Raw genomic sequence first — 144,179 nt, forward strand, 5'->3', positions numbered from 1 at the left:
ACTGATGAGTTTAATAAAGTTTATTGTACATCACACAAAAGATGAAGCGTCAGTTTTACCTCAGAAAATCACCGTAAGAGCTGAGTAAACACAGTAAGTTATAAGAAGTACACAAGTACATAAACGAATTTCGGTAGAGTTGAGGGAGCATTCCTGTGGGCGGAGGTTAGTCAAAAAACTGTTCTACTGACATCATTAAAGAAGGAAGTAGAGGGATGTAGTCCAAACGGGCCGTTCGATGTAGGCGACTTCTGTTAAATAAAATATCTCGCTTGGCATTGAACTTTGAGCTTTATAATTTTACAGATATTATTTATACTCTAACAACAACATTACACACTAACTAAAGTTTGAAACATGGGATCACGAAGAACGGGACCTTTAACTCTGGTAAGCGTATCCATCGCAGACTGGTGGGCGTGGCTTTGGGTGGCAACATGCCCAGTGCATTATGGGTGTTGAAGTCTTCATACATATTTGGCTAAATGGAAGACAAATACAAAGTTCTGTCATGAAACTCTAGATGGCACAGGCTGATTGGTCAATCTGCTTGCAATTACATCATTCTCTATAAGGCACAGCTGATTGGTTCCTGCTGGATCAGTAGCCAGTGAGCTCGCTGCTCAACCTTCAAATACCTGGTTAGCATTCGCTGTAGCAGTTGCAGCGCGCTTTCAGAAACCCTCCACCTTGTCTCTCTGTTTTCTTTAGAACTGCTTTCAAAATATTTTTTACCTTTTATTGAAAACCCATTTTCCAGTAATGAAGTTCCCCTTTAAACGTGACTATATTCACAATAAGGCACGTCCTCTTGTGTTTATCACTTGTAAAATATGTTCCTTTTAAAATATGTAAATGAAACACTTGTAATTGCATGCATAAGAAATTCATTTGTATGATCATTTTGCCACTGCTGTGGTTAATGTAGTTGCTAAAACTCACTTCGTGCCATTTTTGTAGCCTTGTGTCACTGATCTAATCAGCCCTCACATCTGGTTTTAATCATATTTAATGGATAAGTTGTGCCAGAAGCTATTCCCAGTTTAAGATCGCCTTGACAGATCCTGTTTGTTTATGAAAACTCATTCTGAGCCTCTCCGTTGAGGGTTTAGGAATATGAAATGGAAATAAGTTGCTTAATTAAATCATTTATTACCAAATTGTTGTGATGTATGTCTTAGTGCGACTTTCAATGTTTAAATAAATTTAAAGTGGCACTGATGAATGGACTGTCATTAGGTGGAAATCTCACTCTTCCACATTTCACTTTGCCCCTCTTACATTAAACTAATAGCATGCTCTCAGAAATAGGGACAACACAAAAGAACACTATGATGTTCCCCTTTTCAGCGTGCTGTCTGTCGTATAGCTTGTGTGGCTAATCCTTTTCTGGCAAGGATTGGCTATTAAACCCCCCTTCTTTTCTCTCTCAGAGCAACATCAGCAGCAGAATATGATCATAGCTTTATTTGTTGCGTCCCTGCAGTGTGGGATTGTCACAATGACATGCCTCTGAGTACCAGGAGGACCATCAAAGGCCGTAGCCATTGATCCATATCTTCAAACACTGCATTACAGAATTGAATTAAAGAGACATTTAGTCCACAAACATTTGGACATCAAAAACCTCAGCTGTTGCCTGGAGACTAGTGCTCTTCCTGGTTCTCCGCCAGAACACAGCAGCCAGGGATGGTACTGTAACACGGAGACATCTGAAAACCTCAGAGGACGTATTCAAATGTATTTTTTGCTTATTTTGCGCCACTATTAAATGCTTTATTATCGACATGTATTGATTCAGATTGCGGCGTGTTGAGGAGAGGTGTGTTACTACTTTTCCAACTGACTGGTATTGCTGGAATTCCATACATCTAGAATACATTGAAGGGAGGCTTCAGGTCATATCCAGGTGCTTGATGATAAGCTGTTTTTACTTTTGACCAGTAAGCAACCCTTCATGGAACCCTTAAATGGTTCTTTATAGTGTAAAAACGTTCTTTATATTATTAAAGTTCTTCAAAAAAAAGAGATAATTTTAAAGTCACCATGAAATCAGAATGGACAATTCTTAATTTTTATGGAATACTGCAGTATTTCTTTTATAAACAATTTATCCATGCACTTTCTTTTTTTTTTAATGCAAAAAAAATCCGAGTAATACTTAAAATAACTGGTTTCACTTTATTTTCATGGTCCCTTTAACACATTCTGTTGACGTCTACTAGTCTAGTAGGTAGGGTTCTGGTTAAAATAAGTTGAAATGTACTTTCAAAGATACTTATAGTGAGTATAATGTCTGTTGGGGAGCGTCACAATAAAGAGTTAGCAGATTTTAAGCAGACAGTCTACTAATACTCTAATGAGAGTTAGTTGATGTAGCAAAGTTACTTATAGTCAACAGAATGTTCAAAAGGGACCATCAAAATAAAGTGTTACCAAATTACTTCCCCTCCCTCTTGCCATGACATTTCCGCTAGTCCGGATATCCCTACTTCCATATAGTAGGCGAAAAAAGAATATTTGAGACGAGTGGCATGTCCGAATTCATAGGATGACATATTACTTCTGGTGAGATTCTGAAGTCTGCATTCGATGGACACTTTACTATCCCATGATGCCACAGGAGAGGATTTGTGAATGTCAGTGAAGCGACACGTCTGACTCCATAGGTCACATGACACTGACAGCATGGCGGATGTAGTACGTCTGGATTACATTCACATTCACACTAACATACTTTTTTAACAGTCGCAAAGTAAGTTTTAACCGTATGTGATTTCGGACACAACACTCTTCTCTGATGACATGATCACCGGCATGAGGGCGGGGCAACCTGTCACTCACGTGAGATCGACCAATAGCAAACAAACCTACATTTTTATCTTGTTCAAGAAGCCATTGGATATAGCCTACGTCAAAAGATGATTGCGACTTCTGTTTCATACCGAACTGTTCACTGAAACTTCTTTGGGGAACCCCAAAATAGTGCTTCTATGGCATCGCTGGACCTTTATTTTTTAAGAGTGTTGCAACCATCCAGAACATCTGAATATTGTGGCGGCGAGTTTTGCACAAGGACTGCCTACATTTCCTTCAGAGAATATAAAAATATAATTTCTTTTAGAGTGTTTATTTGTTTTATGAATAGCTTCTGCTATTCTATATAACATTCAATTCCCATACCACAGAATTCAAAGAATCTGTCAGGCGTCGAGATATCAGCTTCTTTTGTTTTTCGCCAAAATGATTTTAATTAAATTTTGATAACATAATTTCCACAGCAACTTTGAATGTCAATTATTACTCAGGTGTTCAGCAGAGGAATCCGATGAAAAGCAACATCAACAACATCAGGCATTTAATCAACATTTCTCAGTAATGAACTCTTTGTTTAAAGTAGCGGCATGTGTACACACCGTCCCTCTGATTAATTCTGTTATGTGTTGACCAGTGCCAGACACATCCCCCCTGTATTTAAATTATCTTTCACTCCTTCCGCCTTTTATTTTTAGTTTATTATTCTCATAAATAGTGTTATAAATGTCTCCTCTACCACAGCGTGACCCGTGAAGCCTCAGCACTGACCACAAGATGGCGACTCCATGTATATACAGTAGCCTACTCATTCTCATATTTAACCACAACTGGAATGCGTCCAGCATCAAACTGAAGCTCTTTTGTCCACGCAGGCATGCTATCAAAACGCATTTTAATTCAACGTGCTGTTCGCGCCCAGCTGGATTCAGTTTAAAGCGAATTTTCCACGCTGGCATCTCCTTTAAGTCGCTGCTGTGTTTTCGTTTAATTGAAAGTGCTTAATTTCAAAGTCATTACCATTAAAGAGACATACCAAAAATCTGATGGAAAAAGCCCTACGAGGTGGCTTTGATTGTAGGACTCTCTCTCTCTCTCTCTCTCTCTTGTCTCTCTCTCTCTCTCTCTCTCTCTCTCTCTCTCTCTCTCTCTCTCTCTCTCTCTCTCTCTCTCTCTCTCTCTCTCTCTCCATGCTTTGATTGAAATGAAGCTCTGTGTTGTTATCAGTGAATGTTCTGGCCCTTATCTCTGCTCTAGGGCCGGGTCTGCTGTGCACCTGGCCTCGCAGGGGCCCCTGATTACGTGAGGTCACAGGGCAACAGCGAAGTAAACTAAACCAGAGCCGTACCACCTTGCTCCACCTCTAGCCCCCTGGCACACTCCAGTCTTCAAAGAGCACACACACACAAACAAGGCCTTTGGGCTTTATCTGCCCACATCAGATTACACCGCTGATAATGGACATGGAAAAGACGCTCAATCAAGCAAAGGAGCGGTGTTTCACGTGTTTGTTAATGTCTGTCAAAGGCCCTGCAGCTGAGCATTTTGCCTTCTGTCTAATCACCGAAAGAGTATATATTACTGATGCTTTCATTATTTTGTGAAGAAATAATTTAAACTTAAAGCTATAGTTCCCCCAAAAATTTAAATTCAGTCTAAACTTATGTGAAATCTGTTTCTCATTTGTTAACAAACAAGTATTCATTACTTCAATGAGCTCATTTTTTCTAAATTATTACATTATTTAAATTAATACATTTTTTGCTAACAGTGATTTGTATATGTACATTTATGAAATACATAACTTAGACAGTTACCTCTGATAACAGATCGCTCTGAAATGTAATGTGGACTCATGCATTTTCTGTAAAGCTGATTTGAAATGATGTGTATTGTGAAAAGCGCTATACAAATAAATGTGAATGGAACTGAATTGAATTGAATTGAATTGAAAAGTATGAACCATCTTCAAAATTCTTCAAGTTATACAGTGTTGGGTGTGTGTAAATGATGACAGAATTTTAATATTTGAGTGAACTAGCCCTTTAAGTATTAAACTTTGGAAGGCAAATCTTCCCTGCATTGTTTGTCCTACAGACATGAATGATACCTGAGTGATGAATTAAAAGTTTATTTATTTATAAAGGGACCATGGACATTTTTTTAACATAAATGTTTCCATTTCATGCATTGTACTAGATTTAGCCAAAGGCTAATTTTCATCCACAGTCCCCTGGCAGGTCAAGACTAACATAAATGATAAAATAACACAAACAATACCTACGTACAATAAAAAAACACACACACACACACACACACACACACACACACACACACACACACACACACACACACACACACACACACACACACACACACACTAAATACTAAGGAATCAATTAAACTGCAACAATGTCAATGTTGACAGAGCTCCAGTGCAAGATTTTCCAAACGGGTTTGAAAGTTAATGAAAAGCTGGTAATTAATAATTAATTAATCGTATATAGCCTATTACATATGATATATTTTTATGCATATGATATATTTATATTATTATATATTTAATTTAATGTATTTACTGTAATGCATGTCCTGATCATTAACTGACATCAGGAAACCATGAAAATGCGAATTTATGTGTGTGTGTGTCTGTGTGTGTGTGTTTGGTCCAGGTAAACCCTTCATTATGAGGACAAAATGTCCCCACAAAAATAGTAATATCTGAAATCCTTTTTCTTTTTTTTTTTTCATGATGGTGATGTTTTCTGAAAATGTAAAAATGTTTAAAAAAATTACTCAGATATTCCCTTCAAATCTCAGTCATCTCAGGAACTTCAAGTAAATATTAAATTTTTCAGTTCGGCTGAAAAAAATGAAAAAATGTTTGGGAATCCCTGTTTCAGAGCGAGTGCGTGCACAATATCAAGGCCGACTCGTAACACACAACTTTCTAAAAACCATACTGCTGCGATGTTTGTCATACTAAAGCACAAAAGATGAATTATAGCTTTAGTCTGACAGAAATCAAACTTTAATGTGCATGTAAACGCACTGATTGTTGGGGCAAACTGCACTGAAGAAAGTCAAACGGATGTGTCATTTCAAGTTGTCTAAAAGCACATAACACTTCCCATAGAAGAAAATAAATAAAATAGTTTTAATAGTATTTTCGTTTGACACCAGATGTGCAGAACACACAGTGATCAGCTTTACTGACTTTACTGACTGTTGATTTTATTCATTGTTTTTTAGTAAATATTTTAAAAACACATCACAATAAATATTAAGGTCATTCAAAGTTGTCTTTATTTTATAGTAAGTCAACTAAATTAAACATTGACTTACACAAATATTTTCAGTTTTATCTTAAGTGAGTGACTTCTGTATTTATTTTATATCCAATTTAGTTCGTGGTGAAATTAAGTTGACCTACATTAAGTTCGATTTTTACTTATGTCTAAAGAAAATATATTGATTAAGTATGGTATATGGTAGGGATGCACCGATATGAAAATTTTGGCCGATACCGATAACCGATAATTCTTCATATTTGAAAGCCGATAACCGATATCTAAATCCGAATTGTTATATAATTTTTGAGAGCCTGATTACAAAAACAAAAGTCTCACCATTTCCCAAACACAGATATAATGTTCTCATTATAATTTCATGCAGCCTATGGCAGATTTGCACTGCAAATGTTGCACTGAACTGTATTTTTCTTTTTTGAAGTGATTTCAGTCATATTTCAAGCAATTTTAAACTATCATGGCGAACAGTGCGCATATGAAGTGTCTCAGCTGAAGGAAATAATCCATTATTTATTGCCTTTAATTTATCAGCCAAATTTTCTTATTAGGCCGATAACAATAACATTAAAAATGAACACGTATCGGACGAGATTGTATATGGTCCCTATATAGTTTGGACCAAAACATAAAAATAAGAAATAAAAAACCGATGGAATATTTTTGGTCCAAACAAAGTATACTTTTTTCAGTGTAGAGACTAAGCGACCACCGAGAGCAAAACAAGAAACACACAGATCACCTTAGAAACGGCATACAGCGACACCCTAGCAATATAGTTATGCAGGAAAGCACGTTTCTTCAGAAACTAAAAATCTTTTTTTTCACCCGAAATGCATCCAAAATAAACCGGGGAGCTATTCCATAGTGCTTTATTTGAACAATTATATCCATTAAAATGAAAACACAGGGTTGAATCATTGAATTTTTAGCAGGTCATTTCCCTCTTCTTTCCCAACAGAAGCTCTCAGGTTTCCGCTGTGCATCAGGCGCTTTGTTCTGTAGCCACACCCAGTGTTAATTCAGGTGAGCTCTGTTTGAGCATATGGAGAGGGCTGTGTGTGTGTGTGTGTGTGTGTGTGTGTGTGTGTGTGTGTGAGGTAGACACCTGAGAGCGTGTTTTAGGCCTCTGATTTGTCCGCAGCTCCCTCTTTTGTGTCTTGATGCGGGTCACCACCAAAACATCGGACGGCAGAATTAGATATCGTTCATCTTCTTTGGCTGAGTTACTGCGCAATCGTGTCTTTTCATAACGAATGTCATTCGGGTGTAAGTTTACAAACTCAAGATGCTACAGTGAGTCATCATTTGCATAACGCAGTTTCATAACTGGGCCAAGGCTCCGCCAAATTGTGTAAGTTCTCATATTGTTTGTAATACATCAAAGTGCGGTTGAATGATCAGCCTCGGGCATTCGTAGGGATTGCGAGAATATTGCTCAATTGTACCTTGTATGAAATTGATTGAATCAGAGTGCAGAATGCTGCATGAAGCTGGAGAGCTTATTGGTTTCTTAAATGAGCCACTTTATCATTTTATCTGCGTGCACCTCAACCATGCCATCATGAAAAATGTCATCTCATCCATACATTTAGGCTGTGTGTGTGTGTGCGTTTCTTAAATTGTCGACGCCGTGGACGGATCCACGTCCCGTGCTACGGCGAGGCGATTTAAAGCTACTTTAGCCAATGCCGGCATTGATTTACTTGGATTTTGTGTTGCCAAAAATCTGTAAATGCATTAGTGACTGATGTACTTGTTCCTCAAAGGGCCGAACGTGGCCTTTAATGTCGCTAGCTAAGAGCGCCGGCACAGCGGCTCAGAGATTTACAGTACGCCCTCTGTGTTCAGCGGCAACCGTTTGCTTTGGCATTGTTCTTCACGGAAGACATTTCCACCTGGGTTCACAGACACGGAGGGATTTTCATATGGCCGCTTTCCACCAATCCAATCTGTTAGGGCAGCTCAGCTCTTAGATAAGGCAATGAAAACAGGCTCTGATGTAAGGCTATGAAGCCATTTACAGTCCTCTATTATGCCGGGATCCTTCGCCGAGGCTTCCTGGATACACAGAGCTAATGTTTAACAAGGAGCTTGTGAAACCCTTCTGGCAGATGACCCATGACGGTGAATGAATCACTGCACTCAGGTGTTGGAGCTGGAAGGGGCAGACTGGCTCCTCCAGGGCGAGCTGGATTTGCATAGATAAGCCTTTTCCCTTTTGATGCTTAATAGTTTGGTACTGAAGGAACAGACACCATTCGCGAAGATGAGAAGCGGCTGATAAGATAAGAAAGCCTTGGAAAGCAGACGTGATGCAGATTTTACAGATATAGCAGGGGAGAGGGTAGCACTAAAGCAAAAGTCATTATTCACTAGTGATTCAACTTTATGGGCTTCAATGAGGCTATTATATATGTTGCATTTAATGCTGTACTTTTACCGTGGTCAAAGAGAAGCCTACTAATGCACATGTGCAGCGTGATGCTTAAATTCATTTGGTCCCCCAATTCTAAATAATCTTGAACAATCAAGATTTTTGAATGGATTTTAATGGAGTTTCCTATGCTCATCACCATGCCTGCATTTATTTAATTAAAAATACAGTAATATTGTGAAATAAAAGAACCTTTATTGTAAATTAGAACTCCAGTGTAACATTATCCTATATAATTCATTCATTGCTGCTCAAGAAGCACTTCTTATTATTATCAATGTTGACAACAATTGTGTTGCTTCATATTTATGTGGAAACCATGATGCACTACCATTCAGAAGTTTAGGATAAGTAAGATTTTTTATTAAAGAAAAGGAAATAAATTAATGCTTGTATTCAGCAAGGACACATTCAATTTATATATATATATATATATATATATATATATATATATATATATATATATATATATATATATATATATATATATATATATATATATATATATATATATATATATATATATATATAAAAGATATTTCAAATGAATGCTGTTCATTTAAAGTTTCTATTCAGGAATCCTGAAAAAAAAAAAAATCATGCATTTTCCACATTAAGCAGCAAAAACTGTCAGCATTGACAATATTAATAACCGAGCATAATATCTGATAACAATCGAGCAGCAAATCAGCGTATCAGAATGATTTCTGAAGGATCATGTGACACTGACGACTGGAGTAATGATGCTGAAAATTCTGCTTAAATTTAACAATATATTGAAACAGAAAATGTTTCTTTTAAATTGTAATAATATTACATTTTTTCTTTTGATCAAATAAGTGCAGCCTTGGCGAGATTAAGAGACTTCTTTCAAAAACATTAAAACATCTTTTGACTGGTGTCAAAATTTTTGTATCATATAGCCTACTAATATGAACAATACATTTTGATGTGTAATAATAATTAGTATGACTAATGTTAAATGACATGAATAATGTTTAGTATAGTGCACTCACTGTAATGCAATTGCTGACTAAAACATTATGCCCTTTAATGGACATATATCACTCCAAACATACCATGGTAATCATTGTTTCCAACAAAATACAGTGGTACGGTTATTCTGAAACCCATTATAAATTAAATAAAAAAGTGATCTTCTTTAATATAATGCAAGATGCATTGAGACTCTTTATGATATTCCAAGCACTTTGGTAAATATACAGTTCATTAACATTAAGGTTTTTTATTGTATTTGAAAGTCTCTTAAGCTCACCAAGGCTACATTTATTTGATCAAAACTACAGTACAAAAAGTGAAATATTATTACAACTTAAATTAACCGATTTCTTTTGTTATATATTTTAAAATGTAATTTATATCTGTGTGAATTTTCAGCATTATTACTCAGTATCACATGATCTTCAGAAATCAGTCTATATGCTGCTATATATATATTTGCTGATTCATATTTTTAGTGGTAACTGTGATTTTTCTCAGGATTCTTTGATGAAGAACATCATTTATTATAAATATAACACTTTTTGTAATATTTATTAATTTCATATATGTCTTTACTGTCTTTTTGGATCAATAATGTGCATTTGCCAAATAAACTTTTGAAAGGCAGTGTATCATGAGATTAAGCAGCTAAAACTGTTTTCAACATTGATAATAATAAGAAAGGATCATGTGACACTGAAGACTGGAGTAATGATGCTGAAAATTCAGCTTTGCATCACATAAATAAATTACATTTTAAAATACATTACAACAGAAGCCAGTCAATTTAAATTTTAATAATATTTCACAGTATTACTGATTTTTCTGTATTTTTGATCAAATAAATGCAACTTTGGTAAAGAGACTACTTTCAAAAACATAAAAAAAACATTAATGTTTTCAAACTTTTGATCGGTAGGCTACATTAATGTTTGGAAACATTAATTTTTTTATGGCAAATAGTTCTACAGGGATATACAGTAAACAATTAAAACCTCGAAAGAACTATAATTACATTGATCTGAATCGATACGTTGCAAACAAGTGGGCTAGAAAGTATAAACAAGCCAGCGCTGTCTCCCATTGGAGGATTTCTCGGACGTGTCCTGTGAGGTCATCCCCATGGATGTGGGAGAAGCTGCGGGATGACGCCAGTGACGCTCCGCCCTTTTGCAAACTCGACGCTCGCGTTCATTTCATTCCTGCTCTCATTCCGAGCATTCTTCGCATCTCTATCGGTGCGGCGGAGATTCACGTTCACATTCCCGGCCGGCCCCCCAAAAAACACAAGAATAACTTTAAACACAGTTTGCATAAAAAAAAAAAAAAAACTATACAAACCCACACTAGAACAAAAACAAAGGGGCCGAACTTAAATGTTGATATAAATAAAGAAAGCGGACGTTAAGGTAAGTTTTAAGGTAATTAGCCCTTAATGGCTTAATATTGTATGGATTAAGTTAAAGCAGACGAGCAAATACAAACTGTGTTGCGTGATTATGACTATTGATAGGCATGTAACAAGAGGGGTCGGGCTCAAAGTATCTTTTCAATGGGATTTTAGTGCGACGCTGCAGCAACAGGGTGCTGCTTTCACTTTGTCCACTGACTCAGTCTGACATAGCACGAAAATCTTTGACATTTTTCACATTTTTTTGCTAAAGAAGCTGACCTTGCGCGCTCGCGCTCTGCAGTAAGTCCTGCACATTTACACCAGAAACAATACGCGTCGTTTTGGGGGAACGTTTTTTTTTTGGACATTGATTATTGCATGAAAAGAATTTTTGGACAAGATGACGGATCCAAATGTTGCTGTTTTCTCCTCCATAGTTGGCTATTTCGGAGCGGTGCACAAATATATCGAGGAGAGACTTGTTGCTCGCGCATCTTTGGCGTTTATTCTCCAACTTCTGTTCAGATCTCAGCCGTAAGTACATTTGACTTTTCTCCTCTTTATGTATTTGACTTACTGTGCGTGAACTCTTGGCATCTTAGTGCATCATTACAATGGTTGTTTCGTTGTTTAACACGCACAGGAAAATACATCATATCCTTAAGTTTATTTTAATATCTGTGTCTTTTATTTTAAAAACAACAACAACAACATTAACAACAACAACCCTGTGTACTCGCACTTTACTTGACAGAGTTACTCTTGAGAAACTTTAGTTCTCTGTTGTGCAGTTTAAAAGTTTGTCCAAATCTGCTATACAATTCTAGCGGTAGTTGACACTGTTTTTAATGTTCCTACTGAGAATCTGGCTGCTATTCCTCTGTCATTTCCTTTGTTGGGAATGCCCGCCCTGTTTCTTATGGACTAATGTCGTGCTTCAGCGTGTTGTATTTCGACTTTTTAAACGATAATGCCGGTTAAAATATAGTGTGTCAGTTACAGTGTGTGTGTGTGTGTGTGTGTGTGTTTCAAAGTATCTTATTCAGAAACGCTGTTTCATCACAACAAGCAACGAAACTATGACGATAGTAACAGCATAGCTTAGCCTAGCAATTCATCAATGACTAGCTTTACCAACTCCACACTAACTACTCCATGGCATTATTGCTCTTTGACGTATTTCACTCTCCATTTGTGAATTCATTAGTTATGAAATCACATATGCATCGCACCTTCCGCTGCTTAAACCCAAAGATAAAACGAGCTGTGAGTTTCACTTTTCAATATTAATTCTGGGTAACACTTTATTTTACAGTGTCATACATATGTTACATGCAGTCACTATAGTAATATAACTATAAATGATGCATAATTACATGCAACTAAACCAAACCAAACTCTAACCCTATAGTTGTTAATGTTACTCAGTACTTAAATATGTAAAATTACAGTGTAACAAAGACACCTTGAAACCCACACTTTACACCTAAAGTGTAACCGAATTTGGTAACACTTTATTTTAAGGTGACATGTACTCACTAGGAAAAACAGTAAATTATAATTACAAGTAACTAACACTAAACTAAACCCGGTAGCACTTTATTTTACAGTGTCCTTTTTACATTTGCTACATGTACTTACCACAGTAATAACGGTAAATTATGCATAATTACATGAAACTAACCCTAAACCAAACCCTAATCCTAACCCTATAGTAATTACAAAAATGTATAATTACAGTGTAACAAAGACACTTTAGAATAAAGTATAACTCTATAGTTAACATGTAGATGTAGTACATGTAGATAATTAATCGTATTCAGTACTTATTTGAGTAATTACAATGTATCAACATCCCCTTAAAATAAATTGTGACCTTTTTACACTAAAAAATTTTTTCAATAATATTAATGTATGTATGACTGAATCAAGCTGACTATAGTAGGCTACTTAATTCAAAGTCATTAAGAGTCAGATCACACTATCAACCTACTAAAATTGTTGCCTTAAATAAGTAGGATCAGTGATGCCAAAGACAGTCTGCATGTTATTTTACTATTTTGGCCACTTGAATGTCATATATGATGAAATTTGAGTTCACATACTTACGAGAGTAGAAATGACAGAAATGATTATGAATTGATGGAAACATATTGATTATTACTGTGAATTACAGTGTACTATGAGAACACAAAGCAGCAGTTTCACTTTTTCTTTTTAATGCAAAATGTTTCAAACTGCGGACCCTTGCCCTGTTCTGGACTTTAATTCTTTACAGGAAAACAAGTTCCCTATTGTGCGTTTTGGGAAAAGACCTCTTTTCTTGCAGTTAATTATTGTCTTATATTTCACATTGGCCTCTTTTATAAAGAAGGGTCCGAGCGACACAATGTGTTGTTTGTGTCCTCTAACTGAGCCATTATCATGTACTACAGTAAACAGATTGACTTCTCTCTGATATACGCCCCTGACATACAGTATGACAGTGATGAGAAGCAAATCTGCTTGTTGTGTAAAATAGGCATAGGAAGGAATGACTGCTTTTTTGCTCAGTGTTATGCAGTGCGCGCATAGACCTGTTGAACACGCTTGCTTGACATTTTCAAGTCAGAGAATGAAACATTGTCTCACACTGAACCCATCAGTTGATGTTGAGCATCTGACTCTTGATCAGATGTGGTTAGAAAACAGAAGAACCTTATCAAAGTTAGCCATATCCATTGGGATATAAAAAAGGAAAGCATAAACCATAAAATAAGAGTGGGAATAATTTTATGATGCAGTGACTAAAGTTTCAAACTTAACCTTTACTTTAGTTGGCTGTTTGTTAGTATATTGCAAATTTGTGTTAACCGGGTTGCTGGAGTGTAGGTTTCATTGTAAGGTATGTGCTGTTACTGTATTATTATAATTTATGAATGAGGAACAGATTGTCATTTTAAGCACCACTGATAGATGAATTCAGGCAAACCAGCGCTGCCGTTGATCTTTTTATTGCGTACAGCCTCTCGTATATATACATTGCACATTGAGTAGCCTATGTATTACACATAATGAAGCTTTAAATAGTTATTTATTGATCAGAACACGGCTGACAAAAACTCTAAATGAGGTTTTTTTTATTGAATGAGAATGTCTTTGAAACCGCGTTTAGCTTTGCAAAAGTACCGCATTGCCCTTTCAAGCTACAATCTCTGTTAAGGAAAATCGCATATCACTGTCCATAAATAATGAATTTGAATCAGGAGGGAAAAACATTAATTTCAATACTTTCTGTTTCGGTGTGCTCTCCGGCGTGGCTCAGGAAGAAAACATTCTTTCAGTTGTGAAATGAGAAGAGAATAGGTGCATTGCTCAGACATAGTGGATTGGGTTACCTCTGGGAATGGAGGATTGTGGGGGAATGGGAGCGTACAGAGAGAAGCTATTGTTTTTCCTGTTGCTGAGCCGGGGAGGAGTGTGTGTGTGTGAGGCTGTTGAATTGTAGAAGGCAAACAGTTTTGCGCTCAAGCAGACATCTGGTTTAGACCCTTTCTGCACCTGTAAGAAAAAAAAAAAAAAATGCAAATATGAACGTTTGCTCTCGCGTTTCCCGCTCAGGGAGTCCAGGCTAACACTGTGCCCGTCATCCGCTGTCCAGGTCGGGCTATTGTTATGCCAGCAACAGGCGGCAGCGGTCGAGGCACCATATGGCCCATGTATGTTTCAGATAAGATATCTCTTCACTCAGCTTATCAATGGCATTTTAAATCGCTTCATATTTGAGTTGCTAACTTTCTGTTGGCCAGCATTGACATGTTTGTTCCAAGTTGTTTCTTTTAAAAGGATGAAAGATCAAAAAGTTGAGCTGAAGACAGAGTATATTCAGTCTGACTGACATCCTGCACGCCAAACAATAGCATTTCCTCGGTTTGTATTTTATTATGTTCCCGTGTGGGATTAACAGTTGTGAATTTTGTGTACGAGCGACTCTAATGGAAAGCAGATAATTGAAATATTTTCAGTAGTACTACAGCAAACTGTTGATTTTCAATTTGTGTAAATCAAAATCTTCCATGAGCATATGGTCTACTGCTGTCGATCTTCTTCTTTTTTTTACCCCCCGTTGGAAACATCGTATCATTCTAGTGAATCATTTCAAGAGTTGTTTTGAATCATGTCCAAATTAGCAGTTATTCTTGAATCAACACCTGGCACACTGAAAACACGCGATTCTAGCGTCTCTAGGCGTATGTTCTCTTACATGTTGATGTTTTTATTGACTGCATGTGATTTATGTTCAGTCGGTGGGCAGCGTGGAACAAATAGGTTTATAATGGCGACGCATATGAAAGAGGGTTTACCTCAACAAGGCTGAAAACAGATATGAATGAACCGCACAAAAGTGCCTTTGCCACTTCTAGAAGCAGCTAACTCACTTTGCTGTGCTCTGTGGTCAGGGGTAATGTGAACTACTAAACTCTGCTGGGAGACAGACCAACACAAACAGCCACGTCCTGTGTGTTTTACTCTTCATAGGCATCATTTCCTATTAGAATCTATCTGTGGTCATACAGGAATCAAGATTATCACGGGAGGGGTAAAAAAAATCAAAGCCATGGAAAATATTATACATTCGTGAGGTCCTTGGAAGGGAAGGTCCTGCGTTTAATGATTGGCATAATAGCAGGCGCATGTTAAAAAGGAATTCTGTGTTATATTTCGTGAATAAAAGGATGGATATGTTTGGCAGCAATATTCTTGTCTCTTCTCACTAATCCAAACAGCTGTTGTAAATAAAGAGCTGAACAAATCAGATGCTGTTTTATACAAACCCAAGTATTGGTCACTCTTTCCTGATTGATTTTATGGTCTTCGGATGGATCCTCTGCTTTTGTTTGTAACACAATGCAGTGTTTTGAAGAAAATGAATCGCATACGTTGAATGGAGAAAAAAAGGAAGTGTGTCATATTGAAAGTTGGTTATTAACATCAAATTGACTGAAGTTTGACTCTTTTACAGTTGCCATGTGCATCAAAACCGCGGCTGCTACAATGACACCTTTTACATATGAGCGTCCATCAAGTATGGTTCTTTGTTCACTAAATGCATGTTTTTCAAACTAAACGAATTTAGGTGATGCAACATTACTGTCAATCTGTTTTTAATGTTTCATTGCTGAATTAAGCTTTGGTTGTTATTCATTGTTAAACAATGTAAAATCAACTGCCTTTGCCCTGTTTGGTTTTCTTTCCCATCAGATTTAACACTTCATTTTTGTCGGAAGTCGTGTCTACTATCCGTGAGTAGTGTGAAGTTAAAAACCAACGCACTAAAATAACTTATATACCAAATTCCACAATACCAAACACCACAATTTGAGAAACTGATGCCAATAATGCTTAAATTGTCTCAATACCAATTCAAAACCAAACAAAAATCTTTTTTTATATATGTTAAATATTAATAGCCCTAATAATGTAACACATTAATAAACTTTATTATATTACTATGCATATTTCTTAAACTGTGCACAAAGGCTATTTCTATTTCTCGGCTTATAACTTGTGGTGAAAAGATGACAAACATAGACGCACTACGTGCTCTGTTTCACACTGGCCGCTCAAGCAGAGCTTACAACCTCCCACTGTGAAATATTCTGCTGAAGTCGCGTTTGCAAAGTTTGTTCCGATCGATCGGCTTGGTCATCTGCATTTTCAGGATCCGACTCGGGCTCGAACTGATGTGGTAAAGCTGACAACATTATTAATAGTTTTTATATAATTGCTTTGGAAGCTGAAGCTCGCCGGTTATGGTAAGGGGCGTTACGTTTTCGACACATGCTTGAGGTGTTCGGCCAATCACAATGCACTGGGTGGGGGGCTAACCATAAACCAATCTGAGCACACTGTGCTTCTCATGAGGAGGAGCACACTGTACATACAATGTAATGTATTTTTTTTTTAACATTAAAGCATGATAACATACACAAAATAATGATCTTTGAAAATAGCATCATATAACAACTTTAAAGTGACAAAAAGGATTTACTTTTTGTATTTTGTTGTTTGATTAACATTAATGACACAGACAACAGAGGGTATATTAGGCTGCTGTCACTTTAAAGGGTTACTTCAGGATTTAGCATTAAGCTTTGTATTAGTAGAAAACCTGTAGTATTTTCGAATTACCATGCTTTCCCCCCTCATATCCCCCTGAGAGGAGAGATTTATGTATTTTTTGTCTGGAAAAAATCCTCCGATGACGCAAAAATCGTCATTTTGCGTCATCGGAGGATTTTCTGTCCAGAGGCTAAAGACTACAGCCAGTAGATGGCGTTGTTCCGCATGTTTTCAACCCGCCCATACAGGGTGGGATCTCACTCACAGAATGTACACAGTATCAGCAGTCTTTCTTTGGAAGCTAAGCTAGCATGCTCTTGTTCTGTGGAGAAAGCTGAATAATAGGAGAAAGCTGAGTAAGTAGGGGTTACCATCTTCCTTTTCCCGGACTTGTCCGGCGGGCGAGACTGTTAAAAATGTCCGGGATTCGGCTTTTGCGTTCTGCGGTCGCCATTCATTGTTTACATGCACACCTCTCGTTTCAATCTAACTGAATTAATTCCGATCGGTGAATCTGACTGTAGTGTTTACATGAACGCTAAACAAGTGATCGGTTGATGTGCGTTTTAACATTGCTAAGAAAATTCCCGCTCCTCCGTGAGAGATGCGAGACCCGGCGCGTCTCAGTAATGAAGCCACCGGCCTCGCGCCGTTCTCCCGCGGCCGTCAGCCTCGTCCTGCTCGCCACAGTAAACATGATGAATGGTGACTGTAGAACGCAAAAGCCGAATCCCGGACATTTTGGGTCTCTAAATCCCTGGCAAACTCATCACTTACTTAGGCTAGCCTTGTTGTTTTCAACTGTGCTCTCTAACCGGTAGGCGTGGCCTCCTAAGGCAGCGAAGCAGGTGCATTCTGGGAGTTGTTGTCTTTCATCCACATAAGCCAAAAATACATTTTCTGGCTTTTCTCAGCCTAGAAAGCTCCAAATTCAAAAATTTCTCCACATTTATTCTACTTAAATGACCTATTTTAAATACACATTCATCTTCCCAGAGGTGAAGTATCCCTTTAAGGATCCAATATAATGATATGCTGCATTCATGCCATGTCGTAATTACCGTAGTCTCGAGATGACACCATGTGATGTTATATTCGGAGCTGTTCACGTCCTCGGGCTGGGAATTACCACTAGCAATGCCTAAATGAATCTGCAGTGATCAGGTGGTACAGCAGTCATGTGGTACAAGTAGGAGCTCTCAGACAATTCCCATCTTACAAGATGTAATTACGAGCTCTACGAGGACGTGAACACTTTTTACAAGTTGAAATCACGTAATTACAACTAGTGGTCGACTGATATATCGCCAAGGCCGATATTTGGCATTTTTAAAATATTGGCATTGGTCAATATGTTTTTCTGATTGGCTGATATGTTAGAAGCAGAGCTTATTTTGATGGAGCTGAGAATGCCAGCGCCTGATTGTTTATGGTCTCTGTTTAACAGTCATATCTAATACGTTATTTGACTGAACTGTTAGACAAAGAAAGTAAACGGTATGCGAAAAAGTAAAGCGTTTGCTTTGAAATTATTAGTAACTGAAAGGCAAACTAATAGGCTATGATACTTTCTCATTCACCGTCAATATTCAGCAAATACGCATCTATATCATTGAAACAAATCTCTGAATATCTAATAAACATTTAATTTCAGCTGTGAGATTTAACATTTAAATCCCAAAAGAAATGTGAGATCTTGTGAAGTGTGCATTTGTAGCCTGCATGAACGTGTTACTGTGTGTGACGGTCGGTCCGTACGAAGTGAATGCGGACAGGAGAGTTCAGCTTCACTGGAGATGCAATCAACATACTTTAAATCCTTAATTGTAAAACATGCTGCACTATATCCAGTTGCCCACTGTGTCATATTCATATCATTTTCACTGTGTGCTGTATGTACAAATTTGTGTTACCTTGTCTTTATTTGAAAAAATATATGATTACCAGTGTACACAAAATTACCAGATTACCGAGTGCCCTGTCACAGGGTTTACTTCATTTTATTCACATAATCATGTATTTTTAAACAATTACTTTATTTGTGAAAAATACTGTTGTAGGATTGCAGATTCAAGAAGTTGTCATCTAAAGTATAAGCATGTTTATTTTAAAGATTTATTTGATTTATTTTATATTAATTTATAATTTATTAAATATTGATTAAAATAAATATAAATTATATATGTTATATATGTGACCCTGGATCACAAAACCAGTCATAAGTCGCACGGGTATATTTGTGGCAATAGCCAACAATACATTGTATGGGTCAAAATTATCGTTTTTTTCTTTTATGCCAAAAATCATTAGGATATTAAGTAAAGATCATGTTCCATGAAGATATTTTGTAAATTTCCTACCTTAAAGATATAAAACATTTATTTTTGTGAGTGAATGCAGCATAATAACGAACATAAATGGACAACTTTAAAGGCGATTTTCTCAATGTTTCGTTTTTTTTTTATTCCCTCAGATTCCAGATTTTCAAATAGTTGTATCTCGACCAAATATGTTCCTATGCTAACAAACAATACATCAATGGAAAGTGTATTTATTCAGCTTTCATATGATGTATAAATCTCAATTAAAAAAATTGACCCATGTGACAGGTTTTGTGGTCCAGGGTCACATATATATTTTTAAATAATATCGGCTTTATATAAAAAAAACAATAACATCGGTCGACCACTAATTACAACATGCGGTAATTAAGACATGGCATGAATGCACCTATAAGCCATAAGCACCTGTGTTTACTAGAATGCTCACCGAGACAAGCATTTTTACATACTTTTGCAAAACCGGTTGTCTGGAAGCATGACCCACGGTAAATTGATTCTCCAAGGGAATAACTGAGTGTGGTCTGCTGTTTAGTTGTAATAACAAGCCTGTAAAGAAGCTGAGGTAAATTGCCACCAAAATGAAAAGCTGGCTCTTAGCCACTGACGTCATGTAAGTAAATGTGCTTCAGGACAACTGCCATAAAATGACTGCCAGCTACGGAGCACACCGTGGTCCTGACGACCATTTCTGCAAGTGCTATTCATGTTTACCCCCAACTGTTGGTAAAAATGTAAATCAAACATCAAAAAATTCTGACTGTAAACTGTGGTGGTGATTGTGATGGACTAAAATGCTCCAGAGCAATTTGAAAACACAGACCACTTTAGTTTGAAGTTTAATTGTCGCATGATTTTGGAGTGTTCTTTAAGTAAACATTGGTAATAGAAGAAATTTTCTGCCAGTTCAAGAGCATTTTTGCTTGTTGTTAAACCTGAAAAGACTAGCGAGACCAGTTACCACATTTCAAAGTTAAAGCCTTGTAACTCAAACCAGATGGAGGGCTTAGTCAGTTCAGTGGAAGAAATTAATGTTGATACAAATGGCGTCTGAACATCTTGAAAAAAAAAAATTCTGAAGGACTTATGCTTTTATATCTAATAATATCGTGCCCTTCAGCCGTCTTTGGCGTACATAAATGTTGTATGTTCTTATTCAGGCTAGTTTTTCCATGACCAGACACATGTGAAAAGCAATCTCTGATCCATGAATCATTAGATGAGTCAGTTCCTGAAACCGCCATAAACCTCCAAGTTCTTGGCCACAGCTGAAAGCAGGAAATCCAGGCTTCAATAACTTCCTTTCCCAGAGCTGGCCACGCTAGTGGTTAGTGCGCCCTGTTCCTTGCTAGCAATAGGAAGATGTACGCCTGTGGAACAAAAACACTCAGTCACTTCATTTACTGAAACTGTGTATAATTTGTGGCCTGTATTCAAATGTCGAGCGTCCAGGATCTCTGGCACCGTATTCTGTTCTTCTCCGACGTAATAAATCCCTTGCAGGCCTTTCATTAATTGCTGCTGCATTGTTATCATGAGCGGAGGAGCCCGGGCAGATTCCCTTTGCCTTGGAGCTGGCCTGGATTTACAGGGGGAAGATACAGACTTTAAGATACCTCTGAACATTAGTATGCAAAGTGGACCTGCTCAATGAGTTAGAAATCTTGCTACAGTGCGGCCTTCGGCTTTGTAAACACCGCTTAACCTCTCCAATGCCTTATGCAAATACTAAGCGTTCCAGGGGTTGGGTTTTTTGTTTAATATAAAGGTTGCAGTTGCTGGAAACATTTACTATGCCATTCAACCATTGATTTTAAGGTGAAGCTAACTCCACCCCAAATTCTTTCTAAAATATTAGATAGTTTGAGAAATATCTCTGTGTCTTAAGTCAATGCGTTCCAATGTTGTTTGGCTGTCAACATTCTTCATATCTTCTTTTGTGTTCTGTGAAAAAATTATTTCATACAGGTTTTGAACTACATGAGGGTGAGTAAATGCTGACAGAATTCTCTAGGGCTGCATGATTAATCAAATTTTCACGATTTCTGCTTTTCTCAATTATATAAAGGGATAGTTCACTTTGAAATTAAATTTTGGTATGTTTTAGCTTACCTCAAGGGCATCCAAGATGCAGGTGTCTTTTTGTCCAAATTAAACAATTCCCCATCGTAAGTACACATTGATGGCCTAAGACACGAAATGAGCGGTTTGTGTGAGAAAACGAACAGTATTTATATAGTTTTTACCTCTTGTAACACAGCCACATCCAAGTGATCTGAGGGCGCACGCGCATCCTGGTGTGTGACGTGTGCGCAGACTGGTGCATAGATATATATATACACTAGATGTCGCATTAAAGACATTCGTTCCAATGAACTGCCGTAGCCAAGGCGACATCTAGTGTATATATCTATGCACCAGTCTGCGCACACGTCACACACTAGGATGCGCGTGCGCCCTCAGATCACTTGGACGTGGCTGTGTTACAAGAGGTAAAAACGATATAAATACTGTTCGTTTCTCACACAAACCGCTCGTTTCATGTCTTAGGCCATCAATGTGTACTTACGATGGGGAATTGTTAAATTTGGACGATGGGGAATTGTTTTTATTTGGACTCTGTGCATGCTCTTTGAGACAGTGACCATAGACCTGCATTAAATGACTGACAGACAAGAACGATTTGACCTAAAATATCAAAATTGAAACTACTGCGGAAACAAAGACACCTACATCTTGGATGCCCTTGAGGTAAGCTAAAACATACCAAAATTTAATTTCAAAGTGAACTATCCCTTTAAGCATAATCGTCTGCGATAGCTGCAATATATCCAAGTATTCTCTTTTTTAATATGCAGACACATATAAGTAAGGCAATTGTGTAAACAGTGGTGCTTTCTAAACATTGCTCAGTTTGTTTGAGCAGCTCGAAATTTCTACTAACTCAGCCAATGGCGTGAGTGTGGGGGCGGGACTTCCTGTTTTTCGAACAATGGCAAGCAGAATCAGTTTTTGCAATACAGCAAATTAGTTACACACTTCAACTCTACTGATTATTATTTAAGCTAAAAACAGTCAAGTATAGTAGAACAAAAGTGGTAACCTAAAAATATTTCTTCAAGGATCTTTTTTTCTATTTGATTGGACCCATTAAAAGTGACTTTTGTTGCTGTAACCAATTTTTTTCCAGATTAAATAAACAATTTTTTGACTTGAATGAACTCTTTTTTGGGGGGATTTTGCAGTGTTTGCAGCTGAAGGATTTTGATGTAGTATTTTGACACATCATGATATACATTTTTAAAACGTATATCTACATTATAGAAATGACTAAAAATTTTATCCTAGATATTGTGCTTCATGTGATCAAATCTAAATTCAAGAATTCAAAAATATTGTTGAATAACAATATTTTTTAACAACATAAGTTTACAACAACAAAACCAATTGTAAGTGTTCTCGGTCAGGTATAACCTACATCTTGGATGGACTGACGGTGAGTAAATTAACAGCAAATTTTAATTTTTTGGCGAACTATCCCTTTATTGTCATTTTGGCCCTGTTTACACCTGATATTAATATGCGTTTTGGTTGATCGGATCACAAGCGGACGACGCTTAATACAGGTGTAAACGGGGTCTAAAACATTTTGAGCTTGTCCACTTTCGACCACTTCCAGAGGTCGTGGAAAACACATTCGACCGGATCGCTTTCATAGTGTAAACGCTCATGTGATCAAATGTGTTCAAACAGCCACAAAAGACCGTCTTCTCTCCGTCTACTGATCTAATGCGTGACATTATGGGAAGAGCTCTAGCCAGACGGGATTCAAACTTTTTTGGCTGGGGACCCAACTTTAGTTTTAAGACAAAAAACATACCAAGCACAATGTTCTCTCACCATTCCTGATTTCTAACACACACTCACAGCGTTCGGCTGGTCTTGCGGCTTCAGAGCAGAAACTAAATCTGATGATCTCCGTATGTTTTTCCATTGTCTCTGGTCGGGTTCATATGTAAATTGCGTGAGCTTATTTCGTCCATTACATTGAAAGATCTGAAAAAAAAAAACATACATTTACCCGGCCTTAGAACCTCCCCTGGACGAAATCAGGACAGAAGTGGTTAAAAGTCGACAAAAGAGACGGATTAAAACACCAGGTGTAAACGGGAATGTGTCTCCCTCGTCTGCTTGTGATCCGATCGACCAAAACGCATCTTAATACCAGGTGTAAATAGGGCCTTTGATCTTATATTAGAGGTTTTGAAAAACTTTTTTGTAATACGGTCAGGGTTGGTTGTCTGTGAACTTCTTGAAGTTGTGCTCTTTTGAAACAGTATTTTGAAATAACATTGCTTAACCTGACCAGACAGGGGGGGTTTCCTAGCATGTTAGCGCAGAGCCCATGGCTGGGTCTCATCTGGTCGCCGCCGCTCATGAGGCACCAATAAACACGGCCGCATCCCTTTGCCGATGGATGACAAACAAACAGCGTGTCAGAAAATTCCATGTGACCTTTCCGCCATTAGTGCTGTGTTGAGAAGAAGTGATTTATGACAGATGGAGGTGCACTCCAAACAGACGCTGTCTTTGACATGCTGGGACTTGTGAAATGCAGATGGCCTCTCTGCTCATCACTGCCATTTCATTCCTCATGCCTCACCGCATGTCGCTCGGCCCGTGTCCTCGGCTTTGGCCGGGAAATCTCTTATGATAAGCAGGTTTTATTCACAGCTTTTATTACCTGGCTTTTATATATACTATTTCCACACTTGGTTGTTTAGCACCTTCATAAGTTGGGACGGTGGAATTCAAAGCGTATTGTGATAGACATGCTTTTTTAAAAGGTCACCCAATGCATCCTAAAGAAGTTTGGAGGTATAATTGAATTATTTATTGTTTTTTTTTTTTTTTTTTTTTGGTCACATTATGTTAGTACTATTTAAAGCAATACCTTCATTTCATTCCAAATCTGATTATTTTCTTTTGTGGAACACAAATAGATATTTAGCATAATGAATTTTCATGCTTGTCAATCGAATTTTCATGGTTTATTCTTGATAATTACATTGTTGTCTGTTCAAATATGGTGCATCAGAACATGTCACTTGTTTATTGTGTCTTGTGCATATTCATGTTGCATGAACAGGATTTTAAATTACATTTATGTGTATTCCTTGCACAAAGCTGTTGTAAAGCTTGGAATGCAGTGTAGACTTCTTTTTAGTGTCATTTGTTTTTTTTGGATCGTCATTCACTTTCCTTGTATGATAAAGAGCAGAATGAACATTCTTTAAAACAACATGAGGCATGAGGGTGAGTAAATTATGACAAAATGTTCTCTTTTTTGTGTAAAATATTACTTTGAGCCTCAGGCAGGAAATGGGACTACTGCCTCTGCCCTTCCTTGTGCCATCGGTGTGATGGGCCAAACATTGCACATAATTGTGGCGCATTGGAGGCAGGTGGAGAAAGTTGTTTTGACAGGCCCTGTAAATCAATCCAGCTCTCTGCCCAACAGAAATTGATCCCAAAGCGGCCCGTAGTTGCAGCACCAGGCGGTAGGCTTCAGGCCTCAGGTTTGAGTTGGATCCTATCAGACGGTTTCACCGCATCTCACCCCGCCGGTTTAAAGAGGCATGAAATAAACGCTTGGGTCTTGCCAGCAGGAGAGCGCCAGTGGCCGTCCACTCCACTGGACCTTTGCTGTCTGCTTCAGAAGATTGGTCGTGAGAGACTCTGTCATTGATTCATCAACGCTCTAGGACTTTAGATTTATTCATGAAACCAGCAGAAAGATCCAGTACAAAACAGATCAATTGATTTTCTCTCTGCGCAACCAGAGATTCTTGTAGAGTTTATAGACTTTGGGGAAAAAGCATTTTTAATGATGTTTATAGTCCTGTTTAATTTCAAAAATGTTTTAAAAGGAAACAAGAAAAGTTAAAGAAAGAGAAAGAGATATCGCAACACTGATAAGTAAGTTAAATGCAACAAGGAAACTGATAATTGGCATTTTGATTTGATTTTGATTACGGTAGACTTTGGTTTCTTTGAAAATATGTTATTATGCAAACAATGTTAATGAAAATCGAATGGTCCTTTTCAATTTCGACTCAAAAATTAGTAAAATTACCTTTCAAGGTTCATGTGTTGTACTAAAGTTGTTTCACACATTCCAGCGGTAATGAATTTGTTAGGAGGACGGATGTGGCGTGTGGAATCTCTGTTATGTCTCGCTGCTGCTATGAATATGCATAATTTGATGCTGCTTGTTCCAAACAAGCATACTTTGAAATACTTCAGATTTCCCAGCAATAATGCACAATATGCGGTATTTAGTAATTATATGGTAATTATAGTTCTTCACTCAGAGACCTGAACTACTGCGGGTCATTACAGGGTCAGCGAAAGTCGTTGACTGAACCATTATTGCACCTTCAGAGATAACGGCACAAAAGGAGTCCACACAGAAAATTACATTTCAGACCTCTCATCTTCTATTTCATTACCCCGGCCCTGTGTGATGGCTGAAATTGGTTCTCTTCATTTAGGGAGCCAAATTCCTGCTTAGCTAGAACCTGAGTGGTTTATGTAATCTGTCGATAAGTGTCATCTCCCATCATGGCGTGTCGCAGCCATGGGCCGCTCTCACCATGGCATCGACTTGTTGCCTGCTTCCTCCTTTATCTCGCTAATAAGACCATTTCCATGGTGCTGGAGACGGGCAGATAGGAACATGCAATTATTTGTAAAGGCTGCAACTGTTTCCACAGGTGACATTCCTGCCTCTTAGAAGCTGTGATAATTAGTGTTCTAACAGGCTGTGGCACACTAGACTTTGGCTTTGACAGGCTCGTGACCAGAGGCAGAGATGTAGGAAGCCGGTCTCGCTAAAGTTAGTGGAGAGAGCCACTTATCTCGCACCTCTGAAAGTTCTGCGCTGTTGCCTCGGCCTCCGAACCCAGCGTTTAAAGTTCAGATAAAGAGAAATGTGCTTATTTTCAAAGTCAACTAATCTGTTTACACCTGCTATTAAGATCGGATCACAAGTGGACGACGCTAAATACAGGTGTAAACGGGGTCTAAAACGTTTGAGCTTGTCCACTTTCGACCACTTCCAGAGGCAGCGGATTGCTTTCGTAGTGTAAAGGCTGGTCTTGCGGCTTCAGAGCAGAAACGAAAGCTGATGCTCTCCGTATGTTTTTCTGTCGTCTCTGGTCACGTTCATAAGTCAATTGTGTGAACTTATTTCATCCTTTAGATCTGAAAAAAAAAAAACATTCATTTACCTGCCCATAGACCCTCTCCTAGAAGAAATCAGGACAGAAGTGGTTAAAAGTGGACAAAAGAGACGGATTAAAACACCAGGTGTGAATCTCCCTCGTCTACTTGTGATCCGATCGACCAAAACACATCTTAATACCAGGTGTAAATGGCCTAGACTAGTTGACTAATCAGTCTTAATCGGAAACCCTGTATAATTGGTCTGGTTCCAGGGTGTATCTCAGCAATTTTTAGCGGTTTAAACAATGGCATGCTTTCACTTTCAAACCAGAAAAATTTGACTTGATACGTTTCTCCTCAGATTCTTTCAAGACCTAATTATTTGAGCTATGTTTTCTGTTTAAATGACTAAATTCAATTTAATAGATTTGTATAACACTTTTCAGAATATGTATTATTTCAAAGCAGATTTACAGTGAATAGGGCCTTGCAATTCCCAGCAAACATGCCAGAAGAAAAACTAGAGCTGCTTGGAATCAGCACCCACCGAATTAACAGAGAAAGCTTATCCTCATAATTCATAACCTCGCCATAGACAAAGTTCTGCGCATCCATTGCCCCTTGCAATTTTATAATGCTTTCATGTAGTATTCTCAACTTCATTTAATGAATTTGACCATATTTAGACTTCTTCCACAGAAAGGATCTGTTAATTATCCAGAAGAGTTTGATGTAATCGTGACAAGTTAATGAACATGCAAATTGGTGTTTTCGGTATTAGACATTGTGAAATGATTAAAATAGCTGTGTGCTACCTTATGAGACTCGGAGCAGAGCGCACAGCACTACAACAAGAGATGTGCAAACACAAATATGCTATTGAAATGCAAATTCCCACCACAAAAGAGTAACCTCTTAAAGAGCACATTTGTAAACATTATTTGAGATAGACCTTATTTAAGCAATATATGAATTAGCATATGCTAACAATGCAATATGTTCAATACTCCAGCAGAAAAGCATATTACATTAATTCTATTTACTCACAGTAGTACTAAGCAGGTTTATACGTTGTTCTCCCATATGTGACTCGCTTTTCCCGGTTTTAAATAATCAGAATAATCGCACCATGGAGGCATGTGTTCACTTTAATGACAGTGATGAAACGCCCCCACAGACATGTTCAATGCTCTCTGTGTCACCTCTCAAAGGTTTTCTCTCTTCCGTATCCCAAGCTCTGGAGTTGTTGTGGCAGAGAGTATATAATGGCATCGAGTTGTGAAGGAGGCATGTTTGGGCACATCCTGGCTCAGATGTGCTGGTGTATTATCAGCGCCACACACTTATAATGCAACACAAATGTGCTGACACACTTGAGCACACTAACACAAAAGTGCTCACGTATACACGCACATGTTTGCATAGAGCGGTAGAGCAGTGAATGAGTGTGGACGTCTGTAATGTGTGCAGAAGGTTAACAGTGCCTCAGGCCACTACAGGGAACTACAACTTGATTGGCAGCTGCCATATAAAGAATGGGGGGGGGGGGTCAAAATAACAGTGTAATCATAATCATGATCATTCTTGTCATGCAAGTTTTGAACAACAGACAAAAATCATATTTATTGAATCGCTTCCTAGAAGCAATTGTCACTGTAAATATAGTATTTTTGGAAATTGTAAGGAAAGATTATTGTATGTTTTACAAGAAATTACTTTTCCTACTTCATGTTTAATTCAACGTGTTACTTGCCATTTCTTTGTAATTGTTTGTGAAATATTCTTTTTTTTTCATTTAATATGATAATTTCAGAAGCAGTGTTATTTATTACCATAAATCCAACAAGGCCATGCTTGATACAGTTCAAGGCAATAATATCTTCTGCATCCCAGTAAAATAATAATAATCAAAACATCTTTTTATGCATCTGTTTATTCACAGAATGGTTTTACATACTTCAGTAAGATGAATGCAAAAAAGTGGGCATTCAGATGAAGGACTAAATCTCATCACATTTTATAATGTTAACATTTAATTTGAAATATTTCAGCATCTGATCCACTTTCTTCAGTGAATGCATTGTGGGCTGGGAGAAGCAGAATTTGGAAAAGGAAAGGATAAATTAACAAAAAGGTTTTTTCCTTTAAGTACTGTGTGTAAGTGTGCACTCCGCACAACTTGCAGGTGCTCACATTGTTTGAGCACAGAGCAGGACTTGTTTCTCCATTATAGTGTAATTTTTAATGAATCAAAATGGAGAGCCTTCCAGCTACATCCTTTTTCACTCATGCCAAAATGCATTTGTCAAGGCTTTTTGGCTGTGTGTGTCTGTGAGCTGCTGCACCATAAGGAAATCTCACTATGTCTGACATTCTGCAATCTTTGCAGTAGTTTACTGCTTTCTGTGAGTTACATCTAGTCCTTTCATCAGGTAAGATTATAAAACTTTTGCATTAGATTCTGGACGTCGAAAGAAAGCGTTTGGCGTAATGGCTGCATGTGTGAATCAAAAGCACTTAGTGGTCAAGACGCCATTTTACGGAGGTATTAATACGTTATATACATCATATAAATCATATACACTTTAAAAGAGAAATTTAATAATATCTCTCTCTGTCTCTCTATATACTTCCCCTTGTAGCATACAGAATATTTATTTTTTAATGTTTTAATAAAACAAAAGTAGTACAGTTTATGATATTGCAATTTTAACTGGCCAAAGCATTACACTAATCATCACCTAATCAGTATCGACAAGAATATCAATATCAGTACATCCTTAATATTAATAAAAATAACAATATTGATAAGTCCTCTCACAGCTCCTGGCTGGATAACACAACCACAAAGTTAGAAATACAGAAACAAGACACTTCACATCAAATTTTTATTACAAATTCCAAAATTAAGTTGTTTTTTAATGAAGTATATCTAATAATCGTGAAATCTATGCCAAAACTTGACCTGAAAAATACTTGAAGGCTACATGGCATTGTTTTATTTGAATTATATTTGTTTTTATATCAATATTTAACTTTTTTTAACCGCATATTCATGTTTACTTTGTTTTCAATGGTATTGGTACTACTCAAATTCTATTATTGTGACAGCACTAGAAAATATTTAGGTGTAAAAACTACTTTGCTAACATTTAGAATTTCCTCATGAGGTAAATGTCCTTGTATTTTCATTTTCTCTCAGTGTCTCTCAAGTGTCTCTCAGATGTAAATTTAATAAGCTCTAGCAAACGTTTTACCTATTGTTTGTCTCTATTTAGACAAGACGTGTAAGAACTGACAGTTTGCTGTGAAATATTTTTGAGAGCACTTACAATTACAAAATGACCTGATATAAAACAAAGTCTATTAGAGTTGTCTTCCTAAATGTTGTTCACTTTTGCAAAAGAGTCAGCACATTCTGTACATCTCTTCGAAGGATTTTCTTGCTCACATCTGATGAATGACGTCTTTATCAATTGCAGGGGAAAAGGCTAAAAGATAAAATCCTGCTTTAATCACACTCCCATTTATTGTGCATGTTGAAGTAATCCAATAATGCAGCGCTCTCGAACAAGGCGGAAATTATCATTATCTTTTAGGCGGCATTGATCTGGGATCCCCATGAGAGATGTTGCATGAAATAGTGGCAGAGGTGAATCAGTTACGTTGACGTATCGAAGGCTAAATGATCATCGAGGGACTTGTAGCATGTAGCATGATTAGGCTGTTTTTAGGCTATTGATTTTTCTTCTTTAACACTTGTTTCTGTAAATGCATGTTCATTTCACGTTTGATCTGCAGCAGCAAACATTGCTTATATAATATTGCATTTAGAAGTAACTGGCCTTCGATGCAACCCATGGTTTAGTCGCTAACATTTAACCCAACCATATAAGCCCGGTCCAGCGGCTGTGATCCGCTGCATCAGACTGACTGTTTCTCTCCACTAAAAGCGGCTGCCTATCTAGAACCAGCTACTACACTTTCCATTACCATCAAAGGCAGAATAACCTCCAATTAATGTAAGTGGAAATGTAAATTCAGAGTAGATCCATTTGGTCTGGTGATAAAACTCAGAGCAGTGAGTGGTTAGAAATTGCCATGGCCTAGTGTTATTCTGAGCATTCATCTTGTGCAGTTTAAACTTTGCATTCATCTTGTGCAAATTAAGCTTTAATTGCTATTGCATTTTACTAGCAAGGCTTAAATAATCTTTTGAAAATATGCTCATTTGCTAAAGATGATAAGTCATTTAAAATAGAAAAATGGTTCTGCTTTACTTAGAGTTTGTAATATTATCAAAAAATCTGATTTTCAAATGACCTCTATTAGTAGTGTTAAGTGAAAGTATGTACTTCTCTGGTAAAAGTTCATACAGTGTTTAGGAGAATTGGGGGAATACTGTGACTTAGTTACAGTGTACTTTCTCAAATAAGTACTGAGTAATATTAATTAACTATAGTGTTACAGTTAGGGTTATGATTTGGTTAGGGTTAGTAACTTGCAATTATGCATAATTTACTGTTATTACTATAGTAAGCACATGTAGTAACTATTCCACCTTAAAATAAATTGTTGCTAATTGCATCTTGATTCCAAAGTCTTACTGTTAATGCTTTCTTGTTAGCATATTTCAAAATTCTTTCTTAACTTTTAGGTTCAAACCTTTAAAAAACGCTATTGGACCTCCGGCATTCCTCGCCAATTTTTACAGAAAATGCCAAAAGATGCACAAGATTTGTGGGCAATATTAGCTGAAGTACATAATCCACACAACTTTGGCTTACTACTGTATTAGTGCACTAACACATTTTATCTTGCATACTAAAGGATAGACCGCATGTAAAAATGGAAACCAACTATTGAAAATCAGTGACTTTTATGGCAATGTCCCTTTTAAGGTAAATCTCAAGGCAGATATTTCCATGCAATTACAGCACATTGATTGGGGGCACATTTCAGTTTAAATAACATGTCTTCCAAAGCAGTAATAAAACTGGACAACAATGATTGTGCTTCTTCAGCTCAAATCAGACACTCAAAACGTTTTTTTTTCAGCTAATGCAAAACTAAATCTACCTGTTAAAGTGGGATTGTTCATGTCACTTTGAAACTGGTATTTTCTATAGGGAAGTCAAACTCCATCAGGCGAAACAGACGTGTTGAGACATTGGCCTTAGCTCCCGCTCTCAAGTAGGCCACACGTGGCCAAGGGACCAATGGCAGCCATTTTTCAAGAAGGCTTTCTGTTAGCATATGGAAGCCAGCACTGCAAGGATAGCTGAAGTAAACATGTTTATCTATGCTGAGCTCCTGAGCGTTCCCCTCAAACTGGCCATCTTTAAACAGTTTGTATATCTGATAGAGGGGGAGAATGCGCTTCCAAGATGAGGCACTGCACTGAACAACCACATTATGTTTGCAGCAGTGCTGGAAGTGATTACCAGTGTAGTTCATTATTCAGTTTTGTTGGAGGGGGGGAGGGGGTGGGGGGGAGCATGAAGGCCCAAAGCATTTAGTGGTCAGAAAGGGGAGGCTTTTTTTCCTCTCTCATCAGTCTGTGAGTCTGTTCTGCAGTGTCAGCATTCAGCACACAAACACGGAATTCAGTAAAAGCTCTCTCCACTCTCCCAGAGCGTTTCCCCCCTTTTTTTTCCAACAGCCTGCTCCCTTCCCCCCTCGTGAACTGACATTCTAGAAGAAACATATGCTCCTAGTCCACATCACAACAGCTTGTGCTGCCTGAATGGAAGAAGGCACGTAGAGAGGAAGCTGTCGGAAGGGTGGGGGAAGGGGTGGAGTGATAAACGGAGAAGAGGGGAGAGTCTTCAAGAATGCTCATGAGTTCTTGGAGGTGTTGCATGTTGAACCTATTGAGTGGTTCATGTGAAGTTGAGTGGAGAATATAATATTTTCAAGAGGAAATTACATTTTTACCGTTTATGACCCCAGTTTATGGGGTGATTTGGAGTAGGGGCCAAAGCTCAGGGCTGGTACTTGGGAAGTTGCTGTCTCCTTCTAAAGTCAACATGATATTAAAATGGACTTTATTTACTTTCTTAATGCATGTTCCTATCCTGATCGTGCATGACTCATTAGAGCATTAGAACAAAATGTTTGTCTTTGTGAACTTTATCATATTGTAATGATGTCAATGTCACTTTTATTTGTATAGCACTATTAAAACAACACATGTTAACCAATGTGCTTTACACCATCTCAGTAAGATGTTGTAGTAAGACAAAATAGTACAATAGTAATAGAATAAAAAGAATAAAAAATTATCATCAAAAGGATGAATAGGCCATGGCAAACAAATGTGTCTTAAGTTGTACTTTAAAGACATGTACAGAGTCAGCGTCCCTAACATGTAATGGTAAGCTATTCCAAAGTCTTGGCACTACTACCCCAAATGCACAATCCCCTTTCTGGCTTAACTTGGTCCTTGGAATTTTCAGCAAATTTTGAGTTGATGATCTCAAAGTTCTTCCTGCCTGATACTCCATTAACAGATTGGAAGTATCAGAGTACCATTTCCGTTTATTAACAGTAAATATATTTGCAAGTCATCTGCATAGCAATGAAATGCGATGTCATACTTCTTGAAAATGTCTCCCAACAGGAGCATATAAAGCGAAAAGAGCATTGGGGCCAGGATAGAGCCTTGTGGCACACCACTAATAAGTAATGTCGATCCCGATGTACACGAGCCAAATCTTGCCTTGCTTCTAGGAGTCAGGTATGACTTAAACCAATTTAGGGCCTTCCCCTGAATCCCTACATACTCTTCTAGCCGCGAAAGCAGTACCGTGTGATCTATTGTATCAAAAGCTGCAGTTAGGTCTAATAAAACTAACACTGCTGAATCACCAGCATCCACTGTCATCAGTAAATCATTGAACACTTTTTTTTTATAACTTTATAATAACTTGCTCTTCATCTGAAAACTACTTTCTTTTTCAGCTGACATCACAAATCCATTTTACTTTTTGAACTCCTCACTCCAACCACCAACCTCCATTCAGGCTCCAATAATTTTTGATGTATACACTCCCTCAATAAAAAAAAAAAAAAAAAATCCCAACAACAACAACAAAAAAGTAAAAAGCAGTCACTGTGACGGTACTAAAAAGGTACTAATATTTACCATTTATGTACTAATATGTACCTTGAGGGCATAGCATATGCACCCTTTAGAGGTAAATAAAGTACAAAGGTGTATCTTTTAGAAGGGTAACATTTGTACCATATTTTCCATGAGTTTAAAATGAAATATCAGCCTACATTTTTCTTTTTGAAAATCCAGTTTTCACTCATACTTCCGATACAGTGGTAAAATGGTAGCACAATGTTTTTTAAAGAAGTGCACCATCACAAATGTGCCCTTGAGAAAGGGACAACAACATCTAAACCCAGCCGACTTCTACCCGACAGTCAAAGCGGCATTGCGTCAAGAAAGTGTGGACTTGGAGGAAGATCGCGAGAGCTTAGGGTCCCAATTAGGGCCAAGAAGGACACTTAGATAAAATCGTCTTCAAATGACTAGCCTACACATTTGGAAGGCCATGTTTGTTTTCCTACTTGATTTGTGTTTTTTTTTATATATATATATTTTTATTTTATTAGATTTCACTAATGTATGTTGCTCAGGTTATTTACTTTATAGAGTAGATGGGAGGTCATTATTTAATTTTCATTCATTCATATGAATATGAATATGAATATGAGGGCAATATTGCCCTGGATGCTGATAAAGAGGGGCAACTCGAAACCGGGCAACTGAGTTTGAGATTGTTCTCCTTTTGACAGATAAATTTTATGTTTTTTATGGAAATGTCTGGTGGTTTTAAGAAATGTTTAAGCTTCTAGTCAGAAAATTTCCTCAGGCAATTGGATTTAAGTTGCAGCAATCTTAGATGCATGTCTTCAAAATTCATATGCTGTCATAATGCTACGAAAAAGTCAAAGTAATTTAGGGAGCGCTACCTTTATTGTCACTTTGACTGACAATTTAACAAAAAGAGCATTTTAAAGTGAAATGTCGTTAAATGTAGTTAAAGCTGAAGTTTTCTCAGTGTTAAAATACTTTAAACCAAAGTCCAGTTTAATATATTTAGACAACTATGAGTAAGCCATTCATTGAATGCACCAAAGAGTGCAACATCTTTAAACCTCCTTTTGTTTGAGTGGTTCTGGCTCAACCAGTGGCATGAGTTTAAAGTGATACTACCAGCAAATAATGCCATCACCTGAAATCTCACCAGAAGATATCCGTGCAGGAGAGTAACCACCACAACTCTGTTTATTGTCTTCCAGGATTCACCCTAGTCTGCTCCAGGCTTCGGCTTGGAGGTCCCAACCGCCACCATTGATCCCAGCAGCTGGAGTGGCAGTGAAAGCTCTGCCGAGGATATTGAGAGGATGAGCGACTCAGCAGACAAGCCCATTGACAATGACGCTGAGGGGGTGTGGAGCCCTGACATAGAGCAGAGCTTCCAGGAGGCACTGGCCATCTACCCGCCCTGTGGACGCCGCAAAATTATCCTCTCGGATGAAGGCAAGATGTATGGTAAGAACACAGTGTTTCTTACAAACTATACCGTAAGGATACGGCCACAAACAATCTCTCTGTTTCTTCAGGCAGCCAATCAACAGTTGACAGAAAAATGTCTGCTGTCGATTTTGGTGTGGCTCAGTTGACAAATTATAATGTAGCAATTTAGCAAACAATAACACTGTTCTTACCAGTTGTATGTGTTAAAGGGACATTTCACTGCTGGAAAGATGAATGTGTATTTAAATTGGGTCATTTATGTAGTAGAAATGTGAAATTATTTTAGAAGTTGGTGCCTTCTAGACTGAGAAAAGCCAGAAAATGTATTTTTGGCTCATGTGGATGAAAGACAACAACTCCCAGAATGCACTTGCTTCGCTGCCCTACGAGGCCACTCCCAAGCCACGCCTATCGGTTACAGAGGGCAGTATCGGAAGAAATGATACGACTAGGCTACTAGTTGACTCGAAACTGAAAAGACGCCGTTTTATTGTGAGATCCCCCTATGGGCGGGTTGAACACATGCGGAACGAGCTCCTACTACTGACTGTAATCTCTCGCCTCTGGACAAAAAAGCCTCAGATGACGCAAAATGACGATTGGAGGCAAAATGCGTCACCTCTTTTTTCCAGACACACAATAAAGAAACTCTCATCTCAGGGGGACATGAGGGAAGCACGGTCATTCGAAAATACTACCGGATTTCTACTGATACAAAGCTTAATGCTAATCGGTGAAGTATCGCTTTAAATCTCTTCAATAGTCATCTGAGGTTTTGTCCTAACCAGTCACAACCATTGATCACTTAGGATCACTTGGTTCCAATTTCCCCAGCAATGGTGAAATCTAGTAAGTCAAAAATCATGCTCAGTGGCTGGAAATTAAAATTGTCATACATTTGTGCTAAATGTTCCTGGTCTTTTTGGCCGTAATTCAGGTCATTCCAAAGGAAAACATCTGTTGGGATGCATGATACATACTTCCATACAATGAGAAGCACAAAAGATAAGCTCCCTGCTGTCAAAATAAAAGTTGAATGGTTTAGTGTTTGAAAAAGACATCCTTAAGTATTAGTATTTTAATTTAAAAAGTAATATATTATTTTATTTTATTTACAGGGACATGTTACAATAGTAATTTTTATATTATTATTATTATTATTATTTTATAGCAATATTCATATATAATCAAAAAATATTGGCCAAATTGTACCCTACAAACAAAAAAAACAGCAAAAAAATTGGCTTGGACAAAATGTTATTGATGCATGCATAGTTTTGCATGCAACTTGCCTTTTGTTTTCTGAAACCACTTTCCTTTTTTTTTAATAGACATCGCCAGGCCCTCGTATTTTTCACATTTCAGCACTATTCAAGATCCAGATTTTTTTCTAATTGAATATGCTGTTTCACTTCACATTATAGGAGTAATATGGATTGTGAACACCGTTTTTCCATTGAAATATATTTGACTTTTAATGACTTGCTGCTGGAAACTTGTCACTTTGCATCTGGTTAAGACACATTGTAAATGTCACATGACAAGGTAACATCACGAATCCCTTACGATGTAGCCTCAACACTCAGGCTGCTTGGATTGGCCCCAGAGGTGATCGAAGGAGAAGTGAGAAGTGAAACTGAAGGCTCTGAGGAATTGCATGAGGGTGGAGAAGATGAGAATAATTGTCAATCGGGAATCTCTGAAGTCTTCGCGGGCCTCTGCAGCAGGCTTCCCATTCGTTGGGTTGTTTTTGAGTAGTGGGAGTGTAAGTAAAGCAGCATGAACTATTAGTCAGGAGCAGATGGTACTGCGGCTGTCACCAGCTGTGCCACCCCCTCCTCCACCCCCCTCCTCCTACTCCTCTCCTCTCCTCTCCTTCTCCTGCCGTCCTCCCCCTTTCCTCCATTCCTGGCAGGGTGATGTCATGGAAAGAGGGAATATTTTCTTTCTGCGGTGTTGGAGTCCCTCTCAGCTTGTCAGTGTCAAGTGAAAGCAGAAGGCCCTTGGGGCTTTCGTTTGCAGCTGTCATGTGACCCCTCCGGCCAAATGAAATGTAAAGTTTAGGAGTGGCAGCAAAGCCTCTCAGCTGCCACTATAAAAAAGTGTTTTGGGCCACCCTGCACACCCTCTGCTCTCAAACTCACTTTCATTCACTCCCTCCGTTAACAGTTAAAGCAAGGAAATAGGTTTGGCTGACCAGTTTTAAATGACCAAGTCCAAGTGAAAGAGTCACTACTGCTCAGACTGATATAAAGAGAGTTAATTTTGGGGGGTTTTGTTTATTATGTTATATAAGTCAATGCAAAAACAACAAATTAAAGCCAGATTATGTAATTAAATTACAGTAAATTTCACAACAAATGTTTTACACTACCATTTAAAAGTTTGGAATCTTTAAGATTTTTTTATGTTTTGAATGACGTCTCGGTCACACTTTAGATTACGGTCCAATTCTCACTATTAGCTATTAACTATGACTTCTTGTCTCAATAATCTCCTAATTACTGCTTATTAATAGTTAATGGGTAGCTGTTACATTTAGGTATTGGGTAGGATTAGGGGTGTAGAATAAGGTCATGCAGAGTAATCCATTAATTTGTGCTTTATAAGTACTAATAAACAGCCAAAATCCTAGTAATATGCATGCTAATAAGCAACTAGTTAATAGTGAGAATTGGACCCTAAACTAGTGTGTTACCGAAGTCTCTTATGCTCACAGAAGCTGCTAATTTATCTGATGAACAATCCAGAAAAAACTAATATTTTGAAATATGATTACAATTTTAAAGAAACAGTTTCTTATGTAATATATTTTAAAATGTTATTATTCCTGTAATCAAAGCTGAATTTTCAGCATCATTACTGCAGTCTTCAATGTCACATGATCATTCAGAAATTATTCTAAAATGCTGATTTGGCACCTCTCTTGATACATTATAAATGATCAATGTTGAAAATTGTTTTTGCTGCTTAATATTTGGAATACCGTGAATGCCATCATGTGACACTGAAGACTGGAACAATGGCTGCTGAATAATCAGCTTTGCCATCTGAGGAATAAATTGCATTTTAAAATATATATTGAAATAGAAAACAGTTATTTTAAATTGTAATATTTCAAAATTGTATTGTATCAGATCATTGCATCATTGGAGATAAAAAATTCCAGACTTTTGAATGGTAGTGTACTTGTAACATTTTGAAGTATGTATAAAGTAAAAAAAAAAAATATATATATATATATATATCTTATATAAAGTTTTGTTGCATTAGCAGATTTGTCGCTTGTTTTTAGCATAAACCATATTAATAAAATGTATTGTTTTTTTCAAGGTTATTGCTCAAAAAAGTTAATGAAACTGCAAAATACCGCTGCTGTACCATATTCAAAACAGTTCTTTCAAAAGAAATCTTGACAAACAATTTTGCTTCTGCTTATTGTTGTTAAATATAAGTATAATTTTTACTGATTAAAGGGTTAGTTCACCCAAAAATGAAAATTATGTCATTAATGACTCACCCTCATGTCGTTCCAAGCCCGTAAGACCTCTGTTCATCTTCGGAACACAGTTTAAGATATTTTAGATTTAGTCCGAGAGCTTTCTGTTCCTCCATTGAAAGTCAATGGACGGCATACTGTCCATGTCCAGAAAGGCAATAAAGACATCATCAAAGTAGTCCATGTGACATCAGTGGCTCAATCTTAAGTTTATCAAGCGACGAGAATACTTTTTGTGCGCAAAAAGTAAACAAAAATAACGACTTTATGCCACTATTCATTTCCTTCTCTCTGTGCCTCGAGTGAGTTCGAGTAGTGTTTTTGAGCAGCGCGTCTGTGTTGTACGTCACACGTAGGCTCACTATTGGCCGACGCTGGTCATGTGTGATGCGTGTGACGTACAACACAGACGCGCTACGCTGAAACACTACGCGAACTCACTCGAGACCAGAGAGAAGGAAATGAATAGTGGCATAAAGTCGTTATTTTTGTTTACTTTTTGCGCACAAAAAGTATTCTCGTCGCTTTATAAACTTAAGATTGAGCCACTGATGTCACATGGACTACTTTGATGATGTCTTTATTGCCTTTCTGGACATGGACAGTATACCGTCCATTGACTTTCAATGGAGGAACAGAAAGCTCTCGGACTAAATCTAAAATATCTTAAACTGTGTTCCAAAGATGAACGGAGGTCTTACGGGCTTGGAACGACATGAGGGTGAGTCATTAATGACATAATTTTCATTTTTGGGTGAACTAACCCTTTAAGAACAGGAGTTTTTCAGTCAGGAAGAGAATTTTATAGTGAGTGAAACAATGCTGAATAATGAAACGGTGCTGAATTTTCTATTACAGTTTCTTGTACATCATTTGTACAGAGGAAGTAGCATGTGAGTCATTATAGATCCAACAGGAAATTATATCAACAAAAATCACCTGACCACGTAAGCAGTGGAGAGCTGGTGTGCTGACCTGTCTGAGAGTGCAGGGATTGACTAGAGGTCAGCTTTAGCAGCTGTTCAGGGTGTCTGGTTTCATGTTTACTCAACAGCGATGTCCATCATAGCCTCAGGAGTAATGTTTCACAGTCCTCCAGACCACAGGCAGAGACAACAAGAAAGCAGCACACAGTCACGGGTCGCATTGTTACACGTATTACAAGCAGATGATCACATACTGTAGATGAATTCGATTTGTACACAAAGTTTTGACTTGATGCTTTTAAAAGCAAGACCTCAGGATTGTTGTCTTTGGGAAATTTTTGGTTGTTCTCATAATCTGTTACAGATCTGTTTGAAGAAAAGACGAATAACAAAGCAATTGGAGGCTACAGTGAGTGTATGTGGGGATCATGTTGAGGATATAGAGAAAGTCTGTAGGCAGAAATCCTATAAGTATAAATAAACTGACTTTAATGGCTCTAGAAAAGGGACGTTACATTCCACATAAGCCAAAGCAACAGTCTGGATGACAGGTCGTCCACTCAGCCAGTTCATCTTACACCATGAGTAATAGCATTTTCAGCAACTAGAAATTTGTCTCTGCACACTGCATGCAAAGCCTCTCTGTGACATTACACAATCACAGCAAATCAGAACATATTTGATGTTTGACGTACAGTTGTAAAGAGCAGCATTTTGAACCAAATTAGATTTTGGCCAGGAAACCAGGTGATTGACAAAATGTCACATCACTGGTTAATAAAACAACGTGATATTTTGTCATGGAAAAGGTTATCATTTGTTGCTTTATCAAGTTACCTGCCAAAAGATTATTGTGTTTTAACCTCATGCCATCATATCCATGCATAATATTTTTGCCTCACAAAAATGTAAAAACTCAAAAGTTATATGAAATAGAACTTAATAATCATGGAAATGAATGCTTACAATAAATCTGTATACTGTATTTTCTGGAAAATAACTTGACTATACACCTGACTAAGTCACACAGGGTCAAAATTGCATTGTCAAGAGAAAAAAGTCACATTGGTGTATGTATAAGTCACATTTTATTATTACATTCGAAAATAAACATGTATACTTCCCTTCAGTCCACAACAATTAATTTCAATTCAACGATATTCAGGCCCATTTTCTGTATGCGGATTACTTAGTTATCTGGATTTTACTGTTGACATTATCCAGGATTGTTAGGGTCTTTGAAGCTCATCCTGGAGTTGCTGTCATATCAGCTTATTTCACGTAAACAAGATTCGACTGCATCTTTTTAAAGGTAAAAATTTCTCTCAGATACTTTCTTAATAGAGCACCATATTGAACCTGGGAAATTAGTACTTAAAAATATAAATGTAAATATGTTATTATACACATAATAATACATATACAATTAAATTGAGTCTATAATAATAGACAGAGCCATTTTTACTCATTGAAAGATTTATTCGTGAGGGAATAATTATCATAATTTTATTGGAGCCTTACACACAGGGCTTGGCATTGACTTTTATGCTCACCAGCCACTGTGGCTAGTGGTTTTCCAAAGTTACTTGGCACTCAGCATTTTCACTGGCCACATTTTTGACATCGATACCATGGGGAAAAACTGCCATATAGATATTTTTAATGTTATCTCATAATTTGGCAGCAGGAATATTAGGCTGCTGTCACTTTAACGCCTGACACGCGGATCCATTATACTGTTACACATGTGTTTTCTTTCTCAACTGTTTACATTCACTTAAGACATAACCGACTGTGTTTACATTAAAGGGTAACTCTCGCCAAAATTGAACCTAGGCTCTTTTTGTTAATCTACCCGAGTCAAACTTTCATGTAAAAGCACAATTAGAATGGAAACGCCACTTTTAAGATTGATCGTATTTTCGTTTTAGGTCAAAATGCCTTTTGAATGGGAGTGCATGGGGCACTTCTGTGATACCATCAAAATCGCTATTTTTAAAACACTTAGGAGGCTCGACACAACATGAAACTGTGCTGGAACCTGGAAGTATCACCAGGGGCTCTACACATGAACTCCAGCATTGAGAACATTGTTTGTGTACACAGAGTTTACTAAAAAGAAAGGTTTTGACTCGCTTTATGAGTTAGTGTTTCCGGTGGCTGAAATTTTGTCAGTCAAAAGTAGTCGATCTCCGAATGCAACGTAAAAATAGCGATTTTGATGCTATCATAGAAGTGCCCCATGCACTCCCATTCAAAAGGCATTTTGACCTAAAACGGAAATACGGTCAATCTTAAAAGTGGAGTTTCCATTCTAATTATGCTTTTAAACGAAAGTTTGACTCAGGAAGATTAAAGAGCCTAGGTTCAATTTTGGCGAGAGCTACCCTTTAATACTCGCCAAAACCGGCATTTTGACGTTATTTTGTGTGTATTTGACTGTTGAAGCGCAATAAAAACTCAATTTAGTGCTGAGAGGTGGCTTTGTGCGCACACTTTGGATGTGAGCACAAAATCTGCGGGAATGAGTAAATTTATGCGCAATACACGCTTTCCCACACCGAAATTCAAGCCCTTCAACACTAACAATATTCATAAAACGCAAAGGAAAGAGAGAGGAGGCGGGTAACGCGGGTTTGTGTTTAACTCACTGTCGGAGAGATGAGAGAGAGAGTAAGCACAGCTGGTATCGTGTATCTATTCTGCGGAAAATGAGTATTGTATCGATGTGTGTTGAAAAAGCGATATTTTTAACAACACTACATTGCACTTCTTTCAGATGCCTTTTTAAAAGACTACAATTGAAAAATGTATTTATTATATACTAAATTCAAGCCGCCAAAGTTGCTAGTAGGAGTGACAGCGTTACACGCCACTGCTGAAATACAGCCGCATTTGGCAGGTTGGCGAGTGTTAATGTCAAGCCCTGCTCACACACATTACATAGCCTACAGTTAGTATGAACCATGCATTAATTTGAATGGTGACAGCTATTATACGGGTGGCTTGATTCAGTGCAGGAGATTCAGATAACTTAAAATAATGCAACGTAAAAATTCTGTCTACTGTGCCATTACAAGTGTGTTATTGACCCCTAAAGAGGTTTATCCGCTTCACACTTACAATTTAATGAATTGCTAATAACAATAGGCTACACTTGACTCTGAAAAAATGTAAAAGATTGTACAAATCTTAGGAATCATGAAAAATGGAAATATCTTGGAATCATGTAACAAACAATTACGAATTGCTTGTGCTTGGCTGTTTCCTTTTTAAATTATGTGATGTCATTATGTTCCTGTCTTGCCACCAGCCAATTGTGAATTGCTAATCATGGTTTCAAGTATTGATAAATCTGCCCTTTCCAATGAACACAAGAACACGCAGTAATATCAGAGAACTTAATCCAGATATCTTAATCAAATCTACAAATACGTTTGATGAACCAAATTAGCCAGAGAACCAGAGACCTGGTATCTGTCAAATCATCTCAGGGATGAAGAACGGACCCCAGAACAGGAATAAAAAAATGTATCAAACAAACATAAATTGCAATGGCATTCATTATAAACAACATTTATTATAAACGACAAGCCTAAACTAATTTATTTAAAGCAAAACATGTGGGGAATGCGCTATACAAATAACCTAATCCAAATGTGAGCATTTTTTGCGTGCTTGACATTAATTGCATTTCTTAAGTTGCTTTTGGATATAAATTTTATCAAATTTCAGATGATAAAAAAGTGTCTTTTATTCAATACGGTACATATGAGTATGTTTTGGCAATGTAGACCTTTTTTTTTTTTGTCTATAAGGATTTGAGCATTGCCTTTAGTGCGGATCTCTGAAAGGCAGTGTTCGGGCTTTCACAAAGTTTGGCGGGACATTGAAGGCAGCAGATTGCGGCTGCCCTCTCTCTGAGCGTAGAGTCGTTGTAAAGTCTCGTCTTTCAGCTCTGCAGCTGTCACTGGGTCCTAGTGCCAAAGCCATCGCACCGTGAACTGTGACCCGCTCACTCACTCAACCATTAACAAGGGCCGTTACAACTGTCAAAACAAGAGACAGTGGGGTTCCGGGACAAATTAGAGAAACAGACTTGATTGGCATTTTTGGTGAATTGAATGTGGTTAATGGGCCGTTTTTCTATACAGGGTTATTTTGACTCTTGGGTTGTTGTGCACGTCTATTGTGGCCCATTTACAAAACAGACATAACAGGCTCTACCCTCGAAATCCAGCTGAAGTTCTTTCGTTTTCATTCACATTTTGCAGTTTACAAATACATTTATTTGCATTTATGCCTAATTGCATTAAACAAACAGCTTTTCCGCCAACACACCATTTTGAAAAAAGGCTAGCATTTAACACGTATATTATGTTGCCGGTCAATCTGATCTGCAGATCAGTCTGATTGTTTTTTCTTGAAGTTTTCTTGAAGTTGTGTGACTTTTTCTCATTTAGGGTGATGAACATGCTTGCAAAGCCGCAACACTTGATGTGTTGTGGAATGTGCGTATGAAATTTATACTACAATTATGAGATTTACGGGTCAATTTGACCCACACATTTCATGGTTAACCCTCATCCTCTCCTCCGGTATCTGTAACAAATCCTTCCCTGCATTGTAAATGTGTTCAAATCAAACCACTTCATATGTGCAGTCTGCATTGGGACTGATTGATATTTTAAAACTGAACTGATTGAAAATCGAAAACAAACAAACAAACAAACATTGCCCCCTTTATGTGACCTCCCATTGATATAAATGGGAATTCCTAGGTGTGTGTGTGTATGCATGTGAGTGTGTTCTGCATTGGGGATGTTCTGGAGTCTCATGCCTTCATTTATATGCGTGTTTGTTCTTTTTTTGTGACCAAAAAAAAATAAAATCCCCATTTCTCATTCATTCCAATGGGGGTCAAATTGACCCGCGAGGGAAAGATTTGTTACAATTTTTATTAAAGCCCCATACTTAGTCAGGTGACTGGATTCAACTCCTTGAATCCAGTCAAACTTTTTTAGTGTATACCAAGTTCAAGTGTGACAACAGTCCTAAGGTCTTGGATCACTCCAATGAACACTCAAGGCAGCTGCTGAACCTAAATTAAAACACTTTTTTAATGTCAGTATCTCAACTACCCTGTAAGGATATTTACATTTATGCATTTGGCTTGCATTTTTATCTGAATAAATTTACACTATGTCAAAGACGTGCCTTTTTAATTGTTCATGGATGTTAATTTAGCTGGGATTCGAACCCATCTTGGCGTTGCAAGCGCTTTTGCTCTACTGTTTGAGCTTCAGGGAAGCACACAGAAAAACTGCTTTTCATAGTTCTTTTGTTTAAAATGTTAAAATGTTCTAAAAATGGTTTCAGTACTATTTACAAAATTCATCATTTGTGAAATCAAAACCGTTTAATAAATAGTTTATATTTATTTATTTATTTATTTATTTATTTTGTGTGATAAGTAAGTGTCCTTTTGTGTCATGACCTTATAACCTTTTTTTTGTTTTGTTTTTCATAGTGTGAATTTTTGTGAATTGTATTGAATCCAGTTAAAGGGGGGGTGAATTACTGTTTCATGCATACTGAGTTTTTTACACTGTTAAAGAATTGGATTCCCATGCTAAACATGGTCAAAGTTTCAAAAGTTAAGTTGTACGTTTGAAGGAGTATTTTTGTTCCAAAAAATGTCCTTCCGGTTTGTCACAAGTTTCGGAAAGTTTTTTTCGAGTATGGCTCTGTCGTACGTAAGAGAGGGCGGCATTTCCTTATATGGGTCCTAAGGGCACTTCTCCGGTAAGATCGCGGGCGCGCGCGCGCACTCGTAAAACAGAGCAAGAGAGTGAAAGCAGTTCGCCATCAAAGCGCCCTGCCCGGCTTTTGGGAAGTCAATGTCACCAAAGAAGTGTGTTTTTGGTTGCCAGGGCAAGACAACCCTGCACAGATTCCCAAAGAACCCGGCGTTAAGGCACCCGTGGATGGAGTTTGTTTTCCTGAGCATAAACGGAGTTGTGTAAGGCTGTTTTTCCCTGCATTTCGACGATGATTGTTTTATAAACAAAGCCCAGATCGTCTAATGCTTAAGGATCGAGCAGTCACAATGATAAAGCTTCGCGGTCGTGCGTTGGAATGGTGAGTAAAACTGTTGAACAAATGTCTCTGTGTGTTGTTAGCTCGGCGCGTTAGCACAGCTTTAGCTCCGCCCACACGGCCCGCCTTCAGCCGCTCGTTTTTTTCCGGAAAGACTCGGTACAGCCAATCTTTCAATTAAAAATATAATAAAACAAAAGACTTTTTGGAGATATGAAGGATGCAATATTACTCTATAGGTACTCAAGATTAACAGGAGATTGAGTGAAAATTAGCATTTCACCCCCCCTTTAAAGGGGTGGTTGATTGCTATTTCACTTTTTTCATTTTAAATACTGTGTAATGTTGCTGTTGGTGCATGAACAGTATCTGCAAAGTTGCTGCGCTTAAAGTTCAACATAAGCGGAGATATTGTCTTTTAAAAATCAGGAAGTTTAATGCCTACAAAAACGTCTCGAATGGGACTACAACGAGATACTTCCCGGGTTTTATACGTAACTAACCCATACATTTACATCCACCCTCCCTCCGGAACATGTTCTGCTGTCGAAGAGGAGGAGTTATAGTGGAGAGCTGTAGCTGTCAGGTCTTCTGTGTTCAGGCTTCCAACAGACGCTGTAGTTCGTCAACAATGGTTAAAATTTAAGTTTGGTTATGTTCCTGACAATTACAATCGTAGTTTAGCTCTCTGTGCTGCGCATTTTACGGAAGACAGCTTCCAGAATCTACACGAGTTCAATGCCGGATTCAACAAGAAACTATTACTACAACATGAAGCAGTTACAGCTTTAAAACCAGAGGCCACAACCTGCAAGTAAGGTTTAATCATTTTAAATGTATTTGCCTGTATAATTTAAGACGTAATGTTTTAGTTTTATCAAGGATGTAAAAAAATGCCAGCGCTGGCTTTAGTATATGACAAACGCGTACAAACATTTTGGACCCGAATTTGTAATATGTACAAATTTTGTAAACGTATTTTCCATGTATACTTTATGACGTAATTTTTTTATTTGATCAAGAACGCAAACCAATGCCAAAGCTGTTTGTTTATAGTAGCTAGTTAGTTCGATGCTATTTTGTGTGTATAAGACAAACGTGTACAAACTTCAAAAAATTATCGCAACAGCGAACTTCAGCTGCTATCACATGTACACCTAAAGAAAACGACAAACTGAGTAAACTAAGCTTTGTGAATAGTTAAACGGTTGTTCATTCTATCAATAAAACAATATCTTTAAAAAACGGTATTACTCAGTCATGTATTCAGTTATATTAAATGTTTAATCAGGGGGAAAGCGTATCTCAAAAGCTAACAAACAGCAGTAGCATTTTCAAGTAACAGCGTATGGAAATTCTTTGAGAGAATAATAATAAAATAAAATAAATTACCATTCAGAAACGTTTAGTAAGAGCCGTGTTTGCGGAGGTCCTGCTTGACTCTCTTCATCACCGCTCTCTGGGTCTGATTCTGGCTCAAACTGATGAGGCAATATTGACACCATTACATTTGACCGGAGCACATGCAACTGTCGCCCTTAAAGGTAATGGGCGTGAAGATTCCGGACGCAGTTTAGCCAATTACAACACACCGGCCGAACTAACCAATCTGAGCTCATTGCCTCTTTCTGAGGGAGTGGTTTCATAGAATCAGGAAGTCAACCGGTCGTTCGAATGACAGAGGAGGAAGCGGCTTACAATAAAGGTGAAATTTATGAAAAATAAGGCGTTTTTTAACAAACGAAACACGAAGACATGTTATATTGCAGCCCATAAACACAATCAAGCAAAGAAAAAAGGCAGTAAACCACCCCTTTAAGGTCAGTTTAACCCCGCCCACATAAATTTGTACCCAGTATTTGAAGCTAATACCAGGGTAAAATAAATAAATAAATAAATAAATAAAATGTTAGTTAGTGCTGGTTGGGTGATGGTCTAACTGGTTGATCTGGAAAACCATGCTGTTGACTAGCAAAACTTAGTTGGTTTGCCTGGTGATTGATCCAAGGAAGTTTTTCTGGATAAGTTATTTAGGAAGCATGGTGAAAAATACAATTATCCCATGTTAAACACAACAAGACCAGTAGAGACAGGTCACAATGATCTATTCATCCAACTGACTAGTGATTAATGATGCAATTTCTATCCCTGGTAAAAAAAAAAGCCATCTTAATTGTGTATCAGCGTTCAGTCAAAACGCAGACTAGTTGATTTTGAAAATATCTGTTTTTTAGTAGTGATGAGTTTTGGAAATATTTTTTTTTAATCCAGTGATAATCAAATAAACATTTCTTAACCCTGTAAGGTATTCATGTTCGCACATTTTATTTTGATTTTTCTCCAGAGGCGAACATGAACGGTGACCGTACAACATTCTGACTCGTGTTTCTGTGATTCTTCTCTCTTGTGTACCATTGCTTTAATGAAATGCACTGGCTGACAGGCCACTCTCCAGAATGCCTCAGGAGCTGATGAGATCTCCTTTGAGAGGTCCTCCATGCTGATGAAGCACCCTGATTGGCTCGATGATTATTTTTGTTTTAGGGGCAGCTTAGAACCTGATGGCATCGAGATTCACACAGTTCTGTAATTGGTGTCCAGCAGCCTTTAGCCTCGATAAAACGGCCGCCGTGCATCTCCTGGCACTTACGAGAAGGAGAGGCGCAGGTATTTTGGTGCAGAGAGACCCACGGGATTGCACATATTCACTGCGCATAGCTCTCTGCTAGAGACGCCGTCCTGAGTACCCTTAAGCCCTTTGTTCCCCTGGCTGAATGCAGTTAATTAGCAACAGTCACTATAGCAACTGCCTCTCACTTCAAAACAATGTCTAATTTTTGTAGCAAAGCTTATCATACTGTTTACCTGATGGGCTCTCTAGCGCCCTGAGTTGTGCCGGGGCTGGCTCACTGCCCAGCCTCAGAGGTTAATTGTGACCGCGGTGAAAAACATCACAACAGCTGCTTTGTGATGAGAGGAGCATGAAAAGAGGTGGAAGAAAGTGGCGGTCCCCTTCAGCAGAAAGAAGCGAAGATGCGGCACTTACATAATTCACCTGCTTTGCGAGCCTCCATTCAGCATGCACTGCGTGATTACATACCCTCTGGATTATATAAATGAACACATGACCAGATGTGAAATATGGCAAAAAAAACGCACAATGGGACATTGAGTTCCCAGAAATTGCATTTAATGGATGTTATTGTGCACGCAGCAGAGTCCTTAAGTCAGATTGTTAGGAATAATGCGCCACAGCACAATGCTGTCCGTAATGTGTGTTATGTAGAAACTTCTTCCAGTTTCTTTTTCATGAACTTCATTTGCACTTCGAACTCAAAAGTCGTGTTGAAAAAATAGATTCTAATGCATACAGCGTCAAGCGATAAAATGGATATCTTCCATGTTCCATGAATTGTCTCAACCAGCCATGGCCTCAGCATTTGGTCGGTCGTTGCGTTGGGTAGCCCCGCCCACACTGAAGTCTCATTGGACTGAAGTACACCATCTTAAAGGGATAGTTCACCCCCCTCCCCCCAAAAATACAATTATTTTATAATTTACTCACCCTGTCAGACTTTCTTTCGGTCACACTTTAGGGTCCAATTCTCACTATTAACTATTAACTATGAATTCTGCCTCAATAAACTCCCAATTACTGCATATTAATAGTTAGTAAGGTAGTTGTTAAGTTTAGGTATTGGGTAGGATTAGGGATTTAGAATATGGTCATAAGGCATTACTATATAAGTACTAATAAGCAGCCAATATCCTAGTAATATGCATGCTAATACGCAACTAGTTAACAGTGAGAATTGGACCCTAAACTAAAGTGTTATATTTCTTTCTTCTGTGGAACATAAAAGAAGACATTTTGAGAAACATCAATGCGTTATTTTTTGTCCATACAATGGAAGTCTGGTCACCAAGTGTTTGGTTACCAACATTCTTCAAAGTATCGTCCTTTGTGTTCTGCAGAAGCAGCAAAATTATGGAACAACATGAGGGCGAGTAGATTGACAGATTTTTCTGGATAAATCTTTCTTGAAGATTCTAGTAAATTCAACACTGCAATAAACATTGTTTGCTTTGTTTTCTAGCACAAATGTAAAAGATCTTCAAAGGATTTAAATAAATAATATATTTATTTATATTAAAGTCTTAATATCTTATACAGTTAAATTTATCCAATTGCTTTAAGGATGTTTAGATATTTTTACTTGACAAGAAGACAAAATAGCCGATTAAGATCTCTATTACTTCCTGTCACCATGCACTGGATTTCAGACATGCGTGTTGGGAAAGTTTTCGTGACATTTATTAGTATAATCAGTCAGATTATTACCATAAAGCAGTGTAAATCTCACAATGTGATAGGGACGTGAGAATGCATGAGTCTGCTGTAATTATTACATGTGAAATGACCATCTGTCTCAGGAGCAACGAGCTGCTTTTAGTCACAGTCGCACTTGCTGGCATCAGTTTTTCTCCACCGCCGCGGTTCCCACAGCGCATCTGCTTGCTTTGAAGGTGGCAAACATTTATCGTATTGTGTCATTTCAACGCTGACCAAAGGATGAAAGACATTTTCAGGGAGTTCGCTGCCACGCTATCGGCCAAACGTTTACTGGACCCATTTCCCGGAGTTACCGCCACCATTGTAAGGCCTTTTTTGTTCACCGTGTTATTATAGATATGCAGTGTGCTCAGCAATCTCATCAAGGCCGGACTGGCGTCTCCGACGGGCACTAAGTGGCACTTGGTTTGCAGGGCTGCCGTGGATCATTTAGGCCTAATGAGCGAGCCTGGCCTCCCCCGTGGGGCTATCAGAGCGCTGTTCCCAGACCTGCCTCAGTGGCGGCCCGCTTCGCGCTCGCACCGCTGGCGCACCCTAGCTACCCGCTGTGAGGATAATGAGGAATTCTGGGATCCGCTCAGGCCCCTGCTTTCTGCATTCGCTCAGAATGGAGTCTGGAGAACTTTAGTCTAACACAAACCTCCAATATAATCCCTTGCTTTTGTTTGTGCGCAATTGTAGCTTTGACACGCCGCAGTGGTTTTACACCTGCAAGAAACATATTTCCGATTATGTCGGGCAAATGAGGGTTGTTCCACCAGGGTTGTTCTCATGCAGTAAACAGAGTAAGAAACGGTTTGTGGCCTTTGCTTGAAAATGATGATTAGAAATATGATGATTTTTATTTATTTTTTTATTTTTTGCAGGGGTTTTATTTGCGTAAAAATCTGCTGAACGCTGCCGCGCCTGGAATAACGTGTACCTGCATTGATTTTCTGAATGGATATTACAAACCAGCAAACTAACTGTTCCTTTTTCTCTGTGCCTTGTGGGATATTTTTATTTTTGCTAAAATATTTGGAGTGGTTTCTAACAAAGCATATTGTATTATCATTGATTGTGTGCCCTAAAATTCATACTACTGCCATCTGTCTGACTGCAAAATAAGAAAGAGGGGCTTCGCAGTGTTGTGACAAAAATACGCATGTGTTTGATCCCGAAAACACAAAAGCAGCTGCAATATGTCAGATCAGAGGCTATTTAACCATGTTTTCTGTCTGAGTGATTGATGTGGACTTTATCTTACGCCTCCTGGTCGTGTCACACTTAACAAGGCTTAGTCTTGACGGCCTTGTTACGGCTTGTCAGCACCTGATGTTTTGTGCTAACAAAGACTAAAGAGGAATTTCTCGTTCTTTTGGACCTAGACATTGTAAACATATGGATCTGTCAGAGAACTAACATAATTTTGTTTGTATTGACTCGGGCTGTTTTTCAATGCAGGTTTCAGATTTCCTCGCTCATCTCTAGTGTTCGTGGCTAGGATGTGCCCCTTTGTTGACCTTCTGAGTTGTTTAAATGACCCTGGGGTCTCATGCTGCATGTCCCCACTGGTCAAGACATTCTCCGGTCCTGCCGGGTGAAAAGAAGTGCTTTGGGTTGTCTAGTCTATCCCATGCTTGGCTGGCCAATTCTGAAAGCAAAACGCCCAAGGCATTTCATATTTGCTGTTTGTTGACCACGGTGTGACATGATACTATTGACAGCTTCTCTGATTGCACAAAGAGCTTGTTTTGAAGTTGAAGACCACGTAAAATGTAGTGGTCAATTTTTAGCAATTTCATCTAGTGTGGAAGAAAATGACTGTGATTCTGAACGATACCAGAATAAGAATAAGTCTGGAATGTCAAAAATTCTCTTAAATCCAATGGTCTAATTTTTGTTTTCAATTACATGTCAGTCACCATTTAGTTCTTTTTTCATTCAATCCTCATTAGGTTTAACATCATACCAATAACTAAGGTATTGAAAGATCCCATTTTGAAGAATGACTGTACCGGCTCAACATATTTGACTGCATTTTTTGGACATGACTGCCGAGATTTGTGCTGATCATGTGAGCCGTCTTCTTCACTGTTGAAGAGCAGATCCAGCAGAATCAGCCAGTGCTTAGGCTGGTCTCATATTTCACCTCTCCAATTGGCTGCTTTTGTCTGAGTGAAGCAGGACATTCTGCAAGCAGCATTCACTGGTTAACACATATTGTGGCTATATGTAATGGGATACTAGTGTACAATCTAAAAAAAGAGGAAAGAGGAAATTAAAATAACTGGATTATCTGTCAAATTATAAATGTATAGTCAAATGCGCTTTACATTGTGGAATACTTTGTTGCGTACTGCACATTTTGAAAAGGCTTGGTATGTTCTTAGCATTGACAGTTTGCACGCTGTTTAGTGCAGACATAGTAATAGTAGTAAGTAGAGGTCGACCGATTCATCGGTTTTGCCGATTAATCGGCACCGATTGTTGATTGGTGGAACTATCGTTATCGGCAAAAATACATACCGATAGTTTTTCCTGGTTGCGTCCGTTGCTGGAGTGGCTGAGAAGCGCGCGCTGTCATTCATTACACAGTAAGAGAGAGCTGAGAAGGCTCTGCTGGCATCATGCAGTACAAGAGCGGCCTCTAGAGGTGTAATACAAACTATCACTGATGCCTGGTGTTGTTTATTTCGACACGTGCTGCTGCGTGCTGCACTGAGAGCACAAGCTGCGTGGAGAGCGCTCAGATGCGCGTTTAAACCACCGACAGCTAAAAGGTCTGTATACACAGTACATTTTGTCATATCATTATAAAGTGATTAATTTATTGACTAAATGCTGCATTAGTAGAGAAAGAACAGCACAACAGTATGTTCGTTTGCCTTCGAGGCTGAGAGGACGCTAACATTAGTAGTACCTCAAGCGGTTAAAACACTGACAAAAATAAACGTAAGTCCGACCCGAATGTTTAATGTCACAATTGTTACCATCTATTTGCTTTAGTTTATATCCAGCTGGTCACTTTTATGCATTAAATATGCAGAGAAGTTGCATATTTAAAGCTAGAGACGCAAGATAGCAAACTGATATGTTCATACAGCCAACAGAAACATATAAACAAATCAGAAAAGCATTAGATTTCGGTTATTTTTTCATCATCACTTTAATATGTATTTTTTTATTTTGATTAGATAATCATCAAGTGTTTATAAAATAGAAGCAAAAGTATGAGACTATACATGTAATATTTTTGTCATTTCAATTCTCTGGCGTTTTAGATATTTAAAGTTGGCCATCTTTAAGCATGACTGTTTGGGTTTAATATGAAATCATAACACTTACAATAAAATTACATATGTAACATTAACTAAGGTTAATAACAATAAAATTACATATGTAACATTAACTAAGGTTAATAACTGCTGTATAAGGATTGTTCATTGTTTGTTTGTTAATTAAAATGTACTAATACATTTTTGAAATTAAGGTTTTTATTTGTTAACCATAGTTAGGCCTAATGCACTATCAAACTAACATGAATGATCAAGGTGCAATTTGTTTTTATCCAGTATCAATTTTAAAAACTATCGGTTGATTAATCGGTTATCGGCAAGTATGGCCCAACCTAGCTATCGTTATCGGTAAAATCCACTATCGGTCGACCTCTAGTAGTAAGGTAGTATACTATATAGTCGTATAGTGTACTGTAACACATTCTGACATCACGATGAATCAGTATGATTCGGGAAATCAAAATAAACCATATTTAACATCTTAATAAATGTTCCTGGTTTTATTGTGCACGCCATTTTTCTTCAAAATGTGATAAAAAGACTTAAAATTACTGTTCTGATGACATAACCAAGACTGAATGGTTGAGCAAAAATAATATCAACCTTTAATATGTGTTTATTATGTTTATTGTCAATCAGTAATGTTTAAAATATTTTTTTCTTGCTCATAAATGTGCAGAAATTAAAGGGATACTCCAAATACTCTCATCTTTTACTCACCCTCATGCCAAGATGTATATGATTATATTTCTTCTCAAAGATTTTTACTAAAATAATCCATCTCTATATATTATGGAAGTAGATAAGTGCCTCAAAATTGATGCTTCAAAAACCACCATATGATCCCGGTTGATAAATCAATGTCTTCTGATGCAAAACAGTAAGTGTGTGTGAAAAATACTATTTTTTTATACTATAAAATTAAATAATATAATTTAATATATACATTTGTAATTCATTTCTGTACTGTTTTATTTACAAACAGGAAAAAAATATATAGATTTAGGCCTAGTTGGTTTTGATTGAGATAAAATAATTACATTTACTAAAATAACTATTGATTATTATACAGTATGCACTCAGAAGCAATTACAGAAGCTGTGCTTATGTTTTGGTCAAACTCTTTATCTAATGTTTTTATATTCTGATGGACGATACTAGAAGGTGGTGTTGCACAGGAGCCTGAATTCACTTGAAACCTGAAACATTTCAGTTGAGTTTGGGCTTGTTGCAGATTCGCATTGCTGGAGATGCGGCGGGGAACTTAAAAACAAGGACCATCAAGGTCATGAAGTTTGGCTTTTCATTTACACATATTGGTGACTGCTAACAGGTTTCTCTTCATGTTCAGATGTGGGATTGATCCGGAGAGATTGAAAATATTGATTTAACCCTCTTTCTTGCTCTGAGCGTGGTGCCAGCCATCAGTGTGTTCACACATCCGCAGGGCTGGAAGTGGAGTTGTCCCGCACCTCCGAGAAGCCCCGATTACAGCGACCGACTCTAGCATATCAGTGCGCTGTCCATCCATCCATCTCTTCCTCTCTTTCTCTCCTAACCCCCACAGCCAGGCCTGCCTCAGCAGTAATATATGTGATGATGTACTCACCACCTCCTAATTGATAGAGTGATTCAGTGGAGGACTTGCTGTAATAATTGGTCCTTTGGGAGCACAGGCAGACCCTGGGAGAGAGGGCGGGAGTCTGGCTGCTGGGAAACACAGGAAAAATAGAGGAAAGATGCCCAGGCCTTCTCTTCCTCCTCACCTGCCGCCTCACCGTGAGGATTTACGAGGGGTCGTCTAGCGTAATCCTCTCTGTCTCGGTGAAGCCTCCAGGTTGCGACCCACGGATTTCTGCTGGTGGCTTGTCTGTTCCCACAATGGATGCCCACCGTTAATCCTGCCGCGGTTTTCTGACTCATGACCTAGAGCCCGCGACCAGAGCTTTCAGACTTCTCGCAGGTCACCAGGAGTTACTTATCGATCTCATTTCGTGTTCATACACTTTCAATTGATTTTTAAAGTGGTATTTATTATATTTAAAGACAGTGCTATGATGAATTAATAGATTGGCTGTCATGTCGATGTACTTGTGGTAAGACTGATGGTCTATTAGTCAGCTTTAAAAACTGCATTACCAATTTGTATTCGTATTCTTAAGTCATACCGACTAATTTTTGGTGCCCTTTGAACTGGTGATGTTCAGTTTTGTGAATGAAGAGTCGTTTCGAACTGGTTCTTTGTAATTACTTCGTAGTTGGATTATTTAGACATCCATAAAACACTCAATTATATAAAAAGAGGGTTATCAATATACATTTTTATAACAACTAATGCACCAATATTGACTGATACTGATAGGCTGGCAGTTATGGAAGAAAAAAAACTATTTTACTTTGTTAAAAAAAATTAAACCACACTAAGAGCTAAAATAGTTTGTATGCTACAGGGTTTTTGAGGCATCACAGCATTATAATGTACATGATGAAGGATGGATAAATATTCTTTTTGAAATCTGTTAAAACTAAATATTCTGATTTGAAATAATAAAAAATAAAATAATAAATTGTCCATAAACAAGTGTCCATATTAACAGAGGAGAGACCTCTGGGATTCTAATATAGAAAACTTGAAAAACATAGACAATAAAAGTGTAGTGAGTAATAACCAATACATCTTAATGATTAGTTGGACATTACATTTTGTTTTGTGAGTTTGTTTGTGTGGTCTGAAAAATAATTTACTCCACGTTTCAAAGTAACATTAATTTATGTCAACATTAATAAACTTAACTCATTTTTATACACAAACGCAAACAGCTGTGCGATCATGCACAGCAGGAACACACTCTTGTAAGTGCTCTTCAAGAGATAGCTTAGAGCTTAAATCTTTGGAATAATCAATCACTTCCCATTTAATCATTTGCAAGATGATCACAATAGTAATCTAAACCTTACAAAAGCCAGAAACCATTAAATATCCAATATGGAATAGATGCGGATAAACTATGCAGTGGCTGTATACACCATTTACTCTGTTTTAAAAAAATATTATTGGCAATGTTGAGACTGACTGAAGGAAAAATGTTAGTTTGTTAATTGGACAAGATATAGGCATCTAAAAATAGTCAAATATTGGTCATACTGGCCAACATATCTGTCTATCACTAGAAACAAAATATTTGCAGTTGAAATAACCTAAATAACAATCAAAACCTTAGTAATAAAGGCTAGCATTTTGCTCAAATTTGCATTTGGAATTCATTTTACCACAAAAATGTATCAGATACTCTAGTTTTTATACTTTGATCCTTGATAAATTGTCCTAGATATTGAATTTCTCAGCTGTGCTCAGGCAGTCTTTTTGGATTGAAGTGATGGTCTATTACCAACGCATGCTTGTAGATCCTGGTTACATACAAAACTCCAGCTCACTTCAGATCGGCAGTGCATTGCATGACATTGATGGAGTGGGGGGAATTTTCAGTAAGACGTAATAGCCGAATAAGAAACATGAAGCAGTTTTCAGGCCTGCAGACCTGTCTGTTCGTTATTTACAGACCACAAAAACAAGTGTGGCTATTGAAGGCAGTTGTGCGTTACAATCTCACGAGGGTGCGCATTAATCCATCCTCATCCGCCGTCACCATGAGCTTCTGATAAGTGACTGGCTCAAACAGAAGCTGCATTTTGTACATTAAGGTTAAATGCTTTTAAAGATTTTTATGTGCATTGAGAATCAGCTCATGAAATATAGGCTGTTAGATATAAAAGCTGAGACAAAGCAAGAAATCCTTGGCTCAAGAGTGGATCGGAATAAATGAAAGCCTGTGAAGATTAGATTTAATAGAATATCTGAAAGATTAAAGATGTACCATCAGTGTACCTGTGTCCTGGTGATGTTGTGCATTATTAACAGAATGAATGTGTCCTTATAAGATGGGACATAAATGCTTAACCATAAATGTATTGTCTGGTGCATTAAAATGATTTTTCCCAGTATTTTTGTGTGATTAATTAGCCTATACATGTGTTGTTCAGTCTTTCCTTTTGAGCTCTAAAACTGTGCATAGCTTGGATATCAGGACAAGTACTTCCATCTACCTGAGACTTCTAAAATCAGCCTGATTTTTACTTGACAGTGACTGGCAAGCACCTTCATGATGATTAGAAAGTATATGAAATTTTCCTCTTTTGTCCAGTGTCAGCAAGCTGTAGTAAACTTCCTTGGATGGACATTGTTTATTAGTTTTGATGACACTCACATAGCTTTTTTAGGATGCCAATCAATTAGATTTTTACATTTTCTGGAGAGAATGTTAATATTGCCCATGCAAAACTTGCCCCCATGATGTTAGATGTCACCAGGGCTTTTCCTTCCCACTGTTTTGCAGAGAGTCCATGACAAAATTGTCAGCACAGTCCACTGATTTCCACGCATGGCGTTTGCTTACAGCTAGATTTTTGTGTCTGCATGAACACCATTACATGTGGAAGTACTCTGAGCGCTTGAAGAGAGGCACTTTAGATGCACACGCACCCAACACGTCGTGCATGCTCATGGTCAGTGGAGTATGCTTTGAAAGTCTTGCGCACTCAATTGTGCTCGAAACGGAGTTGAACACAGAAAATGAAGCATACTGGGTCATAAGTAGTTCATGTGCTAGGGTGTTCTTTGTGGTTGCTTAGTGGTTCCTCACTTACCCAAGTCAAAGAACCCTCCCACAAGTCTCTATAATATTTTATCCTGAGTCCTTACTTTAATCAAAGTCTAGAGGAGTCTTTTATCCCTACACAATTTGCTTAGATTTTTTATTAATTTGGGTTGGTTGTTTGTTCACATCTTGAATACTGCCTTACCAAACATCACTAATACGTGGACATGATGTGGTTTGAAAAGCTTGTTTCTTGTTCCATTCTCCTATGAAGGGGCTTTCTGAGTGCGGTAAGTGGGTGATGCATGTGCATGTGTGTGTGAGGGAGGTCTTGCTTTCTCAGCAGGTGGCAGATGGCAGACCCGGCAGAATAACCCAATCCCAGACACACACACACTCACACAAACTCATTAGGTCACAGTGCAAAATGCATGATCTTGAACTCTAAGCTTGTTCGAGTCAAAGGGTTGGTGAGAGGCCAGTGTTTTGACCTTTAAAGGCCAGGGTCTTGCTAAGTGCATGTCGAATTTGGTTAAATTAAATGTTCCCCAAAAGAACCGTTCAGTGGAAGATACTTAAAGAAAAAAATTTAGTGTGAAGAACATTTAAAAATCTTATGACACTTACAAAGGGCATTTTATACAACTCATGTAAAAGGTTCTTAATGGCAGTGTTTCCCATCCCTGGGACTGGAGTAGCCCCAGCACTGCACATTTTAAATGTTTCCCTAATCAAACACACCTGATTCAACTCATCAGCTCATTAGTAAAGACTCCAATGCTGTGTCTGAAATTGCCCCCTATACCCTTAAAGAGGGCACTATTTGAAGGGACAGCCATTTGTAGAGGTGTCCGAAACCAAAATGGACACTATCGAGTGCACTCATTCAATGAGTTCAGATGTACGCATATGGCTAGAGAATACCCATAATGCACAGAGTCGCGCACCAAATTAATTCCTGTGTTTGACCAGAAGATGGCGCCCGCAGCTGAATCATCCATACATACATTTTCCACACCGCTGGTCCAATGTGGGTACAGCATTATATCATACAGGTATAAATTATTTTTTAATTGATTATTAAATTGTTTAATTAAGGTTTATACATAGTTTCCATGACAGAGTTCAAGATAAATATTTTCATTACTACTGGAGCTGCCAGTTTGCTAAGTTTCAAATTATTATTAATCAGCAAACACAAACTATGCAAAAGTGGCAGCCCTTCCAACACTCTCGGTGTCCAGATTCATTTTCATTCACTCCCTCAAGTGAACTATATTCGTGGAGTAATGTAGGGAATACTGAATCAGTGTATAGGGGATAATTTTGGACACAGCCCAAGTCCAGTGTCAGATAAGACAGACTTAGGGTATGTTTACACAACAACAATGTACTAAAAATGGCCAAAACACATACAAGATTTATAGGTTTTATTTAAAAACGGTGCCTTGTAAACTGCCCCTGAAAATTTTTTGGGGGGGGGTATCCATGACCGGTGTTGGGAACCACAATTCCAGCAAAGAAACTTTGTCTAAGTGTAACTTATGACCCTGTAATGAGGAAATGTAAACCCCCTGAATTAGGCAACTGGTTTGCATGATTCAGACAGCCTTCTAAATGGATTTCAGTTGCTAGATAAAGGTTAGGCACATTCTCTTGTAAAAGCTAGTTTCTTGGAAGGTCAAGTTCAAATATATTTTCACATTTACTAATCTTATTCCACTTAACGTAGAGTGGTCAATAATTTATTTTGTAGTTTGCTTGCACTATTATTTTGAAGAAATAGGCCTATATTTTCTCAGTTGTGAATGTACTCAGAAATTAGTTGTTGCAATTGTGAAATTAGTCACAATCCTGAAAATCTTTGCTGGGTAAACTTTTGCATGGACCTCATCCTTTTGTGTGCCTCATTTTGCGCTGTTGAATCTAGTTCTGTGTCACCTGCTCAACTTCCAATGCACAAATCTTGCTCTTTGTCTCCTGTCTATGTGGGTTCCCCTCCTAGCAAGCAGTGTTCCTTGAATACTGTTGTTCTTGGGAGTAAAAGGCTTCCTGCCTGCCTCCCTTTGCCCCACTCTGGCCCTTCCCCCAGCCCAGCCAAGCCAGGGACCCTTGGAGTGAATGCCTCCATATTGTTGGTTTAGTCTATTGTGATGCTAATGGAGGCCGGAGACCCTCGAGTCATCTATCACGCGTGACAGGGAAGCAGGGGCATTGTGTCTTGTACTGCACACAGGAAAAGGGCTGCTGTCTCCACAGGTCTCACCGGGGGAATATCAAACCCAAAGAATTTATGCTTTTGTGGTATATTGTCCATAGTGACAGAAGTACTACTCAATAACTACACTACCCCAAATTACTAGCTACCAAGCATGTATAACTTTCTTCAAATGTACTCCCCAAAAAATATACAAAATTACCTATGGGTATTTTAACTAGCAATATATTTGATAATATTGCCCAGTTGGATGATTAAAATCCACTTGGATTTGGTTTGAGTGTATTTTGAGTGAAAGTGTAAATGTTCAAATCACTATCAAATATATACATAAATATATTGTTAAGAAATATATTCAGGGTTAATTTAGTACTGAACAATTGAGTATACTAATATTGACTAGCAGATTGATTCAAAGCAATCATTTGTGTTTGCATTACTTTTTTTCTAATTGATTTAAATACTTGGCTCATAAAAGTAATTTGTTCGAAAGAACAGCAATGTTCAAGTAGAATGCTTTATTGCACACATTTGAAATCTCAGAGGAAAGAATGTTAAGAACAATCAAAACTTGTGGCCTATTGAGGATTAATGCTAGATTTGGATGGGGTGAAGCCATTGAAGTGAGCTTTTATGTGAGAAATCTCTCTGCTGACTGACTGTATGGCCACGGTCCAGCATCCACTGATTTCATCGTTGTCCAACTGGCCAGATGTGAGTGCGGTCAGGCCTGCGTTAAACAAATGTGGTACAACAGGAAATGAGTGCTTTAAAATGCTCTGAGAAAAAAATGTGATGTGTTTTTAGCAATCAAAGAACATAACCAAAGCCATTAAAAGGCTTTAATATGCTATAACTATAAATGAGGACAATGTTTATGGCATGGGGTCTGAGCCGAGCTGCAGGATTTTTCTTTGATTAAATCATCTTTGCTATGACATGCTGGCAGGAAGGATGATGGGGCTTTATTTGCTTCACCCCCTCGGTGTGGAATCAATGGCAATTTTATGCTGTCTTTTTAAATGATATAACACACTCCTGCTGCAGAGGCTCTTTGGCTCCTGTGGAGTGCTATCTGTGAGGGGCTGAGAGGATGCTAATGGAAGGGCTGGTGTTGATGGTTTCATCCCAGTTAGACCTTTAAGGAGGAGGACACTGCCACATGTTGCTAGAAAAAAAAAGAATAGCACATACCGGCCTAAGGTGTTCAAATTCATTTTTGGGACAGCTGTTGTTTTGCTGTTCCAAGGTGGTCTACCATCTCTTACCAGCCTGATTAAGATGGTCTACCAGGTCAACAGAAAGTATACCAAATGATAGTCCAGTTAGTTAATCAATCATCTTGACCAGATTGAACTTGTTCCAAGGCTGAGAGAATGCTAATGTAAGGGCTGGTGATGGTTTTATCATAGTTAGACCTGTAAGGAGGTGTGCCACGTGCGAGAAAAACACTGCTCACACCAACTAAAAGTGGTCAAGCTTATTTCTGGGACATGAAAACTGATTTGTTGCTGTTCCAAGGTGGTCTACCAGCTTTAACCAGCTTGATCAATTTAATCTACCAGGTCGAAACTAGTTCCAACAGCTAATAGTCCAGTTAATCAATCATCTAGACACGCTTGAAACTTCTGCAGAGTGGATGCCAATGTAAGGGCTGGTGATGGTTTTACCCCAGTTAAACTGTGAGGAGGACGGAGTTTACACGTGTTGCTTCACCCTGTTGTAGAAACCGGGTCATGTCAGTTTAAGGCAGTAAAGCTGTTTTTTGGAGCATAGAAGCTGGTCCAATGTGGTGTACAAGCTCTAACCAGCTTGACCAAGATGGTCTAGCAGTTGGTCCAGTTGATCAACTAGCTAATGAGTGCTGGGTTGGACCTGTCGTTAACTGCTTAAGGTGCTCAATGTTAATTGTTTGGACATAACTGAATTCTGTAGTTTTAAATTAATGTGGCCCTAGCCAGCTGGGCCATCTAATGAGGATAAACGATCAGCTTGGACCAACTTTTTCTTTCAGCAGAGCTTTATGGTCCACTGGTCTTTTCTTGCAGTAGAGAGGTAATCACGCAAAGTAGACAATGTACAAGGCACATTTGATATACATTTTTAAGATGAGGGATGTCGTTGTGGGCTGAGATAAGATATTGAGTCTTGACACATTAATGGTGATTAGTAATTTGAAAGTTCACTGCTGCTAGGGTGTTTTGGCAATACTGAGAAACAGCCATAAAACACTGAGGAAATGTTGTGCCAAGTTGTTTGAGAGCAGCCCAGTTGAGGTAATGAAACCTCACCCAAAAAAAAAAAAAAAGTGTGATGCAGCATTGTAAGGTGAGAGTGAATGTGTGGTAAAGTGGGCTGCAGTGGGGAGTCATGGGGGAGCAAAGCAGCAGCTGTGTAAACCTCATCAGTTTAAAAAGGGGATGCAGGAACCAAGAGATGGATGAATGTATTGTGAGGGTGAACCCTTGTACCAAGACTGTTAATTGTTCTCTGGCTTAGCTACGTCCAGCTACAGTCACAGTCACACCTCGGCTTCAGACTGTGCAGCTATCAAAGACACACCCTATTCAGAGAAAGCCTTCAATGGCCATAGTCTGTTGGTGCATATCTGAGGAGTCTGAGCAGGGGAGGATGAGTTAGTGTCTAAATTGAGGTGGGAGTGCTGACAGCTCTCAGTAGGGAGTGGGGAGGGAGTCCGCTCCCCTTTCCTCTGAGGGAGTTGGCGCAAAGGGCGGAGATGCATTCCTAATTGAATGAAGAGTCAGCTGGGGGACAATCCTAAAAACAGGGGTACCGGCAGGCCCCACTGAGTGGCCTCTGCTGTTTTAGGAACTACTGATATGGACTCTACTGTCTTTGAAATTAAGGGAAAGCTTTTCCTTGAGAGGACGGATTTCTTCTTGCTCTGTGCTCTGCTTTTTAGTCAGACCATAAATACCTAATCCTTTCCCTACTGTTTTGACTGACATCTGGTGAACTCTTTCAAGAGTTCACATCCTCCCTGTTCCCACCCCCTACCCTGCCGTCCTCCTTCTTGTGTACACCACAATGCTGAATGAATATATTCCCCATGAATATCCACCATGGACAAGACTTTAAATCGAATTGGTACGTTCATATGGACCTGTTCACACATAGCAAAGAATGTCAGATTCAGTTTTATGTCATTTCAAACACTTTTATTGACAGAGTTTTGATGCATTTCACCAGTTTTGTAAAAAGTCAGTTAAAACTTTTGCTAACTGAACTAACTTAAACAGCCCAAAGCTGTACAATATATATTGAAATTTGAATTATCTACTGTTAAAAAACTTTTATTATTATCATTCATAGATATTCTCATTGATTTGTCAGATCACAAAATAATAACAATACGAGTTTCTTCGGCAAATTGGGGTTTCACAGTCCAATCACATGCAGGGCACCTGTTCACATTCGTTTAGAATAAAACTGTAACACATATTACTATAAAAATGCAATGTATTTATTTTTTTCCTATTAATGTCATGGGGGGCAGATTGTCTCCTGGGGTTTCAGGACCTCCAGTGTGTCCTTACCCTCTTTTTTGACTTTCTTTCTGCCAAGTTGTTTTGCACGGCTAACACAGGAAAGAAAGCTTGCTGCCCAAGTCCCGCTGAGCAGGGTTTTTTTCAAGGCGGTGAAAAGAATGAATTATTCAGCAGTAAGCATGCTTACAGCTGGCCGTTTGTGAGCTTTGATCTAGGAATCAGGCGTCTGCATGAATGCCCTTATTGTCATGTTATGTGTACACTAGAGCCCGACCGATATGGATTTTTGGGCACCGATGCCGATACCGATAAAAAAAAGCCAGATACCGATATATCGGCCGATATTATTTATGTGTATATTATAATACAGTAGCAATATTATTTATGTGTATTATATTACAGTAAGTTTGGACACACTTTACAATTGGTGTGTACAAACTTTTGATGGGTACTAGAGCCCGACTGATAAAGGATTTTGAAGGCTGATACCGGTACAAATATTTGTTGGTTTTAAAATCCGATATTCCGATATATAGGACGATATTTTTTATTTTCTTTTTCAGAAACGCGCATCAAAACATTAACAAATTTCCCTAACATTAGTTATTTGTAGTTATTTATGAGTTTTAACTAAAATAATATGATAATGCATTTTAAAAAGAAACTTGTTTCTTTTATTGTCACAACAGAACAGAGGAACATCAAAATATATTAAAGTTCTGATAAATAAAATGTATAAAAATACAAACTTAGGATTTTTTTTAAGACTAAACGTTTAGTCCTTTGAACAAAAACAACAATTTCACATTCAAATTGACAACAAATTCAAATTGTCATAATTTACTCTCTCAAGTTGTTTTTTTCTTCTGTTGAAAATAAGTTATTTGGATGAATGTGGGTAACCAAACAGTTGATGTACCCCAGTGACTTCTATAGTATATTTTTCTCCTTTGGAAGTCAATGGGGACCAGCTACTGTTTGGTTACCCACATTCTTCAAACTAGTAATATTAGAAAAATATTAGAAGGAAATTAATACAGTTGGAACAACATTAGAGTGCCTGTAAATAATGAGATAATTTTTATTATTGGGTGAACTATCCCTTTAAGGACAAGCGGCAATGTGTTTACAATTGCTACTGTCTGTTTAAGAGCTGAGCATGACACGTCTAATGTACACGCATTTGACAAGCGGACAACCGACATTGTTTATGTAAATCTTGTGTGTATTTAACAGTATTAGCACAATAATACTCGAAAGATAACTTAGTCCAGTATCCAGGCCTGGTACTAGAAAGGCTTTTAGTGCATGTGAGCTTCACATGTACGCGCTGAGAAACGCACACGTTAGAACAGCGCATCAGCATTTAAAATTAAATGTTTAACCGACAAAGCATTAAAGCACATGCACATTATGAACTTTTGTGAACTGCAGTGTTAACATTTTATGTGAATATAGCCTACGTCGCGTTGTTCCGCTTCACTCTCGGCTTATTTAACCGCAGCAAAACTGGACATGAGTCACGAATTTTGTCATCCTTATTTGAGTTAAGAGAACTGATAGGGATGTTCTTTTAATTGTTATTCAAGCAATGTATGTCTCGTGAGTCATTACCAACTCACCATGAACACACTTCACCGATGATCTCACTCGCGGTTCTCTCTGCCCGACTCGGGCTGGATCAGCAGGTTACTGAATGTGTGGCGCGTTATACACGAGTGTTGGCAACAGGGATGGTGTAGAGTGCCCTCTGGTGGACAAACTATACAACGGCAACACTCATAACATGGTTGAAGGGTGTTTCGTCCGTTTTTATTTTATTTTTGAAATATTAATTTATCGGCCGTTATAAATGCCGATACCGATAGTTTTGAAAATGCCTAATATCGGCCGATAATATCGGCCTGCCGATATATCGGTCGGGCTCTAGTGTACACAGTGTGTGAATTATTGAAAGTGGCGAGGCCCTGGCTTCATCTGGGAGAGATTACAGTGTTGGCATGCTGAGGAGGTGGGCTAGAACTGAAAATCCCCAGATGCTATTTATTTGTCCTGGAGGTCACATGATCTCCCGCCGTTGTTATAGCCTTAACAGAAAGGCCTACGTGAAGAAAGAGAGCTGTCCATCTATTCAGCCCACACATGCATCAAGCACGCATGTTGGAATCGCACACTCATTGGCTTCAGGCTATGTTGGGGAGCGCTACACACCTGTTAGGACAAGGCCTTTGTAGAGGGAGTTTTTATTTTTATCATGTAGACATCTCACAAATTGCTAGCAACACATGTACATGGTTTGTGGGTAATTCCAGAGTTTGGACTTTAAAAGAAATCAGTGCCTGATTGGGGCTTTCTCAGATTTACTTTGACATTGATGATAAATTCATAGGTCTAGTTGACATGAAAATAAAATTCCTCTATGTTCTAAATGCATCTTATTGTGATCTTATTGTGAACGATTCATCCATGTATATATTTTAATTATTTATTTATTTATTAATGTTTTGACCTCATACTGTTTAATCAAAATTTGATAACTGGTGAGAATGACAGACTTCTCTCTTGTGACATATGCAGGACTTCTCCAATCATTTAATCCACTTAAAGGATAATTCCGGTATTTAACACCTTGAGTCTATTTTGTAGTTTGTTTTGGATGAACTAGAGTGGTGGACACAGAAATTTTTACGATGGGTCCTGTCTCGACTTTTTGACTCTTTTAGAATCGCCTTTGACCGCTTCAGAGTGGCTGTCTATGGGCATGCACGGACATGTCCTTAAAACAACCCTTAACGTTCGTTTTCAAAACTGTGCAACTCACCGAGTGGTTAGTGGTGTTCGTTCGATTCTAAAAGAGTCAAAAAGTCGAGACAGGACCCATTGTCAAAATTTCTGTGTCCACCACTCTAGTTCATCCAAAACAAACTACAAAATAGACTCAAGGTGTTAAATACCGGAATTATCCTTTAAGCCCCGCTCCTTACAAGCTCAGGTTCATCTGCCTCCACTTTTGATTGCAACGCCCACATCTCAATAGTCAACAACCAATTAATAAAACCTTAAAAAATTTTCCCACAATAATCCATTGCCCTTGGAAGTACGTCACAATGCGACTTTATGCAAAGTGTTTTTGTAGAAAATTTAGGGCAAATTTATAAACCGTTTTATGTGCTATTATTCAAGTCTAAAAACCTTCTTATTCACTAATCACCTGCAGTCAAGTTTGACCCAAGGTATGAGTATTCAAATGAAGTCACTGTCATCTTTTTCAGCGAAACAGACCTCATGAAAATTAGGCTTGTTATAATTATTATTATTTTAAATTGCACCTTTTCACATCTCTAGCTTATTTTTCTGGTGCAATTAACTTCATGCAAAAAAACTGGAAAAGAGACATTTATGTAAAATAAATTATTGATCAAAGAAGCAGAATTTTTGAATAAGTAATTATCATGGATCATATCCAGTTGTGCAGTATAAACAAGCACTTTTTTATTTATTTAAAATATACTATTCAGGTATGGTGATGCAGTACAGTCCCAGTAAAGTATAACATATTGTGTTTAGTCTTCAGCACCTTTTCATAACTAGCCAGAAAGATTGGGAATAGCGGCATACAAATGATGGTCAGCACTGATTTTGTTGGCATGTTTGTGTCATTACCTCATTTGCATAAATCATTTAGTCAGTTGAGTGCTAAAACAAATGGAGCCCTGCACATGACATGCGGACATATAGCCAAGAATTATGAATTCGTTCTCTCGTTTTAGTAAATCATGGCCATGATTCACTAATTTGTTCCCTTGTTTTAAAATCATGTGCACACTATATTAATTTGTTCCTTTAGTTTAGTAAATCACTTGTTTTAGTTAAATCAACATGAGGGAACAAATTATTACAAGGTGGCCACGACTTAGTAAAACGAGGGAAATAATAATTATTTTGTGCGTATGATTTAGTAAAACGTGCTGATGTATTAGTAAGTCATGGGAACGAACTGTTAATTCATGGATGTTTTTTCCTGCATGTCAGGTGCGGGACTCTAAAAACGCAGACAGGACGTGCAAAAAAACCCTGATATCAGCAGGTCCGATTCATTCTTTATGGTTCCCATTGGTTTTAAAACCTGTGAGGATTTTACTGAGAGAAAAGCAAATTACTGGTATGTCAGAGAGAGGAGGTGAGTAAGAAAGAGATTCCCTTTCACACGACAGGTGTGCCTAATAGCAGAAGCTCAGGAGATTACCCAGCCCACCTGAACAAGACGAGCCCAGCGCACAGCAGGTGGATGATGCGACTTTGCCATCTCAGTGTGTGCCCATTTCACAAACAACAGACCTCAGCCCAGCCTCCGCCATGGCCAGTCACCCCACTCCACACCCAGAACACATCTGCTGCCTCACCTCCTCAACTCATCTTTTTTTTTCCTCGACAAGTCTACCTTTAATTTTAGCATGTGCTTTGATGGAGCCATGGCCTGGTTGTTAGTTACATGTTGAGCAGTGGTGTTCATATGGCTTTTATGAGTTCAAGTCTCGCTGTGTTCAGGTCATTCCCATTCCCTGCTAATCAGAGGCCAGAAAAATGAATAAAAGGCTGGACTGAGGGGGGACTGAGTCCAGGGAGTGAATTTCAAGGGGGGAAAGAGTTCCTGTTCTAAATCAAGAGGATTTCCATCTAGGGGTGTAACGATACCCTCATGTTCTGATTCGATACACATCACGATACTGAACTCACGATACGATATTATTGCGATACTCCAAGACATATGACAAAAGGTTAACAAAAAATTTACTGTTGATGCTAAAATGCTAACTTTGATATTACATTGTGGGTTTAAATGAATGGACTTGGACTTGGTGCTTGTAACCCAAGGCCAATGGTAACACCAGAATAAAAAATATTCATGATTCTGAAGCTGAAAATACAAAATTATTTTAGACAAATATTCTTGCACTAGATATATTTAAAATAAATGTAGGCCACTTTTTACTGGTAACATAAGACATTTGGCATTATCAGCACCCACAAATATCCCCCCATTGCATTATTATACATTATAATCAACATTATATATAGCAGTTTAATGTAGTACAGACACTAAAACTCTGAAAACTTGAATTTTTTCCTCACACAGTATTTTTTTTTATTTTGGGTGAACTAACATGATACATATTGTCACTATTCACGATGCGTATTGTTGCATTTTTATATTGCGATATATTGTGGCACGATATATTGTTACACCCCTATTTCCATCTTTTATCCACATAATAGCCTCCAAATGCTATGCAAATTTCATACATAAAGTGGGATTTTCTGCATCTATGGATGTATGTATGTGTGTGTGTGTGTATTCACATATACATGTGTTCGATTCTTTTTACTTTATGCTAATTATATTTTGTGGAAAATACAGTTTATTGTTGTTCCAATGTAAATTGGGTGGACACGTGGTAAATTGTAGCTACATCAATTTTGCGGTTGCCTGTTTAAAAAGCTAGTTTTAGTACATGGCTCTGAATTAAAAAAAAATGGGGCTCTATGGCAACCGTTGGCTACAGCTGGACACATAATTAGAGTGGCTCCTTACCTATAATTTGCGTAATAGTTTTGGGGTGGCGGTATGTTATTAACATATGAAAAGGCTAAGCAGGGGTCATTGTGCCTTGCATCAGTAATTAGAGCAGTGCCGAGGGCGCAAGAATGTGTAGAGCTGCCATTAATTGGAGATCACTACAAAACCATGCTTTAATTATTATTTAGTGAGAACAGTAGTGTGTTAAATGAATATGTTCTCTGTCATTACGTGCTGTAACCATATGAATGTCTGGATCTGTTTCTTTTCATAGCATGAGGCTTTGAAGAAATTGGGAATAAATTAGATTAAATTGAAAAGCTGTAGATTTGTTGGGCTATTTTCATGGTAATGGCACTCACAGCCAAGTTTTCATTTAAATTAGGCGTGTTTGTTTATTCACTGGGCTAAAGATTGTTACATGTCGCTGACATAGTGGAAACAACTGAGGTGGTAGAAATTTTGGCTCATTGGCTCGCATTTCTGCTTTGATTTGGGTAATTGAATTTACAGCATTACATCTCCACACATTTGACATTAACACATCTCATCTTTTGTCTTTCCCTAGGTCGGAATGAGTTGATTGCCAGATACATTAAACTCAGAACTGGGAAGACAAGGACACGGAAACAGGTAAGAGAATCCGTGGTCTTGCATGCATGCCACTAAATGGGGGAAGGCCAGTCCTGTTGAATGTGCCTGCTATCCGAGCTTCTGCAGAGAGAGAACTTACAGCTCACACAATAAAGACACCCACTTAGGGGTGGGCGATATAAGGAAAAATGCATATTATGGGATCCTTAAAATTGATATCATGATATCATATTATTAGAATATATATACACTCACCTAAAGGATTATTAGGAACACCTGTTCAGTTTCTCATTAATGCAATTATCTAATCAACCAATCACGTGGCAGTTGCTTCAATGCATTTAGGGGTGTGGTCCTGGTCTAGACAATCTCCTGAGCTCCAAACTGAATGTCAGAATGGGAAAGAAAGGTGATTTAAGCAATTTTGAGCGTGGCATGGTTGTTGGTGCCAGACGGGCCGGTCTGAGTATTTCACAATCTGCTCAGTTACTGGGATTTTCACGCACAACCATTTCTAGGGTTTACCAAGAATGTTGTGAAAAGGGAAAAACATCCAGTATGCGGCAGTCCTGTGGGCGAAAATGCCTTGTTGATGCTAGAGGTCAGAGGAGAATGGGCCGACTGATTCAAGCTGATAGAAGAGCAACTTTGACTGAAATAACCACTCGTTACAACCGAGGTATGCAGCAAAGCATTTGTGAAGCCACAACACGCACAACCTTGAGGCGGATGGGCTACAACAGCAGAAGACCCCACCGGGTACCACTCATCTCCACTACAAATAGGAAAAAGAGGCTACAATTTGCACGAGCTCACCAAAATTGGACAGTTGAAGACTGGAAAAATGTTGCCTGGTCTGATGAGTCTCGATTTCTGTTGAGACATTCAGATGGTAGAGTCAGAATTTGGCGTAAACAGAATGAGAACATGGATCCATCATGCCTTCTTACCACTGTGCAGGCTGGTGGTGGTGGTGTAATGGTGTGGGGGATGTTTTCTTGGCACACTTTAGGCCCCTTAGTGCCAATTGGGCATTGTTTAAATGCCACGGCCTACCTGAGCATTGTTTCTGACCATGTCCATCCCTTTATGACCACCATGTACCCATCCTCTGATGGCTACTTCCAGCAGGATAATGCACCATGTCACAAAGCTCGAATCATTTCAAATTGGTTTCTTGAACATGACAACGAGTTCACTGTACTAAAATGGCCCCAAAGGTCATCAGATCTCAACCAATAGAGCATCTTTGGGATGTGGTGGAACGGGAGCTTCGTGCCCTGGATGTGCATCCCACAAATCTCCATCAACTGCAAGATGCTACCCTATCAATATGGGCCAACATTTCTAAAGAATGCTTTCAGCACCTTGTTGAATCAATGCCACGTAGAATTGACCCTTCGCAGGGAGCTTGATTGACAGGTGATCTGACCAATCATACTTCGCCATCCGCCATTTTGTCCAACAAAGCTGTCAGGAGAGTTAGTAGATTAACATGGGAGGATTTGAACTTGAAAAACGGAGTGTAATGACGCCTTTCCGTGGTTAAAACAACATTCCTTCTTATGTTTGTTCATGTTTATTTGAGGCTATAAATTAACTAGAAGGAAGAGATGATCGGTTCACGAGCAGCTTTAACTGATGCTCTACAGCGATCTGTCACAGCACATTAAAGAGCAACAAAACGGTATTTATTGTTTAAATTTCTTTTAAAAAATGACCAAATTTGAAAGGTGAGACTTTGTTTAATATGTTTAATATCAAACGTAACCGAAAAGTAACCTGGTCTGTCCTGTCTGTCCGCGTGTTGTCAGTCTCCTCTCTGCTCCGCAATGTATTTTTCACTGCTTGAGAACATGGTGTGGCGTGAGAACGACGTTGCTTGTCGGACATAGCGACAGTAACTAAGGGGGGCGGGTCTTTGCGAAGGGTCAATTAAGGCAGTTCTGAAGGCGAAAGGGGGTCAAACACAGTATTAGTATGGTGTTCCTAATAATCCTTTAGGTGAGTGTAATATTTAGTGCTGTCAGAATTAGAGCATGCAATTATTTTTTTCAGTTTAACGCAACATATATCCTGTCATATTTTGGCAGTGTTACATTATATGATCACGCTCTTATTCATGCAGATGCTTTTAAACCATTCCAGCTCGATAAGACACAAAAGAGAGTATCCTCGCAAGCACAGTCTTAAATGAGTTAAATGAAGTCTTAAATGAACGTAGAGTTGTGAGAAAATGGGATGCGCGTCATATCTGCAGCATGTGCTTCAGCTCTTAAAGTGACAGCAGCCTAATAAACCTCATTAATGTTAATCAAAGAAAAAGAGAAAAAACACCCAAACACAGACTGAATAACTTTTGTAGCTTTAATAAGGATTAATAATTTTCTCAGTGAAGACTGTGAAGTGTTTGATAACTTTATTCAATTTCTCTAGGCTATATATCATACCTGTTAAAGCTAGCTTAAAAAAAAAAAAAAAAAAAGGGCACAGGTAAATGATATATTAAAGGGCACAGGTAAATGTGACATTTATTATTGTAATGGGTTTATGTGAAGATTGTTTAAAGTTCACATAAATGAAAAGTTGTATAAAGCCTAATAACTAAAAGTATAGCTTCCAATTATACAGTAATGCTGAATGGCTATAATTAATGGCTAAAATTGAGGGGGAAAAATCAATTTCATAGAGACAGTGGTATCAGTGATGCCTTCATTCATAAAAATATGGCATTAAACAAATATTTAAAATATAGGCTACTTTCTTTATGTTGTTTCTACATTATTACAATATAAAAATATATTAAAAACTTTAATGCTAGGTGCGATTAATCACAATTAATTACAGAAAAAATATGCGATTAACTGCTTTTTAAAATATTGACAGCACTAAAATAAATATATTACTATGTTAATTTTTATATAAAAGTATATTAAAATATTATAAAATTGACAACTTGACCAAAACGGTAGCTGTGAACTATTGAAAATATCTGTATTCAGTAAGATTTACTGAATAGATATTATGTGTGCCTTGAAAAGCCAAGATGTGCTTTTCAAACAATGAACGAATAGTTTGCACAAGTATTTTGTGCGATCACATTTTCTAAATTTATAAATATATGAAAAACACTTTTCAGAACACTGAAAAAATATGTGCTGCTTTGGTCTGTGGAGTAAAACAGGCATTTGAGGGACACCTGTTGTTCTTTCTGTGCATCTAGGTTGAGGTGTTTCTTTATTGCCCACCCCTACTCTCACACACATACATAAGGTTGTACCCCCGTGCACGCGCACACACACACACACACACACACACACACACACATAGCCACTCATGAAGAAGCATGGAGCTTTGCAGCATGATCAGGCTGGGCGCAAGAACGCTAATGCGATTGTTGAAGAGACGAACCCTGAACGCTGGGCTCAGCCGGCAGATGTTTCATTCAGCTGTATGCGAACACGCCACTGAACTACAGCTATTGTCAAGACACATTCACTCACACATTTGCTAACACAATTTTAATGATGACCTGTTCAGAACTGAAATGTCTGTTTAAATCCATGAATCTGTTTCTCCATTTGACTGTAGTGTAATTTGTCATGGTGATCTGTATGTGTTGGTGCAGCTTTAACACTTCAGTGGGCTGTGCTTCGAGGCCATGTCTCAAAGCTCTTATCAGATACAGCAGACAGGGAACATGATACACAACATCCTCTTGTTTTAAATGAGATATGTCAATATTCCATGTTATATAGTGTCTAGGCCGCTCTCTGATCCTTCAGTTGGTTACAGTAAACCACTACATTTGCAGAATATCTCTTACAATTATCACACTGTTTTAAGACCATTAAATAATATAATTAAACAGTCGCCTTGTTCTCTATCCACCCAAAGCCTTACATTGCATTGAATGATGATGTTTGATCAATTCACTCTTATAACTCGCTTAAATAATTGATTCTGATTGATCAATTACTACAATCAAATAGTGCTAGTAATTTACAATTATGTTCCATTTGTTAACTTCGTTTCGGCCTGATTTTGTTCGAAAATGACGTCACATCAGTCCAGTCTTCGATTTCGCTTGAAGTATATCTGGGCCTTTAGCCTAATATATTTGAATAATGACCATTGTCTATAAGTGACCACCCTGTACACCTGGTATAGTCCATTTCCTACAATTAGTAGTTTGAAAAGTGCAAAGTGCAGTGAACACTTTTTACATTTGGATTTACAGACTGAGGGCTGAATTGTAATAATTAGCTTTTGTAATCGGCAGCATGCCCCAAATTGTGTTGACAGACCTAACATTGTGTTTAACCCAGAACATGCATTTACATAAAGTGATTTCCTAACGATTTATAATGGAATAAATGGCACAAACCTATGCGGACAATATTATAAAAAAAACCTGGTTGACACTTCAAAAAATTCCCAGCAAAGTGAAAAGCCCAGAAATCGACCCGAACGCTGAAACATCACAACAATCCCATTGTAATTTCATTTGGCAAAGCCTGAACCATTGAAGTGATTGTTGTAATTAATTTGGAAAGGTCAAAGGAGCACTTGTGCTGCTGAGATATGTGTAAATGTGACTTTGCCGTGAGAGTTGAGAGCGACGGGCCTCCGGAGACCGGCGACCTCATTAATACGCCGCGTCGAGCGCGAGGCCCGTTCAAAAGCCACTTGTGCGTGATTGGCCTGATTAAGACGAGGAACGCTCTCCACGTAACCCCTCGGAGCAGAGCCTCATTACAACATCACACAACCTCCCACCTCACAGCACTATTAATACACCATTAGTACATAATTCACAAACAGAACTCTGACTTGGTGGAATATGCTAAAGGGCCCCGGGGCCCTCGCATTACCCTCCCCGAAGAATACTAGACGTGGCCATTCTCATTCTGTACACAGAAGATCACATCTGCTCTGTCTTAATGTGCTTAAGAAGCCTGCATACTCCTTAATCAGCTCACTTAAATGAGGAGGTGAGCGGGCCGGTGCGCTGGGCTGCCGTCCTCAAATGTTTGACTTGTTAAAAATGTCTGTAATTCTTGATTGCTTTCTTTTCTTTTTGCTTTTCTTGTTTTGTTTTGAAAAACGGAGGTGTCTAGTCACATACAGGTCTTAGCAAGAAAGAAAGTTCGAGAAATCCAAGCTGCCATCAAGGTACGTCTGGCTCTGCCCAGTTGCAGGGGGGCTTTTCATCGCCATGGTTACAGGCTGTTCCTTTGTTTTCCTCCCCTCCCCTACCCCGCAGGTGTCTAGTCACATTCAGGTTCTTGCCAGAAGGAAATCTCGTGAATTTCATTCCAAGCTAAAGGTATGCGCTTTTCTGCTTTTGGGCTTGTGGTTGCCATGCGTCTCACTTCCTGTTTCCTGTGAATGCCTTGTTGCTCTAATTCCTGTAACCTAGATCCCTCGCATGTGACGGCCTGTTTAACATACATAATTCAACGCCTGTACTCCGTCCCCGATGTGCGTTCCTCCTTTCATGCTCATCAGTGGCCGTCTTCTCCTCTGTGTTTCACTGACCGCGAAGTGCGTGTGCTCTGAGTCTAACGCTACAGGTCCCACGCCGACTCCTGGTTAAATATAGCAGGGGTGCAGGAACGGTTGGCCCATGCCGCAAACCTGAAAAGAGGCATATGCTTTGGAAATTAATACGGATGTGAACTTCAATAGCTCTGGAGAGAAAAGGCAACTATTAAGTTTGTTCCATAATGCAGTAAATTGTGCTGCTCACTGGCTTGGAACTGAGGTTTTGTAAATTCCAGTTTTCTATCCCTGTAATTTTGGGGACAGAATTTTTAGAAGTTTAGGTTCCATCTTAGTGGTAAATATTCTATAAAATATATTAAATTATAAATGAATTTATGGTAGGTATAAAATAAACGCATATAAAAACCTCTGATTATCTGCGCATGTTTTTTTACTAACCAGTCCAGATATTATTTCCTGTAAGTTCACTGAATTTTTAATATCTTTAATTTGTGTCCAACTACAATATAAAAGTTTAATATGAAAAGTGAAGTTTGTAATCTGTGCTGCTAGTGTCACAAAATAAAAAGAATTGCACAATTGTGAAAATAATCTAAGAGGCAACTAAAAATGGAAAACTTTTTATGCATTTTGGCCTTTCATTTAACGACAACAGCGTTTTGGGCGCCTGAAAATGCAAACTTTTCAGTGCAAGTTTTTGAAAACAATACCATTATCGTCTCAGTGTAAACTACAAAAATGTGATTTTGTGAAAACGGTGTCGTCATCCGCATGAGCATTACGTGTTCAGTCTGTAGGCGCGTAGTGTTTCTTTTCTAAGTGACATCGCCATCTACTGGCCTGGCAGCAGAACACAGCGTTTTTAAATCGTTTTCACAGATCTATGTGAACGGGGATTGTTTTGTCCCATTTTTAGTTGTGCAAAAATACCCTAAAGTTCCTAAGATTTCCTAAACAGACCCGCTGTCTGCCATTGGTCAAGAAAACATCTTGCCCTCTCTCCAAACTAACGCCATTGGTTGAGTCAATGTTACTGTCAATGATTCAGGATGTTTTGATAGTGACACAGTCACAGTGTTTACATTTTCCAGAAATCAACCTTCGAATGGCTTATAGTTGCCTCTGCAAATTAAACTAGAATGAGAGAAAGAACTGCTTTAAAGATGTACAAATTTGAAAACCATTGTATGACAAAACAAAGCCTCAAAAGCACAATGCACTTTGCTGGTCGCATGAATGCATTTCTCTGTGTCGTGTATGCATGTGTGTGTGTGTGTGTGTGTGTGGAGTGTCTCATGCTGGCAGTAAGCTTCAGCTGGTGAGAGTGGCTGAGAGCTGGAGGTCAGAGTTCAGCTGGATTCTGGTCACTGCTTAAACAACACGAGCGGCCACATGACTACAGGAAGAGCACATTCTAGAGTAAAACCAGCGCTGCTTTGCCTTTATCTCTTCTGAAGTTTAATGAGGTCATCTGTTCTTCCCAAAACGCTCTGCACAAGAAGTCTGGCCCAAAGAGCCCCATTAGGGCCGTCGCTCAGATGCTTTTTGTGGCGTTCCCCTCTCTTCTCGCTCTTTCTCTTGGCTTTTTTTTTCAATAACCCACTGGCCGTCAAACGCTTTCCTCATGCTGCATTAATGAAACTACTGAAATCACCCCCCCACCCCCCTACTGAAATCACCGCCCACCACCACCACCACCACCACATTCTCTCCTACCATTTCTAAACACCCCCCCTCTGTGTGATTCAGCCATATAAACAGCAAAGTGTGCTGCATATAATCACCTTACATCAAATGCATCTCGTCCACAAAGGCTGCGGCTTACAGAAAAAAAGGGGCCTTTTGTGGAAGGGATAATCTGATAATAAATTGACCTGTCATTTAAGATACATCTGCAAGGGTCATTTCCTAATGTCTGTGTTTACTGAAAAGACCTTGAGGTTGGTCTGACTTCTCTATCTCCTTCTGTTTCGTTCTCTTTCTTTTTGTGAGGTGATGACTAACTCCTTTTGACCAGCACACTTTTCCACAGTTCCCAGTTTACTCAGATAGATTAATGACTCCCCCATTTGTGTGCGAGTGTATGTGTGTGCGTGTGTGTGTGTGCCTAGTGGAGCGTCTGTGTGCATTTCCGCCATGAATGGCTGGTCTTTCAGGGACACTGGCGTCTGCCTGAGTAAAAACAGCCAGCTTTTGTATGGGTCTCTGTCTACTCTCATCTAAAGCAAATTAGAAATCAGGAGCAGGGAAGAATTTGAGCTCCCTCCTGCCATTTGCAGCGTAGCATTATAGTAAACCTGCCCAGTGTGCTCTTATCTGAGACATGTTGACTGAAATGACTGTCATTATGGTGCCCCTCTTTGAGCTGGTCTGTAATGAAACCCTAGCCACAGTAATCTCAAACTGCCATATTATCAGCTATAAATCTTTCCTAAAGATGCTTTCTGTAGTTCATCTGCTTGACCAGCACTCACACTGACTCCTTAATCCTGGTTTTACTATTAGCATGTGCAGTGTGACTTCAGAGGGCTTAGCATATCATGGGGAGGATATCACTAAAATCACATTTATCAAATAAAAATGACATTTATTCAGTCATTGTGTTATATCTCTGATGGAAAGACCAGCATCAGTTTCAATTCTAGTTCATGATGGTTAGAACTAGTTCTATACCGGTCAGCACCCTGTTCACCAGCTGATGGCGACTTAAATTGCTTCGTTCAACTCGCTGCTTAACTACCGTTATGGTATGATGCATCATTAGAGAAGTGAAATATATCTAGTCATGACTGTTTCCCAAAACTGTAGTAACATGGTTGCACCTCTGTCGTTTGAGCCAAGTTGGTTCAACAATATAGGACTGTCATTAATGACATCATGCACAGATGGTGTAGTGATAGTCATATTATAGTTAATTTACACAAACAACAAAAAGCTGTGATTTTTTTTATTTTTTTTTATCGTTAACATGTAGTATTTAATTGACATACCTTGATCCCTGTCATTTTGTGGGATCCCTCTAACGTCATACACATGAACGGCACTGATTATTGACACGCTAATATATATGTATATAAATTGATTGAAAAATATGGATGTCATGTTAGCTTGCTTATTGTGCCCAAAAGTCTGCATGTCTTAACAACAAGAAACTATATGCTTCTAAGCACAGCACGAGAGCTGTATATTCAACCACACAAGTTTGCGATGCTTTTTGCGAATGTTCGTTGGGACTGTGGTTTCGGAATTGTTGAATAACGATGGAATACGCAACCATAGTTGGCTAACGATGCTTTTTGGGAAACGCACCCTAAGTTTAGACTTTTAAATAAAATTGGTTTATTTGTTTCCTGCTTAATCTTATAAAAAAATACATGCGTAAGGAGACAAACTTTTGAGGTTAGCGAAACAATTTTCATCATGTTAAAAATTTGTATAGAAGTGGTCACAAGCAACAGTCAAAAGTTAAAGTAGTGAATACCTAGTTCTGAGATGAAACTCTAGATGGCGCAGGCAGTCTTTAATTTGGTAGCGATCAAATCATTATCTACATAGAACATCTGATTGGTTGCTGTTGCATCAGTGGCCAATGAGCTGCGGCTCAACATTCAGCATTGCTGTTAGCAGTCTAAAATTTTCTGAAACCCTCCACCTTCCCCAGCTCCACCTGTATATATTATTTACAGCAGCATTTCTTAAATGCTCACAGCAATGTCTGTGAATGTATTGACAGTAGCAAGTCCCGCCAATACCAAATACATTAACATTGCCATACTCATTACCATGCTAATCTCTATTACCATGCCAATCTCTATTACCATGCAAATCTCTATTACCATGCAAATCTCTCAGAGAGTTGTCATGACAGAAATATATTTAATAGTCATCAATTCATGATATGAAATTTGTAAATAAAATCATTCCATTTTAGACGAGAGGAGGAATAAAATTACCATAGTGCACCATGTCAAAATTATTCTGATCCGTTGATTTTATTTGAAGCAGCCTATATTTGCGTGTCGCAACATGCTATACCATGCTGGTGTGAACACGGTGTTAGCTGGTGAAGCTTGGTGGCATCTGTCTAACCATATTAAACTACTTAAGAATCCTGACATCCAAAACACAATTTATGCTGGTCTTTCAGCAGGAATTAATCTGTGAATCGGATCTATAAATCTGTGAACTTGTCACAAGTCTCTCAGCACACTCATAAATTGTTTGAATTAACTTGCCAAAAAGTGCAAATTGAAAATTGACGATGTAACCTTGTTTGTTTGCATTTAGGTGACAAGCATGGTAAGTACGAGTCCTCAGTGCTCTTGACTGTGCATCAACGTGTCGCCGTCACTGTATAGCAGCTGCTAAACACCTGCTTGAGCTCTGAGTCTCTCTGCCTCTCCCTAAGCCAGCTCTCACTCTCTCATACGTGAGCCATGACTCCCAGCATGTTCATCCTCCGCTTATGCCCACTTTTCACTCTTTTCAGTGCAGTTCTGCTCCAATTTACTGGCTGTTTAACATGATCAGTGGCAGGACTTCCATCCTGATATGGCCATGCACACTATACAATAAGCATGTGGAATGTTTGCCTTTGTAGAAAATAGGCATACACACTTTAGCTCCGTTAATTAAATTAACAGTTTTACAAATGTGTCTATGCACAGACATTCCTTGAGTTATTTAAACTCTATATTCAGAAATCGTCTTTAGCCTCCTTATGAAAATAACAAGGAGGATGTGTAAAGGAGAAAGTGATGTCCTTCAGGCACTATTCTCTAATGCGTTCATCTGTTCTGTTTCAGCTCAGTTTGGTGACCTTGATTGGAGCTTTTAAAATGAGAACATTACACACAGCAAAAAAAAAAGAAAAAAAAGAAAGTTAACATTACTTAAACCTTGTTCCCGACTGACACAATGCAGTTTATTAGAAATGTAGGAGCTGCAAGATAATACATAACATTAAATTCACTTCTCATTCACTCTGCACTCAATATTAAACATTATAATCTCCCGTTTTCTGCGCTGGAGGCTTTCGCTCTTTTCAGACTTTCCGTCTTTAGTGCTAGCACATTCCTCTTAAGATCAATGGCTTTATAGCTCTGAAGAATCTTTTAACATGCTTTTTTATCTGTGGATCTGTGTGTGAGCGCGTGGGCTGCTTTATATTCCCATGTTCTGTGTTCACTGTAGGGGGGTGATGGTTTCCAATGTCTCACGGTTCGGTTTGTACCACGGTTCTGTGGTCACAGTTTTTATCCAGTAAATATAGAAATATTTGAACTCTTTTATTGTTTGTTGATAATTAATTAAGACCACTACATCGCAAATATTCACTCTCAGTGTCAGTATTGCAGGATGACCTGTTATAACTGCTTTCATTACCGGTCAAAAGTTTGGAATAATTAAGATTTTTGTTAATTATTAATTATTTTGTTAACAATTAAAGATGTTTTTCAAATAAGTCTTTTATATATTTGTTTGTCTGTTCAAAAATACAGGTAAATCAGTAATATTGGGAAATATTATTGCAATTTAAAAGAACTGTTTTCTATTTTAATGTTTTAATGTAATTTATTCCTTATAAAGCTGAATTTTCAGCATCATTACTCCAATCTTCAGTGTCACATGATCCTTCAGAAATCATTCTAATATGCTGATTTGCTGCTCAAGAAACATTTCTGATTATAATGCTGCTGAAATATCAGCTTTGCCATCACAGGAATATATTACATTTAAATTATATTCAAATTGAAAACAGTTCTTTTAAATTGTGATACAATTTCACAATATTATTGTTTATACTGTATTTTGGATCATATGAATGCAGCCTTGGTGAGCACTTTCAAAAACATTAAAAATCTTATTTATTCCAAACTTTTGACCAGTACATTTTTGTAATAAATTACAAAACAATTCAAGAAGCAAGCATTTACACTGGTCTCAGTCTCCCAGACTTGTAAGACATGAGATGAATCATGGTACAAACGTGTGTAACGAACCGTGTTTTTTTGCAGAAACAGTTGAACCCCTAGCTCACCGTGTCCATCCGTTTATGAGTTTTAATTTCTTTTGTAAATGCTATTAAAGGATCAGAGCGTGAAGGACAAAGCTCTTCAGAGTATGGCCTCCATGTCCTCGGCTCAGATCGTCTCTGCAACAGCCATCCACAACAAACTGGGTCTTCCGGGCATCCCGCGTCCTGCCTTCCCCGGAGCAGCAGGGGTAAGACCGCCCTCTGGCACCCACCTATCAGTACACTTACTTCAGCCACACGGCTGGCCACCGGGTCCAATCCCATTACACACCCTCAGAGCTGTGCCCCATCACCTGCCTTCATCAGATAAGCCCACTAATGCCACACTCAAGATAACTAGACTGCATGGCACATAGTACACCTCGTTTTTCAATGGCAATGTGATAACTCGTGTATCTAGAGTGCACAGACGGTGTGTGTGCGTGTGGATAGCCTGTGTTTTGTTGTCTATTTATTTATCTTATTCTCTAGTTTTGGCAGGGCATGATATCCACGGGCCAGCCTGGATCCTCACAAGAGTGAGTATCTCTAGAAGTTTTGCTACCACTGTCCCACTAAAGCTATTCCTCGTATTACAGTGCATGTAAGGCACATCAGACATTCTTTTTCTGCTGCTGCTGCTTCTTCACCTACCTCTTTTTATATACCTCTTTTGCACCTTCTTTTTCTGCATCTTCTTATTCACTTTCTTTTTCTGCACCTTCACCACCACCTTCTTCTTCTGCTTCGTTTTCTTCTTCATCTGCATCTTCTTGTTTTTCTGAATCTTCTCTGTTTTCATCTGCACTTTCTTTTTCTTTGTCCATAATTGGACAATTAGACTGTTCAATCTAACTGTCTAACTGTTCAGTCTAACTGTCCCACTGTTCAGTCTAACTGTCCCACTGTTCAGTCTAACTGTCCCACTGTTCAGTCTAACTGTCCCACTGTTCAGTCTAACTGTTCAGTCTAACTGTCCCACTGTTCAGTCTAACTGTCCCACTGTTCAGTCTAACTGTCCCACTGTTCAGTCTTACTGTCCCACTGTTCAGTCTAACTGTCCCACTGTTCAGTCTAACTGTCCCACTGTTCAGTCTAACTGTCCCACTGTTCAGTCTAACTGTCCCACTGTTCAGTCTTACTGTCCCACTGTTCAGTCTAACTGTTCAGTCTAACTGTCCCACTGTTCAGTCTAACTGTCCCACTGTTCAGTCTTACTGTCCCACTGTTCAGTCTAACTGTTCAGTCTAACTGTCCCACTGTTCAGTCTTACTGCCCCACTGTTCAGTCTAACTGTCCCACTGTTCAGTCTAACTGTCCCACTGTTCAGTCTAACTGTTCAGTTTTAACTGTCCCACTTTTCAGTCTAACTGTCCCACTGTTCAGTCTAACTGTTCAGTCTAACTGTCCCACTGTTCAGTCTAACTGTTCAGTCTAACTGTCCCACTGTTCAGTCTAGCTGTTCAATCTAACTGTCCAACTGTTCAGTCTAACTGTCCCACTGTTCAGTCTAACTGTCCCACTGTTCAGTCTAACTGTCCCACTGTTCAGTCTAACTGTCCCACTGTTAAGTCTAACTGTCCAACTGTTCAGTCTAACTGTCCCACTGTTCAGTCTAACTGTCCCACTGTTCAGTCTAACTGTTCAGTCTAACTGTCCCACTGTTCTGTCTAACTGTCCCACTGTACAGTCTAACTGTTCAGTCTAACTGTCCAACTGTTCAGTCTAACTGTTCAGTCTAACTGTTCAACTGTTCAGTCTAACTGTCCCACTGTTCAGTCTAACTGTTCAGTCTAACTGTCCCACTGTTCAGTCTAACTGTCCCACTGTTCTGTCTTACTGTCCCACTGTTCTGTCTAACTTTCCCACTGTTCAGTCTAACTGTCCCACTGTTCAGTCTAAATGTCCCACTGTTCAGTCTATGTCCCACTGTACAGTCTAACTGTGCCACTGTTCAGTCTAACTGTCCCATTGTTCTGTCTAACTTTCCCACTGTACAGTCTAACTGTCCCACTGTTCCGTCTAAATGTCCCACTGTTCAGTCTATCTGTCCCACTGTTCAGTCTAACTGTTCAGTTTAGCTGTTCAGTCTAACTGTCCCACTGTTCAATCTTACTGTCCCACTGTTCAATCTTACTGTCCCACTGTTCAATCTAACTGTCCCACTGTTCAGTTTAACTCTCCCACTGTTCAATCTTACTGTCCCACTGTTCAATCTAACTGTCCCACTGTTCAGTCTAACTGTTCAATCAAACTGTCCCACTGTTAAGAGTAACTGTCCCACTGTTCAGTCTAGCTGTTCAATCTAACTGTCCCACAGTTCAGTCTAACTGTCCCACTGTTCAGTCTAACTGTCCCACTGTTTAGTCTAACTGTTCAGTTAAGCTGTTCAGTCTAACTGTCCCACTGTTCAGTTTAGCTGTTCAGTCTAACTGTCCCACTGTTCAGTCTAGCTGTTCAGTCTAGCTGTTTAATCTTACTGTCACACTGTTCAGACTAAATGTTCAGGTAGGCTGCTCATAATTTCATGCTTTACATTCTTCTGCCTTTAACTTCTTATTCTTTTTCACATTCTTCTTTGTCTGCAACATCTTCTGAACCTTTTTATTCTCTGCTAACTTGTATGTGTTTCTTTTGCTCTCCTTGCAAGCACTGGTATTTCCTTCAGGAAATGCAAATCTTATTTATTCTTTCTGTCTCTGTTTTGTCTGCTTTATTGTCGTTCTCTTCTTCTTGATGTCTGTATTTTCCCTGACCCTTCCAGCTTTCTCTCTTTCCCTCAGAGGGATCAGCAATAGAGGAAGCCTTTCCAGAGGCAATGATGGGTTTAATCCAAGTTTGAATACTTTGCGCAGCTTTGTTTCTTCTTTGCTGTATAACCCTCTTAATCTCTTCAGTATGTAGTGCCGCTAGACTGCTCATTTTCCTGTTCTTAGTTCTCCTTTGTCTTTGTTTTAGCATTAAGCCATTTGCCCAGCAAGCGTACCCTATCCAGCCAGCTGTCACAACTACAATCTCAAGTATGTCACCGTTTGCCTTTTTTTTTAAAATGTATCCATTCAGATTTAACACTTTTTTATTTAGAAGAGCTAATATTCAGTGTGTGTGTGTGTGTGTGTGTGTGTGTGTGTGTGTGTGTGTGTGTGTGTGTGTGTGTGTAGGTTATGAACCTGCAACAGCACCGGCGCCCTCAGTTCCCGCCTGGCAGGGCCGATCTATCGGTACATCGAAACTCAGGCTTGTGGAATTCTCCGCTTTTCTGGAGCACCAGAGAGATCCAGATTCTGTAAGTAGCTTCTGTATGTCACTCTTAAAATATAAATTAAAATAAAAATGGAGCCGTTTACTTCTTAATACAGATTTCTGGTCTTATTGTGCATGATTCATCATTGACCTTCAGCCTCCCAGTCAAAAGTGGGTGTTTTCAGATAGGAGTCCTCTACAATTGACTGAAAACACACATTCTAGCATGAATTCTAGTATGCAACGCCTACTTTTCACAATTTAATATATTCCTGATTTGGAAAAATACATTTTTTGCTCTTTGACTATCAGATAAATTGGTTTAACCAATTTTATGTCTCCAAAATACACTGAAAGTGAATTGTGAAGTTTTGTTGTTGTAACAATTCAGGTATTATCACCCTTACAAAAAAGTATTGTTTCTGTACCATAGTTAAATACTATCGTAGTGATACTGATATTTTTTTATATACTGTTGTACTTAAGTTAATGACTCTTAAAGAAACCTAATTGAAAAGTCTATCGCTGTGGTCTGTATGCCAGTGATATGCTTATGTTAAATTATATAAAACTAACAATTTGAATTAAAGAGTAACTTTAACTTTAACTGTCAGGTTGCATAAATTATCATTAGTTAATGTATTATGAACAAACACAATTTAACTCTGAGCATTAGTATGTATAAATTAGCATCAAGATTATTGTTTATAAATTGACTTTTTTTATATAAATGAACATTTTATAAACCTTTTTGTCTCTGAGTCTTTTTTATAAACCTTTTTGTCATGTCTATTCAATAACTTACTTGTCTGCAACAATGATGAAATGTATGTGAATTGTATGTGGATTTTCTCACCAAATATTGTTATTTGTTTATTTGATTAATCATGATTAATTAGCTTACTTAATCAGTCATTGCAGTCATTTTGAGAAGATTTCCTGTCTCTAACATGTTTTCTTTGTTTTTTTCTGTGCAGTATAACAAGCATCTTTTCGTGCACATCGGTCAGACAAATCACTCTTACAACGATGCCTTGCTCGAGTCGGTGGATATTCGTCAGATTTACGACAAATTCCCTGAGAAGAAAGGAGGGCTGAAGGAATTGTTTGGCAAGGGTCCTCAGAATTCATTCTTTCTCATAAAGTTCTGGGTGAGTGAATCCCGGGCAAAGAACGAGCATCTGTTTAGCGATTCACAGACCCTGCAATTATCTGCAAAAGAAGATATCGTAACTCACAATTAGTCCAGGAAGAACTTAGTATCATTATTATTTAGGCTTAAAAACAAACATGTACGTAGAGTGCTGTGCAATGCATGCCACCCTGTGCCAAGGCTTCTACTCTAATAAGAGCGCAGTTCATGTTTACCACCCATACAACTGCCTATTTAACGCAAATATTTATCCACCGAGTGATTACATGCATGAATAATTGTGCATTTCCCTAAAGACACTGGGCCACTTTAGGTTTAAAGACAGCCGTCTCTGTTTGCATGTCCAGGCCGCCGCTGCTATATTTGGCACGGCATAGCTGAAGAGTCCATGATCAAAGCTCGCACTTATTCCGTTTAATATCGGGAAACAATTGGATGACCTGGTTGCTCCTCTAATAGCTATTCAAACATTGTATGCATTTTGTGAAATGCTAACTAGCGGCAACCAACAAAGTGGGCCTCGTCGTGGTCGGAGCGAGGCTGCTCGAATTCCGTTTGAAGTGACGGAGGGATCTGAATTTCAAATGAAACTCTGGATCTGCACAATAATGCCTCTCTTGAATATGATGTGAAAATGTAACAGGCTTGTCTTAATGAAAAGAGAGTATGCCAGAAATGAATATTTGAGCTTTCTCTGTAATGAATATCGTGTTAGCTTACTGAAAGAGCGGAGAGCGAGCTGTTCTTTTTTCCGCTCTTTTTCAGAATATTTTTGAGTGCCTTTTTTACTCCAAGTTATTTAATCTATTCTTTCTAACCTTAGACACAGTCTTTTCTTTAATACTTGAATAGACTAATATTGAGAAATAGCCTTGATTGGTAGTTTAGTATAAGGATAATGCAGTCTTAAAGGGATAGTTAATCTGAAAATTAACAATACTCACCCTCATGTTCTTCCAAACCTGCTTGACTTTCCACACAAAAAAACATAATAAAATAATTATAAAAGTAGTCCATACAAGTTGTGATGCTCCAAACTGAAATTTAAGTCCTGAAAATCTTCCATATACTGTTTTTGTTGTTGTTGCTGTGCTTACAATCTCCACTAGATGGCAGTTTTGCATTGAATGCTGTATGTCAGTAAATCTATCCATTATAGATTTCTTTTTAATTAAATTTGATAATTAAAGCTTACATCTCATTGGTTCATAGGCTGACTTAAACTGCAACATTCAGGATGAAACCGGGGCCTTCTATGGAGTGACCAGTCAGTATGAGAGCCCGGAGAACATGACCATCACCTGCTCCACAAAAGTTTGCTCGTTTGGCAAACAGGTTGTGGAGAAAGTGGAGGTGAATTTTTGAGTTTTGACTACAGGATTTAACATTTGAATGGAACATTATATGTTCTCAATCTAATCTCATATTAGAGTGAGAACATTTAATGCTCCATTCAAATGAGGAAAAAAGTGTTTTGCTCTTTCATATCTCAGGACACTTAATGGAGATCTCAGTCTCAGGAGAATTTGATAAGAAATGTTTAGAGAAATTTATTTTTAACTGCAGACTTTGGTATCTTAATCTGAGCAATTTGAGACATTGTTGAGATTTTGAGATCAATAATGTGATTTTAGAACCTCTACCATTTTTAGTCAGAAAAAAACACATGCTGTCTCCTGTACAAAAATAAAATGTTGTCTGTACTTTGGTCAAGACTTTTGTAATTTATTTCTTTGATTGTAAAGCTGAACTTCAGCATCATTGCTGACATTCTTCAGTGTCATATGATCCCTCAGAAATCATTCTAATGTACTGATTTGCTGCTCAAGAAACATTTCTTATTTTTATCAAAGTTCTAAACAGTTTTTGCTGCTAAATATTTTTGTGGAAACCATTAGACACTACCATTCATAAGTACTTTTTTAAAAAAGAAATTAATATTTTTTAGCAAGGACACATTAAATACAATAAATGACAATAAAGACATTTATTATGTTTAAATGTCTCCATAAAAAAAATGTTAAACAGTTTTAATAACTGTTTTTAAAATGAATACAACATAATAATAAAAACCATTAATAAAAACTGAGAAGGAAATCAGCATATCAGAATAATTTCTGAAGGATCATGTGACACCGAAGACTGGAGCAATGATGATGAAAATTAAGCTTTGTCATCTCAGGAATAAATTATGTTTTAAAATATAAATTAAAATGATAATAATAATTAAAAAAAGTTATTTTGAATTTTAATAATATATCAGAATGTTCTGTTTTTACTGTATTAAACAAATACAGACTTAGTGAGAATAGGAGACTTCTTTCAAAAACATTTTTTTCTAAGTCTTACTTTTCATACTTTTGACTGGTAGTGTATCATATGCCATGATGGTTTTTTTTGTTGTGCATTCTCCCATCTCACTCTCACCTCTCCTCTCAGACGGAGTACGCTCGCTTTGAGAACGGCCGCTTTGTTTACCGGATAAGTCGGTCTCCCATGTGTGAATACATGATCAACTTCATCCACAAACTCAAACACCTGCCTGAGAAGTACATGATGAACAGCGTCCTGGAGAACTTCACCATCTTATTGGTGAGTCTGCATGTCCATCAGCGATGTTTAAACCAATCGGTGAAAGCCTGTGGCCTCTGAGCTGATACGACTCTGCATTCCTAGCATTCCTGTGGCGCTGTGCAAAGCCTGATAATCTCCTGCAAAGGGGGAGGAACCCCTTTCTCTAACCTTCACACACACATAAGGATTAGAGCCCTATTCTCCCCTACAGTGAGGGTCTTACTAATGCACTTTCCCTGCTCTCTTCCCTCAAATCCCTCACATCCTGGTACGATGGAGGTTTTAGTCATGATAGAAAGACTGAAAGATGTGTTTATAGTGTATGTTGTTGAAAGGTGGTGGTTGTTGAAGGGTTGATCTCAGGTGATCCAAACACATGCAGCGCTAAATGCACAGGATCCAATGTGTGAAAAATGATCCAATCATTTAAAACACTTTTTAAATACTAATGTATCCCAACCGTACCTATCAAGCCATCATTGCACCATATCAGGGGTTTTAAACATGGTCAGTTAAATGTGGCTTTTAAAGTCAAGTGCTTGAAAAAAGCCCAATATAAAAGCTTTTTTTTTACGCACTGAAATAAAGTGATGCATGCAGTCAAAAACCTGAGACCTTCCTCTTGATCAAATCCATTCACAAATCTAAAAAACACATCCAGGTCACATTTTTCACCAAAATAAAAGAAAGAAAATATTTTAGAACCATAAAGATTGTTTGCATTATCCCATAATTTTCAGGACAATGTTCTCCAATTCTTATTACTGTTATGTGTTGTAGATCTTTAGAAAGCTAAAGATCTTTATTTTATAGCGCTAAAAAGCTTTATTTTTTCAGTTTTTTGTAATTCTGGTCATTTTCATTATAGTATCATCAAATATAGTAGTCTGCTGGTCAGGTTTTTCATATCATTTTATTTTACTTCTCAAAGGTTAGAGAAATGTACTGTAAATACTGCTATATTTTTTATATAACATAACACAAATACTACTATGATGTACACTACCATTCAAATTTTTTTTTTATGTTTACAGTTAAATACACTGCAAACAGAAATGTTGTGAAATAATATTATAATTTAAATTTTTTGTATATATAATTACAAAAAATATGTATATATTTTAAAATGTAATTTATTCCTGTGATGCACAGCGGACTTTTCAGCATCATTTCAGTGTCACGTGATCCTTCAGAAATCATTCTAATATGTTGATTTGCTGCTCAAGAAACGTTTCTTAATATTATCAATGTTGAAAACAGCTTAATATTTTAATAATAAAAAAAAAAAAAATCTGGATTCTTGGATGAATATAAATAGTTCAAAAGAAAAAAATTCATTTGAAAAATTATTTTTTAGAACATTATAAATGTCTTTACTGCCACCCTTCATCAATTTAATGAATCCTTGCTGCATACAAAAAAAAAGAAGAATTAAGAAAACATTTTGTAGACATAAGGTTAGCACTTTATTTTAATGTGTACTTGTTACACGTTGGATATATTTACTATAGTAATAACTATAAATTAGTCATAATTGCATACAAGTAACCCTAAAGTTAGTTGCATGCTTAAAGGGGGGGTGAAATGCTCATTTTCACTCAATCTCCTGTTAATCTTGCGTACCTATAGAGTAGTATTGCATCCTTTATATCTCCAAAAAGTCTTTAGTTTTATTATATTTATAAGAGAAAATAGGCTGTACCGAGTCTTTCCGGGAAAAAACGAGCGTCTGGAGGCGGGCTGTGTGGGCGAAGCCAGAGCCATAGAGAGAATCCGTCGATCTGGGCTTTGTTTATAAAACATTCATCGTCGAAATGCAGGGAACAAACAGTCTACACAACTCGTTTCTGCATCCACTGTTCCTAACGCTGGGTTCTTTGGTAAGCTTTCCCTCACCAAAAACACTTTGGAGACACTATGCAGCGCTGCCGATGATTTCCTGTTGAAGCGCGTTGAGGTGCGCGGTCTCGCTCTCCTCTGGTCGACGTGTGCGCGGCCGCGCTTTTCCGGGAGAAATGCTCATATAAGGAGTTCCACTCTGGTCTACGTCATTAGATCCACGGTCAAAAAAAAAAACAGCCGAAACTTGTACCAACCGGGAAGTAAGATTTTCGGCACAGAAATTCTCCGTTATTCGTCCAAAATATTTGTAAAAAACTTTGGCCATGTTAAGCATGAGAATCCATCTCTTTAACACTGTAAACAACTCTGAATACATGAAACACCATTGTACCCCCCCTTTAAGTACTTAATACTTTCAGTACTTAAATGTATAATTACACTGTAACAGTGACACCTTAAGTAAAGTGTAACCCAAATATGATTTTGACAGGTTTCATGTGGTTTACTGTACAGTAATGCGACGTCTCTGGCTCTGTGTTTCAGGTGGTAACGAACCGAGACACACAGGAGACCCTGCTGTGCATGGCCTGTGTGTTCGAAGTGTCAAACAGCGAGCACGGAGCCCAGCATCACATCTACAGACTAGTGAAGGAATGAAGCAGCTCTTTCACACAGACTCTCGACCTCATACAGTGGCAGTGCCTCTAGCTCAACACTCACTCAAGATGATTTTCACTCGCATTTGGGTGATGCTTCTAATTATATATATATATATATATATATATATATATTTCTTTATTAATATGTGTTTGACGTTTAACTGCAGCTGTGAATGGCGGTACAGTTGTATTATGTTTTAATACAGGAAAGAATGTCAAAGAATGCCGGATCAAGATTCATTCGTAGACTATACATATAAAGTGACATACGGTATCATTCGACTTAAGGTTGAGTTAGGTTGAATCTGAAAACAAGCTCACTTCGATTTTTATTTTTTAAATCATCTAATGTACTCAAAAGATCTGAAAGCATTTGGGTGCAGCCATAAATGTGTGTGTGTGTGAGTGGGATGTAGGTGTACAGATGTATATACAGTACATTCTCACAGGTATTTTTCCCAAAGAAAAAGTATTTGAGAAATTTCATTCTGAAACGTTGATTTATTGAAAAGAAAGCTACTGTAGGTGTTAAAAAAAAAAGAAAAAAAGTTCCCGCATTCCGAACATTCAGAGAATTCAGGGAATTCAGAAGCCCAGGCCTTGAAAAGAGTTACTTTGTACATGCTACTTTTTAATTTTACGTTGAGGAATTACTGCACTGTGATTACGAGAAGTTTATACCAATCTGTGTCTGTTTTCACGTGTCATCACCTGCAATAAGAAAACGCAGAGAATCAACCCTGTTGACTGAACAGCTAAACGCCTCCTGCCGACATGCTTGTATAAAAGATAACTCTAGAAACAAGAAGCACTGCATTAACTACCAGGGGTTGACGGATTATCCATCAGCTTGACCCGAGCACTTGGACCCGCTCGTCGGACATGCCTTCTGGGGAAGCCACACTTCACAAAGCCCATCCCTGAACATGCTGTACATCATGGAGCACTCCTTCATCTTCTGTAAGAATCAGTCCTGTCCCAGAGTTCTTCGCTGCCTTTGACATTCCCGCACAGCCCGTGTCTCTGTGGCCTAATCGATTTCTACGACTGCAAGCCTTAATAATGGTTGTGTGAACTCCAAAAGATGCCACTAAAGCTGTGACCTCTTTCCTAAGCTGGAAGACTTTCTTGTTATTGTCACATGTTGTAGGAATTGTACAGTACAAACCTGCCAAAGTGTAACAATATACAGCACAGTGCCTTAGTGTATGATGTCAACGCGGATGAGCGCAGTCGTTTTTCGGGAAAAAGTAACACTAAAGGCGCGGTCACGTTTACCGTTGCTCGGCGAGATTTTGCAGGCGAAATCCAGTCATTTCAATAGAAGTTTTACGTTGTGGCGAAAATTTTCCCCATGCAGATTTTGCATATTTAAAGTTGTTCGCGGGAATTCGTCACACTGACCAACAGAAAGCTGCTTTTTTTTTTTTTTTTTTGGAAAATCACTACGCTATTGACAATAGACAATGGACTATTGTTGGTTGATCGGAGGTTACATGTAAAGCTGCCCGCATTCTCCACCACATTTTTTTGTCCTTGAAATTTCGCTGCAATTTTGCAAATGTGACCGCACCGTAAGATCCTACGTGTCGTCTTTATAAAAAAAAAAAAGCACTGGCCATTTGGTTGACCTTTCACTCTCAGAGACACATAGAAGACATATTTAAGACATACTGTACGTAAAGTATCTGATCTTGCCTTTCTTATCCGAAAAGACCAAAAAAGTTGGAGACGCACTGAGCTCCTCTTTATTTCCTGCACTGTAGCATGAAAGTGCCTTTGGTTCCGATTTTTCCAGCTTAGAAAAGACAGATGTTATTTTGCGTTGTTAAGATGATCAAAAACCAAAAAAAAAAAAAAAAGTGGATGTAGGTAAAATATTCACCACATTGCCTTCATAAAATTTTATAGAAAAATCAACATGGGCTAGTGAGTGGAGATGTTCTGAAATAAAGTTATGTAATAATTATTAATAACAAATTTCTATCAGCATTTGATTTGGTGGATGTGGCAAACTTTCATGTTTTTCTTTTTTTTCTTTTTCTCTTCTTTCAAGAACTTCGGTTCCATTCTGTGTGAGTGTCTTTTCTAGTGCATAATCAAATTATAAAAGTGAAAACCTCACAGCACCATGGAGATTATGAATGCTAAATGGTGTTCTTTTTCCTTTTCTTCTTGTTTTAAGCCATTTCAATGTCTTCTTTTTTTCGTGAATATAGCAAACACTACATTAAGTGACGCAAAGGTGTTTTTCTCCTCAGACCTAAAAAATAGTCGAGGATATTATCCGCAAAGTTCTTGACTTCACCAAACCGTATCATCTCCACTGCATAATTTATTCATGTTGTTCATTTAAGTGGATGAAACCCTCAAAGAGTGAAAGACTAAGTTAGATTTACAGCTGTGTGTGTTGTACCGCTTAAAGTAAACCGTGGAGTTAAGTACGCTCAATATCAAAACGGCAAACAATGTTGATTGTTTTGTTACCTTCGCCTTCTTGTTCACGTTTCATATAGAGATCTTCCTGTATTGTTCTACATGTTTTGTGATGACGTCAGTATATTCAGAGCCCGTTCGGGTGGTGATACTGTTACTGCTGGTGCATCTGCTACGTCAGTTCCTCCTTAACAGTCCCCTTTACTTCTCTAGGGATTTGAGAACTAATGCCTTTAATATGATGAATGTTAAACGGACATTATTTTGCTAGTAATGGACACTAAGTAAGGATTTGAGCGGAATCCGGACTACAGTATGACGGCAGTTTAGCTTATGTTTTTTGATCTATGTTTGTATTTTGTCTGTGTGTAGGTACTGGTACCTCCTATGTTCATTACCATTTAAGATGTTGGCTTTAAAGTGAACTTTTCTCTAGTTCAGATAGTATCATAAAAAGATATTTGGGTTTGTGTGCAGAGATTTTTTTTTGTAAAAAGGTGCTTTGTATAAAATTATATATTCTGGCTTTTCTTGGTACAAAGGTGTGATATCTCTTAATATCCCTGATGATGGGGTTGAGAAAAAAAAAAAAAAACATTGGAGCAAGGCTGAGAGTGAAAAGAGAAAACTTATTAAGTGTGTGTTCTTTATTGCATATGGTCTTGTCTTTGCTCCGTAACATTTTGATGCCGCCTTGATAAAGTGGTAGATATTTTGTAGCTTTCTAGAATACTTTGTATGTATACAATATTGAATAAAATAAATAATTAAAACAAAGCTTGTCTGACCATGTTATCTTTCCCTCTTTTAATTTAAATGGAAAGTTCATCCAAAAATGGAAGTTCTGTCAATATTTACTCACCCTCGTGTACTTCCAAACCCGTATGACTTTTCTTCTGTGGAAAGTTTCCAGGAATATATTTTTTACGTTGCACAGAAGAAAGCCATACAGTTTTGGAATGACATGTGGTGAGTTAAAGAAAGTTGTCATTGTAATTGATGTTCTCGCGGGGATGGATTGTAGTAGGCTACTGAAATTATCTGCCAGTCTGCAGCGCCACCTGTCGTCACTTTTTGAAAACAACGTTAAAGGGATAGTTCACCCAAAAATGAAAATCCGGCCATTATTTACTCACCCTCAAGTTGTTCCAACTCTGTACGAGTTTCTTTCTTCTGCTGAACACAAAAGAAGACATTTTGAAGAATGTTGGTAACCAGACAGTTGATGGACCCCATTGACTTCCATAGTATGGAGGAAAAAATACTACGGGGTCCATCAACTGTAGCTACTGATAAATGATGACAGAATTTAAATTTTTGGGTTAACCAACCCTTTAAATTAAGTGTGTGTGTGTGTGTGTGTGTGTGTGTGTGTGTGTGTGTGTGTGTGTGTGTGTGTGTGTGTGTGTGTCCACTGTATTTTGTATATTTGGGTTATTATTATTTATGAAAATCTACACATTAAGTGCATGTCTTGTATCCGCACAATAATGCTACTATTAACTCCAGTACAGTACAGCTGTGAACTAGTCTATTGAATGTATTGTAACTTCAGAAATCTTACAAACCTCAACTTTAACACAAGTGGTAGCCCTTAGCTTTGGATTTTAATTTGCATAATTTGTTCTATTAATAAAAGCTGTAGGCATTAATTCTGTGTTTTTTATTTATACTGTTTCCCTCTCATACACTAGATGTAGTTAAAGTAACAGCAGTGAACACTAGGGGCGGTATTTTACAGATATGAATTGTGAATATTGCAATAATGAGAGTAAACGGCAGGTGTCGCTGCAGGATCGTTCTCAGGAAGCAGAATAAATTAATTTTTTAACATAAATTACTTTTATTTGCTATTTATTGCTTAAAGACATTTAAAAAGTTTAAAAATGAAATATACATTTTCGGGTGAGCGAAGTAAGGTGTGGTGTCATTGCGTATGTCTTTGTTTTTGTGGATATGAAGAGATTTCTGAAGTTTAAAACCATACAATGATCATGCAATTTGCTTTTCATTACAAGGATTATGGCCCTTTAATCTTAATTGGATCAGGTTTGACCCTGAAATTCGAGTTTACATGTAGTCTATAAATTTGCAGACTTATAATCACTGCATACTACAGGATAAACGGTTGTTGGTGTTGTGATGTACAATTTCTAAATAAGTTTTTATTTTCTCAATTTCTTAATGCAATACTCTGGAAGCAGCACGTTTCAAGTAGGCCTACTCCAAGCTTGAAGAAGCAAATACCCCAACTTTGGCCTTCAAGATTAATAAATGCAACTATTAAAATAACTGCAAACAAACGGTCCATCTCGTCACAAGCTTTGTTCAGGCATGATGAGCAGTAAACTCTGGCCTTTATGAAATGGGTCAGTTTACTGTGGGTTGGGACAGGCTGCTTGTTTTTATTGTTTCGGAAACTGCAGGTTAAAGATGTACTCAGGTTAAAGGTGAATAGTACTTTAAATCATGTCCACTCACATGAGATGACTCCCTCAGTCATGCCCTGATAACAGCTGATAGTGAGGTGCCTTAAGGGGACATATTGAAATGACCAGCTAAATACAGATTTTGTCTTTGTAAATCTCCCATTATCCACTACTGCTCACAGATTAATGTGTAGCACTTTACTATAAGGTTCTATTTGATCAAATGTGTTAACTACGTAAGTAAACATGAACTAACAATGAAAATGCTCTGAAGCGTATGCCAATATTTAATCTTAATTTCAACATTTACTTATTAAATACATTTTTTTATCTGTTAATAATGGACCTGAGCAACATGAACTAACATTAAACAATTGCATCAACACTGTAAGCAAATGTATTGCTAATTGTTTGTCACCATGAAATCAAAATGAGCCATTCTTATTTTGCAGTATTTATTATAAATGATTTATCAATGTGTGCATTGTTGTTTTTGTCATTTTGTCATGTGCCTTCATAATCTTTAATTATAAATAACTTCCCCTTCCTCTTGCAGCGACATCTCTTCTCTTTGATGATGTGTTTACTGGAGTGAGGGCGGGAAAACCAACCTGTCACTCACATGAGATCCACCAATAGCAAACCACAACCATAAAATAAATTCCCCGTGGACGAAATCAAGCCCGCCCTATATTTGTTCCTGTTCCAGAAGCCGTTTCACTTGGGATATGTCATAAAACGATAAGTCATTGTGACATAAAAAAATAAAACCTCAAGACATGAAACGAAAACAAAATAATAATTATGATGATAATAATAATACTGTATGTGATAATCATCAAGTGTTTTTTTTTTTTTTTTTTTTTTTTTTTTAGAAACATGTCAGGGTATTTGTTTCTTTATAAAAAAAAAAGAAAAAAAAAAAAAGAAATGAATCCCGAGTGCGTTTTGTAAAAGACAATATTACGTAAAACTGATAAGTGAATATGAAGTATGAATTCACTGAGTTGGGGTCAATGACTTGACATGCAATTTGTGTCCAATTGCATTATTTCCGTTTAAAATAAACACACATTATTTTATGTTTCGTTATCTTAAACCCCCAAATGTCAGGTGTTGCAACTGTCCGACTAAGAAAACAATTTAAAATGGCGTCTCAATAACAATAAATTAAAAACTAAATACATAAACTAAAAAAACTAAATGACATAATTTTAGGTTTGAAACATTTTATGTAAACACATTTTTATGTTCCATGTAAGTTTCATGTTCATGATTCAAAAATATGTATTAGGCCTACATCAGTTTTGAAAAGATTTTTATAAAAACACCTTTTTTGAAGCTTTATTGGTCAATGATCCGAACAACTTTTCAGATCCTTGTTCTTTTATCCAGTGTTCTCATTTCCTTGCTTAATTTTTTTTATTGTTTACTTAAACGGTTTTTATTAAATAGGCTATTTTAAAAAGAGATTTGGTTACACTTTATTTTAAGGTGTCATTGCAGTGAAATTATATATTTAAGTAATAATAAGCAACTACATGTATTTACTATAGGGTTAGGGATTAGGGTTTGGTTAAGGGTTAGTTGCATGTAATTATGCTGTTAATACTATGGTAAATAGGCCTACATGTAACATATATCACAAGGACACTGTAAAATAAAGTGTTACCAGAGATTTTTCTTTTGTTTCATCTGAATAGAAGTGCACACAACAGGTAGGCTATCTTATAATGGGACTATCTAGGCTCGAGAGAGGTCATGTGATCAGTGCAGTGCACTCGCAGCAGCGCTGTCCCGTCAGCTCTCATTCCCTCACAGAGACCGAGAGACACACATGAGGACTGGAGCATCAGCAACTCTTTCAACAACATTACAACTTTCTCATTTCAACAGTGTGGATTAACCCTTTACATTTTATAGGGTAGCCTACAATAGTTCTATTTTTATAATAGTTTTTACTTCATCTGAATAATTTCCTGCAGCAGAAAACTTTGCTGGGACAGTAACTATCAGTCAGAGAGATGGAGGCAGAGGAGAGTAAAATATCAGTGTGGGTTTGTCGCGAAGAGAAGCTCGTGTCGGGCTTGTCGAAGCGCACGACCTGCGCAGATGTGATCCGGGTTTTACTGGAGGAGCAGAACCTGGAGACGCGCGTGTCTCTCTCGGGCTCTCCTCAGTCCTACTGCGTTGTGGAGAAATGGAGAGGGGTCGAGCGGATTTTACCCAACAAAACCAAGATCCTGCGACTGTGGAGCGCGTGGGGAGAGGAACAAGAAAACGTGCGCTTTGTGCTGGTGAAGAACGAGGCGTCTCTCCCGAGCAACGGGCCGCGGAGCGCTGAGGCGCGCGTGGTTCTCAGCAAGGAGAGCCCGTGTGTTTACAAGGGGACCGCGAGAGTGACCATGGCTCTGTCACAAGAGAAACAAAGGCGGATAGTCAGGAAAGCGTTCAGAAAATTGGATAAGATCAATAAGAAAAGAGCGCAGGCTGCATCTAAGGACGAATCGTGCATGGAGAAGATGGAGACCCTTGTGCACCTGGTCATATCTCAAGATCACACCATCCGCCAGCAGATTCAGAGGATAAAAGAGCTCGACAGGGAAATCGACAGGTATGAGGCCAAAGTTCATTTTGATAGAATGAAGATGCACGGGATCAACTATGTCCAAGATACGTATTTAGTGGACGCCAACCCTGATAAAGTTTGCGAGGGGGACAAAACCAGCCCAGAAGAAGCCCTCGCCCAGTTTGAGGAATATGCGAGGAGATGCGAGGAGGTCATCAAACTGCAAGAAGAACTGGCTGAGCACGAGGCCCTCATGGAGAGCATTACGACTGAGATCCAAGAGGAACTCAACCAGAGATGGATGAAGAGAAGGCACGAGGAACTTGCGAATAAAGACGCCGAAAGCACTTCTGGCGAGGCGTCTCTCAGAGTCACAACTCAAGAACACGACGAAGGATCTTCAGCGCCGGACGCGTCGTCTGACAATGACTTGCTTCTGGAAGAGGAGAGGATCAGAACCCAACTCGACACCAGTTTGTACATCGGCCTGCGGCTGAACACAGACTTGGAGGCTATAAGGAATGATTTGGACTTGACCAAGGAGATATGGGGGGCGAAAGAGAAAGAACTAACGGATTTATTGGAGAAAGTCAACTCTTTGGATTTTGAGGAGGACGGTGCAGACAATGCGGAGCTGAAAGAGGAAAGCACAATAGAAACAGACAGACTGATGGCTCTCGAGGGGGACAGTGTGTGGGTGGAGCAGGCAAGAGGGCTTTCAAAAACATGTGACGGGAATGATGACGACTCAGATACGGGACTCAGTTCAATGCACAGTCAAGACTCAGATATCACACCCGTCTGTGAATCTTTAGTGTGAAAACCACAGCCTGCTTTCACTTTATCCCTGCTGGATTATTGAAATGAACAACATAACACTGGTTTAAAGGGATAGTTCACCCATAAATGAAAATGTTGTCATTATTTACTGTGTTCCAAACCTGTGTTGAACATAAAATGTTGGTAACCAAACAGTTGATGGCACCCATTGATTTCAACAGTAGGAAAAACAAAATACTATGGAAGTCAGTGGGTGCCGTCAACTCTCTGGTTATACCAACATTCTTTAAAATATCTCATTTTGTGTTCAACAGAAGAAAGAAACTCATACAGGTTTGGAACAACATGAGGGTGAGTAACATTTTTGGGTGAACTATCCCTTTAATAACACATGTTTTTAAGTGGAAGCAAACAGGAGAGGGAAAGTAAGAAAAGTACTTTCCTGCAAATGAAAATGATCAAAGAACACAACTATGCACTTACAGCATCCTACAAGAATCAGTGTTAATTTCATCTAGACATTAATTAGTGATTAGTTACTTTGTGAAACACATGCAGGATTGAAATCTCTTCAGCTGTGGTTGGAGTTTTCCGCAAAAGACATAATTTGAAGCAAGTATAATGGACACGATCCAACACTGCAAAGGCTGCGCCTTGCAGGTCAATGAAGATGAGTTTTACATTGCAGTATGGTTTATGAATTATGATTCGTTATTTAAAGCTGAAGTGTGTGATGTCCGTGCATCCTCAAATGGAATTTCCAAAATAGCTTTCAGACTGATTTGAATGTTGCAAATATTTAATGATATTGTAGTAGATGTTCTGCCAGTTCAAAAGCATGAAACAAAATCTCACTGTCTGCTGCCAATCTGCATTTTCTTGACATTTTCATGCGGCTCCGGTCACATGGCATTTACGGCTCAGCTGATTGGCTCACAAAACCTGCACGCGGAACCATGAGCAAAGATGGCAGAATTGAATTTACAGAATGAACAACAGCCTTTGAGATAGGAATGCTGACGGATAACTTCTCCAAGTATTATAGACCTCCTTGAGAGAAAGTATTTCAATATTGAGAAAAATTGCCCACTTCAGCTTTAAGTTGCATTTTGGCATAAGCACAAGAGAGTTATGTTTGTGGGATTCGAGTGAGCGCAAGAGATTTTTCAGTATAGACATGAGCAAGTGGTGGACATCTGATGAACTTAACGATACAGGAGATTTTTTTTTATCATATACTGTATTTTAACAGAGAACAGAGATGTATTTAGAATTGTACAGATACAACATTTGTGTAATATGAGAATCTATGATAAAACAATATTGTCTTATGAACTCAAATACTGCTTCATTTATTGATATTTTAAAACACATCATCACAAAAAAACATGTGTTCACCTGATATTTGATACCAAAATCAACAGAAAAATAAATTGATGAACTTAAATAATAATGTTAATAATGTTGCTAAAAACTTTTATTTTAAAAAAATGCTGTTCTTATGAACTTTAAATTCAACACTGATAATAAAATAACACAAGAAATGTTACTAGAAGACCAAAAAGCATATTAGAATGATTTCTGAAGGAAAAAATTGCCATCACTGGAATAAATTAAAATGTAAAATATATTAAAATAGAAAACAGAATTACTATTAATGCAATATATACAAATGTTTTTGCCTTTAATATATGCTAATTATTATTATTTTTTTTTACAGTAATTGTTTTTACTCTAATACTAAGAGAAATGTGCTTAAATGCTATGATAATAAAAATAATAATAATAATTATGGTCCTACAAATTTATTTTGATTTTGGGGTGACATTTCTCACCAGAGGATTTACGAGATAAATTGTGGAATGAATGACACACCCAGGCAACATTTCCAGCTCTCGCAGTGTTGAAGAGTGAAAGTAATGCTCATCATTTGTGTGTGTTCAGTGGGGAATCTGTGTTTCATGAGCTTTACGGTGGATTCAGGCTCTACTAGGTGTTACAAAACAATCACAGCTGCAGCTGAGCCATCATGTAAATTTAACACAACATTGTTCCTGATGTTTAACAGAAGGGGGAATGTTGCAGCACACACAGATGGTTCTCTGCTTATATAATTGCAGAATATATAAATATTGTTCAGGCTAAAAGGTGAAGAAAGGTAACTTGCGTGGAAAAGCAATTGCAAGTGTTGTGTAAACGGTGTAGACGAGTTGCTGGTGGCGTAAAGTGTTACGCAATCCTCCTGTCCCAGAGGTGTGTGTGTGTGTGGGGGGGGGTGTGTGTGTGTGTGTGTGGGGGGGGGGGGTCATTTACATAACCCACCTAGATAACCTCCTCTCATGTGCTCACACCTGACTAAAGACCCCAGAAACAGGCAGAAGATCCCAGGATCAGTTCTGGCACGGTCAAAGTCATTTCTTATCACTGAATAGCTCAGAGCAATCTGAGACGTATCACATACAATTCTGTACATTTAAATTTACAATTTAAATATTGCTTCCATCTTGAGCATTATGGTTTCTTCCATCTATATATGTACAAGTGGACTGTTTCAGTCTCATATGCATCTGTTTGGGGTCAGAACATTAGATTGATCAGATGAGACAGTAATGTTGCTGAAGATTACTATTTCATATAAATACTGTTCTTTTGATCTTATCATTTATCAAAGAATCCTGAAAAAATTAATCAGCCTACAACTGTTTAACCACTGCGTATTAAACGAAAGCAATAAACAAATCAATACTTCTTGATTCCAAAAAGGGTTAACAGAAATACTTTTTTCTAAAAGTTTATTACAGTTTTTTTCAACTGCTTACACACAAAATCCTTACTTGTCACACAGTTTCTTAAACCTGACACGCAAACACAAGAACCACACACCAAATCTGCAAAACCATACACTAAATCTCGGCCTTCGACTTTTTGCAAACCACAACACACAATTCACAAGGTCAAAGTTATAGGTCATGTACAGAAATCATGTACAGAAATGTACATAGGAGGTCATGAAAGAAGAGCTTTATGTTTTGAATAACTGTGTGTAGGCCTTTATGATATATCCAAAAATATAATATTATGGCAAAGTTGTTTGCAACTTAAAACAAATGTTTGCTTTTGATGTGTTTGTGATATTTTGAATGCAGTGCTTCATTTTGCAAGAGATGCGAGGCATTTTGCGTTTTGTGTGTGCAACTCTTGGATTTGTGAAAAAAAAAAGAGGCAAATTTAGGGAAAAAAAGAGGAAAAGTTTTGAAAATGTGTGTAAGCAGCTGAAAAAAACTGTAAAGTTAAGTTCACATGTCAATGAAGTACTAAAGTGGAAACGTTTTTCCTTTGTTTTTTTTCCGCATACTGACAACAACATTGTCAAAACTATCCCCGTTCACACGGATCCGCGAAAACCACTAAAAACGCTGTATTCTGCTGCCAGGCCAGTAGTTGGCGATGTAACTTTGTAAAGAAACACCACGTGCCTATAGACAGCAACATGTTTGCCCAGATCCAGCCCAAATCTGGTATACGTGGATTCCACACGGCCCAGATGTGGGCCGGATCTGGGCCGACACTATGTTGGTGTCTGGGTGAACAAATCATATGCATACGCATTATGTCACTGTTTTCACAAACAATGTCATGTAAATGAACGGCCAAAACACTTTAAATGTTTTCAGTTTTTTGTTGAAAATGGTGTCGTGTAAACAGACCCTATATACCGATCCATCCATCACCACCAATCAGTAATAATGCCCTGCAGGGAATTATTGGCAGTGCGAGTATCTGTACACTTTCACACAATAAAGTCAAGTGCTGTAAAACTGCAGCAGGGAGGAGAGAAGAATAAGCCATCAAGCCCTCATATCACAGAGGAACTGGCACACGGGCCCCATCTGGCTAGATACCTGTGTGTTTGTCGAGTACAATTTGAAATGTGGACAAATTGTTGATTCGTCCCTTGGTGCGTGAGGGTAGAGACGTCTAATGCATTGTGTACAAACACCTGTGTGCCAACATACACTTGAGCACACACTGTTCAACCAGTCCCACAGCTTAAAAGTGCCAGTGTTTTCTCCATAAAACACAAGAGGGCACATTCATTCACTGCGTTACGCCGGAGGCCTTTGTGCTTCACCTTTACGCAATACGATTAGGTTGTAGTAAATCTGCTTGGTGACATAACAGAAGAAAATGTTCAGCAAACAGTTCTTATTTTTCTGTGTGAAGTACATTTTTTAAATTTAAGGGACCTTTTTTCCACTATGAAGAACCTTTGTGGATTAGAAAGTTTCCATGGATGTTGAAGGTTCTCCGTGGAACCGTAGATGCTAATAAAGAATCTTTATTTTCGGGAAAAGTTCAATGGCTTTTTGCAGCCAGAACTTTTACAGTAAGATGTTAATATTCACTTTCAAAAAGAAATATTCACTGGAGCAAAAAGTGTTACTAATGACTAGACAGTTTTCCATAGTATGCATTTTGATTTCAAAAGACTTTATTTAGTTCATTGCAGTTGACATAATGACATCCCTGCTAAAAAAATCCAGCATAATCCAGCATGGATTCCATGCTGGTCCAGGCTTGTTTATGATAGTTAGTGCTGGAATAGTGCTAGTCCAGGCTGGTTAGTGCTGGTTCAGGCTTGTTTATGATGGTTAGTGCCGGTATAGTGCTGGTCCAGGCTTGTTTATGATGGTTAGTGCTGGTATAGTGCTAGTCCATGCTGGTTAGTGCTGGTCCAGGCCTGTTTATGATGGTTAGTGCTGGTAGTGCTAGTCCAGGCTGGTTAGTGCTGGTCCAGGCTTGTTTATGATGGTTAGTGCTGGAATAGTGCTAGTCCAGGCTTGTTAGTGCGGGTCCAGGCTTGTTTATGATGGTTAGGGCTGGAATAGTGCTAGTCCAGGCTGGTTAGTGCTGGTCCAGGCCTGTTTATGATGGTTAGTACTGGAATAGTGCTAGTCCAGGCTGGTTAGTGCTGGTCCAGGCCTGTTTATGATGGTTAGGGCTGGAATACTGCTAGTCCAGGCTGGTTAGTGCTGGTCCAGGCTTGTTTATTATGATAGTTAGTGCTGGAATAGCGCTAGTCCAGGCTGGTTAGTGCTGGTTCAGGCTTGTTTACGATGGTTAGTGCTGGAATAGTGCTAGTCCAGGCTGGTTAGTGCTGGTCCAGGCTTGTTTATTATGATGGTTAGTGCTGGAATAGTGCTAGTCCAGGCTGGTTAGTGCTGGTTCAGGCTTGTTTATTATGATGGTTAGTGCTGGAATAGTGCTAGTCCAGGCTGGTTAGTGCTGGTCCAGGCTTGTTTATTATGATGGTTAGTGCTGGAATAGTGCTAGTCCAGGCTGGTTAGTGCTGGTTCAGGCTTGTTTACGATGGTTAGTGCTGGAATAGTGCTAGTCCAGGCTGGTTAGTGCTGGTTCAGGCTTGTTTACGATGGTTAGTGCTGGTATAGTGCTAGTCCAGGCTGGTTAGTGTGGGTCCAGGCTTGTTTATGATGGTTAGGGCTGGAATAGTGCTAGTCCAGGCTGGTTAGTGCTGGTCCAGTATGGTTTATGCTGGTTAGTGCTGGTATAGTGCTGATCCAGGCTGGTTTATGCTGGTTAGTGCTAGTAAAGTACTAGTCCAGGCTGGTTTATGCTGGTATAGTACTGGTCTAGTTGGTGGACCACCATATTCATGCAGTATTCAAGAAAAAACGGAGATGGTGAAGCTGGTCTTTGGGTTGAGTGTGAGTAGGCCAGATGTCTGTATGCAAACAGTGTTTTGGGGACAATCATAGTTTTTGCTTGCATATAACACATTAATTATGTAAAGACTAAACAATATGAGGTAAAACATATATATTTTTAATTGATTATAATATGAATATGAATATGATTATAACTTTGTGATTTCTTTTGCTCCCTTTGCTGAAAGTAGAACTGAACATTTTAATTGTTTGAGTTATTATTACATTAATAGTCAATGTCACTAGTAAATTGGTCAAATGTTTCAAAACATCAAAAGGAATTATCTCCTGTTTCTAAAGATCTGTTCACAAATCAGTTCAAATCAATTAAAAAGAGCTTGTAAATTGCAAAACAAAACCATTTAGAAAAAATGTCTAATAAAAGCATAATACTAAGCAGTTTGTTCAATAAAAGGGGTTATGAGAAGAGCTCTTTCAATGGGACAGTTAATAACAACTTGATAATGAAAGTTCAAAACTGAAAGTTGCTGTTTTTAAAGACTCATGCTCATTTGGGAACTCACATGTATAAAAAATACAGTTGTCTGTCACTGATTCATAAAGTGCACATTGCAGTCAGGAGCATGACATATTGTTATATAGCATGCACTTTCAACAATTGCTGAGAGAGAATTAATTCAACCAGTCAATGGCCAAGTGCCAAACTAAAGGGAACATCGATCACCATAATGGTGATCAAACAGACTTCAACAACTTTTGTACATTTATCATATGGAAGAAATAAAGCTAAACTGGTTTGTAATAAGTGAATATGGCAATGCTGTTTTTGGAGTAGTTTAATCATCCTCTGGTGAGATGTTGATTTTATGAGTCAGTGTGGTTTGTGTGTCAGTTGTAGTTGTGTTTCTGCTCATCTCTGAAAGGTTTGTGTGTGTTCACTGTTGTTAGATGATTGCTGTTTGGTTGCAATTTAGCAAATCCTTTGATGAGTCATAGGCGTTAAATCAGTTTCAGCTGATTTCATCTTAAATAAGGGGTGCAAGATTTGAAGATGCCCACACAGGTTCTGTGAGTGAAATGAAGTGGAAAGGAATGTGAACTTTTTGGTGGCATGAGTGAGAGAGGCTGAACATCAACTTCATCAAATCCACGCCCTAAAAACTGGTAAGTTCCTGTAGGAAAGAAAATCACAAATGTGTTCATTAATTTATTAAAGAAGGCCTTCCTTCCTTCCTTCCTTCCTTTCTTCCTTCCTTCCTTCATTCATTCATTTCACATTCAATTTAGGCCCTGTCCGAAATGGCACATTTCATGTGTCCTTGTGAAAGGGACAACAGCATCTAACCCTGTAATAAGTGTATAACGGCCCTGACCCAAATGGTACACCTCATATGAACTTACAGTCTTGTGGACTTACAGTGGTCTCTGTGATCGTGAAGTCCATGAGAACGTACGGTTCATTTTAGGTTTCATATCGGCCTCTTTGTGGCCGATATGCACTGGAAAAAGTGTGGACTTGGAAGAAGTATGCAAGGCCTTAGGGTTACATTTGAGGACAAGGCCTTAAACTACAAACTAAATAATATTAATAAAATGATTTCTGTAGCAGTCACTGTAGTTGTAGCAGTGGTGGTGTGAAGCAGCGGTGGTAAACAATGGCATATGGTCATTACTGAATTAAATGGATGACTCTTTTACACAGTTATTTGTAAAATTGGCATATGTGAACACTGTGGCTCAGTTACCCAGCATTCCTGCGTGTGTGGATTGTTATTAATGGCGAGCAGTGAGGGGGAGAGTTGCATTCAAATGAAATTTCATGGGTCAGGCTATAAAGGTGCTTCAGGCGAAGCATGCAGAGGAGACAGCAGGTCAAGCTGTCATTCATTGTGCCTTGTGGCCTTCTCCCTGCAGGGCAGCTGTAGCCGGAGTGTGTGTGTGTCGGGAGGGTATTTGAGGTGGGCTGTATTGTATGGATGAGGTAGAGGAAGTGGAGCGGAAGAGGAAAGTGGGAGCCAGCTGTGGTCACTACACACAGACACACACACACACACACACACACACACACACACACACACACACACACACACACACAGACACACACTTAATGTGAGCCAGCTACATACCTGGTTCCGCTCGGTGAGATCTCTATGCACATTAGGTAAACAACTCATAATGGATGATTATGAATGTTGAGATACAGATGGTGTGGTGCTCAAATGAAACCGCTAGACCCTTATTTTCCTGGTCAATGAGGCAGAGATAAGACTGTTTGCAATTAGTTTCCACTCCCATTGTGCACTATGCTGTCTCTTCACTGATGCTGAGCTAAACGACAAGTTCTTTCTCGCCAAGAAATAAGAACCTCATGACGAAGCAGAAATGAGATTAGAAATTTCAGATTTATCAATACTCATCTCCTTGAGATTAATTAATGTGGCTGTGCTTTATCATCTCATGAAATATCACTGTAGCCCGCAGCACACTCATTAGAGGCAAACATCACTGTTGCTCTCGCTCATTCTGTATGGGTTAGAACCAGTGGTGTGCGGTGGGGTTTTAAAATGAGGAGGCATCACATTTTCTTTTATATATCAAATGTAAATGTATGTCATATTTATGCATATCTCAGCTGCCATGTCATCAAGCGCCACTGAAGGCCGTCTCAATTTTAGCGATCCTTGGAAGGCAGCCTTCGTTTCGCGTAATTTTTAAAGGATGCATCAAGTGTATCCTACGTGTGTTTATAATATTATTTTTGTGCCGTGGGGGCGGGAACATGTGTGACGTAGCCATGCACACTAACTAGACCGTCTTATTCTAGCAGTTAACGCTGAGGAAGACAGGAAGGAAGACTAGCCTAAAAGCCTCTGAAGGACTGAACTAAGGAAGACACGGCCTCGTTTGAGAAGCGCTCGTTTTGTGTTCTGTGTAAACATGGTGGTTATTGTAGTTCTAGAATAAATGTGAGCATGCAAAAACTGATTCAGTGATCCTCAAAACGAATAAAAACAGTGAAATGCAAACTCAGAATATTACGCAAACCTGCAGTAATTAAATATGTTAAATTATACAAATATACTTTCGCCCGGTTTCAAAGACAAATGCTGAAGCCTATTCCCAGACTAAAATGCATTTTTTTTAGATGTTTTAACTGAAAGAAACTTGCATTGACACAACTTAAAATATGTTAAAATAAGTTACTGATGGGTCGGTCATGAACGATTCGTTCATTTTGAACGAATCTTTAATGTGAATCGGGACTACCGAGTTGTCTCAGAGATGATGCGTTCATTTTGTGTTGACTGCACATGCTTGCGCAACATCCTATGAGTTCTGTACAGGAAACTGAAATGATTAGTTCATCTCTCAAGTCTTCGGGTCTGATTCTTCTGAGTCTTTCGTTCTTTTGTCACGTGATGAACGAACGACTCGAACCCGAAGACTCAAAAGATGAACTAATCAATTCTGTATCCGGTACCGACTGCATAGCTCAGCCTATATGGGGCTGTCACCTGATGAACGAATGACTGGATCCCAAAGTCGATGGACTCGAAACGTGAACTAATCAATTCTGTATCCGGTACTACAGACTGCATAGCTCAGTTTATGAGGATGAACGAACGGCTTCGGGAGGTGAGGTAAACTAACAGACTGCATAGCCTGAAGACCCAGATAAATTAATTCATAGTTTCTGTTTCTCATAATCTGGCCTTTTCCTTGCATTGCCATTTTGTTTTGTTTTTATTATTCTAAATGCGATCAACATTTGATGTGTTTGGGGAATTTGGCTAACGTAACATTTCTGCAGAAATGAATGAAATGACTTGAAAAAAGATTTGTTCATTTTGATGAACACGATTCAAAGTCTCAGTAAAATGATCCTAACTTCCCACTACTAATGTCAGTGCCATTGACTTTTTTTCTAAGTCACGTTTATAAAAGCTACTTAAATGTCCTAATTGAACTAAGGCCTAATCCTGGCTTAATCTAAGCCCTGTCTGTGAAACCAGGTCTTTATGTATTTAATCTCACTCTATGAACCAATGTCTTTGCTGCTGACCTTCAATGATCCATTCAACCATATTAATAAGAAAAAAATTACTTTAGATAAACATCACATTTTTGTGTTTTTTTTTTTTTTTTTTTGATGGCGGGTATAGATATATACACTAGATGTCGCTTGGCTACGGTTTCGTTCCAATGAACTGCAGTAGCGAAGGCGACATCTATGTATATATCTATACCCGCTGGCGCCGTCAGATCATTTGAACGCGGCTGTGTTCAATAGGTAACAACGATATAAATACTGTTCGTTTTCTCACACAAACCGCTCGTTTCGTATCTTAGGCCATCAATGTGTACTTACGATGGGGAATTGTTTAATTTGGACGATGGGGAATTGTTTTAATTTGGACTTTGTGCATGCTCTTTGAGACAGTATCCATAGACCTGCATGAAATGACTGACAGACAAGAACGGTTTGACCTAAAAATATCAAAATTGAAACTACTGCGGAAAAAAAGACACCTACATCTTGGATGCCCTTGAGGTAAGCTAAAACATACCAAAATTTTATTTCAAAGTGAACTATCCCTTTAAACTCCTGCGTCCTATTCTTCTGTGATCCAGAATGGCAGCACAGCTGAAAGGTTCGTTTGAGCTGCGCCCTCTATTGTACAGGCGTGAATTTGAAGAAACATCTTCTTCAGCCTGAGGATTATTCAACACATTACTTCACATAAAACACATATAACGCAACACATTACTTAACATAAAAAGTAAACAAGAAAGGCAAATGTTACACAGGCAAGCACCATTCAAAATTTATTTCAGAAAATGTAAAAATTTAAGTTAATAATTGATGTTTTGTTTGCTAACTTCTTTTTACTTTCACATATTTTGATGGCACCTCAAACACGGTCTTCTTGGCCTGTTCTGAAAAGAGATTTACATGCACACTGTGTTCTGCTAATGGGTCTCGGCAGCTAATTTAGTAACCGAAAGCCACTGAGCCACCTTAAATTAATTTAGAACAAAGCCTGAAGTACAATCAAGCAAGTCAGCCATGCCTCAATGACCCAAACGCTAACATAAGTACTTCTAGTTCCCGTTAGCCGTCTGCTTACTTCCTGTGGGATTTATCTCTAATGAAGTTAGTGATTTTTACCCTCAGAAAATGCTCTTAGATGTCCAGACACTCATTGTGTATTCTAGTCGACAGCAGATGTCCATGTTGGTTTCAACTTTTGTGATCAGAGCACTTGTATCTGGAATGTTTAATGTTCCGAATGCACTACATGCAACATTTATTAGCTCATGCCTTGTTAGTTTCCTGTGTTGGAAAACTTGAGTGAAACTGTAGCAGTACTTATCTCTGTCAGTGAGCACAATGGCAGTAAACCGTGAATCATGTTTATTTAATGTGAACCTGTCTTTGCATGATTACATATCATGTGTAAAGCTGTTGGTTTTATGTAATATGTCTTAGATCTCCTAGAGACATTTAATTTTCAGTTTTTCATCATTCTGAGGTTACTTGTCACATGGGGAGGCTGTCACAACGACTAAATCTCAATAAGACGCAAGACATTATGTAGGATTTGCATATTCATATATTTACAGTATATATATATATATATATATCAGTAATTAAAGAGGCAATGTTATTCCCTTTTACAAAGTCTTGATTTTGTGTTTGGGTTCTAGAATAGATTTTCATGCTTGAATGTTCAAAAAACACATTATTTTTGTCACATATTTGACATTGTTGCAGCTTCTCTCTTCCCAGTACTGCTCTCTTTAGTTCCTGTCTCTATGAAGCCCCTCCTTCTGAAAAACAAAATGTGCTCGGATTGGTCGGCTGGACCAGTGTGTGGTGATTGGTCAGCCTCTTCGAGCATATCTTAGAAACATAACCCCGACTACTCAACTCAAACAGGCCATGCCCCTTTATTTTGCACATGCCTTGGGCGGGAATTATTTAAATGAGGAATATCGTGATGTGTTTGATCCCGGAAGAGAAAACTGTAATTTTGTTCCATTTTCTTTTTGTGTTTTTAAAATTGTAAATTATTAGAGGCCTAGCACTGAAGGTGCGACGGCACCTATGTATCCGCTGTCCATTTCTTCTTCTTCTTGTTCCGCTCGTCTATGGCAGCCCATAGAACCGTATGGTAAAAAGTTATGAAATTTGGCACACAGATAGAGGACAGTCTGAAATGTTATTATAGAAAACTTCGAGTCTCTAACTCAATCCCTCTAGCGCCACCAACTGTCCAAAATTTCACTTACATTTATGCTAATAACTTTTTAGCTGTAAGTGCTGGAAAAGAAATTCCTCTGATTCCTTGGCTTAAGACGATTCAACGCTAATACGTCGAGATGCAGCTATATTTCTTATTATTATAGTATTCTTATTATAGCAGTAGTAGTAACTTTAAACTTAAATTTTTCAGTTTTTCAAATAAGGTTATTCTCAAATCAGTCAAAAACAGCAGGTTGCAATTGTGACAACTTACCCCATATAGTGTGACAACATGCCCCACTACTGTATCTTCGCCAAACAACCAACCCCCTCTTACACACACACACACACACACACACACACACACACACACACACACACACACACACACACACACACACACACACACACACACACACACACACACACACACACACACACACACACCAAGCCTTGCACATTGAGTGTTGTGTGTTTTCATAACACTGTCACTAATTTAAAGCTTTATTTGGGGTGAATGGATGGAATGTCCATGTATGTCACCTTGAAGCATTCTGCTGTGAATATGATATATATAATATTGACTAGGAATGGGAATTCTGGCAGTGCTTCAGAGATGTAGCAGTCAGAGATATGATGGCTAAATGGATTCCCTCTTTTAAAACATGGGATTCAATTTCAAACCTGGGAGCTAGTGTGGCCACATCTCTCTTCCAACACCCACACACACACACACACACACACACTCCTTCTTTGAATCTTCTTTCTTGATTGATGTTTCTAAAGGCAACCAGGGCATACAAACTAATAAATGTGCCAGCTAGTCTGGATAAGCAGAGATGATTTCTGGGATTAAGCAGAAAGATTTTTGTATGGAATCAGGTCAGGGAGTTGACAGAGATTTGAAGGGGAACATTTCTTTAAATTCAGTTGCCATATTTGCTGCAGATGATGGTCTTATAATCACCTCCAACTCGACCACACTACGGCACAAAATAAAGTGGATCAAAGGACTATTGTCCATATGCAGTGTCCAGTCACAACTGTCTATATCAGGTCAAAGCAAAGTGCTTTCACTTGCGCTGTTGATTATATTACTGGGTATAAAATCCTAAAAATCCACAGAGAAACTTTAATATTACTAAATCTGTCACTGTCTTTAATGATAAAACTCTGAAAGAATCAGGAGTCCTGGCAAGGGCATATATTAAAATACAGTACAGTATAATACTGCACTTAAAAGTAGCCTACTGTGTTTTAACATGCTCTACACAGATAAAAGAAAAAAATGTAGCCTCACTTTTTCCAGTTGCAGTTTGCTGTCCCTTTTTTCAGCAGCAGCTTCCTCACAAAACCCTTATTGCTTTGTGACATTCACAGAAGAATGGACCTGCAGTACAACATGTTCTTGGTTCAACATCAGGTTCAACAAGTTTACAGTTTTTGCCAAGCTCAGGCTTAAAACCATGCAGGGTTAGGAGCTTCTACATCAGTGTTATTCACCATCATTTCCCTCTAATTTTAGGGATAGGGTTAGGGTTATGTTTTCGGACAGGAATGTCAACAATATATGTTGAACCAAGAACATGTCTTACTTGGCAAAATTACAGTGACCCAGGGCCAACGCTATTTAATTTGACATGAATAAAAATGATGCTGTGAGGGACAGACGCTCAGTCTGCTCAATGGTTTAAACTGACATATAAGGATAGTTCACCCAAAAATGAAGATTCTGTCATTAGCTACTCACCCTCATGTTGTTCCAAACCTGTAAGACTTTTGTACATCTTCGGAACATAAATGAAGATCTTTGTAATGAAATCTGAGAGATTTCTGTCCCTCCATTGACAGCTACGCAACTACCACTTTCAAGCCCCAGAAGGTAGTAAAGGCATCATAAAACTAATCCATATGAATTGAACGGTTTAGTAAAAATTTCTTGAAGAGACACGATCGCTTTACATGATGAACAGACTGAATTTAGGCTTTTATTCACACATAAACATTCATCCACTCAGACATCAGTTGTGGTAAACAGAAACTCATGCATGTTTGCTTGACGTGCGAGAACCAATGAGGTTCTTTCTCGTGTTACGTAGCACGTTTGAGCTTCAGCAAGAACCAATGAGGTTCATTCTCATGTTACGCAGCACGTTTGGGCTTCAGCAAGAACCAATGAGGTTCATTCTTGTGTTACGCAGCACGGTTGAGCTTCAGCAAGAACCAATGAGGTTCATTCTCATGTTACGCAGCACGTTTGAGCTTCAGCAAGAACCAATGAGGTTCATTCTCATGTTACGCAGCACGTTTGAGCTTCAGCAAGAACCAATGAGGTTCATTCTTGTGTTACGCAGCACGTTTGAGCTTCAGCAAGAACCAATGAGGTTCATTCTTGTGTTACGCAGCACGTTTGAGCTTCAGCAAGAACCAATGAGGTTCATTCTCATGTTACGCAGCACGTTTGAGCTTCAGCAAGAACCAATGAGGTTCATTCTCATGTTACGCAGCACGTTTGAGCTTCAGCAAGAACCAATGAGGTTCATTCTCATGTTACGCAGCACGTTTGAGCTTCAGCAAGAACCAATGAGGTTCATTCTTGTGTTACGCAGCACGTTTGAGCTTCAGCAAGAACCAATGAGGTTCATTCTCATGTTACGCAGCACGTTTGAGCTTCAGCAAGAACCAATGAGGTTCATTCTCATGTTACGCAGCACGTTTGAGCTTCAGCAAGAACCAATGAGGTTCATTCTTGTGTTACGCAGCACGTTTGAGCTTCAGCAAGAACCAATGAGGTTCATTCTTGTGTTACGCAGCACGTTTGAGCTTCAGCAAGAACCAATGAGGTTCATTCTCATGTTACGCAGCACGGTTGAGCTTCAGCAAGAACCAATGAGGTTCATTCTCATGTTACGCAGCACGTTTGAGCTTCAGCAAGAACCAATGAGGTTCATTCTTGTGTTACGCAGCACGTTTGAGCTTCAGCAAGAACCAATGAGGTTCATTCTTGTGTTACGCAGCACGTTTGAGCTTCAGCAAGAACCAATGAGGTTCATTCTTGTGTTACGCAGCACGTTTGAGCTTCAGCAAGAACCAATGAGGTTCATTCTTGTGTTACGCAGCACGTTTGAGCTTCAGCAAGAACCAATGAGGTTCATTCTCATGTTACGCAGCACGGTTGAGCTTCAGCAAGAACCAATGAGGTTCATTCTCATGTTACGCAGCACGTTTGAGCTTCAGCAAGAACCAATGAGGTTCATTCTTGTGTTACGCAGCACGTTTGAGCTTCAGCAAGAACCAATGAGGTTCATTCTTGTGTTACGCAGCACGTTTGAGCTTCAGCAAGAACCAATGAGGTTCATTCTTGTGTTACGCAGCACGTTTGAGCTTCAGCAAGAACCAATGAGGTTCATTCTTGTGTTACGCAGCACGTTTGAGCTTCAGCAAGAACCAATGAGGTTCATTCTTGTGTTACGCAGCACGTTTGAGCTTCAGCAAGAACCAATGAGGTTCATTCTTGTGTTACGCAGCACGTTTGAGCTTCAGCAAGAACCAATGAGGTTCATTCTTGTGTTACGCAGCACGTTTGAGCTTCAGCAAGAACCAATGAGGTTTGTTCTCACGTGTTAAGCAGGTTCGGTTGATCTTCTGTTTATGTTCGCTGATCAAAGTTTATGTGAATAAAAGCCTAAATTGAATCTGTTCATCATGTTTTTATCTCATACTGACTAATCAAACTTTAAAGGTGCTGAAAGAACCGGTAACCTTGTTTAAATTAAATTTTACATATAAAATACAAATTTTAATCGTGACCCTTTTAATTCATTTATGAATAAACTGGAACTTCACATCAGAATTTTTAAACTAATACTTGGGCAGTGACGACTTTGAGGATGTAATTAATGTTACACTTCTTGCATCGCCCACATGTAGAATGTCCATGCAAACTGCATGTAGCCACATACTTTGTACGTGTGAACACTATCTGGTGTCATGGTGAATGGACGGTAAGTTAATCTACTCAGGTAGTAGTTATCTGAGGCCAGTGTTCCTCTGTAAGCTCACAGCAGGTTGTGTTGCACACACAGCAACTACACTGAGTGAAACAAGACCCATGTGTAGCAGATTGAGGGTCAAGTGTTAATGTCTGACATGTGTAAGGGGAGACGTTGTCTGCCGTCCACGCCTCATCCCTTAGCAGATGTCCACAGAGTCAAGCAGGACATTCAATAAAGTCTATTCACTGCTTTATATTCTTCAATTCTCTTAGAGAGTTGTCAAGGCCTTTTGGACATGCCCACATGGGAGAGACACACAAAGCTGCCTCTATGTTAGCATTTGTATGCAAAAACCTCAAACCTCAAAGCACATGTTCAATAAAATGAGATGTTTTTGATGTATTTTGAGAAGCATACCTATTTACACATTTTATGTCGATAATACAGAGCTTTCACAGGAGCTTGACAAAATGGCTTTAATGTTTTGAATTTTTCATCTTTGCCTCCATGAGAAACTTCAGAGTGTTGAAAGACAGTGCTGGGAGTGCTGGAACTGTGGTGGCGTTGGCAGCCTTGAGTGCCTGCTCACTTTCTCAGCCTCTTAGAGTTGCTTTTCTCTGCAGCAGAGCTGTGGACAACACACACAATACTGCCTTTCATCTGCCTAGAGCCGCATCTCTGTTACCTCTCTGATAGCATCAGTGCTCACACATTGTTCTGCTTCCAGAGGATATGCTTTTAAAATGCTGGCAAGAAAAAAAGAGAGAAAACAGTAAGGAAAAATAACATTAAAAATGCAAAGTGTGGACCCCATTGACTTCCATAGTATTTTTCCCCCTCCATACTATGGAAATCGATGATGCCTATCAACTGTTTGGTTCAGAATAAATATCTTCTTTTGTGTTTAGAACAAGACAGAAATTCATACAAGTTTGTAACAACTTGAGGGTGAGTAAATGATGACAGAATTTTCATTTTTGGGTGAACTATCCCTTTAAGATCTCAGGATGCAACAGGATTTGCAAATCGTAGCGCATTGAAAATAATGGCAATGGTAACACTATTTCTCGTGGGTTTTTAAAATGCATACTTTTTGTGTTTAGGGGCTAAAATTCCCCACAATCCCTTGCACTACAGAAGAGGAGGGATTTACTTTCAACTTTGCATAAACATGGGGAAGAATGTAAGGCTGAAGTTGCAACAGTTTTTAAATTAATCTAAAACTTAGAATCTAATAATGAATTTGAAGTTGCTGATTTTAGCTAGATGTAACCGCAAACAGTATGTGACAAGAGGGTACATTTTTTTTTAGTATGTCAGTACAGGTATATTGTCATAATACATATTCAAAAGGATATACTTTCTCATAACCAATATCCCTTGTGAAAAAGAAGAACACTTTAGCAAACTTCTTTTTAAAGAGTGCTTATTAAAAAAGCAAAAAAAGGAAAAAGTACAGTAGCTTGACTGTTTTTTGACCCACTTAAGTAGTACTTTCTAATTAAGCAGTATCTTTATAATATATGTAAACGTTAAAAGTAATGGTAAATTATATACAAAGTATTTAACATGTGCTTTTAAATGTTAGTCGACGGTCAAATTAAGTGAATTTTTTAAAAGCATGACAAAAGAATATTAAAACAATGATTTAAAAGTAAAACTTTTATTTTGACATTATTACAAAACTGCACTTTAAAAAAAGAAAAAGAAAAGTGTCCTTAAAGACCAATTTATACTTCTGTGTTGAGTGTGTACGCCGTAGTGTACGTAGGCTACGCACGTAGACGACGCCGTCTTGAGCATTTATACTTCTGTGTTATGTCTGTGTTGCTCTGCAGTTACACCGCCGAAATGCTAGTTGGCGGGGGCAGGTTTTAATGGTCCACTGTGTTTAGATTCCTCGCGGCTGTTTTGAGTTTATGCTACTAAGTGACTGAAAGAGAGCGGATCATGTTGGAGTTGGAGCTTATCGAGGTGGAAAAACAGTTAATTTTAGTGAAATTACTAAAACTAAAAGGCAGAAACGAGAGAAGGCGTCGGAGGAGATGGTAACTGCGACCCATGAACCTGTTGACGGTTGAACCGAATTTAAAAATGACGGGCGGTGCAGAAGAACACGCCGGAAATCCGTCGGAGTAATGTGAAGCTACCAAGCCGACCAATCACAGATCTTGCAGTCCGCGTCGTTGCGACGTGTAGTTACATTTTTGAGGAGGTGCGCGTCAGGGTACAGCGAAGGGTACGACGTATGATACACATCTATGCGTATGCTACGCCGTACCTACTGCGCGCACCCAACGCAGAAGTATAAATTGGCCTTAAGTGTGTTAACATAATGGGCCCTATTATATAGCCGGCACAATGCAGTGCCAGGCGCAACGCAAGTGTTTTTTTGCTAGTTTCAGCCTGACTCAGTTATCATTTTCACATCCTGCGCCACATTGTTTAAATAGCAAATGCATCTGTGTGCCCATGTGCGTGCTGGTCTGAAAACGAGGTGTGTTCTGGCGCATTGTTGGCGCGTTGCTATTTTGAGGCAACTGAAATAGACTGGGCCATTGACCAACTGAAACCTGGTCTAAAGTCAATGGTGCAATATTTATTTATTTATTTATTTATTTATTTATTTATTTATTTATTTATTTATTTATTTATTTATTTATTTATTTATTTATTTATTGTTATTTAAAGAGCGCGTTAGTAATGTGCGCCTATAGGCGGGTCCACAACGCGCATACACTCTGCTTATTACACACACAGCGATGCGCAGCTGCACACAAACATGCCAAATATAAAAAATAAAAGAATAACAAATGTAAAAGATTATTATTGTGTACATAAAGATATGGTGGAATCCGGCTTGCCCCGTAGTTGGTCTGCTCGCGCGCTTTAACCTCGCGCACAAGCAGATCTGTTTTCACTCTGGAGAAGCATTCAGATTTTCCGCTTACAAATTCCTCAATCTAAATATGTAAAGGGAATGGGAGATGAGACTCTGATTGGTTTATTGCACGTAAATCCCAAAACACACGCATTACTCATTAAGAGAATAGGGACAACCCCTTTAGACCATGCACCTGGCGCGCCGACCATTTTTCCCATTGTTAAACTAGCAAAAGTGGATTCGGACACGACCTAAGTGAACTTGCGCCCTGCGCTTTAGGTCATTAAAATAGCTACAGTCTAAGCTGTGTTAAAAAAAAATTCACAGAGTTATGACATAACCTTCTGTGAGACGTCATATTCAATTCCAAAGTGTTGCTAAATTGTATGACATTTATATATACATGATTTTATATAATACATTATTTGTGTATAACAAATGCTTCTGTTATGATTTGTGGTATGAATTGTCTAGTACTGTCTGTGGTATCTGTCTAGACAATCTCTGTTATCTCAGTAGATAATTCATGACTCCCCCACTTAAACAGTCACTTAATTGTTAAGGACCCACCCTTGAATAAACACACATACACAGTCTGTTCATCACATCCCTGAAATGAAAATAATCACACTGAGACTTGACACAATGTGTTAGGAATATGTGGGACCCACATTGCAGAAAACCCCCAAAGAGAGCCTGCCCATCAGATTGGCTCAAAGCTCACAGTGAGTCAGCCACAGTATTGTCTGTGTGCTTGTATCTCGAAGGCATGGAGAGCAGTTTTGATGTAGTAATGAATAAAAAGAGCATGCCTACTTAGACCCAGCCTAATTCAAGATATGCTGCCCTTAAGATATATATGAAATTAGATAGCATTTGATGAGGTTTATTCTGGCAAGGGGAATGACAATAACCTTTCACTGCATGCTTTCCCCACAGTTTTTGCTGTTTCTTGGTGTCCGCAGTGATGCAGCAATTCATTTAAGCCTTCATCTTAAATAAAGTATTCTCTAAATGTTTTTTTTACTATGACTTTTGCCTCAATAAACTCCTAATTACTGCTTATTACTAGTTAGTAAAGTAGTCGTTACATTTAGGTATTGGATAGGATTAGGAATGTAGAATAAGGTCATGCAGAATAAGGCATTATTATGTGCTTTATAAGTACTAATAAACAGCCAATATCCTAGTTGTTTTTGCATGTGGGAAAAGAAGCTGTCTTGAAAATTTCATAAAAAGGTTGGGAAGTGATTGGAACGAAATAAATGCACTGTCCACTTTTGTAGTGAAATTTGTTTGTTTTTTTACACCCAAGACATTCTTTCAATTCTTAAATCTCTGAACTATAAAGTGTATCAGTTAAGCAGCATGTGAATCTGTGCAGCACTGAGAGAAAGTAATATGAAAACTACTGGTAACACGTAAAGTAAGGTTCCATTAGTTAATGGTAATTAATGCATTAACATTAACAACATGAGCTGCATGGAATAGAGAAAGTGATCGAAATGATTGAAATTCAAAATAGTTTAGTGCCGCTTTGTTTACGGTTTGTATATCTGCAGTCCTAATTTTGGTTTCCCTTTTTGAATGACAAATATAGACTATTGATACCTGATAATATAGACAGTTATTTTCTTGCACCAGACACAGAACGCGCATAGTAGTTGACAGTCGCCTGTAGTCCTTTTGGTGTGATCAAGTGCAACTTTTTGGCCCAGACGCAGCCTATGAGCCAAATTATTGCCGCTAGTTCTTTGACGTTGGCTTGGTGTGTCACGGCCTTAAGTTGCCTGTAGGCTCCAGGACAACAGGCTGCTGATTTGACCTGTAGCCAATGTGAGACGACCTTCATTAGGCCTAATCCCATTCAAATTAGGAGGCTGAATAGAGATGCTTTCACAAAGGCTGGTGTCAGGTAGGTCGTGGACCAATGTTCGATACTGAAAAGTGAGGTCTAAACTCTGCAACTGAAGGATTTGATCCTCTGCAGGAGACAATACAGGCCTCTTGTGTCTCGTCAGAAAAGGCTGTGTACTCACTAGACTTTCCTTGAACTCTGGGATCCCAGTTTTGGCAAGCAAATTGATTGAACACAAATTAAGAGGGTATTGAGTACAGCAGAAGTTTGGAAAACTATGAGCTGTTCACAAATTGTGAAATGTCCTGTTGAGTTGTGAATCCTGTATATCAGCAAGAACTGCTCACCTCAAAGCTTCTACAAAATGGTGCAATTAAAAGAAATTCCAGAGCAGCTGAGATGTTGAAATATATCGGCCTTGAAAAGGTTGCAAAGCCATTTCTAAGTTTATTGAACTCCACTAAACCAAAGTGCAAGCCAGAGCCTCCACTTGGAGAAGACTTGGTTCCCTGAAGCGGGAAAAATTCCCCCAAGAACACAGCAACAAGTCATCCATCTTTTCAAAAGAACTGTTACAGTGAAACATGGTATTGACAGTGTGAAGATATGGGAATTAATTTCTGCCTGGGGATCTGGACAATGAATTATCATTTAAGGGAACATGAAGTCTGCAATTTACCAGATATTCTTCAAAGGTGTCCAAACATCTGTGCCTGAGATGAAGCTCAAGTGCAACTGTAATGCAGCAGTACAATGATCTAAAACACAGAAGTCGAATGAATGGCTAAAAAGAAACAAATCAATAGTTGTCTCAGACTCCGACTATGGTCTACAGTACAACAACAGTGCGGATTGTTTTAATCATAACTAACATTCCTTTTTCTTGCAGGATTAACATTTAAATGCTTTTGCAAACTAAATGTTCCCAACACTTGGGCCAAAGTTAGTGTGTGTTGAAATAATGGATGGAGATGGACAAGACTAGACGACTGTCCAGATATATAACCTCATGACTTGAGTAACAAACTGAAGTGGGGAAGTTATCAGGTTATCAGGTTAGATAGTCTAACTGGTAACCTGAAAGTTGTGGGTTTGGTTCTCAATACTGGCATGAAATGACTAAGGTGCCCTTGAGCTAGGCACCAAACCCCCAATTGTTCCCTTGGCACCACAGTAACTTGGATGGGTTAAATGCAGAGGACAAACCCTGAGAATGGGTTACCATACTTGGCCTTCACGTCACTTACTTAATCAAGAAATACAGATTTGCTTTTACCTAGTAATAGAGAAGTGTTCACATATACGAAGAACCAATTATAGAAAAATTATGTAATGAATCATGTCACGTTTGCCATGCACTTATTCTATATAAACTGGTGTACTCTTTTTGTCGTGAGGTGATTGAGCTGAGGTCCTCCCGGTCACGATTAAACCATTTCAAAGGCATTGTTTGGAGTCTGTTTGTTAACTGTTGTGCAGCAGGTCAGCGGAACCAGAGATCTTATTCCCAAGTGGGGAACGAATAGTGTTCATAGAGGGAGAGACGTCGTCCAACTCAGAGTCCGGGTTTACCAACGTAGTTACAGTAGCTATTATTCTTAGTCATCTTTTGTGGTCAGAATACTAGTATTTCAAGTCTTAGGCATCTGGGTTTACCTGATGTTGTCAGAGTGGCTATTCTTAGATGTGGAGGGTTACTGACATAGTCAGAGGGGAGGTCATTGCGATGATAATTTTGGATTGGAGGTGCCAATCGTAGGGTGTCGTAGGAGAAACCTGGATTGACGTAAGCCAGGTGCGTATGGGAATTTCTACCACAGGATACAGCACAATATGTGCACTGCAAAGGTTTACGTAACGCTGATGTAAAATCAGAGATCTTTCACACCAAAGGAACACATATTTACACTGCTCGAATTGTTCAGACCCTCTTTAGGTCTCTGTCTTGACTAATTTTCGAGATGGGTTACCATCTTCAATCTCAATGTCTGTGTCATGGATCTGGCTGAAATTCTTACGTTCAACATCAGGAAACGAGACATGGAGCTTTTTCTTTAATTCAGTCTTCTCTCTCACTTGGTTTGGAGTTGGCCACTAGTGAAGAAAAAGGAAATTTGTGATGGAAAAACCAATTTGCTCCACCACGTTCTAAACATCTGAAGGTATCCTGTGCTGTGCCCCTCACAGTCTATGGTTGTTAAGCTTGCTAAGCCATTTTCTTAATAGATGAAGACTATTAACAGCAAATGAAGACACTGTATGGGGATTTGGATTGTCCTTGAAGTTTAACAAAATCTTTGTAACATTGTTGCTTATATTCCTTATACATTAGCCTACATATATTTAGAGACAATATTTCAACAAAAATTAAAATGAGATTAATCACACAAAAAATCATGAGGTTAACTTAAATTAATAGTTTTAATCTAATCTAATCTAATCTAATCTAATCTAATCTAATCTAATCTAATATAATATAATATAATATAATATATTTCCAATTGTTAATTTGGCTTTTCCCCAAAGCTACATGTTGCACACATATAAACAGGGACTGACCCCTGGAGGAAGTATTGCTTCAATCAAAACTTTGAAAGTTAAACCTTCAACCTTCAGTCTTTTTTTTTTTTTTTTTGTCTGCTTAAGATGCTACTCATAAAGTACAAGCTTACTAAACCAGTTTGCATTAGGACTACATCCCTTTTCAAGTAAAGGATTTCCAGTTCTAAGCATTTTTTGCAAGTGACTGGAAAGGGAAAACTTACTCTTAAAAACAAATGTTACTTTATGTGAGATAAAGAGACATATTTGCATGTTTTGGGACTGTGGTAAAAAGAGGAGGTTTTGGAAGGGCTAGCTGATTGTTGTTATGACTGATGTATGCTACTTTCTTCTTTGTACTTTTAAACAATACTTCACATTAAATATTTATATTTTTCATATTTAATTTTTATTGCATGTGATTGTCAATAAATATTGCTTTTAATAGGTGAAAACCTATCCACAACTGAATTAATTTCAAACAAAGAATTATATTTTATTGAGTTAAGACCATTAAACATTTTTTTTACACCATTCTATTCATCATATTAATGTATAACTCTTTTGCATTCAATGGTAAAGTAATTTGAAACTGGCTGTAGATTTACCATGACGTTTGTACAGTAATATACAAAGAGAGTTTTGCTTCACACACACACACACGGATGTTTGAAGTGTGAAATTCCTCTGTGACAGTTGTGCCACAGGGTTGAAGTTCTGTCATGCAGAGAGACAGTGCTCAATTGGGGGAACTACAGTACTTTGAAACTGTAGCTTTCCAAGCTACAGGCTACTAATTTAAAGTAGATAAGCTACAGTCAGGCTACTCATTTAAAATATTTAGTCACACTACAAGCTACTAACAAAATCTAGCAAACACTGAAGCTATAATCAACAGGGCAGTATATTTTTTCTACTGTAGATATATTAGCTTTTTTCCCCATGTGCATGCAAGTGTATTAATAAAATGTATCTATAATATGCAATAACTGCCCCTTTTTTGAAAGCGTTCAGTTTCTGGAGGTTCCAGAACCCTAAAAGGTTCCTCCATGATCTTTTAATTTTTACAGTAACACTACCATTTAAATGTTTGCAATAGGTAAATGTTTCTGAAAGACAAGTATTTTATACTCACCAAGGCTTATTGCAAACTGTTTTCTATTTTAATGAATATAATTTATTCTTGTGATGGCAAAGATAAATTTAAGGCATTATTAATCCACTCTTCAGTGTCACATGATACTTCAGAAATCATTCTAATATGTGTAACATATTAGCAACACCTGTGCGCTATGCATTGATTAAATCCAATTAATGGACAGATAATCACCACAGCCCACTTTAATCCTATAAAAAAATCTCCCAAAATCATGTCTTAATGGATTAATTCCCTAACTAATAGTGTAAATTGATGTGTTAATTACCACAGTGGGTCAAAGCTGAGCACATCCTTGCTGAATCAAAGTATGAAGTAAACATCTCTTAGTTTGGCTGACTGTTTATTATGCTGCTGTTGACTCTGACAGGACATTCAGATCATCTGATTGTGCTCCTCTGATCAAAGCTCCTATTACAGAGCAGCCAGGCTCCAGCTGAGGGCTGGATAAAGTGACATTTTCAGAAAGACAGCATTACACTGGCCGTAGGGCATGTCTTGAGCTCTCTTTGAAATTCTAGAAAGCAGCATGGTTTTGGTCCAGTGCTCTTAGGTATGACATGCATGCCTCAAAAAAGAAAAAACAGCTGATTTTTTTTTTTACTGTATTTTTTTAAAGGGTCCTTGAAATCAATATAACTTTTAGTATGTATACAAATACAATATGTTGGTTAGCTTTGATGCCATATACACATAAAATTGAAAGTCTGGCAACACTTTATTTCAATGGTCAACTTTAGACATTCTACTAACTATAAGTAACTTTTCAACTACATGTCAACTAACAGTCATTAGAGTATTAGTAGCTTACTATCTGCCAACACTTTATTTTGATGTTCCTCCAACAAAGATTCTACTAACTATAAGTAACTTTGCAACAAGCTGTACATGTCAACCTATTCTCCTTAGCCAAACTCTAACCTTACCCTAACCTAACAGTCTGCTCTACTCTACTGAAAGTGAGTTGACATGTTGTTGCAAAGTTACTTATAGTTAGTAGAATGTCTAAAGAGAAGAGAGAGTGAGCCAATCAGCAGTGGGGGGCGTGTCCACTCATGATGGGGGAGGAGAGAGAGAGTGAGCAAGAGGGAGATTTGAAGAAAGACTGTAGAAAGAGAGATGGCTGAGAGACATTACAAAAGAGAAAAGGTCAGAGTAATATCACTGGAACAAGAAAAGTTATGATCAGGCAAGAGCTTTAGGACCTGCGTTAATATTAGAAAAAACTTTCCAGTGTTGGAGTGACCTGAGTGGGCAGGCCTGAAAATAGATGCCGATGTTGTGTTGTTTCTGCTCCATGCTTGAGTTAAATTGGTTTTACTCTGTTTCACAGAACCAAGATAAGCTGTTGTTGTAATGTTAGCTCTAGGAACAGGACAGTTTTGAGTGTCATTGTTTGTCTGGAGCTGCTGTTGGCGACTAACAACCAACTCTTGTTTTGTATACACTCTTGTGTATTATATATTCACTTTTTGCTCTTCCTTGTCATTCGTCCATCATCTTGGCTTTATTTTTTGTGAAGAATTATTTTGCTTGGTAAAGAGACATCCACTGTTGCATTGCGTGTTCATGCATTTTAGAGTTGGAGCAATGAAGGGAGGGGTGTGTTTGTTTGTGTTCATTTCAAATATCAACAGCATTTCTCAGAAATCCCTAACTGCACCTTAGGCTACGTTTACACGTGGCCGGTTATTTTCATAAACGGACATTTCACCCTCTCCGTTTTCAGAAAAGTGTTCGTTTACACAAACCCGTGTATATGCCGTCAAGAGCATGCCAAACCTGTAGGTGGCAGTGTAACGAGAAGCTCAAGCCAATCAGCCAATCAGAATCCCGAAAATATAGGTCACACCTTTGACGCAGTGCCAGTTTTGTCGCATAATGTGACGTCGACTGCCTAAAACTTTTCTCAGTTTTTCTCAGTTTACATGCAAACGTGCAAACAGAGTTTTCCAAAATCTCCACTCTGGCCGGAGTTTTTAGAAAGAATCGTTTTCAGAGGCGAATTCTCCATTTGCGTGTAAACGAGGCGCACAACTGAAGGGAAATGTCTCCGTTTTTTAAAATAACCATGTACGTGTAAACAGGGCCTTACCACCAAGTCATAGATTTATGTAACAGGAACAGCATATGTGACCAAAAGTGCAAATCTTATTGGTTGGCCACGCGTTAATCGCAGTGCCATGTTAAAGAAAAATAGTTGCATGGAATTCATGTGAATGTTCATATTTATCGAAACATATTGTAGCCTAAAACATAAGCTAAAGTCTATAACAAGCCCATTCTGTCTCAAAAGGAAAAATTTCAACACAGAAAAGAAAACGTCTCGGTTACATATGGTAACCCACGTTCCCTGAAAGAGGGAATGCAGACATTCGTCGGAAATGGGAATCTTTGCAGAGAGACCAATCTACTTCGAGAGAAACTAAACGAGCCAATGCACATTGGCATGTGATAATTGCGCCAGCTGCTTCTATCACGCAGTAAGGGTATATAGTGAGTATCAGGTGCAACACATCTTTGGTTTTGGCTGAGGAGCCGAGCCAGGGACCCGGCCGTCTGCAGTGATGGTACAACAACATGGCAACGGGACGAACGTCTCCATTCCCTCTTTCAGAGAACTTGGGTTACCATATGTAACCGAGACGTTCCCTTTCATGTCGGTCACTCCAACGTTCGTCGGAGGGATCCGACAGAAATTGGATCCCTACCAACACGCCATGTTGTTGGCCCTTCCATTGCCCTGCATAAGCTTCACTTCTCTCCCTTTATTTGGGGCAGAAGCTTATGCGGGGAGTCCTGGCCACTGATGTTCCACAATACCCACTCAGTGAGAACATTGGATAACACTGGGAAAGCGTGCCCTTCCCAGGGGAAGGAGAACACTGCGGAGAAGCCACAACCTGCCCGGAGTGAGGTAACGTGGACAATACACATATGGACTAGCCAAGCATGTAGTGCAACATATGGAAGTTGCTGGGGTGGTTCCAGCCTAATCCTAGGGGGGAAGCGGCAGAGCCGTCTCTGCCAATGGAAAGACACTGGCTAGCCAACAGGGCAGCTGTACCATGGAATTTACACATATGGGGTCACCGCAGGGACTGCAACATATGGACACCCAGTCTAGCACAGGTTGCAAAATGCATACGAGTGTTAGGCCTGGCGTCAGACACTACACAACGTCTGACTGCCTTAGGGGTGATGGAGGAAATCAACAAGGTTAGCTGTCTCCGGGGAACACACTGGAGCAAATAGACACACATATCTGGCCGACCAGGCAAGAATGGTGTAGCAAGCCGACACTTGAGCGGGTTCCCCGTGCTACTGGCCACTTGGGGCGAGAATACGGGAGGATATCAGCTCTACGCGAAGGCTATAGAATCTAGCAAACGTGTTGGGTGTCGCCCAGCCCGCAGCTCTACATTTATCTGTCAGCGAGGCACCTTGAGCCAATTCCCAGGAGGAAGCAACACTTCTAGTTGAGTGGGCTTGCAACCCGAATGGGCAAGGCACGTCTTGTGACCTATACGCCAATACAATAGCATCCACTATCCAGTGGGCTAACCTCTGCTTGGAGACAGCCTTTCCCTTCTGCTGGCCTCCGTAACAGACAAAGAGCTGGTCTGAGGTCCTAAAGCTTTGCGTTATGTCCACGTATAACCGCAAGGAGTGGACGGGACAGAGAAAAGCCAAGCCTGGGTCTGCCTCCTCCGAGGGCAGCACTTACAGGTTCACTACCTGGTTTCTAAAGGGCGTGGAAGGAACCTTGGGCACATATCCGGGCCGGGGTCTCAGGACAACGTGAGAGTCAGCCGGTCCGAATTCTAGGCAATATTCGTCGACCAAAAACGATTGCAGGTCCCCTATCCTCTTGATAGAAGCCAGTGCCGTCAGGAGCACTGTCTTTAGTGACAGGATCTTTAGCTCTGCTGACTGCAGCAGTTCGAAGGGAGGTCTCTGTAGTGCGCTGAGCACCAGAGACAGGTCCCAAGAGGGTATAGAGGGGGGACGAGGCGGATTTAGTCTCCTTGCTCCCCTCAGGAACCTGACGATCAGGTCATGCTTTCCCAATGACTTACCTTCAACTGCATCGTGATGCGAGGCAATAGCAGCGACATACACTTTGAGGGTGGAGGGAGACAGCCTTTGCTCCAACCCATGTTGCAGGAAGGAAAGCACAACTCTAACCGGGCATCTTTGGGGGTCTTCCCGTCAGGAAGAACACCACTCAATGAATAGGTTCCACTTCAATGCATAGAGGAGCCTCGTAGAGGGGGCCATAGGGTGCCCCGTCTCTGAGAAAGCAGATCCTCGCTCAGAAGAATGGGCCAGGGAGGGACTGTCGCGAGGAGTACTAGTTCTGGGAGCCAGGTCCGGTTGGGCCAATAGGGGGCCACTAACAGGACCGTCTCCTCGTCCTCCCTGACTCTGCACAAAGTATGTGCAAGAAGGCTCACTGGGGGAAACACATACTTGCGTAGGCCTCGGGGCCAGCTGTGTGCCAGTGCATCTGTGCTGAGGGTTCCGTCGGTCAGAGAGAAGAACAACTGGCAATATGACGTGTCCGGGGAGGCAAACAGATCTACCTGAAAGATCTACCTGTGGACCAACTGGAGATGGAGTCACCACTCTCCCGAAAGCGTAAGCTGTCGTGCTAGCAATTCGAGGCAATTGATATGCCAATGCAGCTGAAGCCCCGTCCACAGACCCGAAGCTGCATGCCCGTTGTACGTGGCCCCCGAGCCGGTGGCAGAGGCATCTGTGAAGACCACATCATGCCTGGACACTTGTTCTAGTGGAGCACCTGCCCGTAGAAATGAAGGGTCCGACCACGGGCTGAAGGTTTGGCGATAGTGCGGGGTAATGGAAATGGTGCCGCTCTGCCACGCCCATCTCGGGACCAGGCCATGAAGCCAGTGTTGAAGTGGCCTCATATGAAGCAAACCGAGCGGCGTTACTGCGGCTGTGGATGCCATATGCCCCAGGAGCCTTTGAAAAAGTTTCAGTGGGGCCACTGTCCTGCGTCTGAGCGAATTCAAGCAGTTCAACACCGACTGGATGCGCTTCTCGTGAGGTCTGGTTGACCGAGTCCAGCACCATACCGAGATAAGAGATCCTCTGCAGGGAGAGTTTGCTCTTGTCGCAGTTGACCCAAGGTCCCAACAGGCTGAGGTGCCCGAAGGAAAGGACTTTGAACTGATACGCCCGATCCTCAAAAGCAAAGCACAGGAAGGGCCTGTGTCGAGGAAGAATCGAGACCAGCGGGATGTGCCATCTAGCCAGGCTCCGAGAGACCGTACCAGCGGAACCAACCTAACCACAGACGTACCACGGAGGGGCAGCGAGGTGGAGGACAAGGAGCCAACCTGAGAGGCACTGAGGCGGCTCGGAGTGGGGTCTGGGTGTGCAGTGCAACACTCACCTGGCTCCACGGGTGGACAGAGGATGCGTGGGAAGGCTTGACTACGTTATCGAACCGCATGCTGCTGTCCGCTGGCGATTGCAGAAGGGGAGAGAGTGGTGAGGTTTCGTATCGGGACACACTGTCAACCTCACCCTCTTGCCAAGAGGAGAACGAGAGCTGCGAGGCATAGCGTTGCAAGCTGCCATTCTGGTCCTCTTGGGGAGAGGGGAACGAGAGCGGCGAGGCATGGCGGCGCATGCTGTCGTCCCCACCCTCGTGGCACCCAGAGATTTTAGAAACTGCTCTTTATTGAAGGTGTGGGTAACGCTGGCTGAGCCGCCAGAGGCGGAAAAAATGTGTTAAATTCTGCACCCGGCCCTCCTCCGGGGAAAGAGCACCTTTATCCCGGTCTGGGTCGCCCAACTCAGAGGTGATTTTTCACTGACCGCTCGGCAGCTGAGACGAACAGTGTTGTTTCCCTGCGAGGCTCAACGTCACAGTAGAGCTGGTTGTGGCGGAGTTCCCCCCTTTTTTTTTTTTTCAGGGGAACGACACCCTTGGCGACGAGCAGACTGAGGGGCAGCCCATGAGTGCTCTTGAAGCACCAAGGCGCAAGCTCTTGATTGCCTCAGCCTGCTTCTGAACTGCGGAGAACTGCTGGGCCCAGTCCTCGACAGTGTCGCCGTAAAGGCCACGTTGTGAGATGAGAGCATCGAGAAGGCACACTTGGCGATATCTTGCACCTCTGCAAGGTTTAGCCAGGGGGCGCTTCTAGACCACCAGGGTGGACATCGTCTGGCTGAGGGCCAACGCTTTGACTTAACCCTCTGGGGACCAAAAACGCGCCCGCGCGTTTTGCTCGTTTTTTTTTTTTAGCAATGAAAATAAACACTAAATGCTCTGTTAATTTTGATCTTTCATTTTCGTGTAATACATCAAACGATCCTGTTCAGTTTCTATTTTTTTTCTGTATACTCACAATAAAAATAAAGTGTTTTGCTTTTTGACAAATAAAGAAAAATTAACATGATGCGATTTCTGCCTTCTCACTGTCAGTAAACTCCCATTTGAAACGCGTTCGAAAATGATCTATAACTCCGCGAAAATTCAGTCAAACAGGCAAACAGACCCACGGGCATAAAGCTTGAGATCGCATCTGTTAAATGAAGTAACTTATATAAAAAACAAATATTCTCATCTTCTGTAATCTGTATAAAAAGAGAGCGACTCCAGTCGAGCTCATTACGAGCTAATTCACAGTAATGTGACCACTCCCCGGAGAGCGCGTGCTATTCAAACGCAAATTCTGAGAACTATTGAAGATCTGTGAAACGCCCACATCAGCTGTAAACAAAGCGCGTCGCGATCGAGTGAGGCATAATATAGCCTACCTTATGGAGAAAAGATTCCTCAGAACAGTGCTGATATGAGGAACAACATATCCTGATATGAGGAGCAGATCCCGCTGAGGAGTGAGGTAGGCTGTTTTCTTTTCTCAAGTGTGGAATAACGTTATGGAATAACGTTAGTGTAGGCCTATGCAAACCGCAAAAAGATGAATCGCATTTCTATAATACGACTCGCCTTTCTGTGAGATGAATGAAGGGTACATATTTGTAAAGACTGCTTAGCCTAAATATAAATCGCGCGTCTGTGTGTGAAAGAATAAACTGCTTTGCTATAGCCTACTGAGATGAGTAAAAATCGACTGGAATATGTTGAAATAAAATGTATTTGTATAAGCAACGTATTAAACTGCAAATAAGCATTTATATGCCCTAATATTTCATAAAAACAACGTTACAGTCAGTCACTTGTTGACTAGATTTGGGTACAGTTTTTAGGCTACTGTAAAATATACTGCCACATAAAATAAGCTTTTGTTTAGCAATTTCTGCTCATATCTAACGTTTTATATATATATATATATATATATATATATATATATATATATATATATATATATATATATATATATATATATATATATATATATATATTTGTCAAAAATAAAGTCATAGACTAAGATGTTAGATGTTCCAATGTTGGCTATATTCAAACTAATGAATACATATGATAAAATGTAGGCCTATAATCTTTTTTCTTTTTCTTTTTTACAAAGAAAGAGTACACTTGAAATATTGTTGAAATTGTAATTATTGTTGTAATTGTAACATTTTTAATAAAATAGCAAAACATATTTACAAGAGAGATGTAAGCAAAATCTTAAATGGTCAATATAAGTCTTCTTCTAAATACATCCTTTGTCCTTGCATTGTGGCTCAGTCAGTGTCACACCTGAAAGGATGGCTCATTAGGCAGTGTCATTATGCAGAGTGGGTGTAAACTACTCCTCCCCCTCGCATATTGGCTTTCCAAGCAAAACCTGTTTTACACCATTTAAATCAATGTATTTTTTTTTGTGAACGATAAAGCAAGACTATTTTCATATAATTTTGAAGCTAGAACTCAAAGGGACCACATCCATTAGTCAAAAGTCTTGTGGACACATATTTAATATGTGTTTTGTGGTCTTAATTCAGCAACTTTCATTTTTATTTTTTCCAATAACCACGCATAAACATTATTCTCTTAAAAATACAAACATCTACATACAAGTTGCTCGAATATTATGGTAGCCCTGTTTGTGCTATATATAGTGAATTTACACCTTTGTCATTAACATGTTTATAAATAACTGAAAAAAGCACAAATGTCAAGGCATGTCAGAACATCTCAAGGGCCCCAAAAACACCTTGGTCCCCAGAGGGTTAATCTCAGTCAACATGCGCAGCTCAACCCTGGCTCAGAACTACCCTCCTGCATTATGAGTGTTTCGGCCTTCCATAGTTTCAGGGTGGCCATCACATGCAGGGTAGAGGCGGCCTGCGAGTAGCACTGCCACTCCACCACCGGGGGTAGTGAGAGAGAATTTACGAGAAAGGCCAGACGAACAATGCACCGACGTGGCCATGTTCTCCTCAGGTCAGAACGTTCTAAGAACATTCCCTGTTAGCTGAGAATTTGTTAACATTAGTTAATGACATCAGAAACAAAAATGAATAATTTTTTTACAGCATTTATTAATATAGGTTAATGTCATTTATAAACGTATAACTGTTCATTGTTAATTCTTTACTAACTTTTTATTGTGTTTGTAGACCTTAACAATTGAAAGTCAAGGACCAGTCTTATCTTTCTTCCTGATCCCCTTAGTGTTTATTACAGGAGAGCAAGGTCAGTTCCAGCACTGGCTGCAGTGTTGGGGAGTAACTAACTAACTAAAAGTGGAAATGCTCCCAGCAAAAAAAAATAAAAAAAAATTAAAGACCAGAAAACTTTGAAAGAACATTCTATTAATGTTACTGGAAGAAAGTTTCTTCATTACTGTGAGGGAACCTTGCTAGAACGCTAGCCAGAACCTTTCTGAATGTAAGTTAATGTAAAATGTAAGCTACTACTAGCCACATTTTTCATTAGTGTGACAGTAGCTAAGCTGTTGACTCACTAAATGACTGTCACATTTTATCTTCATGTCACATTGTGTTGCACACAGTTTTACCGCTGAGTAAGATGATGCAATAATCAAATTAAATCTTTAATGTGCTCTCCTTCATGTAGTTTGGAAAAGTCTGATTAATTTTAGTCAATCTTTTCATTTGGACAGTTTGTGTAAATTAACCAATGCAAAAATGCAATGCAATTCATTTTGTCATGCTTGGTTTTGGGATTTGTATTCTCTTTCTTGTTTTCATGTCTTTTATTTTGCGTAATATATTAATGTGTCTATATAATATATTCATTTTCATTTGTTCTTTGTTCCTTGTGCACTTTCTGATTGGTTCATTGTTTCATTAGGTTCAGGCGTTTATTGTTGCTCATTAGTCTTTGTGTATAAATAGTCCTCATGTTTCATTGTTTCTTTGTCTAGCATTGTTCCCTTTTACTGAGTTTAAGTTCATGTTTTGTTCAAGTTTATCGTCAAGCCACGTCTTTGTTTATTTTTGTATTTGTTCAGGTTTTTATAAATAAACTGAACATCAAACTTGCCAGTGGAACTAAACATTTGAGGCACTGCATAGAAATGTTGTTTTTATGTGATGCTCTGATTGTGAATATAAAGTATTGTCTAATACCTAATTAATTAAAATGTATATATTTAAATTATAATGGATATTTCATACCTTTCAACTCAGTAAGATTTTCTTTTAAATAGATAAATACTTGGATTCAGCAAGGATGTCTCTATGTGATTTCTAACGGATCATCAGCTAAAAATGTTTGGTTCCCAGAAATCCCAGAACCACTGAATTAGCGAGACGTGCTTCTCTCTTTTGGTCAGTAACCAAAAACTTCTCGGTCAACTTCATGTTCTCTTCAATTAGACGTGTCACACATAAAACACATATATTAATTATAAGCAATTATTCAATAAAGAGGTCGATAAACTAATGCTAGTCAGTCAGAAAAACGAAATGACCATTAATTTACACGCTTTCTGTGGAAGTTCGTGCAGATCAGAGGCCAGCAGCAAAGAAAGTTACAGTATTTATGATCTGTATGCTTTTCATACTACGTTTGGCTTAATATTTTTAGTAATACAATTGGATTCATCTGAATGTTATAATGCGTTTTGACTGATCTAATCCAGATTTTAAAGTCACCCTGCAGTCAATAATTGTATCCCTTAAAACTAATCTTTGATCACCAAAATTACATATTTAAACATTTTTCCTTGAAAATAAATGGCTTCATGCCTTGAAATGGCTTGAATGTAATTCTACACCCTTGCCTCATTTAGTATACGTGGTTCTATGAATATGTAAATGAGCCCCGCCTCCACTCACTCACACCAGCTCAGAGATCCACTCGTTGACGATCACACGTTGACCTGATTGGTTACAAGCTAGTTTGTGACGTCAGAAACGCCAGCGATTTCAAAGCATGTTTTTGAGACTGTCTTTGATTCACTGCAGTTTTAAGGAGAAAACACTCAGCAATGGTGTCGACTTATGAATTTGCACATGGTTTGTCTTAAAGCATATTTAAAACACCACAAAGACATACAAACAACATTAAAAACTTGATTTTCACCACAGTGGGACTTTAATAAACTGCAGTATTCACTTTATGAAAAATGACACCTCTCAGTATAACATGGTTATAAAATTAAACTAGAATAACCTGCAGGGAACGTTCAGTGTAGGTTCTCGTTATGGTTGCAAAAAATAACCTACAGAGAATGTTCATATTCTTTCTAAAACATATTAAAACAAAACATCAAAATTATTACAAACATCTGACTGCTAGCGTATGTCTATCCCAGCTCTCCAAATACCTGTTGTACCTATAGGCTAATAAAGTCATGATCTCCAGGAGGCTTTTTTGCACATTGATTAATTGAATTAGCTGAGCTATGGGTGTTTTATCATGATGTAAACACAACTATAGCAGAGTTAGTATTGTTTACATGGAGAGGATGCTTTTATAAGACCCATTTTCTGAACACCCTTATGCAGGGGATCTGTTTAGATGTATGAAATACTACCTTGATTTTGCACAGATAAAGGGAGTCAGTTTTGTTTCTGTACTGGTGCTCGTACATGACTCTTGTTTGCACATGTCCACAAGTGCACTTTACGATCCATAAGCTCTGCAAGTGTCAAAGTCAACAAGCACGGTTTACTGTGTGAGGATGATTTATAGCTGCTGGTTGATATCAGAAACTAGAAAAATCAGTTCAGAGCTGCCGGTTGACATTCTTAACCTGCTCCAGCCCTTGTTTGTTCTGAAAGGGTGTTTCCTTGTAAAACACAAGGTAGAGAACTGCTTTATTCCTCACAGCATCAATGCAACAAATGTCAAATAAACTCTTCTCTGGAAATCAGTGACAACTATTGATTGAATTATTATCCAAGCAGTTATTATCTTGTAATGATTAATGACAGATTTGATGTACGATCATGAAAGATAGATATGGCTCTCTCTTACATACGTATTCCAGTGGTTCTTAATGAGATTTGTTTTGATATGATTCCAAATGAACCCTGCTTTGATTCTACGTGAAACTGACATTGCCAGTTCTCCCCTCGAAAGATGAAACAGCCAGTATAACACAAAGCTGATGAAGATAGTTAATACACAGATTTATAGGCAACAGCTGCATTATACAGTTGAACTCTAAGGCACATTTCTTAAAACCTTCAAACCTTCACCCATTTTCTCACGACACTAAACTCAAAAACAAATCTTTAATGTAATTCATAAAACTCCTGACTCTTCTGGCAAAATTAAACAATCGCATCAACCATTTTGCCTGTACTCAACACATACTGTAATACACGCATAATATATAAACACTATACAGAGCATTAATTAGACACTATATAAGAAAATGGAGAACAAAGCATGCCGTTATTATATTGTATACAGTACACAAAGTTTGCAATTACATAAAGTATTGTTATCACAACTTAGTAAGATGTGAATACGTATAGTGCAAGTATAGTAGCAAATTAAATTTCTGTATATGCACTCGCATACTGTAAAAATGCAGTAGTCAAACTGCGAAAGCCCAAAAGGTCAAAGAAAGCTCTAGTTACAGTACACTAAAAAATAAAATAATAATAATCCTCCTCATCCACCACCTCTGACACATAGACTACTCTTCCCCCTCTCAGATTGTTTCCATCCATTGTTCATATCAACCTTCAGTGCAGCTGTGTCACCTGAGCTCTCTGAACCGGCTTATATTTCATGCAGTTGATTTGATCACATCATTAGAAACAAGTGTGAACAATTTTGGGTCATTGTGTGTAAACGATGACAAATATGTTATGCTTAACTTTTGCCACTCGTGTTTACTGTTTTCCAACACAAGTGCATCACAGTGTATAATAGCCAATACAGCCAGTTAGTTTATTTTAAACTCTTATTTACTGTAATAGTCATGTCCTATATTTTTCTCAGTGAATATTCTGTTTCACCTGGATATACACACATTGCAAAATATGTTTTTGCAATGTGACAGTTCTAGATTTGACAAGTAGTCTCTTGGACAACCAAAATTTTCCCTAAAAATGAATCATAAGGATCTGTTCTCCCCCTGGTGTATAGCATCTGTGAGTGTTAAGCGAACTGCTGATGTCTTTGAACAGGCAGCACACACACATATACTGTGGTATTGTGGTTATATGGTCGTTATCTTTACAGGATACTAAGCAACGATTTATTGGGGAAAATGTCAAATCTTAAGCAATGCGTGTGTTTGCTAACTGTTTAGACACAGATAGTGTGAGCAGATATGTTTTGTGTGTGTTTACATTAAACATGACGTACAATTTAAGATGTTTTATATGTGTAAATATATCAACTCTGGAGTCTCTGTGGTGACTCCAATATTTAGTGTGTTTACATGTAAACAAAACTCTCAAAATTCTGTAATGCAAAGCTGCATTTTCAGCATCATTACTCCAGTCTTCAGTCATGATATATATATATATATATATATATATATATATATATATATATATATATATATATATATATATATATATATATATATATATATATATATATATATACTGTATCTATCTACATATATATCTATCTATCTATATCTATCTATCTATATATATATATATATAATATAATATTTTAATATAATATATATTTCACTTTGATTGGTCAGCCATTCATACTTTTCAAATAACACATTTTTAGGATTTTGAAAAAACTGTACTAACTGTATCATCAGGTTTTACACAAGCTTGTGGAGTTCATGCAGCTTATCATTAACAATTACCACATTTAAAAAAATAATATTTGAAGACAAACTAAGCAGCTTTGCAGTTTCTGCAGTCTGTTTCATCCTGTATATATACTTAATGTGTACACACACCTTTGCTTGGTCTATAACGAATACTTCAGATTCAGCTTTTCGCTCCGATTGTTTAGCTATTACTAAATGACTGAAAAAGCAAGCTTTATTCCTTTTAACCTAACCATGACATTTTTACAGTTGCATAATGAATTATGCTGACAAGAAGTATTTTACATTACAGTAAAGTTATTATTCTCAGATTCTTAGCAGCTGGAATCTCACATCTGTCATCCAAAAACATGTCATGAAGCTTAATGCTCCATGTAAACGAGTTCCTTACAATGTACAGGGATTCAATAAATCTTGTACAAAGGCTTTCTTCATGACTGTTTCATACCCTCAGTATAGTAGGCCTAGTTAAAATGCTCCATGGTTGAAGCCCTCACAGCATTTCTTCTTTCTACCCCACTTCCCCTGTTCCCAGTGGATGTTTTGGAGCTCTTCCTGTGGTGTGTCACTGTCTGCATAAGTCCTGCTGTGCTTCATTAACAGCTGACACAGAGGAGCCAGATGACTGACAGTAACCAAGCTGGATATTCCGCTGTCCACGTCAAAATCCCAGCATGGATCCTGACTGTTTTTTTTAGTATAAGAAAGCTATGAACGTCAACGAGACAGTACTTGGCTGCAAGTATCTGATATTTTATGCATCTTTTTGATTATGTTCACATAAGTTCACACAAGATTAAACATTCTGTCATTACAGAATTGTTGTTCTGAACCCAAATGCATTGGTCATGCACTTTCTCATACATTGAAAGTTTGTGACCCATATTTCACCAAAAGAAAAACACCATAGATGTACCATAAAAGTGACTAATGCACTATAGCTATTCCAAGTCTTCTAAAGCTAGTTCATGTAAGAAACAGAGACCAAACGTAGGTCACAATTCACTGAAGGTTGCACTACCACTTGGCATTATTACAGCTTCAACACATTAATGTTTTTAAAATATAAACACTGAACTATTTTATGACTGATGCCCATCCAGTTCCCCAAACTTGACCTTTCTAAAGGGAATAGCTTCATAACATCAGACCACAGATGGAGAACAACTGAGCACTTGGGCAATCATGTGGAATTGTTTTTTTTTTTTTTTTACTGAAAATTGTGCCAAAAACTCTGGAGTCTCTGTGGTGACTCCAATATTTAGTGTGTTTACATGTAAACAAAACTCTCAAAACTATTCTGTAATGCAAAGCTGAATTTTCAGCATCATTACTCAAGTCTGCAGTCACGATCCTTCAGAAATCATTCTAATGTGCTTATTTGATGCTCAAGAAACATTTCTGATTATTATCAATGTTGAAAACAATTGTGCTGCTTCATATTTTTTGTGAAACTATGATACACTGCAAGTCAAAAGTTGGGGTAAGATATAATTTATGTTATGTTTATGTTACAAAAGATTTCCATTTCAAATAAATGCTGTTCTTTTGACATTTCTATTCATCAAAGAATAATAACCATTATTAATAATTGACCCCCAATAAATAATTGAGCAGCAAATCGGCATTTCAGAACGATTTCTAAAGGATCAATTAATAAAAATTTTATTGTATTTCAATCAAATAAATGTAGCCTTGGTGAGCATAAGTGACTTCAAGAAGCTCAAAAACATAAAAAAAAATCATAATTATTTTCATAACTTTATACTGTATATGCGGAATAAGCAATCAGAATGGCAATAAAGGTATTTACATGGATATCAAAACTGATGAAGAACAACAACCATGACCAACACTTTAGATTAGGGTCAAATTCTCACTATTAACTATGACTTTTGTTTCAATAAACTCCTAATTACTGCTTATTAATAGTTCTGTATAATATAGTCATGCTGTATAATATGTATAATATAGTCATGCAGAATAAGGCATTAATATGTGCTTTAGAAGTACTAAAAAACAGTCAATATCCTAATATGCATTAACCAAGTTAATAGTGAGAATTGGACCCTAAACTAAAGTGTTACCAAAATAATAAACAAAGATCTGCTTAAATCATTTATGACCTTTACCAAATAAAAGAACACGGTTTAAAGCATTTACATGACCTTACACATTATCGAATTATTGAGCATAGTCCGTATAACAATTCCCAGATCAATCTGCAGTTTGGGAGACAAAACAAATGCATGCAGTTAAGGGCAAAGGTCAATCCCACAAGATCAGACCCTAGTCTCAGAGATATTTACCACAGGGACTCAAGAAGTCTGACAGTGCAAACAAATGCCACATATCCTTACTGGACTATTCTTTCAGAGAATATGGGGCTGAACATGTCATGCATGTCACATCCTCTGTATGACCTCACAGCAGTGGCGTCTCTGCTCCCAGGATCCACAGACTGCTGTGAAAGACTCCAGCAATGTGGTCCAGGAGGGAGGGACGGTGGTACAAGCGCCACACACTTCAGCTCAGATGTTTTCTCATGGCCCTAAAACGCCTCTCAAAAGGGAAGCCTTTATGCTGGAGAGCCGGAGCCCGCTCTGCCATCTGTAAATACTATTTTGCATGCCTTTGTCAACAAAGAAGCCAGCCCATCTGTGGGAAGCAGTATGACATGATTTACCTCTTTTGTTACTCTGAAGACGTGGTGGGTTAAGTCAGGCGTGGGAATTCCTCATTGAGCGGGCTTTCCTTCTGATTTGAAATGGTTGGAATGATATGGGAAGTTCACATTGATTTGCAATTATGTCTTTGGTGGATGCATTCTTGTGACAAAAGTCACAACCTTGAGCCATTTATTGTATTGGTTTCCTGACATACATACATTACCTGAGCAGAAACCAACGGTATGTTTACTTTTGAGCTTTGAGGTGTAAGGTGGGGTTTTCTAATCTTTGACATGCATGGCTTTCAACTGGTCAAAAGCGTGAGCTTTGGAAGAAGCATTTAACTGAACAAAGCTCCATATATTTAGAAAAGCTAGCTAACCAAACATCAAACAAATGAGTGACACAAATTGATCCCTTTTTTGCAAAAAAAACTTTTTTGAATGCCTCTGGTCCCATAAACCGGTCTTTAATGAAGCATCTAACCACCAGGTGTGTTTTTTAGCAGATGATTTAGTCATCATTAGTGCCCCGTGGGACGGTCAAATGTCAAAGGTTGGAGATGGTCTCGGGGTCAAGCATGCCTTCAGGAAGGTAAAACTAAGTTCACTCTTTAGCTTTAACTCTAAACAACAAACACAAAGAACCATTTATACTCCACTTCATCATAGTGACCTAAGAACAAAACCTGAAAACCATGCTGAAAATGTGAAGTATTTTTGAACTAATTACAAGTAAGATACTGTGTTATATGACGTAGCCAGTGTGAAATTCCCTTTGTCTTTAGGAAATGTGCATGATGTCAGTGTAGTGACTGTACATTTGTGTGTTGGACACTGAAAGGATAGTTTGTATTGGCATTTGTTCAAATACAGAAACAGATTGATTCTATTTCTGCTACTATTCAAATAACTTTTATGCTTGGATATTTTTTTATTGTTTTACCCTTTTTATTTATCAGAATAAGAAAATGTAATGAAAAAACATTTGTAACATTTTAAAATCTATGATAATTCAAATTAAGTGTGAAATTACCGAGGCCCTAAAGGGACATGGTGGTAAAAAAACAAACAAATATGAGATGGAAGGAAAAATACGAAGTCAATTCTTCTGTGTTCTCTTGCAAATGTTTTGAGTTCCCCTGAGAAACTTTGCTCTCGGTGGAACACAAACGTTTTTGCAAGGGAACGCAAAAGCATTGACTTGTTATTTTTGGTTTTCACTAACTGTCCAACTTTGCACCAATGTTAATGCTAGTAATCGTAAGGACTAGAAACAAAATTATAATTGTTTCTCTGATTCCCTGGCCCAAAATGATTCGAATGCAACATGACGTCGGTTTACACCGTTTAGATTTTTTTGGAAAACAAAGTTATGGAATTCAAGTTCAAAATTCAAAAATTTGATAAAGAGCATGGCAAAGTGGACATGAGTCGTGAGGCTATATCTCCGCAACACTTAATCAGCGTATTCAGACCAAACTTGGTGTGTGTTATGACAACCATAACCTGAGGGTACTTTACTGAGGTGTTTATAATGTCTAGACAGTTTGACCAAAAATCACGAGACCTCTTTAGATTCGGGGTGGCATGACAATTCGAACAATATCTAATTTTAGGCATCTGCCATTTAGATTTTTTTTTTTGTAAAATACTATGAATGCAAAGAATGCATTCACGTATCATTTCAAAAGTTGGTATGTGTCTTCGGCATGATGCTTTGAAGGTACTCAAAAAGTCTTGGGTCAGCGCCACCTTGTAGTCAAAATTATAATAACATAAAAAAAATGCTAATAGCTTTTGGTTTATTTTGCCTATTTTATTGAAACTGGTCTTGATAGATTCCGTGAGTCAATACCGAGACCAGTTGTGCAATAGTTAGTCAAACTTGCTATCCGCCATTTTGAATTTCCTTGAAAACCTACTTTTTCCTTCTCCTTCTTACACCGTTTGTCCGATTTTCACCAAATTCGAGTCAGTTCATTTTCAGACCATGTCAAACTGTGTGTGTTATTGTCACCCCACACTGACTACACCACATCAATTTGGTCACAGCACCACCTATCAGTCTAGCCTGACTACGTCAGACTTCCTACTTCCGTACAGTTTTCCAGCGGCCTTCGGACGGCCGGGCCAATCAACGTAGATGCTGATTGTACCGTGGATGCATAGATTTACTTAACATAATCTGCAAAAGTCATTCACAGCCATGTTCACTCCGGTATTTCGCTCGATGGTTTTGTTTTCGCATCATACATGTGTTTACAGTGGAAGTTACATGCGCTGAGCATGTGCATAACGCACGACATAACCAAACGTCATGTGATTGGCTTACGGGTAACCAATGATTTTAAACTTCAGACAAGCGCCCCCCGCGAGAGAGAAAACACTTTTCTATTATGCCATTCCAGACTCTGTCTACGAAGCAAAGCGAAGTAGCAGAGTTTGGTATTACCAGGCTACTATCAGTCAAAAGTGATAAGAAATTAAATTAAATAGTGATTCCATTTTAATATTTTCATCCGTTTTGACTAAAATCATCTAAAATGTCTTTAATTGCTCATTGTTGCTTGCAGTTGGTGTGATGCTTCCAGCCATTCTTGCATAACTCATCAGGGCTTTTTTGAGCTTGCCCCCTTAATTGCTGCTTGCAGCTATATTCTATAAGTGTACTTGATTTTAAGGAGATAACAGTGCCAGTGAATAGCATGCCTGTTCAAAACAAAGAAACATCATGTGAGCAGAATATTTTTATTGTGTGTCGTCTCCAATCAAGAATTACGTGAAAATATTATTTACAGTAATTGTGTGTATTTAAATGCTAGACATAAAATTATCTTCAGAAAGAAAAAAAGAGTCAAAACTTTTATTTTGTTTTAAATGTCGAAAATGTCTTTCCAACACAGAATGCAAAAATGTTTGATTTTAAAAGTGTTGGAAATGTTTATTGATTCTTCTCTTTTGCACATATGTCCAATATTAGCCGACAAATGTTAGCCAACAAATGTTTAATTTCTAAACATATGTGTGCATGTGTGAAAGGGGCGATTTGTGAACAATTTTTTTTTTTTTTTTTTTTTTTTTATTGTCCTGCATACTACATTTACAAAACCTTGTCAAAACCTCTCTGTCCACGTCTATCTGCCCGTGGATCATTGTTTTGGCTTGTTTTTAATCAGTGTGTTCTGCATCAGTTACAGGTATGTTTCCTCAAGAGCTATGCTTGGATAAACTGATAATGGCATAGTGAGAAAACCCCTTCCCTGTAGTTGTTTTGCCCTGAATAAAATATAAATAATACATCTTGTATTTTGGCTTGTCGTTTTTTTTTTTTATTTGTGGCCATGGTTGGATGTTCTTTGTTTTTTATGTCATATTTCTCTTGTTGGGATGTGCAGGCTACGCAATATGTAATTAATTATATATGTGGGTGAGATTGTAGACTGCAAGATTGCAAAGGATGAAATATGGGATGAAATATGCATCAGATGAAAATGTACACGTCATAAGCAGTTCCAAAAATGTCATTAAATCCCAAGTGGTCCATATCTAATGTTGTGACACTCTGAACATCACAATCCAAAACTGTTGTTAGTATCCTTCAAAGCCTGCAGGTACTTCAATTAATGTCATAATTCATTATTTAGAGATTTTACAAAGTGCAGCTGTGAATTTATTATCATTCTTCATAATATATCACATGTGTGGGAACTTGCCGTCGGCTGTCCCCTGCCTTAAAAGCACTTTCAGTGTTTATACCACACTACTCCTTGTTTGCTATGACATATGATGCCTGTAGGACAAAGGTTAAATGGGGAAATCATTCAAAACTGAAAAAGACTGAAAAAAGAAACAAGGATACATTTCCAATGGTTCAGTACATCAAGGGTAATTTTTGGTAATTTAACAAATCCACATGGAAAAGTTCTGATTAATATTTGCTTTGTGTGCAGTCACATTATTTAGTAAAAGAATTTGTCCTACAAAAATGGTGACATTCAATACAAATCTATTGTGATTGGAAACAAAATTACCGCCATGAGCTGATAAAGCGCGGGACTTCAGCAATTGTTTGGATGTGGGATACTATGGGACGGGCCCCAGGGACTATCCATTTACTTTTATGGAGGCACAGATAATTCAAGAAGTTCCAGCAACACCCAGACATTCTTATGTTGTACTTTTACAACTGACACCAAAATCATGCGTGGACTCCTCTGAGTGCATGATAAGAAATAGGCTATAGGCAGAGATAATTGCTCCTATACGCTCATCTGTAAAAGCTCATCTTCTTTCAGAGTGGGTGTGGTGGTGAATCTAATCTGTCCTTGTAAGCATGTCTAGCGTTATCTCATCTTCAAATTGTCTCATTATCTTGTACCTGACATTATCTCATCAAAGATGAGATAAATATAATAATGTTTACATCAATAAACATTTCACCCCAAAAAATACAACATTTCTTTGTGAAATCTGGAGATGATCTTGTGTTGATTTGTGTTGTGGTTGCATAAAAACATAATCTCGTTTGCACTGTGGAGAGATTTTTAGCGTTAAAGGGATAGTTCACCCAAAAATGAAAATTCTGCCATCACTTACTGACCCTTAAGTTGTTCCAAACCTTTGTGAATTTCTTTCCTCTGCTGAACTCAAAAGATGATATTTTGAAGAATGTCAGTAACCAAACATTGACTTCCATAGTAAGGAAAAAATATATGCAGTTTTATGGAAGTCAGTGGGGCCCATCAACTGTTTGGTTACTGACAGTCTTCAAAATATCATCTTGTGTTTAGCAGAGGAAATAATTTACATTTTTTCTTAAACTATCCCTTTAAGGATCACTTCAAGTATCAGAAATCACCACATTCACTAT

General features: G+C 38.4%; 2 protein-coding genes across 8 annotated transcripts; both read left to right on the plus strand.

The window, feature by feature from the left end:
• The first annotated feature begins 10,771 nt into the window (after positions 1-10,771).
• tead1b (TEA domain family member 1b) lies at positions 10,772-94,085 on the plus strand. Of its 7 annotated transcripts, none has more exons than XM_081357163.1 (15): positions 10,772-10,970; positions 11,392-11,488; positions 34,939-35,191; positions 69,861-69,925; positions 74,999-75,061; positions 75,153-75,215; positions 79,682-79,693; positions 81,485-81,619; positions 81,903-81,949; positions 84,369-84,430; positions 84,572-84,696; positions 85,631-85,804; positions 87,019-87,159; positions 88,246-88,398; positions 90,766-94,085. In XM_081357163.1, exons 3-15 carry the CDS (start codon positions 35,044-35,046, stop codon positions 90,877-90,879), a joined length of 1,302 nt encoding a protein of 433 aa, XP_081213289.1. In that variant the 5' UTR covers positions 10,772-10,970; positions 11,392-11,488; positions 34,939-35,043; the 3' UTR covers positions 90,880-94,085. The 7 variants fall into 7 exon arrangements, with proteins under 7 accessions (XP_081213289.1, XP_081213291.1, XP_081213293.1 ...); XM_081357164.1 differs by lacking the exon at positions 10,772-10,970 and adding an exon at positions 11,116-11,254; XM_081357165.1 differs by lacking the exon at positions 79,682-79,693.
• Positions 94,086-97,770: 3,685 nt separating this feature from the next.
• rassf10b (Ras association domain family member 10b) lies at positions 97,771-99,186 on the plus strand (the record flags this gene model as incomplete). Its single annotated transcript, XM_081356238.1, has 1 exon — positions 97,771-99,186. One exon carries the CDS (start codon positions 97,771-97,773, stop codon positions 99,133-99,135), a length of 1,365 nt encoding a protein of 454 aa, XP_081212364.1. The 3' UTR covers positions 99,136-99,186.
• Positions 99,187-144,179: the final 44,993 nt, after the last annotated feature.

This window comes from Scardinius erythrophthalmus (assembly GCF_964197995.2).
Source record: "Scardinius erythrophthalmus genome assembly, chromosome: 2".
Taxonomy (NCBI): Eukaryota; Metazoa; Chordata; class Actinopteri; order Cypriniformes; family Leuciscidae; genus Scardinius; species Scardinius erythrophthalmus.

What these genes read in the sequence shown, in the direction of transcription:
- tead1b (XM_081357163.1), top strand. Translation starts at nt 35,044, where the DNA reads ATGAGCGACTCAGCAGACAAGCCCATTGACAATGACGCTGAGGGGGTG. An exon ending in TGTCACAACTACAATCTCAA is followed by an intron (nt 84,431 to 84,571) that starts GTATGTCACCGT and finishes GTGTGTGTGTAG; the next exon opens with GTTATGAACCTGCAACAGCA. An exon ending in AGAACTTCACCATCTTATTG is followed by an intron (nt 88,399 to 90,765) that starts GTGAGTCTGCAT and finishes TCTGTGTTTCAG; the next exon opens with GTGGTAACGAACCGAGACAC.